The sequence below is a fragment of the Amphiura filiformis genome, chromosome 18 (genome assembly GCF_039555335.1).
Source record: "Amphiura filiformis chromosome 18, Afil_fr2py, whole genome shotgun sequence".
Classification (NCBI taxonomy): domain Eukaryota; kingdom Metazoa; phylum Echinodermata; class Ophiuroidea; order Amphilepidida; family Amphiuridae; genus Amphiura; species Amphiura filiformis.
The window spans coordinates 8,044,825-8,160,427 of NC_092645.1; the positions used below are offsets into that span (position 1 = coordinate 8,044,825).

The following is a 115,603-nucleotide window of genomic DNA, read 5'->3' on the forward strand; positions in this document are numbered from 1 at the left end:
AGGGCAGGGCCTGAAGAATGAGGGAAATTATGGGGTAAATATTTAACGGAATAAACTGCATAATCATATTATTTAGATTTATTCCGTTAAAAATCTTATTTTAACTTATCAAATTACTAGTTTTTATATTCTATGGTGTCAAATATTTATTCACAACGTTGTAAATACGCATTAAATACGATTAATAACAACAGAGGGTGCTTTTTCTCATTCACTACCCAGAGTCAACCATGGTCAGGTGAGGTGATGACCATGGCTGACAATCGCTCAGCCATGCTAAAGCATGGTCGACCATGGTATACTTAAAAGTGACCATGGTCAACCATGGTCAGGTGAGGTGATGACCATGGCTGACCATGCTCAGCCATGCTAAAGCATGGTTGACCATGGTATACTTGAAGTAACCATGGTCAACCATGGTCAGGTGAGGTGATGACCATGGCTGACCATGCTCACACATGCTAAAGCATGGTTGACCATGGTATACTTGAAGTGACCATGGTCAGGTGAGGTGATGACCATGGCTGACCATGCTCACCCATGCTAAAGCATGATTGACCATGGTATACTTGAAGTGACCATGGTCAACCATGGTCAAGTGAGGTGATGAACATGGCTGACCATGCTCACCCATGATAAAGCATGGTTGACCATGGTATACTTAAAAGTGACCATGGTCAACCATGGTCAAGTGAGGTGAAGACCATGGCTGACCATGCTCGGCCATGCTAAAGCATGGTCGACCATGGTATACCATGGTGACCATGGCAACCATGGTTGACCATGGTCAAGCCACCATGGCTGATCATTGCTGACCATAGTTAACCATGGTCAACCATGTTTTGACCATGGTTGACCATGGTTGACCATGCTAGCACGGTTGACATTTCGCCTAGGTAGTGTCACACTGAATTGAACCAGTTTGCCAGTGGCTGTCATGTAGGCTCCCTGCAACCGACACCCTGGACATGGAAAGTTGACATTGTTGTCAAATGTTTGCAATAATTGTTTAGAAATTTATTTAGATATAAATTAAATTGCCGCATAGTTCTATCATATTTTTTGTTTGCTTTAGCTATCATTGAATTTTCAGACAGATGCACATGAGCAGTCATACCATGTTTTAATTTGGTTGGTAGATAAAGAAGAGAGGCATCGTGCAATCTCATTGTTTTTGTAATGGGCCACTAGATCTTAAAGTTTAAAGGGTGGATTCTTTACATTCCTTGAAAGTTGTTAATTGACCTTCATTCCCAACATCCGAATAGGCTGCACAAGACAACCAGAGAATGATAGGCATCTGTGTACTCCACCCAGTCCAACCAAATGTGGACTGGGGCTTCTTGAGAAGAGAGAGTTTGTTTGATAAATTTCAATTGATGGATTTGATATGAAGGGCCTTGCCAATAAGGCGGCCAACTCCATATCATTTAACCTTCATCTTGATTCGGCCATTTTAAAACTTAAGATCTCTTCAGAAAACCAAGAGGGTGTCTCTCACATTGCCTGTGTTCTCCCTGATCAGCTGATAAAACTTCCTTGGCAATTGTGGATATACATAATATCAAATATGTGCAAAATTCAGGGTTGTGGTGGTTAAAAGAAATCATACTTGTAAATGTTCTGTGTTTTGGAATAGAGCTGATACCTGCTTTTCAATTATGCTTGCCATCTTCCTTACTTCCGGCACATTATTGACTGCATTCTTATCAATAGTATGCTGGTGAATGTATAATGTGCAAATGATAGTTAAAAATAATTTCAAATAATAATTAAAAGTAGTCATACTTGTAAATGTGCTCTGTGGTTTGGAATAGAGCTTATTTTTGCTTTTCATTTATGCTTGCCATCTTTCCTTTCTTCCGACACAAATGACTTGCATTCTTGTCGTTAGTATGCTGGCGAATGTATAATGTGCAAATAATAATTAAATATAATATCAAATAATACTTAAAAGAAATCGTACTTGTAAATGTTCTCTATGTTTTGGAATAGAGCTGATATCAATTTAAAATTTAAAATTACATGATGTACATTAGCAGATGAATTGATTTCACTGACATACTGTACAATAGAGTAGAGTACTAGTAGGCTAGTAGTTTTGAACCGTTTTGAATCATTCAATGGCGCTGTCAGATATTTCAGCAAATGGACCCCCATGCATGCTGAACCTCTTTTTTTGAAATATTTCAGTAGTAAGTTGCATCTTTCTCGTACTCTCCTCTGGTCAACCTTGAACCCATCTTCTTCAAACACACTGTTCGTGGACTTGGCTATCTCTTTGTAGATACTTCAGCCATTTTTGGAAATCCAAAAGGATTTTTAGAAGGTGTGGTGGTCGTGTATTAGGCTCATTGACTAACTCGCTTTTAACAAAGGATAACTGGATTTGACCGGCTTAGATTTGAATACCAGTTTTCATTGTATGAGCGCTTAAGCCACACCAGGATCTTTTATAAAACGTTAATAGGGAATATTTTAATAATGCATTGTTCCTTTGTTTTTGCTGATGCATAAATTCTATAGCATTGTGAATGAATGAATAAATGAACGAATCTTTTTTTTCCATAACAAAACAACAATTAATGAAATACATTGAAATTACATATCGAAACATATAAATTTTATACAAAGACAATTATGGAGGAGGTGATTGAAAGGCCAATAAGGCCAGCATTGACCATAAAACAACATACAAAACACAAGTATATTAAGCCTATCACACAAGAACAAAAACAGGGCTTCAAGACATTTTCATAATTTTGAGTTTTTACTGGGGGAGGGCAACTGGGGGCAAGAGTTCTGACTGGGGGGAATTTTCCCCCTTCCATATCTTGAGTCACACTGATAGTCCTTGTATGTCCAGAGTAAGTAATGGCTTCCTCAGAATACCTTCTCTCCGGATTTATCTTTTCCACAATATCTATCATCACAGCGTGGCAGCTATATGAAATATCATTTCTTTCTAGAGAATTTGTTGCTAGGGGTTAATTTGTTGCATCTGTCAATTTGCATGTTCTTTGCTCAAGGCTGGGCTGATGTTGCGTTTAAAGGCACAAGTTCATCTACTACATCTTGCTTTTCAGTTTAGGAATCTGCATCCCCTTGGAATGGGTTCTCTTTGTTTGTTACGGGATCTTCCATCTCGTTTTCTTTCAGCATCTTTTTCTTGTCTTGTTTGAGTGAGTGGCATATTTGGGTTTGTGGAAGGCGATGAGTTCTTTTTCAATAGTCTGGAGCTTGAGCTTTGAGAAGAAGGAAAGAAGTTGTTTGCTCTTGGTGGGATTCGAACCCGAGACCCCTCGCATGCCAAGCACTCGAGACCCCTCGCATGCCATGGCCAGCAAAACCGTGCCTATATATCACTTAGGGCGATTACGTCATCACACCACATGGGATGCATGCACGAACAGCGCATATATCAAGTAGTATTTTGTAGTATTCAGGAGGGTTAGGGTTAATGGATTGGTAACCAATGAAGGCAATGTAACAAAAAGGCACAAGGTGTGTCACATCACATCCAACCATATCAGTCTAGCAACTCAGTATAGAGTTAGATCATATCCATTCAGTCTGCTCCATAGACAAAACTTGGTCTTTCCATATGTCATGGAATTGAGGCAGATTGATTTTCTTGTTTTACCCATATTCAATTTATTCTGTGAATCCTTTGAGATAATATTCATATTCACTGCAGTCTGGTCTTTCAAAACAGTAAAATATCCTACTTACTTTCATTGCATCGCTTTGTGTTATCTGTGATCATCATGATCATAGGAATGAACGTGTCAGTTGTATCATGTAAAACTGTCCTTAATATCTGTTTTAGCTATGGTGCATCATGTGATTTCTCTGAGAAATAATTGTTTCTGACTGTAACATTGGAGCAGTCGAGTGCTGTTGCCCAGTTTTATAGGGCTTTAGCTTTGTTTCCACAGCGATACTTGGATACTTTTTCCTTTTTTTTTTTCTACAAGTATTGGTTTGTCTCTAACTTGCTGCGTTTTATGGGTCTATAATTTAAAAATATTTGCTACAATGAGGTTGAGTTGCTATTGCGTTGATATAGAAAGATCCCCGACTCCCACGCCATGTTGCGTCACTCATGGATAGCAAGCTAGTCTTCCTCCGGATATATCATTATGCGCCTGGCAAATTCCAATTCAAGTGCATGTTTGTTGTTTTGACCAAAAGTAATCGCGAACGCAGACAGTCTCAAAAGCAGGCAAGACTTGTGCAAGAATCATGTTGGTTTAAAGTGGCATTTCACATAATCTTATAAAGTGTATGCATCATCTTAACTATTTTTACTGGTGTCCCCCCTGTCCCCCACCTTTTGGCCAAATGGCCCTTTTTTTTTAATCTTTTCAGCCATTTTTTGACAAGTCCGGCTGAATGTCCCCCCTCCCCCACATTTCAAGCCGGATTGGCACTCAAATGCTGGTGTCTGAATTACTGCATCTCTAATCAATGATAAATTTTAATTTCGGATCTTAGATTTGCCCCAAACTAATGATTTCTGTTATTAAAAGGTTGACCTATAGACAACAGGGTGGAGACATGCTAACACATTGTATATTTGTATTCGATGTATGGTGTATACAATTACATGTACAAAAGGAGAGCAGCATTTTTAGTGGATAAAACTGGGCAATTTCAGAACACTTTGCCCACTTTGTGCAGTGCTATCATAGTGTGTCTTCTCTACTTCCTGGAGGACACATTTATACAAAACATGACAAAATTTCTGTCTAATTTCTGTCATTTTCTCTCTGGTTTTTAAATGCTTATCAATTTTATACATGCACTTGAATAAATGTGATGTGGTATATCGAAAGCAGACACTTTTGGGCAGCATTGTAAATGGAGAAATAGCCAAAAATATTGTCTGATAGTTTCAGACTGGACTAGCATCTTGTATTTTTTGAGACCCCGGATGCACTGTTTTCATTTTGTTTTGTTTTTATGCTTATGGGCGCTGGCTCCAGGTAAAGATTAAAATTGGTTCAAGTTGATTAAATTATCATCAAGAAGTTTAGGGTTTTGTTGTTGGGGACAGGTGCATTGGAACATCCTATATAGAAGAATAAAAACCAAATAAATAAATAAAACAACAATAATAAAATGATAATTTTTCAAAAATATGGTCCAATTTGAAAAATTTAAACCTGTCATTAGATATGGAAGATTTTTTATTCAAGAAAGTAATTTGTGATGCTGAAACTGTATATCATCAGCCTACTACGCTTATTACCTCAGTCATTTTTTTGTAATTTTGAGAACAAAGTACAAAATATAGTTCAAGCATGCATTTAAACATATTTCACTAATCTTTGCACTAGAACAAAATTTTTTCATGATACAAATTAAAGCTAGGGAATAATCCAAAATAATTAAGGTGATTACATAATTGATACATGCTTGAACCACATTTGTGACTCCTCGCCACAACTGAGCCCGGATGTCGCCAATCATCATTTTTGAGATATTCAACCAAAATATTTTGCTTGAAATTAGCTTTAAAATGATGTACGGTATATCATGTCTATAGTACTTGACATTTAAGTAGTGAAAAATCAATAAAACAGTCAATAAATCCTTTCTTTCCTATTGTTTATTGTTAAGTTCGATGGAGCATATCTCAATAGTGGCACTGGCGACATCCGGCTCAGTTGTGGCGAGAGTCACATTTTATACTTCGCATTACAATTATATTCTTGAAAGATAGATATGATAAATAGGATTTTGTAAATTAGCTTTTATTTGAACTCTTTTTGGAGTTTTTGGTGGCTCTGAAAAGAGCCGTTAAAACATGTTAAACTTCATGTGCATATAATAGTTGATAATTTATTTGTTCTTATCAATGTCATTGACAGTACTTCATTTATTGAAAACTCCTGTGTTTCATGAAAGCTTTGAAGTGTGTTTGGTAGTCAAAGAATATGTAAATGTGGTAAGAAAATATACATGATTGTAGGATTGGGAATCAGAATTACAAAAAAATGACTTGGGCAACTATCGTAGTAGAGTGACGACATTCAGCATTACAATTATATTCTTGAAATTTGCAAATTAGCTTATATTTGAACTCTTTGGTGGCTCTGAAAAGAGTCATTAAAAACATGGTTGATATTATTTGTTCTTTCAGTATTACAAATAAATTTCAGCATTGCAGACTATTTCTTTAATGACAAACCCTCAATGTTGTATTATGTCAAATTAGACCACATTTGATGAATGAATATTTTTAGTGTTATCAGTGTCATTAAGTTGTTGACAGTACTACATTTATTGAATGTTTCATAAAAGCTTTGAAATGTGTTAATTGGTAGTAAATGAATATGTAAATGTGGTAGGAAATTATGAATGATTGTAGGCCTACATACATAGTAATGGAAACTATTTGTAAATAATATTATTAATATTTTTTCTATAATATTTAGTTTATGAATAAAATAAATATGTGAATGAAAGGTCATTCAAGCAATTGAAAAACTTTGTCAGTTGTAATCTGTGTTTGTGTTCAATACGTGGATTTTGGGTTTCTCTACCAGAAATTCCTTCCCACAATGCAATAATTATGCGTATAGCATAACAAAGGAGATCGATTAACCTCCGATCTCTATCTATTGTTATGCAAAACGCTTATTGCATTGTGGGAAGGAATTTCGCACAAATTGACTTCCGGTAGAGAAACCCTGAATCCGCGTGTTATTGTATGTTTAATCAATCATATCCTATGCATGGGATCATAGGCGTCAAGCCGGGGGTACAGGGGGACGCTTTTGGCAAAATTACCCTTTTTTTCAGACACATTTTGACAATTTTGGCTGATCCCCCACATACACACACATTTCAAGCTGGATTGACGCTAATGCATGGGAAGCTTATCTCAAGTCCATGGTTTTGGAAATCTAACCATTGAATGAGAAAATAATTATTGTCTTATTTTGATAGATTGGATGCTCAGAGAGCCTACTGAGACAAAAATCTGTAATATAGTAAGACATATATCATGCACATTTTTTTTTTTTTGGGAGGGGGCTTTGGGCGTGAGCCCCCGGGTTAAAGCAAGGTGGCCAAAATGGAAGGGGTGGCGGAAGAAGAAGGGGGGCAAAAAGAATTAGTAAAAAAAAAGGGCGGAAAATATTGAAAAAGTATAAAATATAGTGAAAAATTGTACTACACATAAAAATGTGTTGCTTTTATGGCGCTACCGCCTATAATCCTTTTTTTTTTTTTTTGTTTTTCTTTTTCACTTTTTTCAAAAAATTGGGTCAACCTTTTCGGGTTGTTGAGGAAGGCGGCAAAATTGAATTTTCTTCAGCCCCCGGTAGGAGCGGCCACGGCACGCCACTGCATATTGTGAGACCCTACTCCGCTAGTAGCTCCTAGTGAGTGCACCTTCAGTGCATTTTTGAAGCCCCTTTTCCCCAAGTAATCAAACAGAATTGCCACAACCAAAATGCAGGGCTATAAAACGCATTGCACACTTGCGGCCTTGCCAAATGAAAGTAGCGCAATCCTAATTCCAAAGCGCCCAAGTTTTGTGTGGGTAGGGATAGGCCTTTGAGAATCTTGTCAACCATTTTGACACGAGGCCCAGATTTTTGGTCAAATTTAACCACTTTGGGCTCCAAGTTAGTGATTTAAAAAATAACCCAAACAAATAAACAGCAACCTATTTTAGCCAAAAAGGGCCCTTGTTATACAGAGGCTCGAACATGAAACCCATATCTGTATGGTCATTTGTACCATATACCCGGGCGCGGGCGTAATCCTTAATTTAGACCGTATGGGCGTACCTGGGAATAAATTTTAAAAAATCCGATTAATTTTACCCCAGGGGTACTCAACTTTTGAAGTGATAGGTATATGCTATGCCTATCAATAGGCCCCACTTATGGCCCCTTAATGACCCTCCTGTAGAGAATTTTATTATTAAAATTGAATGCATAAAATGATGCAGAAACTTCAAAATTCTCGTATTTCAGCAAATTTGAATAATATAGGCCTATTTAAAAATAAGGACATTTTCTATTTGGGGGAAATTTTTGCTCGGTGAGCCCTTTAATCAAAATTGTATACCAAAAATAATGACCTTTTTTTTCTAAATTCTATATCCAAACAGTGTTGCCAGTCTTCAGGAAATTTCCTGATTTCAGGAAATTTTACTCTAATGATCCTGTAGGCCTACAAATGTATGGGCAAAGTACATTTTCCAGGCAATTTTGTGCCATTTCCATCACTTCTAAAATTGAGTGCCCCTGAGCACCGCAAAATGATTTCTACCATCCCCACCACTCTTAATGCTTACACCCTACCCCACCACTGTAACCTTCAAATGACTGAAAGCCTAAGATTTTGATGCTTGTGCCATTGAAATCTGTTAATTTATGAACCCTGGGATGGGGAAGGGAGAATTTTTGGACAAGCCAAAGAGGGCGAGCAAGTAGGCCTAGACCTAATTTTTGGCAGGTCAATGGGGGATGTGGGTGCAATTTTGGTCCACATTTATGGGGTAGGCCTACCTTTTAAATTGCTGCTCTAAAAAGTGTGGAATAATCGAAAACAGTAGGCCTTTAGGAACGTTCAGATAAGCAAAATTTCTCGCATTCATATCTACATTCATAATTATAGGGCCTATTGTACAGCCCTATCCGCTTTTGTTAACAAATGCTATATTTGGCCCTTTTTACTTAGAATAATTGAAGTAAAGGATTGGGATTGAGCTATGTTTCATAATGGCAAAACAGAATAAATATTTTTTAATACCATAGTTCTATAGCTCTGTTTACTATGCTAATGTCTGGATCTGGATATATGTCGGTAGAACACCTCCTATAGGCCTAAAAGGCAACTTGATCACCAACTTCTTGCTGCTATAAAGTGGATGAACGCGGTTGCAAAATTAATTTATCTGGAGCTGAATCGCTTTCTTAAAACTGGCAATGTTACAATTGTTTTTAAAACAATTGTAACATTAAAAGAAGTAAATGTTATCCAAACGGTTACATTTCAGCACATCACATCAAAGCTCCCATTGGGCGCCCATTCCTTTTTTAAAGGAACTTTTATTTCTAACGTGCCATCAAGTGCAGGGAAAATATATGTGTGGTCGAGTTTGAGAGGGGTCGAGTTGCGCTGCGCTAAAGAAAAAATAGTTCTGCAATTTATTTAGTATTACGCAGTACCTTGGACCTATGCGTTGACCTTCGATTTTAGATTGGAGGATATTAAAACTTAGGCTACGTCATGTTCCCTAGCAACTCCACCACTGTAACACAAAATGGCGACGAACTGGTGATCCGAAACGTCGAAGTGACAGTTGCAAAAAATCGAAAAAAGAACACTTTATGGGCAATGATTTGAATGAAAACCAAAGTTCATAGCAGCGTTATTATCAATCTTTCTTTCCACAAATCTGTCAGGGATTTTGTCTTTGTATTAGTTTCATAAGCAGGATTCAGAAATCGTGAAATTTTAAGCTTACCGAATTTCGCGAACAACTCATCCCGCCCGAGAACCGTGCTGGTTGTAAACAACAAGCTTTAAAATGTAGCAGTGAAACTTATGTGAATATGTTGCAACTTAACTATGCTACAGAATCAAAATTTGATTTATCTTCGTGAATATAAATATTCTGAGTAACTTTTTGCAGTTGGACTTCGGTTTATGAAATTGAGTCTCATTTCAAGCAAAATGGGTGCGGAATTTCAATCGAAACCACCAATCCCTCTTGTGGGGCATGTCATTACTGATGATAGTATGGGCTTAAAACAGGTAAGTTTATATGTATCTTGTACTTTGTAGGCATCTTTAATTCTTAAGTTAGCTTAAATAGTGACTAAAATATCATGAATGATCCATGGGCTGGCATTGATTCACTCGGTCGGACATCCGGGAACGAATATTGTCCCCTTCGTCCCCTTTGCACAAGCCACAAGCGTGCGCATAGCAACCAGCTCGAGAAAGGGGAACTGCACATGCGTACACTGGTTTTACAAGGCTATTTCCCCTTTGTGACGTCAGCCCGACCAAGAGAATGATATCATGTTCATACAATGATACATTTTTGTACATACACGCTATGTAACGGCGCGCATGATTGGTCGAGAACAGCGTTTATGCCCGGCGTCCCGGATGTGCGATCGCCGGGTCGTCTGCTTGCACAAAAGTACAAGCGGCATGATAGCTCATGATGAATGAATTTTCACATGCACAGCCACAGACAAGTGTTTGATTATTTTACCAGAAAAAAGTTGCTTGCATTTGTACAGGTAACATAAATCAATGTGCACAAAGTGAAAGTAATATGCACACAATTTAAGCATATAAAATAAGAAGTTTGTGCCATGAAACTAATCATCTTTTTTACAGATAAAAAGTAAAAATTGGTGTCATTTTGTAAGGGATATTACTTCTTTGATTCAGAGGCAGTACAATGTATGTTTCTGATTCCAACTGTAATTTACGACTAAAATTCTACATGTACATGCACAGAATCGAGCAGGTGATAAATCAAACACTGGCCACAGAGTAAGTTAATGTTATGCACTGTATTAAGGGTGTGAGCGAGTCCCGGAATTTGAGTCCCGCCGAGAATCCTATTACCCGGCAGGAAATTCCCTGCCCGGTACCAAATTTAAAAAAAAAAAAAATTACCCGAAAATCACACCCCTAGTCTGTCTGTGTGTAATCTGTGCATGCCTATGATACGTGGTAAATGGGAAAAAAGAGCAGTTTGGAACTATGTCAAAATATTCTTTGTATAATGGTGTACATTGTAGTAATGATTTGTTGACAACTTTAATCTTAACTTAATTGTACTTCTTTTTTACACAGGGTATCAGCATGCAGCCCATTAACTACAACAAAGTGATCAAGCTTTTAACAGACCAGCATTCTGTGAATTTGTTTGAACGACACATGCATTCACTTCAGAGGCTAGTCAAGCACTACCAAGCAGGATTTGTATCCTTTGAACATCACTTGTATCACTAAAAAGCTACCCAAGTCAGTGTACTGGATAGCAGGCACCCAGGTTTTTTTTTACCCTATGGTTGCCCAGTTTTGGCTCCTGGTGTGATATAAAATTGGATCGATTGAGCCCATATTTATTGGTCTCGCTATGAGTTTTAAAATATTGGACGAGACGTCGAGTCCAATATTTTAAAACTCATAGCGAGACCAATAAACATTGGGCATAAAACATCCAATTTTATCATTATTAATATTATGTTTTGGATCCAATATTTTCACATACTTGGACTAATCAAAACATAATAATGTCCAATATTGTACACTACAAACTATTATGGTCCAGGAGCCATCTTTGGGACCAGGAGCTCCTGGTCCAGGGATTCTTAATAAAAGGCCTGACTGGGTACCATTACATTCTCTACATGACTGGTCATTGGTCAAGGATGACCACAAAAGCAACATTATCAATGTTTAGGGAAAATCTTGAATTGGCATTTTCTTCATTGAAAGGGTCACCATGTCAACAAATTTTGGACTATCAGAATTTAGTCATTAAAAGTTGCAGAATTTGTTTTTTTGTTATTTCAGTTTTAAAGATTGAAGCATTGATTTTGGACTAACGATGGGCATAATTACTTTCTGTGATGTGTTTACAGCAAGGGCAATTGCAAGTACCTGGAACCAAGAATGCTTTTTCTTGCTCTCACTGTGAAGATAATCTACATGGGTTTGTTATTTACAGTTTATTTTTAAGTTTGCTGCAGTTTGTTTCAACACTTATAAAGCCAATATATTTTAAATGATTCTTTCAAGAAAAAAAAAGATTACTTCCCTTAACACAAATTGCCCATCAGCTCATCAAAGATTTGGTGCAAGTTTTCAAAATACTCAACGTGTGTGCAGACAGGATACAAGACAACAAGCAATACATCCAACCGATGCTTGACATACTCAAAATATGCAGCAAACCATTCCTAAAGGAGAAGTCATCGGACGAGGTAGCTTACTCCCAGATTGTGGTGGAGTCTATCTCTCAATTAGGTGAGTGTGAAACATTTTTAAGCAAGAAGATATATTCAGAACAATCCTCCAACAGACAAGTCCCTGTTTGCTGTGAATTCTCGTATAATACATGACCATGTGTAACGCAAGTGTTGCATGCCTAAACACGATATATTTTGCTTCTGAAGGTGGTATGCGTGTAGCAGTTTTTGTCTCACACATCTGTGTATTTTCTCACATGTGGTTTGAAATTTCTGTCCTACCAGTACTGTATAATAAGTGCCTGCATAGTATAGTATAGTATAGTATAATTTGTCAGCCTGCTACGCTAATTGCCTAAATCATTTTGTGTAATTTTGAAAACAGAGCAAAATGTGGTTCAAGCATGCATCAGTTACGTAATCACCTTAATTATTTCGGATTATTCCTTTTCATTTGTATCATTATCTTTTGTTCTTATTTATAGATTGGTGAATAAGTGTGTTTAAATGCATGCTTGAACCATATTTTGAACTTTGTTCTCAAAATTAAAAAAAAATGACTTGGGCAAAAAGCATAGCAGGCTGATGAAATCTAAGATTATTGCTCACATGAATTCAGGCTCAGACTTGCTAAACATGGACACAGTGGCTTGGAAAATTGTAGTTGATCTGTCGTGGTAGGAATCAAATGGGCCCAAATAGCTTAGAATACTTGTTCAGCTCAAGGACGGTTCCATTTATGATTGTCTATACCAGATAAACTGTCTCCCACCTTAAGATTATATCTATGTGCTGACCTGCCCCCCCCCCCCCCATTTTGAAATCACTTACAAGATTAAAATAGTAAACAGGTAAAGGGCTCTGCACCTGTTTTATACTTAATCCTACATGACTGATTAACTTTGCATTTCTTTGCAGGTTATCTGATGAGGGTACCAAGCAGAGAAGTCAGACTGCAATTAGCCAAGACATTACTTAGTCTCTACAACAGAACACAGAAAAAACAGGAGGTCCGAGACCACAAACCAGCATCTAGCAAGTATAATATGATCATGGTTGAGAGAAGTGATGTGGCAGAGACACTTGTCAAGGTAACAACAAGTATAACATTTGGACTAATATGTGACATGATCAAGGGGAATGAGTGGCATGTCGACCCTCTTCAAAAATGAGTTTTACATATACGTTTCTAAAAAGGACATTTAGATCTTTCAGAAACTGACAACCCCATGTTGATACGGCTTTCCTTTGCGAAGTTACGTCAATTTATCAATGGCGGAAAACAATATAAAACAAAAGAATTTTAACACTTTCTTTGACAATATCTCAAAATCAATATTAGGGACATCCGACTCATTTCCCTTGATCGTGTCACATATTGTGTAAATGAACTGCTTTGATCAAATTTGCTGCTATATGTGAAATAGACAATTTGAATTCAGTTGGTGTGATATGCACATTGTGCACCTTAATTACCAACTTAACCAAAAGAAGAAGAAGAATTTAAGCACATACGGTCAGGTTAATTAATAAATTATCTTGCTAATTAAGAAACATCCATAGCCAGGGTTTGATAATTTTGAAGAGTGTTGTCTACCTACTTCTCTCTATTTCTGTGTCAGGTGGCGCTCTGTAGTGCTGCTGTTCCCGGTCTTCACAAGAGTATATGCCATCTCGCTCGATCTGATGACAAGTGCGTTGCACCATGCATTTATGTCATTTGTCCAAGATTTTGGTGGACGTCCCCTTCCTCGTTGGCCTTCTATAGCCCCTTGCAAAATTTGTTTTTCTACATATCCATGTTTCCTGACAATATGGCCAAAGCACTTCAGCTTTCTTCATTATGCCTTAAATTTCTGATGGTTAAACTTGTATCTTGCTCTGCCAAAATTCATGAAAATGTCAAAAATGTGGAAATGGCTTCAGTACATTGTATGATCAACCCAATGAGGTGTGTCCACTAAATATTGTGTAGTATGTATAACTTGAGTATATTAAGCTACCACATATTAACCATTGTTTGCCGTCTTTATTCTCAGTCTTTGGCGCTATTAGAAGATGATGTGGAAGTGAAGCTTTGTATCCTGGATGTTCTGCAGCATCTGTCAGCCTTCTCCAATGTCAACTGCAATAAGATGTTGGCTGCTGAAGCTGCCAGTAGGGTCTGCAGCAGGATGAATGATCCGGATCCATCTGGAAAGTGAGTTATCTTGGAAAGCATGCATAGATCAAAGAAATATCTAATGTGTCATAATTTTTTGGAAGCCACAGGCATTATACCAACCTTAAACCAATTAACCCTGTTCTATCATGTGTAGAATTTACAGGTTACAGGCCTTGCAGTTTGAGGCGAGCGATCGCTCTTGATCGCCACCGCTCGCCCAAACTCCATATCTAGCGAGCGATTTTCCACTCGCCATAGACACTATATATACCGCTCGCTGCGAATCTTCCAAAATCAGCCATCGAATCGGCCAATTCAGCATTGAATCGATTCTGTGCCCTCTCTAACATGTCTAAGCGGAGAAATTCACAAAGTTTAGTGCGCTCTGTGCGTATTTCAACATAAATACCGTTTTAAGACTGAAGCTCTACTTGAAGCTATACGTATACCCAAATTAGTGGTATTTGTGCAATTTCGACCGAGTGATTAACCACTCGCCTTTAAAATCTAGACGGCAAGGCCTGAGGTTATTGACAAAAAGTATCTTCCTATTTGCAACAACATTGTATTAAGTTTGGTAAAATTTGTGACATCTCACGGAATGGGCTATTCCAGATGAAATCCCTACACCCCAATGGAAGACATGACCTTAATCTTCTAAACAGGAAGTGTAAATTTGAATTGGTGACTCCATTTAAAATCTACACCCCCAGTGTGGGATATAAAGGTCATGTCTTCCATAGATGTCTTGCATTTGTTCTAAAGTCTTACCTCGTCTAATTTATATTGCAGATTAATCTTCACCTCACTGGAAATACTGTGGAATCTACTTGAGAATGGAGATGAAAATGACGTAGCCAAACAACTGAATTCCTATGTCTGCATCAAGTAAGTCAAACTTTAAAAAAAAAGTTGCATAGCCCCAAAAAAGTTCAGACCAAAACCATCGGTTTTAACTATGTGCAATGCGATATTGTGGTTATTAGATGTTGACAGTTGTGCCATTTAGGGTAGCAAATTTGCCGCCTTTAGCTGCGCCATTTAGGGTCTGTTTTGAGGGCTGGTTAACAAGCATAAGTAGAACTTTCATATTCATGTGACCCCCCCCCCCCCACCATTCCAATGAGTGTGTTGACATTTTTGGTATATTTTTCTAAGGTAGCTAGCTATGCTGTTGATAGTGGGTGATTCAGAAAACTTAGTTAGAAAGCAGGTGGTTTTAATAATTTGTTAAATATTTAAATTCATACAATATTAAAAACAAAATTGTGAGGAGCATATTGTTTTTTGAGAAGTTTAATGGCCCGTATATCGCAAAACAAGTTCTGCCGGCATTACATTCCATGTGGATGATCACATCATATGATCACATCATATGATCACATCGTATGATCACATAATTTTGATAGCAAGACTGCTAACAAATAACGTTATAATGTGTTTATTTTTCAGTGCTTTGAAGGAGGCTTTTTCACAGCAGATGACGTCAGGGTTTAGCCATTATGACAGGCAACTAAGGTATTTTATTAATTACTTGAGTGAATGATTGATTGAGTTAGGGAAGCATGAATAATGGGCTATTTGAGGTGAAATCCATACACCCCCCTATGCAAGACATGACCTTAATCTTCAACATAGGGAGTGTGAATTTTAAATGGGATTACCTGAATAGGTGAGTCCATTTAAAATATACACCCACTATGTGGGAGATTAAGGTCTTGTCTTCCATAGGGGGTGAAGTGATTTCAACTGGAATAGCTTAATAAGCTTGTGCAAACCAGAATTGCAACAATTTATAAGCCTGAGACTTTCAAAGTATTAAGTAAAGGCTTGATGAGAGAAAAATGTTAAGGTGAGGGCTATCGGGGAGATGTGTTTTGGACCTAAACAATGGGGTCATCGAGTGGGAATATAATCAAAAATAGCCCACATAAGCTTTGAGTATCCAAATTGCTAGTTCTAAATTGCATCAAATGGCTTTGCTATTGAAAAGCTTAATTAAAGGAAGTCTCCGGCAATCGTCACATTATGCCTTATCGGTAAGAAAAATAATTATCAAGCACGAATCACATGGTTTTATTTAAAACAAACTAATAGTGACAATAAAAATGAATAAAAACACCTGTCTCTCAACACACAATATTCAAAATTCCCAAGCGCGGAAATTGTAGAGTGCAATGAAGTCCCAGTAATAAAATGAAGGCTGACGACAAATGAGCACAAATAAACATTACGTCATTGCACTTAGACAATTTCGGCACAGGAGTTTTGAAAACCGCGTGTTGAGAGCCGACTGTTTTTAGTCATTTTTATGGTCAATATGAGTTTATCTTAAATAAAACTATGTGATTCGTGCTTGATAATTATTTTTTTAACATATAAGGCATAATGTTATGATTGCCGGAGACTCCCTTTAATATAAAAACCGAAGTAATTGGACCTACATACTACCTACCTACCTACCCAGTGTCCGTTTTAAGGAAAAAAATCTGGTCATCCGCCGGATGACCATGCCATGAAATCTGGTCATCCGCCAAAATTTTTGGTCATCCGTATATTATCCCCCAAAGTCGGGATTTCTCACAATTTTAAGTATCAAAAAGTAATGTAAACAATCAATATTTAACAGGCACATAAGTTACGCATTTAAGCAATGATTTTCCCTTAACAAATTGCATGTGACCAGTGACCATTCACGAAATTCCGAATTGAAACTTGCTTCGCCATTTTTTTCTCAACGCACGTGCGAGGCGACGTTGAAACAACGTTTTTTCTGTTAAATTGTCACAACCTCAAAGGCACAGTTCCAAACAAGCATAATTATGTGGAAGCGATGTTCAGTGTAGTGTATCATTTACAGATTCCTTCTAACAGGCCAAAGGTCAACGAAATAATAACACAATCACAAAGACACAGTACGAGTGCGGAGTAAAAGAAATCTGCACAGTGCACACTAATTATAATCGAGCCCAAACTAGGTATGTGGGGATGCGGCGGTGTGAAAGCGAAATACGAAGACTTCCGGGATGGATGTTATCATGTTCCATACACGACCGTGCGTAAGCTTAATGGCGATTTTAGCTTTAAAATCATGGAAAACTGATTGGGAAAACTGAGATATAATTACGTTTTAAATTAATTTTGATGAGGAATCGTAGGACATCGTTTCAGACACTGTAATGGTGAAAAATATGTGGACGTCCGCCGGATAACCGGCAGTGAATTTCTGGTAATCCGACGGCAATTTTGGCCGTCAGGACGCCCGGATTACCACTTAAAACGAACACTGCCTACCTACCTACCTACCAGACAGCATCGTGCATTTCTGCACCTGCTGTCTGACATAAGAGGAACTTCCATATGGCCCGGTCCTTGGTAGCAAATTCAGCTTCTCCCACAGACCACTTGGTACCAAGTCTATCCAAGTCCTAATGTTCTTCCAAGTCGTTCTAGGGCATCCTCTTTCCATTGGTGTGATCCAGAAGTAGAATGTTCTGGCCATGATGCGATATTCGTCTATTCTCAACAGATAGTCCAACCACTGTAGTTGGACCAACTGAGGACACACAAAAGTGTAAAGCGTATTACTGTGAAATCACCATCACTATCAAAAAAGCACATCCCTGGTCTAAATTGAATGATTTTCTGTGTTTTCTTATTTGCATAGGAATGATTTACTGGTAATATCTACGCTTATTGCTACCAAGTGCCCAGATGCACCTTTTATAGTAAGTATAATGTTTATGTCCTACTACTTGTCTGTATTATTGGGCATTTTATTTTTCATGAATTTAGAGGTAAACAGTTCAACAAATTTCTACACTTTAAACAAAACCGTGTATGTCTGTCCAGCTATGCATGTCATCATGCATCAGATATTTTCCAACACGTACAGCAGGTATCCTGCAACTTAAATATTATTGCTATAGGAGTGATGGAAGTATAATTTGAAAAATGGGCCTATGAAGTAGAGTGCTATTATCTAGAAACCCAGAGATCCCAGGTTCGATTCCCAGTCAAGTATGGATGATTGGAAAATCAAGCGGAGAGAAAGTCGGTATCTTTTAACCGAGACAAAATGAGGAAATTGAGATGTATGTATTGTTATCAATACCAGGATGTATACCATTATTCTTTACATGGATATCCAAAACTACAATTTCTTTATTTCTTCACAGGAAACTGGCTATGCTAAGCAGTTAATTCTTTTTGCCACATTCCAAGAAGTCAGAAGTCACAATGCACTGGTCAGACATCTCAAACTTAGCACGGTAAGTAAATGTGTGAGTGTGGGGTGTGTTTTGGTTTGATTTGGGGTGGAGTGGTATTCGCCAGCGAAGTGTTACGTGTAATCCGACTATCACTATGTCAACTGGATCACGCTTTTGAGTTCTGCACCATGATCAAAATGATAGCAACACAAAGTCTGTGGCGTGTACTACCAGTTCCAAAAGGTGTGTGATCCAGTTACCAGGGAGTTACGTAACCACTTTGCTGTCGAATTGGAGTGCATCTGTTTTTACCTGCAACTGTGGACTTTTGTATAAATTTCAGATCATGAAACCGGGACACACAAACACCAAAGGAGTCTGTAAGACCTATTCCAGAGGGTGTTTCATGCATTTTGAAAAAAGTTAAATTTGGTGGTAAAAAGTTAAATTTGGTGGTAAAACCCATAACCTGGGTGTTTATTGCCCAAGTACAAGTAGGGGTTTGTTTGTGGTTGTAAGAGAAAGAGAGGGAGAGACAAATTGCCTTTGTTAAATTGAAGCAAAGTCAGTAAAAAAACTTCACATTGCTATATCTTTTCTTGACAGAACACGGAAGATTTTGAGTTGAAAACAATGTTGATAAACATACTGGCAGTACTTAGTAAAGATTCAGCATTTGTACCTGTAAGTATGGAAAACTGTAATTTACGTATAAGGTTATAACTATTATGTGACATGATCAATGGGAATGAGTTGGATGTCGCTACTATTGTTTTTGAGATATTGGCAAAAATGTGTTCAAATTCTTTTGTTTTATATTGTTTTCAGCAATTGACAAATTGCTTATAACTCAGTAACCAGATGTCCAATTTGGATGGGTTTGCATCAAAATGTAGCATTTGTTGATTGCCAGAAAATGATGCAAAAACTTCTAATTGAAAATTGCTGACATGTGACTCATTCCTTTTGTCTTATATTAGCATTGAGTCTGCATATTACCTTCTGATGTGAAAGAAAAACCTTAGGAAAACCTAATTTTAAATGTGAAGATGAAAAAGTTTCAAATTATTTTAAGCCTCCTGTGTGTGAAGTCTTGATTAGGCCACCTTAAATAGTTAGTCTTAAAGCTCCCACATGCACATTTGTAAATTAAGACGGCCTTACTTGCAGTGAATGCACTGTTTCGCTCTTGTGCAAGTTCATGTTTAAAAGTGTGTAAATATGGCTCCTGCTATTCCATTTGCCTTAAAGTCTGAGAAGATTAAATCAAATTCATAATTTTTTATTATCTTCTATAATGTTTACAGCTATGATTAGTGGAGGACATGTGTTAACTTTAGTATTTTTCACATTAGCCAGTTAGTGACATCAGTATGCATATCATTGGGCGCTGCATCTAATCATAAGCATTGTTCAAAGCTATGGCGTACTTGTTTGAAGATGCAGCATAGGTTTGCGAAATGGCTGCCTCAACGTAATGAAGTCACAGACTCGTAAGATGTACATGCCCATATTTTTCCATTTTTGTTTTGGTAGTAGTGGAGAGTCACATGCTGATTGTTGAAAGCAGTGGCGTACACATTTAAAGAAGCTGCATAGATAAGTGTGCGAACAGGTCGATGCCTCAATGGGTTGATGGCACAGACTCACCAAGACATACAGGCACTTATTTTTCCATTTTTATTTTCTGTACAGCTATTAGTGGAGGGTCATGTGCTGCTAGGCCTATTCTCCTACGTAAGAGCCAATGAAAATGCTTCCCAGCCTCAGGAGTGGTCTCCGGCACAGTTTGAAGAGATCCAGTTGCAAGCTATGTCTGTGCTATGTACTTTGTCTCCATTATGTGTGCATGACTATATGACATGTCAGGGAAACACAAGGTTGCTGCTGCAATTGGAATGGTGTGTGGGAAAAGGTAAGTCCTTAGGGGAGAAATGCAAATTAAATTAAATTTCTTGCACAAATTATTTTTACATCGGGGTAAAAGGTGAGCACATGTGTAAGCTCTTTAAATGATGTCATTTTGACAACGTTATTTGATGATTAATTATTCATGTAATCTGACTATTTTGTAAGAAAGGGTTGCTGTGATTGGTAGAAATACATAAGGTGACACTAATACACCAATAAAGGAGACGCTTTCATTACTACGCTAGCCAGGTCACATCTATTATCATGGGATGGTCGAGTAATATAAACATTGAAATTACATGCATGCAATCATGCATGGACCATGGCTTTCCGTTTAGTGAATGTCAAAAGAATTTGAAATTTGTCCACTCAAAGAAACTTTGTAAACATACAAGAGACTGTTGAATGTGACATGATCAGGAGCATGCAGCCAATATGGGTAATATTGCTGCTATATGGGGCCAATCATATTTACTGTAAGGACCTGTACAAGCGGTCTTACGATTATATAAAAGAATTATATTCTATGCCATGTGGGGGACCAAGTTTGATCTTGGGATTTCGTAAGAAATCAAATACACAAGACTTTTAAAACAAGAGACAATTTGTTTAATTTCCAGAGGATTTTGCTGGTCATGGCAATGCCTATCATGGAGAAGGTGGTCGTGGTAACAAGCGAGCACAGATGAGGTACTGTCTTCACATGATGAGGAGTATGGTGTCCATCGGTAGCGATGCTGTCAATCAAGATTTGGTTGACCAGGGAGCCATCAATCAATTATTAGGTAAGCAAACATAGTCATCATGACGAGATTATCATGCCATAGCTGACAACCAGCAACCCTGCCCTGGCCAAAAGCGTCTCCCAGTCCCCTCAACATGCTTGCCGTGCACACAACCTTTTTTGTCCCTTAAAATGTGAGATTTAAGTTTTAATGTGCAGTTTTGGGCAATGTGTGACTCTTAAACATGTTGAAATATGAGATTCAAGTTTAAATGTCTTGACTCATATGATTTTTTTAATGGGCTATTCCAGTTGAAATCCATACCCCCATATGGAAGACATCTCCCACACAAGGAGTGTAAATTCCAAGTAGAGTTACCTGAATGTGGACTCCAGAATAAGGTCATGTCTTCCATAGGGGTGTATGGATTTCAATCAGAATAGCCCAATGTTGTGTCCCATAATTAAAGGTGTTGAATTTGAATTCTTTTGTTTTTCAGATATTCTTCTTAGTGCCAGTCATTCAGAGAGCAATGATGACTTCATTGATGTTGAGATGCAGTGTGATATGTTGTTTATAATGTCTGTAATATGTGAGAAGGATATGCATAGAAAGGTAAGACTGCTGGAAAAGGGCAAAAATGTTGGCATACTTTAACTGTCTTTTTTGTGATTCTCCCCCCCCCCCACTGTTGTCATCCAGTCTGTGAGACCAGGCCCATAGGCCCCCCAAAAAAAAAAAAATTGCAAAAGTATACAAAAAATCCAAAAAAATTAAGAATTTGTGAGCGTAGCGAGCCAAAAAGTTTTCAAAATCAGCACCCCCCCCACAAAAAATCCTGGCTACGGGCCTGTGTGAGACCCTCCATCATTAAAAGATGGAGAGTGGGGAAGGGTGGGATATACTTTTATTTTTATAGGGCGAGTTTCTCCTTCAAATTCATGGCAGACTTGTACCACTTGCCTTCATACTATTGGTATGACATGCATTTGAATTGTTTTGAGCAAGTGTTTTCCACTGATTGTATGTATTTAGTAGAGGGATATTCTGTCATTTCATTTTGATACCCAAAACGTAATCAATATTTTGAAAGAATGTGTAAAATGTGATTTTAAACACCTAACCCTGCTACTGAATTTGACTCAAGATTGACAGATTGGTCACTTCTAAACTACACCCTCCCACACATGTGTTACTTGCACTTATTGAACATTTTCAAATGTGGTAAATAAATAAGCTAGGTACGTTTTCATGTCAAGAGAGATTCGCTGTCAAATCGCAGGGTGTACACACACACATGTGACAAAACGCATGTGCAAAACAGCGGCCTAAATGCGTTGACATCATTGTCTCACCAAGACAGTATAGCTACTGTAGACTGCATATGGTGTTATTGTTACTCTTTATATCCTATTTATTTTATATGTGATATAGGAGTTGTTTAATGACAAAGGAGTGAAAGTTTTTTTACTCCAATACATGCGTACCAATCCTGACAAACTTGCCCGTGGTCTAGGTCATCATAGACTCATCCTAGCTACTGTAGACTGCATATGATGCTATTGTTACTCTTATCACCCATTTGTTTTATATGTGATAGGAGTTGTTTAATGACAAAGGAGTGAAAGTTTTACTCCAATACATGCGTACCAATCCTGACAAACTTGCCCGTGGTCTAGGTCATCATAGACTCATCCTAGCTACTGTAGACTGCATATGATGCTATTGTTACTCTTATCACCCATTTGTTTTATATGTGATATATAGGAGTTGTTTAATGACAAAGGAGTGAAAGTTTTACTCCAATACATGCGTACCAATCCTGACAAACTTGCCCGTGGTCTAGGCCATCATAGACTCATCCTAGCTACTGTAGACTGCATATGATGCTATTGTTACTCTTATCACCCATTTGTTTTATATGTGATATAGGAGTTGTTTAATGACAAAGGAGTGAAAGTTTTACTCCAATACATGCGTACCAATCCTGACAAACTTGCCCGTGGTCTAGGCCATCATAGACTCATCCTAGCTACTGTAGACTGCATATGATGTTATTGTTACTCTTATCACCCATTTGTTTTATATGTGATATAGGAGTTGTTTAATGACAAAGGAGTGAAAGTTTTACTCCAATACATGCGTACCAATCCTGACAAACTTGCCCGTGGTCTAGGCCATCATAGACTCATCCTAGCTACTGTAGACTGCATATGATGTTATTGTTACTCTTATCACCCATTTGTTTTATATGTGATATAGGAGTTGTTTAATGACAAAGGAGTGAAAGTTTTACTCCAATACATGCGTACCAATCCTGACAAACTTGCCCGTGGTCTAGGTCATCATAGACTCATCCTAGCTACTGTAGACTGCATATGATGTTATTGTTACTCTTATCACCCATTTGTTTTATATGTGACATAGGAGTTGTTTAATGACAAAGGAGTGAAAGTCTTACTCCAATACATGCGTACCAATCCTGACAAACTTGCCCGTGGTCTAGGCCATCATAGACTCATCCTAGCTACTGTAGACTGCATATGGTGCTGTGTTATTGGAGCGTATATGAATGAAGATGCTTTCCTTGAGGGTCAAGGGTTATTTCTACTGCTGGACTTACTCGAGGTAAGATGATCAATTTCAAATCTGGTGATAACTTTACTATTATCTTCATATCATGATATAGTCTAATCAGCACAAAATATGTGGGAATTTCAAGGTTTTTTTTCCGTAGTATGATAAAGTAACTGAGCATACGCACTTTTCTTTTAGTGTACCGTATTGTTCCTAATAAGCGCCCAGTCTCTATTAAGCGGCCACCCCAAAATTGTCCAAAATGAAAATTGGAAAAGCAATAAATTTACCATTATTAAGTACAAATATACATGAAAAGAATGTTAGATCATTCCTAGGTCTCACTGGATATTATAGGAAATTCATTTCTCATGATGATAAGCCATTCGTCCTGCAAATAGACATGTCTAAAACTGGAATGGGTGGTGTTATTTTGGTCATTTAAAGTACACAAAAATTGATCCCTAATAAACGCCCACCCTTCATGAAATCTCACAGCCCATGGGCACTTATTAGGAAGAATATGGTATTTGCATCACACATACATCGTATGCATGGCACCAAGTATCATTCCACTGTGTTATGAGGCCCCACCTGTTTGGTACTGATTAGGGTTAAATTTAGTGTTATGATAATTCTGGTATAATTCTTTTTTTGAGAGGGGGTAAGTTCAGCTTTTATAGATGAGTGTAAGAAGTAAAGGAGGGACAACTTGACCCCTCCCTGAGGGGAGATAGATTGTACCATTTCCCTCATAAGCAGTTAATATTTGTATCGGGACCAGCCTACAGTTTTTGCCAAAGAAGAACGGCACTTGTTTATATTTTGAGAGTGTGCTCAGTGTAAATATGGAAGTGGGGTTCTGATTGGCTGATTCGATCGTCTGACAACAGACACAGTAATCTGATTGGCCGATTATGCGTTAAAACGTTGGTCGGCGCAAACAAAGCGCTGCGTATCACAGGGTATGTCGCTAATTAACATGGCGCTCACGTCAATCTGAGCAAGGGACTGCCGTTCTTCTCTGAAACCGAGTGTAATGTTACTCATTGCTTCCCCCTCCTTGAAATATATGACACTGCATTGCTCCTGGTTATTGTTAGATTGTGCAATAACCCTAACCTCAACTGAATCCAAAATAAATTTTTTGTGTCATTGTCTCATTTATTAGACATCTGCAAAGAATATGCACAATTTACTCATTGGATGCCTGCTGGATCTATGCGAGAATCCCAAAAGTGTTGCTCATATGATGGCGTGGAGGGGTAAGAAGGATTGTACAATTGCCAACCTACTGGTGCAGATTTGGAGGGAGGAGGAGAAAGCTATAGGAGTCAGCAGAGATGAAACTGGTAGGATTGCAGGTGGGTGGATATTAAGTAATAAATTGTTTTATGAAAGAGTTTTGACGATGTGACTGGGAAAAGGGAATGTTTTGCTGCAGCTTCTGACACAGAATTTAATCAATTTATGGGAATATACATTCCTGAATACCTAGTAAACTCATGATGCATCACAAAGTCGTTATCATTATGGGGCGATGGTGTTTACTTAAAGAAGTAAAATTATTGTCCTAAGACTTGCTGTATCATTTTGATGTAAAAACAAGCTCAACAGAATCTCAGAAGGTGCGGGTTGAACATCAGCAGTTCAGAGTATATACTTGAAAATCATATTGAAACCCAGCGACAATCTTTGCGTATCAGCCAACGACAAGTCTTGATTGTATCCCTTTGTATACAATTACAATGCGCATGCGCCACGCCACTCAGCAACTGCTCAGCGTAAAAGTATAAAGCAACGTTTGTTACGAACGAATAAACTGAAGGACAGGGTTAATGCATGAGGTGCTGTCACACTTAAAAAACCCAAAACACATTCAAGATGTTCCCAAAATTAAGGTCAACACAGGGAAAGATAAAATTTCAAACTTTCTCAAATTTTGTTTTAAACTATAGCAATCATCTCATCTCAAGTATTCAGAAAAAGTATAGTTTGACCTATCTGCAGCATACCAATCTTGAGTTATAAGCAGAAAGGTCAAAATGGGGATGGTCATTTTGGCATCAGAAACTAAAAGGTACTCCAATTTCAACCAAAGTGGTCTCCAATTATTCATCATGTAAAATAAAGTCAAATAAGGAATAGTTTGCACTGTCTAGAATGCTTTCTTACTGCCAAAATCCGACGATATTATAGGTCAACTCCCATGCCACATAAGGCCTATTGACCATGACCTATATTGCAATGTTTTGATTGTCTTCTAGATAATTAAACATCCTAGATGGTGAGAACTATTCCTTATTTGACTTGTTTTTACGTGACAAATAATTTATTGCTTTGATTTAGGGGGCGGGGGAGGTGCTAAGGTGGTGGCACAAGCGCCCTGTCTACTTGACAGCACTTGAATTTTGAATTGCCTGCACAGGTATTTCCCAATAGTTCAACCTATTTTTCCCAGGAAATTGCCAAACCTGGTAGTGAATGCTCTTAACATACAACTTGATGTTTTTGTTTTAGATACCAGTAAGCCACTAATGGGTACATTACAAGAACAAGCAGGTGTGACATCATTACCAGCAAACTGTCCCAGCCAGTCTATTGTAGATGTGTCGGAAAATATGAGGGCTAAGATTTATGCTCTATTCTGTAAAATTGGTAAGTTGACATATCAGTTCACATTACAGCAAGAGAACATTGACCATTTCGGTAAGTCCCATAAGCCTTTGCGGGTTCACCTGAGAACTCGTCAATTTACGTCACATCAACTTGCAATGCACAGTATTGATGTTCGATAAACAATGTGCGCATCGGCGCAGATCAGTGTGACGTCAAATGAAGAGGTGTACTCGCAAAGGCTTATGGGATTTACCAAAATGTTAAATTGGGCCATTCCAGTTGAAATCCATGCACCCCCATGGAAGACTTGACAGTAATCTTCCACACAGGGAGTGTGAATTTCAAATGGAGCTGCCTGAATGGGTGACTCTATTTGAAATCTACACCCCCTGTGTGGTATATTAAAGCCATGTCTTCCATAGGGGGTGTATAGATTTTAACTGGAATAGCCCATTGATATATTATTATAATTTGTTTCACCTTGAGTTGGGTAGTGACATCAGCACTTTTACTCATTCGCAAAGTTGGTAAGTGAACAGGGAAGTCCCAGCTACCTGAAAAATGCCCCCAGTTTGTCCATTGAAGATGCTTTATTCTGTAAAATTTGGTACTAAATATATCCATCTTTTTCATAGTGTGTGACATCATTACAAGAAAAACTTGTTTTTCTTACTTTAGTCTTGTATTTAACAAAATTAATTGTTAAATGATTATTTAATGGTTTTACTGAAAACAGTCTGTACAAATAGACTGCACTACAAAAAATCAGTACAGATGACATCGATACGGCCTTGATAAATGTCTACATGTCAACTACAATTTATAGAGTTTTCTCTTCCAATCTGGATTTCAATGCAGGTTTTGAAGATCTTCCAGGCTTATCAGCTGAAGACCATGTTTCACTGTGTATCATAGAAAGGTATCTGGACTTCAAACAGGGAGAAGTCTGGAAGGAGATCCATACAGAATTGGAACAGGAATCTGTCAGGCCTGTTACTCCAGATCAGGTAAGGGATTGGTCACAATTTATTTGTAATTCGTTCAGGGATTGGTCATTGTTACTATTTGACCACTATTTATGCTATACCATGCATGGATTGTGCATCAGTAGTCTCAAATTGAGCATTTTATGAATTTGTGTATTGGGTTATTTGAGTTGAAATCCACACACCCCCTATTGAACATAATGGAAGACATGACCATAATGTCCCACACAGGGGGTGTAGCTTTTAATTGGAGTCGCACATTCAGGTAACCCCATTTGAAAACTGCTCTGTGCGTGTGTGTGTGTGACAGATTAAGCACTGTGTATCCACATCCGCATCTTTGCTAAACCTTGTTACTGTGTTTTCATCAGATGCATTTGTTTGCACTTATAATAGCATGTGAATGATAAAGATTATTTTTAGCCTCTTGATAGCTCATTTAGTTAATCCAAGGCAGATGTCCCATGATATTAGGCCTTGTTATAGTGGGTTCCGATTAGGGTACAATGTTGGCTACACTTGCCTGTCCTGTGAAATGCCCCGACTACCTATCTACGGCGACCCCCTTCACCTGGTCAATTTTGCCTGGCCGAAGTTTTGTCAGCATTATCTCTAAGATTTCAACTGTTAATGCCTAGATATGCTTGACATTAAAAAAAAAGGGAGACTCCGCTCTAATCTGTTCTATCCATACATGTCTGTGTGTGGAATTGAACTCATTCAGAGCTACACTTGAAAAGTACTCATTTATAATGTTTCCCAGAAAGTAGATATATTTAAAATAAATAAATCTGGGGATTTATTGTGCGCGATGCCAACCCACAGGCCTCTGTGAACTTCACAGATTTTCACTGACCACTTTGGCCCAAGACACACATTATAAGCCTAATACAACATTCAAGGATGTAGCTCAATAGAGACAGTCTCCTAGTCTACCCACATATAACCATCGCAACCAGGATCAGCTCCCTAAGTAACACATGGGTAAATAACAGAGACATTAGGCAGCTAGTTCCAGTAGCGTAGCCAGGATTTTAGTGTGAGGGGGCAAAGCCAAATTTCCATCCCCATTTGTCAATTTTTTGTCCTATTTTTAAGGACACTTACTCTTTGCCGTCCCCATTTTACCCCTGAAAATTTTCTGGGGCACACTTGACCCCACTGGCTCCTTACGTGTCTACATGTAGTTTGTTGTCCAGGTGAATTTCAAGCTAGCACAATTATTTTCACAACAACATTTTCCAACCGCACCAGAGCTTGAACTTGGGACTTCTCACATTGAAATCTGATCAGGGATGTAAATCTTCTGGAAATTGCCGGGATTCAGGAAATTTGGCCATAAAAAAAATATCCGGAAATGTAAAGAAAATTTTTTTTTATTATTATTATTATTTTTTTTGCATTTCCGGAATTGGATGATGATAATTCATCATAAAAAGAGCCAAAAAACTTTTTTTTAGGAGGGGGGGTGATATCCTGCAGCGTATTCCCGGACAAACCCCTCTAAATGTTTCATACTGCATGTAAGCCCGCTGCCATCTGTCCAAGGACCAGATGGATTTTCAGGAAATGGATATGTTGCCCATTTACATCCCTTTCTGTTGCCCTATAAACTGTGCCCGGGAACTATGCTAACTTGACTGCCATAGTTTATATCCATCTCATCAATATTGGAATGTTTTTGCTGCATTTGCAGGAAGCACTAGCCATTATTGAGCGTGCAACAGAGGAGATAGCTTCTCAAGTATCCGATACACAGACTGATCTCTTAGATGCGAAGGAACAACAGGATCTTCTGGATGAACAAGAGATGTATGCAGAGGTGAGTCTCAAATGGGCTGTTCTATTTTAAATGCATACACCCCCTATGGAAGATATGACCTTAATCTCCCCCACACAGGAGGTGTAGATTTCAAATGGAGTCGCCCATTTAGGTAACCTGCTCGTCATCTGTGATGGAGTACCGAGTAGTCAAGTGACTAAAGGATTGTAAACACAGCGCTGAATGAAGATGGTGTGCTGGTGGTGCAAGATGATACATATATTTATTCGAAATGAAAGGTAACTCGACCTACGGCCGGAAACGCTACCCCTACTATATAAGGTCCATAGTAAGCTATTTGGTGATATGAACTCTTATATCAACTAACTCTCTTGTTTTCTTTGCCCAATTTTAGATCCGTGAGAACCACCGTCAGAAAGAGAAGTCACTCAAGAAGTGGGATGACTACGTGGCCAGGACATCCAATTATAACCTGCTCAAGGTTAGTGCATCTCTGAATCTGAAGAATATTCTCAACGCTTCTCATTCGAAGCCAACCGAGAAGATATGGTGTGCGCAAGAATATAATTAGGCCACGTCTTTTCGCTGGCTGATGTAGCTAGCCAGGGTTTCCTTGAATATATTTGTGTCCTCTATGTTTACTATGTGTTCGGGTAGACTGTTCCAATTGTTTATGGTGTTTGGAAAGTATGAAAAGTTATAGTAGTTGGTTCTGCCACTTAGTTTCTTGAAAGATTTATTATGGTTGAGCCGGGATGAGCTGCGCGTCTGGACCGGCTGCAAGAATGTTCGTGCTGGAATGGCCACCTGACTGCTGTTGATTTTATGTAGCATGGTGAGTCTAGATGTTTCACGTCTCTCCTTGAGTGGTACCCATTCCAGTTTGGTCAGCATGTCTGTCACACTGCTTGTCCACCTGTAATCTTTGAAAACAAAGCGTGCCCCTCTTCGTTGGATGGATTCTATTTGGTCTACCAGATCCTTAGTGTAGGGATCCCACACCGTGGAGCAATACTCCGTGTGGGCGTACCAAGGTCTTGAAAGCTGTGGCTCTAAGGTCACGTGGGCAAGAATGGAGATTTCTCCTCACAAATCCAAGGACCCTACTGGCTCTAGCAGTGATTTTGTTGATGTGATTCGACCATCTGAGGTCACTAGAGATCTCAATCATCATACATGCCAATACTTTGTTGTAATGTTGTTTTACGGTTGAAAACCTGAATCTTACGTTTGCTGAAATAATGGAAGGGTTCTGTTTTTTGGATTGCTATGTTTTGTTTATCTTCGTAACCAGGCATCTTTTTAACCAACCGGGGGTGGTTTTTGTGTTTGATGTTCAATCCGATAAAGGTAAACGCTGCTATTGCTTTGTCAGTCGTCAATCAAACAAACATATTTAGAAATTATCCTCTTGTTATGAAATGGTGAGAGAAATATGGGAGAGCGTGACTTAAATGTTTAGGGTACTAACCTTTGGTGCATGAGGTCCTGTGCAACTTGCTGAGGTATTGGTTTGGAAAAGAATTCAGAATTTTGTAAAATCTGTAGATTAAATTCATTCTTCCGTTCTCCTCATGGTTCATTTAGAACTGGGTGAATAAACCAAGAGAGTACTCTTGTCATTCAGGGGATGTTACGCAATTGATTCCATGTAGAGAGGCAAATATATTGCAGTCATATTATCCCAGTTGCCTCCAAAGAGGACCCATATGGAGAGTAATGCTTGAGCACTGGATAATGGCTACTTTCTATGAAGATGTCAGAAATAAATGGGTCTACATTTCTTTAAAAAAAATAGATATATTAAATTGTTAGACACCTATGCTAATTGTACTGGCGTGAGTCCAAATAATGGCCGCCAAGACATAATGAGAGAGTTATCATGGGGACTTTAGGTGAGATTGCCCAAGTACCGACTGTGAACTCAGGTAGTGCAGTGGTTAGACTCTGGACCTGTAATACAGCGACCAGGGTTCAATCCCCGCTGAGTCCAGATTTTCTTCTCTCTCAAAATGTTCATATGTCAGCTTGCTTGAGCCTCAAACACATCATTTAAGTCCAAATTATAGTTTACCAAATTCAAACAACTGCTCCTTCAAATCTGACTATGTCACTTTATAAGTCCTAAAAATATGGTGGTGTTGTTTTTTTTGTTTGTAGGAAGTGAAATCGAGCCAAGACCAAGCTATTGAAGACTCCAGATTAGAAGCTGACTACATAGAATCGTAAGTCAACTAATTAATGAGAGGTTAATAACTAGACTGCTGCCCTCAGTCGTCAACCGTCTGGATTGACGACTGAGAAAACTATGTGGAAAAAAAGTGACGGATTTTGCAACAGGATTCCTGTGGCATAGAGCATGCGCAGTTGTGTCCAAATTGACCTTTTGACCGAGTTTGTTGTTTTTAGAAGTTCAGAGCGCGATCTTGTCACAGCGGCGCGCGGTACAGCTGACAGCAGGTACACGAGCGCCGCTAGTCAGTTGAGCTACGGCGCACAACCAAAGTCGCATTGAATAGTTTTCAGAAGTCCGTCATGATATTGGCTGTAAGATAATCAGTCGTCACTACGAAGCATACACAGTACATGCGAAGTGTAGACGGCTGATTGGGATTAGTCTAGTTAATGACTGCTCTGCCATCAGATGTTTTTATACTAAACATGCACCTCTAAACAAGTATGACAAGTGGCATTTCTATACCCCAAACAAGTATTGGCATTATCTCACTCCTAAAGTAAATTATCAATTTTATTGACTCTAAACTGTGCATTTTATGCAACTGGAAAAGCACTTACTCGTTAGGTCAGAAAGTTCACCTGATTTCATGCAACTTTTTTCTCAAAGGACCCTAATAAATGCATATGATTTATTAGCAATGTACCCTTTTTCTAAAAGTTACTTGTTTTAAATATCCTATTCATGTTATGTATGCACAGTACTTTGAATAAGTTTGATCTTGAAAATGACCCTTTTTACTTGTTCATGGATGATACTCAGGTTAATGACAAGTGGGGCCCTCTGGGGAAGCTTCACAAGATTATGGGTCTTGACCAAGTGATAAAAACCTACAAAATACAAAATGTAACTTACTTGACCATTTTTGTTTCACTGTTTGTTTTCTTGTTTGTGTGCCTGTTTGTTTGTCAATTTTCATCTCACAGGGAAATATTCTATGCAACTGGGTTGGGCAAACAGGGCAGGGCAGCCATGTTGTTTTGGCAGAGTGGGAGGGTATCCAAGTCAATGGTAGGGCTGCTAGGATGGCAGAGTCAGAAATTCGGCGAGAATCCGAGAATTCATTCTCGCAATGATTCTCATCAACAAAATTGCAAGAATCTAAATGGATTCTCGTAAATATTTCAGTTTATCATGCAAAGTTATATGGCAAGAATCCATGGATTCTTGCAAAATTCCACTGGGAGAATCCAAAAGGATTCTCACACTTGGTTGCAAATTTCTTACTCTGGATGGTTACTATGTTTCATTATTTTGTAACCTCATAAATATACTGCTGATGTGTGAGATCTAAACACATTTTATTATTTATAAACACGCAAATGCAATTGCAGGTCATTAATATGATATCTCACAAAGTGTGTAATTGTTCCAATCTGGCACATAAATTACTGAGTTTGCTTTTCATTTCTTAACGCGCAAATGACCTGTAATCGCCACAAGTATGCCTGTGTACTTGTTGATCACATATTAAATGTGCATTAAAACAGTGAACGGGAAGATACATTTGCAATTTTCTTTCAAGCAAAACAATTGTATTATTTTCATCATTCAAATTTGTAAAATTGCGGTAGTGAATGACAATAATAACTTTGTGCCATTGTTTTATGGTCATTATGCGTGAAATTATCATGTTTATGTTGGGCCTCTGTATTTTTCTCAGGAGCTCACTCTCCCAAGGAAATTATTTCAGCCCAAAACAAACCCGTCCAACTTCACATAAGGACCTCAAAACAGATGGCAGTTATGATTGTCTAAATTATATGCTGTCATAACAGTTACTGTAACCATATGGGTATATTTGCCTATCCTTGGCTAATATTTTAAACCCCCAACACAAATTTTTCTTTCATTTCAAAATATCATAGATTAATGAAATAGATGCATTTGTAGTATTGAAAGTTTAAATCAGGTTTGGTTTGTGATTGTCAAATCCAAGGATACTCACATAATTTAGACTTTCGCCATCTTGGCTGATGGCTTCTTCTTCAGAATGACCACTGGGGATCCACTTTTCCCACAGGATTGACCGCTACTTCCAGCGGTTTTGCATCCCTCGGTTGCTGAGTTCTTATGAGTGGATCGTATATGTGATCAAGAGAGTAACTGCCGATGTCCCGGTTGACTGTTTTATCCCCCCGCCTTCTGATCCAAAATTCCGATACACTCATAAGAACTCAGCAACCGAGGGATGCGAAAACCGCCGGAAGCAGCGGTCACTCCCGCAGGAAAAGTGGATCCCCAGTGGTCATTCTGAAGAAGCCATCAGCCAAGATGGCGAAAGTCTAAATTATGTGAGTATCCTTGGATTTGACAATCACAAACCAAACCTGAATCATAGATTAAACTTAAAAAGGTATGTTTTGAAAGCTGTTTTTATGTATTATATGTATGGCTTTTGTGCCACTTGGGAACCAAGGGAGAACAGTGTTTATTGGATAGGATCTAAATGTAACATATCATGGTTGTTAAATTCTACTGGGTAATGAGACAAATTTGAGCTTTTTTTCTGATATTAAAATCTCAGTTTTGATGAAGAAAAAAGGGGAGATGAGGCTGTTGATCAAGTTACACTCCTCTTTACCTTTTATGTCACTGGACAGATAAAGTTTGCTGGCTTTGGAGTAACTTATGAATGGTTTTGAATGTGCAAATTCTATGGAATTAAGAAATGTCAAGTGTTTTCCCAAACCATTATTAGGTTGATTAGTTGTTACTTTATAGGAATTTTTTTTTTTTTCTTAAACTTCCATTTTAATATTGTAGTGATCATTTTTACATTAGATATTGTGAAAATAATATTAAAATTAGGCACCAAAACGTAATATTACTTTGATTTGTTGTTTTTACAGGGGGACCTTCCATGGAACTGAATTATCAAATCTTCAAACTACGGTAAGAATGATGTATAACATATCAATCAGAATGGTGGGTGACTAACTTTAGTTCTGAAGTAAAATGGGGCATTGTCCAAATAGGTAGGTGAGGTAGTCATAGACTAATACAGACATATTCATGAGGGTGTTACGTGCCTTCGCGACGCAACACATATATACGCGATAGATCTTTGTGTGTCTCTGCGTGTACGTGAAAGACCAAAAAATATGCGGTATGTGCGTAGCAGTTTTGTTTGTCGCATTTCATGCAAAGATTGGTCCTCATTATCAGGTGATGCTGAGACTTTGACTGTTTGGAGTTTGTCTGTATCTCTTTCGTCCATGGAGTTGGAACTCTCATGGATACTATGGGTTTGTGCCAGGTCTCATGCATAACTTTTGTTATCAAATTGCCCATAGAATTTATTTTTTCTACATATATTTGTTTTTACTTGGAAAGTGAAATACCCCGGTTGAAATGATGTGTGTCAAGGTGGGAGCCATTGCGGTCAATGCTTTATGTCGAGAACAGCGCAACCCTGAGAGCCGAGAGATTCTGGTTTATGTTCAGTTCAAGTTCATACAAATTTGACCTTTATTTCTAATACCGAATTCAATCAAGTTACCAGCCAAATTCTACGATCATTATTTTGTAGAATAAATCTGCTCCAAACCCTGCAGTTTATTTTGAAAATCTTAAGCAGCAAATGCTAACCAAATTAAAAATGTTGAATGCAACAACTTTACTGCTTAAATCAATTTGTAGATCGAGGGTTGACAAACAGAAGGCCTTAACTCACTTTTGGCCATTTTGAGATTTTGGTACCAAAATAATCTGTAAAGCAGTATACAGACTTTTTATTGTACGTACAATATTGTATGTACAATATGTACGTTATTTAATCTATTGCCATTCTATTTCCAGTACTAACGAATGTTTGATGACGTAAAATCGATAATATATTTCTGCTAGATATTTTATGTAACATATTATCGATTTTTCGTCATCAAACATTCGTTAGTTTTATGCTCTGTGGTGTCATATAAATGGGAACATTAATCATGATACAGAGTCATTTTGATTTGTATGCCAGTTGTGTCCTTTTGTTGTGGTAAGGCATTCAGTATTGTTCTTTTTAAGGTTGGTATTAACCCTGGAATTATGGAAACTTTTGGGGCCTCATAACTGCTAAATGGCTGGTCTGAAGTATACATATTTTGAATGGCAAAGACTTGATGAATCCATCTGTGAGGTCAAATTGAGCAAAAATACCCAGTTTGGAGGGAAATTTAAAAAAAAAAATTTTTTTTTTACCCAAATGCTACGTTTCCTGAAAGAATTTGAATCATTAAAAATCTTCTTTTTTTAAACTTTTTTTTCCTCAAAAATTTAGCATTTTTGCCCAAATTTGACCTCACAGATGGATTTGTCAAGGCTTTGCCATTCTAAATATTTATACTTTTATATACTTTTGACCAACAATTTTGGCAATTTTTCCATAATTCCAGGGTTAAGACCAACCTTATTAAACCAAAGTCAAAATGGACCATTGTTAAAAATGTTTAATTGTGTTTTGAACAACGTAATAAGTTCAAGGAACAAGGAATAGCGATTCAGAAAGCGATCTCAGGTGAGCAAATTTCTGATTTTTTTCCATTCTGTATAGACATACCAAGGACGTAACATTGCAGTGGATAGCACCCCTCTGGAACTGACTGGTACTAGCCCAATACTAGCACATATTGAAAAGGATAAGGACAGGGGAGTAACATTACGTGATAGATCAGCTGTGTTCATACCAAGTGAAGCCTGATTTTGTTTTGACTGAAATTTGGAAAGATATTGGACTGTACTTGATATTGTGTTATATCTATAAATATTCTCAATCATCCAGGTAGTTGAATAAAGTTAGATTAGGTTGTAAATCTTTTCAACTGGACTTACTGTTTTCGTTGACTACAATATCGCGTCATATCTCTGAAGCTTTATCAGGCCTAGTGATGTGAATTGGCTCTGTGTTATTGACCTGTGACGTCACAGTGGTAGTAGTGACGTCACACTGGAGTCGCCGAGGAATTTTCCTGATGGTTGGTTTGTTACGGGTCAATAACACAGCCAATTGACATCACTAGGCCTGATGAAGTGTCAGAGATGACGTGATACTAGTCAACAAAAACAGTAAGTCCAGTTGAAAAGATTTACAACCTAATCTAACTTGATATTGTTTATTGGGTGTCTCAATATTAGTAGAATTTATATATTTTTCAAAACTCTCTTGCAATGTGTAATATTTTCCCTTCCATGTAAGAAAGCAGTATCTGAAAGCCTACAAAGCAAACACAAGAACATTTTAAAAACGTTTTTGGTTTTGGTCAAAATGCTGTAATAACATTTTATGTTGGGTTATATATAGATCATGAAAATGTTTTGAAGAGAATAACACTACAACAACATCATTGTCAAAATGTTATTGTAAAATATTTTGTCAACACTAAATAATGTGACAACATTTTATACCCTTTATATAACCTGACATTTAAATGCTTTCTGCCAACCTTTTCTAACCTTTTGCAATGTTTTCAAAAAATGAATGGGCATGCTCGCTGGATAAACATACAGTATCTGCAAGTAACATACAAAGCATGCTTCTCATATCAAAAGCACTAGAGCAGTACTGTATAAGTGGTAATTTTTGCCTACAGTTTTTTTCGCAATCTGGAGTGACACATTTTTGCAATTATTATTATTGTTATCGCGATTGTCCAGTTTTGCCCTATACTAATACTTGCAATACATTATTACATATATTTGTGAGGTGTTAATTTCGTGGATGGAACCCCTATTACCGGAATCAGTGAAAATAAAACACTTGCAAAAATTACCACTTACACAGTACAACTTATTCAAATTGTGATAACTATTTCAATTGGGCTGTTACATTTGATATCCATACACCCCAAAACTACAAGATTACCTTGCAATCCTAATTCAAATAAGTGGATCTAGAATTCTTTTAACTTTTGCATTTGGTTGTATTTGTATTCCAAACTCTTCCTCAGCAGGGGTATGGATTTCAAGTGGATTAGCCCATTGTCAATATTAAGATGTGGTGAGCTTCCTTTGTATTTTATTGTTGCTTTAACAGGAAAAATCAAAATATATAATGTATATGACAATAATATTATTAGTTCAATTATTGCAATGAAGTTATGGCATCTAGTAACCCAAGGGCAAATAATATAAATATGTAAAAATTGATATCCTGTTTACAAGCCACATATTTAGTTACATGTGTTGCAATGATGTTGTACAGTGTACATAATGTTTATATTTTATAAAATATTGAGGAGAGGCACATGTTAAAGAGAATGAAAATAGTTTCAATTTGTTATAAAAAAAATACAAATTATAATGTATGCAGTGGCAGCACTAGCAATATTTTCAGGGGGTAATAGGAAAAGTGAATTTCAGGGGACAAAATCAACACATTTTGCTCAAAATTGCTACCAAAAGTGGGAATTTTCTTAATTTTAGGTTTTACCAGGGGAGAGGATGCCCCTGCCCCCTAGTGCAGCCACTGTGTGTATGTAATTAGCTGTATTTATGAGAGATTTGTCCAAATAATGTGAGCAGTCGCATCAAAATGGTGGACTTTGCAAGGAAAATCAAATTGAGATAATACTTATATGTTGGGTAGAATTTTATCAGCTTTATTTTGAGACATCAATTGATGAAGGTTTTTAGATTTTATGGGTGAAAATAAGTCATGATTTTATTTTATGTACTTAATTTTGTCATACATGATTTCATCCATATCTTGAAAAGCAGTTTTTTGCAAAGTGCCCACTTTTAATGTGACTGGTCACATTATGGTATTGAGTTATTCCAGATGAAATACACACCCTATAGAAGACATGACCTTAATCTCTCACACAAGGGTGTGAATTTCAAATGGGGTTACCTAAATGGGTGACTCCCATTTGAAATCTAAACCCCCTGTGTGGGAGATTGATGTTATGTCTTTTATAGGAGGGGTATGGATTTCAACTGGAATAGCACATTATGCTACTTATAAATGTGATAATTTTCTGGAAAATACCAGTACATTGTAATTATTGTAAATATAAATGTGTATAAAATAAGTGTATTATAGTTGTATATAAAATTGGAAGAGGATTCCGTCCAAAATGTTTTGTACATTTCCAACATTATTAAGTTGTTTTGATTTTCATTAATATAATGTGTATAAATGAAAATAAATTAAATAAATTTAGGATTTATATAGGGCCTTTTTCCAGATCTTGAAGGATTCAAAGCGCTGTAATTTTGCTGCTGTGGTGAATCATCACAATCAACTAGGCCAGTTGCAGCCGAACCCAGTGCAAACCTATCCCCTCTAACATCCACTCAATTATCTGTGCAGCTCCCCAAGTGCCATTGGGTGAAGGAAGTTTTTGATAACCAAACAACTAATCACCGATTTTTAACAGCTGGAGGAGAGCGAGCATGGATTGGGATAAACAAAGTGCACATACAGTCCATGGGCACGGCGGGGGCTTGAACCTGGGCCTCAGTGGTGCAAGGGGAGGGAACAACCGCTGCGCCAACTTGCTCTCCCAGTATTAAGTCAGCATCAGGGAGACTCATGCCAGTTTGATTCAGCTTGCTCTCCACACAAACCTTCTGCCATTGTAACATAATAACTGTTTCTGAATAACTTTTCATATAACATTGAAAGGTTGATCCAGGAACTTTGAATTTTGATACTAACAATAGCATGAATTGGGGCTATGCCAAATAATCACTCCACATGACTATCATTGTCACTGATGGTCTAGACTACTCCGTAGTCCACTTGTCCATTGTGCATACTCTGGTTATTGCATTTAAGCTTAAAACTCTTGATTTAATTAATTTGTGCACAATTGATAGATTTTCACAACTGATCTTTTCAGTCACCGTACCCCCTCTGTTAGCTTCCCAAGTGGACTACTGACTTTGGATTGCGGCTGTCTATGGATGAGATTGTCGGATTTCTGGCCTACTAAAATTGGCCATGACGTAATGCATCCTTTGTGTTGGCGCAACTTGGCGGGAACATTAAACTCCCAGTAGGCGCACTGAGCGCGTCTTGTACCATGCTTGCGTACTTCCAAGCTTTTTGCGTGCGGTTAAATTGGATTGATAAACAAGTATGATTGACAGTGTGTGTGTAGGGACTTTGCCCGATCAAAGTCCCGTTTAAAATGCAATGTCCATAGTCGATTTTTAACCGGGACAAACTGGTAGATTCTAAAATCAGAATTGTTCAGTATTGAAGTGCCAATATAATTATGACATTATGGTATGTTGCATTCAATAACTTAGCCTACGTATACTTTACTTTTACTGTCACTAATATAATTATATAAACTTTTTCATAACAATTTTATACTAATATTTTGATGTAATAAATATCAGTATAATTTCGAGTTCAACTGAATCCTTTCATCATGATTAATGACATGTTTTATTTATCAAAAATCGACTATGGCATAGTCTACTGATGGTCTGACTCATGAATATTAAGTAGTTAATTAACATATGGAAAGAAAGCCTTGTTTGAAGTCATGCTCAATGACCTGGGAAAGATATAAGCCAATCACAAAGCCTGTTCGTTATCATTGGCAGACTGCGTGTGTGGAGGGAGCGGAACCAAACTGAGACTAGATTATTTGATTCTTGTTATTTTGAGATTTGCTTAACAAAGTTACCTTTTCAGAGTCTGTGTTGCATGGGACACCATCACAACATCTTCATTCAGCAGCATTGTGCTTACAATCCTCTGGTCACCTGACCAACCAGAGGTGGTCTTGTTGCACCAGATCTCAGATACAACCTGCCTGCCATCAATGATGATCTGCTGTTACCTGACTACCTCTGGGTCCCAGGTGACTGGAGGAATGCTAAATGAAGACACTGTGATGGTGGCGTAAGCTACTGCTGCTGCTGCTGCGTTGCCATAGTCCTCATAGAACCGTTGGCATTCTCTTGCGTACTTTCTTTCTTGCCACGACCATTCCACCATTAGTCCACATTCTGATGTTATCAATCCATCCTAAGCTACATTACTGCTCAACACAGACAGTAATTGTTTAAGCACTTATCAACTGATTAGTGCCAGAAGTGGGTAAATGCAAATAGCTGCCTCATGTGAACATTTGCAATTTATACATAATATTATTGGACTCATCTAACACGTGGCAGCTATTTCACTTTACCTACTTCTGACACTGAGCAGTCACAGACGTGGGTAAGTCCAAATAGCTGCTCTATGAACATTTGACAACTTGCAGTATATTGTATTCATCTAACAAATGGCAGCTACACATGGCAGCTATTTCACTTTACCTACTTCTGACACTGAGCAGTGCCAGACGCGAGTAAGTCCAAATAGCTGCTCTATGAACATTTGACAACTTGCAGTATATTGTATTCATCTAACAAATGGCAGCTACACATGGCAGCTATTTCACTTTACCTACTTCTGACACTGAGCAGTCACAGACGTGGGTAAGTCCAAATAGCTGCTCTATGAACATTTGACAACTTGCAGTATATTGTATTCATCTAACAAATGGCAGCTACACATGGCAGCTATTTCACTTAACCTACTTCTGACACTGAGCAGTCACATACGTGGGTAAGTCCAAATAGCTGCTCTATGAACATTTGACAACTTGCAGTATATTGTATTCATCTAACAAATGGCAGCTACACATGGCAGCTATTTCACTTTACCTACTTCTGACACTGAGCAGTCACAGACGTGGGTAAGTCCAAATAGCTGCTCTATGAACATTTGACAACTTGCAGTATATTGTACATATTCATCTAACAAATGGCAGCTACACATGGCAGCTATTTCACTTACCCACTTCTGGCACTGAGCAAACATGAATATTATATTACAATGACATATTTATGGATTGTGACAATACCTTTACAGTGTGTAATTTTGCTATCTTATGGGAGTGAGATAAATTGTACACCAAAATGTTCTTACAATTAAAAGAGATGCAGAGAAGCATTTGTCAGCCAGACGTACTTCTATTGATGGATAAATATTGACCAATTGTGCACAATTTTTACAAAGTTGATACGCTTAGCATGATAAACTTTGGGAAAGCCACTTCACATACTGATTTAGTGGTATGGGCCATTTAAGCGCGCTTCAGACTCCATATTGTACGTACAATATTGTATGTACAATACTTTTCGTGACGTCAAAAAGTATTACACGTGCAATAAATAGTATGTACCGGGAAAATATATATTTTGCTACAATCATTGGTTGCTTAATTGATACGGAGTTGCCAAATTTCTAAGAGTTCTAAATTTAGTGAGTGCACGGAATGATGAACATCTTTTAATATCTTCTTGTATTCAACCATGGTAGGTATCATAATACCTAGCATGATTCAACTGTACTTGAATTATTATATAATCAATGGGCACCTTTTTAAAGTTAATAATACGTCGTATTAATACGAATATTAATAATATTAAAATTGTAATAATAATATAAATGGCACATTCAGATCTTATTTATTTATTTATTTATAGATTTATCTATTTAGGCCTATTTATTTGTTTGTTTGTTTATTTATTTATTTATTTATTGATTGATTGATTGATTGATTGATTGATTGATTGATTGATTGATTGATTGATAACTGATTGATTAATTGATTTAGAGATTCATTTCTACTGATATTTAGTCATATACCGGTATTGATTTAGAAAGTTTAAAAGTATTATTTGTAGGCCTTTGTATTTATTCTGGTTCTGATTTTATTGATACTGATATTTTTGTTATTTTTTAAAGTTTTGGCATAGCATTCGTTACATTATAACACGCTGTGTTATGAATTTGCAACACCTTTTTACATATTCATATCGTTGAGGCATGTTATGATAGGCCTACTTATGATCATCACAATACATCCATAAACGTGTTAATGCAGTAACCGTAGCGTTAGGGGCACGGAAGCCCCCCCCCCCATTGATCTGAAATATTAGAAAATCCCATAGGAAAACTGCCGAAAACGGCTTGTGCCCCTCCCCCCTCATCAGAACCGGATGCAACGCCTTCTATACTTTTTTATTCATTAATTATAGGCGTATTAATAGTAATGCGTTGAGTTTTTAAAAAGTAATATCCGCCTTTTTTTTCTTTCTTTTTGAAATGACATACGGTACTTGTTACAAAAACAAATCAGCATGGAAAACATTTTTTTTCGTCAGAGGCAGATATTTGGCCTATTCAGTGTCATAAAGATACAAAATAGACGATCTTTTAAAATCATTTTTAAATGGCTATTTATTTTTCAACCTTATTGTTTGTATTTGTAATGTTCACACAATCTGAACATGTGCTTGTAGGACAACGATTTTGAATTAAACATGTTAATTGTGATATTTTAATTCCCTAGAACACCACAGTTAAGCGTCCAAAATTGTAAGTGGGTTTTCTTTTATTTAACCTCATTATTTCGCTAAAATTACTCGAAAACCCTCCTAAGAGTTGTTGTTACTAATAAACATTTCATAATTTTGGGCAAAGGATAGCCAAATAGTTGACCGAAATCGTATATTTGCACCAATATTTGACTGAAATCGTATATTAACATTACCGCCCTTCGTGGCTTTATTGCAAGCCAAAGTGTGAAACGAGATTACTTGAAAAATATATTTCAGAGTTGAAAGAGTTTCAATCCTACGAATATATTTCTGAAATATGTCTCTCTGATTGGTTGATGGTCAAGAGGATTACGGCATCCTCAAAGCCTCTTGCTGTAATTCTCTAATCGATATCTATTATAGGACCGATCTTCTGAAATCCATACAACCGTGTCAAATGAAATAGTCTCGAATCATAATTTGTGCACGATTCAACGTTGATACGTCAGATTTCGGAATTCCTTAGCAATTTGCAAAATTGCTAAGGTCTGTTTCTGTCAAGTTCTTTGTTTCTTTAAGTTAGGCGTGCAGCCTAACTTATTTTTTTCTTGCTGTTTGTTTCTTTAAGTTAGGCGTGCAGCCTAACTTATTTCTTTCTTGCTGTTTGTTTCTTTCTTTCTCACAATTGACTACTAGTGCTACATCCGTGATCGGATGTGGACCAAACGCATAGGCAAGCCGTATTGGGTAAGTGGCTACAAAAGTCTTAAAATGTTTTAATATCGGAGGTCATCCAGGGTCACAGGGGTCAAAAGGGTAATTTTTGCCTCATATGTGCCGCACCCCCATTATAATTAGGGGCAAAACATGGAGACATCTAGTCTAGTGTTTTGATAAACAAGAGATAACCACAGGCAATGGTTCTGCTGTCTGTGCTTCAAAACGTGTAAAATTTCGCCAGGATTGGTCTAGTGCTAGGTGGTGAGTGCCGTGCATTCTCTAAATTCAGTAAATTTCCATCGTCAACCGTGTGGAAAATGTCATACGGCCGGGCGGTTTCACAAGTTGCCGCCTCTATCATACCAGTCGCCGCCTGGCTATTGCAGCTGCAATCCATACATCAAAACGTGTAAATTTTGGCTATTCCAACTGCAATCCATACACCCTTCATGCAAGACATGACTGGAATCGTCCACACAGGGAGTGAATATTACAAACGGAGTCACCCATTGAGGTAGGCCCATTCGAAATTCACACGCCCTGTGTGGGAGATTAAGATACTGTCTTCCGGAGAGGTTGTATGAATTTCAACTGGAACAGCCCAGTTGGGGTGTATGAAACCGTAAGTGGGCGATTCACACGAAACAAACTGAGGTATGTTCAGATGCCAATTTTGTTACATATCTTGAGTGTAACTTGTGATGTGATGCCTGTATGCTAGATATAAACAGCTACAACAGTATTATGCATTGCTTGAGATAGTCATATCTTTAAATAGGTGTGATTGCAGTTGTTTGTACATGTATATGTAGAGTTGGCAATGGTATTAGAAGCTATTACATGTGGTTGTGAAATAGGCTATTGTGGGAAATGACTTCATTCAATCAGATGTGATCTGAATATTGTGAGGTTAGTGATGCAGTGGTATTAGTACTATAAAAGATAATGGTAAATAATGGGGGGGGGGCGGAGGTCAGTAAAATGTTGAAATATGACCTCATTAAACTGCAAAGGTCATGTGAGGTCAAAGGTCAGGTCAAATTACAAGCTGCTCCGATTGGGCTGTAACTCGGGGAAAATGATCCCGACACTTGGGGAGTATAAAACCACAAAGGTCAAGTGAGGTCAAAGGTCAGGTCAAATTTGAAGTTGCTCCAATTAGGCTGTAAGTCGGGAAAATGATCCCTGACACTTTGGGAGTATAAAACCACAAAGGTCATGTGAGGTCAAAGGTCAGGTCAAATTTAAAGTTGCTCCAATTGGGCTGTAAGTCGGGGGAAATGATCCCTGACACTTGGGGAGTATGAAACCACAAAGGTCATGTGAGGTCAAAGGTCAGGTCAAATTTGAAGTTGCTCCAATTAGGCTGTAAGTCGGGGAAAATGATCCCTGACACTTTGGGAGTATGAAACCACAAAGGTCATGTGAGGTCAAAGGTCAGGTCAAATTTAAAGTTGCTCCAATTGGGCTGTAAGTCGGGGAAATGATCCCTGACACTTGGGGAGTATGAAACCGCAAAGGTCATGTGAGGTCAAAGGTCAGATCAAATTTAAAGTTGCTCCAATTGGGCTGTAAGTCGGGGAAATGATCCCTGACACTTGGGGAGTATGAAACCACAAAGGTCATGTGAGGTCAAAGGTCAGGTCAAATTTGAAGTTGCTCCAATTGGGCTGTAAGTCGGGGGAAATGATCCCTGACACTTGGGGAGTATAAAACCGCAAAGGTCATGTGAGGTCAAAGGTCAGGTCAAATTTGAAGTTGCTCTGATCAGGCTGTAACTTGGGGAAAATGATCCCTGACACTTGGGGAGTATAAAACCACAAAGGTCATGTGAGGTCAAAGGTCAGGTCAAATTTGAAGTTGCTCCGATTGGGCTGTAACTTGGGGAAAATGATCCCTGACTCTTGGGGAGTATGAAACCGCAAAGGTCATGTGAGGTCAAAGGTCAGGTCAAATTTGAAGTTGCTCCGATCAGGCTGTAACTTGAGGAAAATGATCCCTGACACTTGGGGAGTATAAAACCACAAAGGTCATGTGAGGTCAAAGGTCAGGTCAAATTTGAAGTTGCTCCAATTGGGCTGTAAGTCGGGGGAAATGATCCCTGACACTTGGGGAGTATGAAACCGCAAAGGTCATGTGAGGTCAAAGGTCAGGTCAATTTTGAAGTTGCTCTGATCAGGCTGTAACTTGGGGAAAATGATCCCTGACACTTGGGGAGTATAAAACCACAAAGGTCATGTGAGGTCAAGGTCAGGTCAAATTGGAAGTTGCTCCAATTAGGCTGTAAGTCAGGGAAAATGATCCCTGACACTTGGGGAGTATGAAACTACAAAGGTCATGTGAGGTCAAAGGTCAGGACAAATTTGGAGTTGCTCTGATCAGGCTGTAACTTGGGGAAACTGATCCCTGACACTTGGGGAATATAAAACCACAAAGGTCATGTGAGGTCAAAGGTCAGGTCAAATTTGAAGTTGCTCCGATTGGGCTGTAACTCGGGGAAAATGATCCCTGACACTTGGGGAGTATAAAACCGCAAAGGTCATGTGAGGTCAAAGGTCAGGTCAAATTTGAAGTTGCTCTGATCAGGCTGTAACTTGGAGAAAATGATCCCTGACACTTGGGGAGTATAAAACCACAAAGGTCATGTGAGGTCAAAGGTCAGGTCAAATTTGAAGTTGCTCCGATTGGGCTGTAACTCGGGGAAAATGATCTCTGACACTTGGGGAGTATAAAACGACAAAGGTCATGTGAGGTCAAAGGTCAGGTCAAATTTGAAGTTGCTCCAATTAGGCTGTAAGTCGGGGAAAATGATCCCTGACACTTGGGGAGTATGAAACCGCAAAGGTCATGTGAGGTCAAAGGTCAGGTCAAATTTGAAAGGTCAGGTCAAATTTAACGTTGCTCCGAATATGAAACCAAAAAGGTCAACCAAAGACAAAGGTCGGGTCAAATTTAACGTTGCACAGTATTGCTGCGTGATGATGTCATCACAGTCATACGCCTAACTTACCTCGTGCCCTTGCAAAGGGCACAGTTGCTCTAGTTCTTTCTTTCTTTCTTTCTTTCTTTCTCACAATTGACTACTAGTGCTACATCCGTGATCGGATGTAGACCAAACGCATAGCCAAGCCGTATTGGGTAAGTGGCTACAAAAGTCTTAAAATGTTTTAATATCGGAGGTCATCCAGGGGTCACAGGGGTCAAAATGGTCATTTTTGCCTCATATGTGCCGCACCCCCATTATAATTAGGGGCAAAACATGGAGACATCTAGTCTAGTGTTTTGATAAACAAGAAAAAACCACAGGCAATGGTTCTGCTGTCTGTGCTTCAAAACGTGTAAAATTTCGTCTGGATTCGTCTATTGCCAGGTGGTGAGTGCCGTGCATTCTCTAAATTCAGTACATTTCCATCGTCAACCGTGTGGAAAATGTCATACGGCCGGGCGGTTTCACAAGTTGCCGGCTCTATCATACCAGTCGCTGCCTGGCTATTGCAGCTGCAATCCATACATCAAAACGTGTAAATTTTGGCTATTCCAACTGCAATCCATACACCCTTCATGCAAGACATGACTGGAATCGTCCACACAGGGAGTGAATATTACAAACGGAGTCACCCATTGAGGTAGGCCCATTCGAAATTCACACGCCCTGTTTGGGAGATCAAGATAATGTCTTCTGGAGAGGTTGTATGAATTTCAACTGGAACAGCCCAGTTGGGGTGTATGAAACCCCAAGTGGGCGATTCACACGAAACAAACTGAGGTATGTTCAGATGCCAATTTTGTTACATATCTTGAGTGTAACTTGTGATGTGATGCCTGTATGCTAGATATAAACAGCTACATCATTTCCACTGATGGCTATAGGGTGTGTGGGGGTGGGTGTGTGTGTGTGGGGGGGGGGGTGATATCTTGGCTAAAACTGCATCACGCCTTCCCATGATGCATTTATGAAAATCAATAATCCCACTATATAGTTTCTACAGATGACGCAATAATGGTGAATAAGGGGGTGAGGGGTAAGTGAAATGTTGAAATATGACCGCATTAAACCACAACGGTCATGTGAGGTCAAAGGTCAGGTTAAATTTAAAGTTGCTCCGATTGGGCTGTAACTCGGGGAAAATGATCCCTGACACTTGGGGAGTATGAAACCGCAAAGGTCATGTGAGGTCAAAGGTCAGGTCAAATTACAAGTTGCTCCGATTGGGCTGTAACTCGGGGAAAATGATCCCTGACACTTAGGGAGTATAAAACCGCAAAGGTCAAGTGAGGTCAAAGGTCAGGTCAAATTTGAAGTTGCTCCAATTAGGCTGTAAGTCGGGGAAAATGATCCCTGACACTTTGGGAGTATAAAACCACAAAGGTCATGTGAGGTCAAAGGTCAGGTCAAATTTAAAGTTGCTCCAATTGGGCTGTAAGTCGGGGGAAATGATCCCTGACACCTGGGGAGTATAAAACCACAAAGGTCAAGTGAGGTCAAAGGTCAGGTCAAATTTGAAGTTGCTCCAATTAGGCTGTAAGTCGGGGAAAATGATCCCTAACACTTTGGGAGTATAAAACCACAAAGGTCATGTGAGGTCAAAGGTCTGGTCAAATTACAAGTTGCTCCGATTGGGCTGTAACTCAGGGAAAATGATCCCTGACACTTGGGGAGTATAAAACCACAAAGGTCAAGTGAGGTCAAAGGTCAGGTCAAATTTGAAGTTGCTCCAATTAGGCTGTAAGTCGGGGAAAATGATCCCTGACACTTGGGGAGTATAAAACCACAAAGGTCAAGTGAGGTCAAAGGTCAGGTCAATTTTGAAGTTGCTCCAATTAGGCTGTAAGTCGGGGAAAATGATCCCTGACACTTTGGGAGTATAAAACCACAAAGGTCAAGTGAGGTCAAAGGTCAGGTCAATTTTGAAGTTGCTCCAATTAGGCTGTAAGTCGGGGAAAATGATCCCTGACACTTTGGGAGTATAAAACCACAAAGGTCAAGTGAGGTCAAAGGTCAGGTCAAATTTGAAGTTGCTCCAATTAGGCTGTAAGTCGGGGAAAATGATCCCTGACACTTTGGGAGTATAAAACCACAAAGGTCAAGTGAGGTCAAAGGTCAGGTCAAATTACAAGTTGCTCCAATTAGGCTGTAAGTCGGGGAAAATGATCCCTGACACTTTGGGAGTATAAAACCACAAAGGTCATGTGAGGTCAAAGGTCAGGTCAAATTACAAGTTGCTCCGATTGGGCTGTAACTCGGGGAAAATGATCCCTGACACTTGGGGAGTATAAAACCACAAAGGTCAAGTGAGGTCAAAGGTCAGGTCAAATTTGAAGTTGCTCCAATTAGGCTGTAAGTCGGGGAAAATGATCCCTGACACTTGGGGAGTATAAAACCACAAAGGTCATGTGAGGTCAAAGGTCAGGTCAAATTTAAAGTTGCTCCAATTGGGCTGTAAGTCGGGGGAAATGATCCCTGACACTTGGGAAGTATTAAACCGCAAAGGTCATCCGAGGTCAAAGGTCAGGTAAAATTTAAAGTTGCTCTGATAGGGCTGCAATTCGGGGAAAATAATCCCTGACACTTGAGAAGTATGAAACTGGAAAGGTCATCCAAGTTCAAAGGTCAGGTCAAATTTAAAGTTGCTCCGATCAGGCTGCAACTTGCGGCAAATGATCCCTAACACTTGGGGAGTGTAAAACCGAAAAGGTCATCCGAGGTCAAATTTAACGTTGCTCAGAATATGAAACCGAAAAGGTCAACCGAAGACAAAGGTCGGGTCAAATTTAACGTTGCACAGTATTGCTGCGTGATGATGTCATCACAGTCATACGCCTAACTTACCTCGTGCCCTTGCAAAGGGCACAGTTGCTCTAGTTCTTTCTTTCTTTCTTTCTTTCTTTCTGTCAATCTTATAATGAGCCACCGTAGCCATATGCTTTGAGCCATGTTGACCATAGTTGGTCATTAGGACCATTGGGTGAGGGGACAAATGAAACATGATCAACTTCAGGTCAAAGGTCATCCACTTCCTGTCAATGGCCAAAAACGTGATTTCACTAAAATGCTACTTCTTCCACAAATTATACAGCACGATGATGGCACTTGGGTACATGCATCAGCTATACCAAGTGTCTAAAAGTTAATGTTCAGAATTGGGGTCAAAGGTCATTAAGGGGATACTTCCGGTATATGACGAAATACCCTAACATGCTGCTGCTGTCGCAAATATATATGGTACAACAATGTTACTTGGTCATCAGGACCAATAGCTGGTGGCACAAATGTCACGTGACCAACTCAAGGTCAAAGGTTATGGAAAGGTCATTATGGCCGAAAATGTTATTTCCTGTTATTTTTACTAAAACTGCTACTCCTTACACAAATTACACAGCAAGATGATGTCACTTGACGCATGCATTAGCCTTGAGGTCAAAGGTCATACGAAGGTCATTATGGCTGATGCTGATTTTCTGTTCTGTTACTAAAAATGCTAAGTCATTCCACAAATTATAATATAGCATGATAACATTACACATTGTATTCATCCATTGGGGTCCAAGGTCATTGGGGTCAAAGGTCATGCAGATATTACTTCCGGTATGTAGAAAAATACCTTAGGAAGTCGCACTCTAATAGCGCATGACCAAAGTTGCACAGAAATATTTACATGAATATTGAATAATTTTTGGTTAACAAAATGATTTCACAACTATGGAAAATAATTATGTAATATAATTAATAATTATAAGGCCAAATAAAAAATAAACATGTTTCACGTACCCTCTCGCTTCCTTTTTTGAGGTTTCTTCAATTATATATTTATTCAATTATAACTTTTCAAAAAATATATCTAGGAAGCAGAAATATTTCTTTAGCCTTGCTAATATACAAGAAACACTTTTGGAAGGTTTTATGAAAATGTTCTATATCCTCAGAACAAAAATAAAAAGAGGCCTCCTCCTTTTTCCAGGCTAAAACATGCTAAAACAGCTCAAATTATGGGTATTCACACCGATTTTGCCATGAAAATATAAAATAAAAAGCCCCCTCTTCCTCCTTTTTTACAAAAACCCGGACTTGAAACATGTTTTTTTAATTTTACTTGGCCTAATTATATGATACTACAAACTTCTGTTCTAGTTATACATGTATATTCCAATGAATTACACCAAACTGCTGGACCTTTTGAACTCACATATGCTATAGGTGAGCTAACAAATTAACCTTGCTCCCATTGTCCCTATGGTCAATTTCAAATTACAGTGCATTTCAAAAAAGACCTCTCAGTAAAATCAGCATATTATACTACTGCTGGCTGTTTATGCCTTAATACATGCATGCATGCTAGATAGCTGGGCTAATTAGCCATAGGCCTAGTTAATTAGCTATTGCTAAGGTCGCGTATATGTGTATGCGCAATTAGCTCTAGTTTTATTTAAAATAGGCATAAATCACATTGAACATGTTGAATGCTGGCAAAAGTTGATAAAATAACTATGGGTCGAATTTACATTAATCAGTGTCCTGGGGCCAGGATAACATTTAGGACTCCTTCGAATTCTAAAACAATACTTCGCCAAATGTCCTTGCTTTCATTTTCTCATTTAATTTGTTTTAATTTTAATTAATTTCTTTATCCACTGGCTCTCTGGTAAATCCGGTATTGCCAAATATTTCTTGTCCATTACCCGTGTTAATCTATTTATTTATTAAAATGAACCATCTATTAAATTCCTATAATACAATGTATAGGCCTAGTGTATTTGATAACAAATTTGTTTTTATTTTTGATTGGAATTTGGGTTCCATTACACGATTTCATAATAAGATATGTTTAGGCATGGCGGAATTAGTATTAAAAAATAGACATACTCTTAGGCCCCCTTTTTTAATGTTTGTAGGCCTACATTATTGATATCAATATTTATGTACAAAATGCAAAAGAATGTATATATATTTGATTGTTTTGTAAACATTAAATTTGATGTTTACTCATAATTATGTCTGGAAAGTCAGGGAAAAACTAAGGAGTATCGGTATTTAGTTTCCTGGGAAAGTGGATCAGATGAGCAGTGAGTAAAAATCTTTATTTGATTTTTATTGTTTTATGAATTTATTAGGGCTACTGGTGAAGTGCAGAAAAAACCTCCAAACGCACTCTAGGATTTTTCATCAGCAGCAGTAGAAATTTCTCTTCCATAGATTTTCTGGTGACCTCGCTTGGATTTAGCAAACAATGAACCGTCAGGGTTATAGCGCGTTATTTAATCTGATTCAACTCGTCGTGGCACGTATATTTATTGCACGTGTAATACTTTTTGACGTCACGAAAAGTATTGTACATACAATATTGTACGTACAATACGGAGTCTGAAGCTAGCCTTAGTTATTAAAATAGTCTTCAGGATCTACAGATGTGCTATCTCAAGTAAAAATGACATAATGTGTAAAGAGATAACCCAGCACACAAAAATGTCTTAACGTTGTAACGTGTTATAAAGATGTTTTGGTTTTGGTCAAAACGTTTTAATAACATTAAAATGTTGGGTTATATAAAGGACATTAAAACGTTTTTTATAATGTTTTATATGAAAAAAAAAACTACAACAATTCAAAATGTTACTGTAAAATAGTTTTTAGCAAATATTTTTGCAAAACATTTTGTCAGCAATCAAATAACATCATGTTAAAATGTTTTGCAGCAAGTTTTCAAAAATGTTTTATATACCCCTTATACGACCCAACATTTAAACGTTTTCTGTATAACATTTTCTGTTCACTGTGAAAACACATACTGTATTTCGACTTGGAAGCACAATTGTTTTTATTCTACTCCCAAAGAAAAGAAAATGCACTCTCTCCAATTATATGACACCAGTACATAAGTTTTGTTATGTAAGCAGATATTAGAATGTTGTTCAATCATTCTGCTACCATGTTAAAACAAGTATCTGATAACAATTATTGCAGGCCGATAGTCTGAAGGGTCGTTAGTCCGAAAACCCACACAATTACTTATAAACTCTAATCCTCACCATAACTCTAACCCTAAACTTCACTGTTACCCTTGCCTTTAACGTAAGTCCTTACCCTAACCCAACCCTAAATCTTACCCTGACTCTATAATCCTAACTCGAACCCTAACCCTATTCCTAACCTAAAATGCCCCAAATCCCAACTTTAAAGGATCTGGAATGAGCGTTTCGACAGTATTTTTTGTGGGACATGAGAGCACATCAGACATATCAAATTGCATTCTGAATACGAAGAATGTCTTTCTGATATCAAATAATTTTCATTTTGTTATGACAAATTATTAAAATTTGATATTTTTCACATTTTTGATATATAACAGTCCTCAAAGTAAATTTTACAAATCTAATGATATATTCTTAAAGTGTATATAGCTGGGAGGAAAAGCTGACGATCAATTGAAAATTTTGACCTTTCATATTGNAGATATGGATTTTTTTTCCCAAAAGACCTAATTTTTTGGTGTTTTGGGGAAAAAATTCCATATCTTCAATATGAAAGGTCAAAATTTTGAATTCATCGTCGGCTTTTTATCCCACCTACTTTAAGTATAAATCATCAGATTTATAAAGTTTACTTCGAGTACTGTTAAATATCAAAAATATCAATTTTAATCATTTGCCATAAAATGTGTATTACATTGCGAATTTCAAAAATGATAATTATTTGATATCAGAAGGACATTCTTCGTATTCAGAATGCAATTCGATATGTCTGACGTGCTCTAATGACCCACAATAAATACTGTCTAAACGTTCATACCCCAGCCCTTAACTCTAATCAATACGGGCAATTTTTAGGACTAATGAGCTGTTCCCAATTAACAAACCAAATGCTGTGTTTTTATGAGGGCTGAGATGCCTAAATGTAACATTATGGTCCCGTTTATTCAGCTTTTATTGATACAAAGATTTGCATTAAAAAACATTGTTGAATTTGGAATAAAATGTCAGTTTCATTATATATTTTAAAATCCTTCCCTGATTAGACATAGTTCTTTGTCAGAATTTGTATAGAATTTAGTGTATTATCATGAAGTGGAATTTGAAAAACTTGGTAGTTCCAATATTTCACATTTATCACTACACTGCAAAAACAGCAGAGCAACACTTAATAAACACTTTAACAGATATAAACACTTGTTTTTACACAAGATAGGTATAGGGATATTAATTTATAAACACTATCTTGTTTAAAAATGAAACATGTTTATGTTTTTAAACGATAGTTTTAAAATGTTTATAAATTAACATCCCTATACCTTCACTGTACAAACAAGTGTTTATGAAGTGTTAAAGTGTTTATTAAGTGTTGCTCTGCTGTTTTTGCAGTGTACTAGGTCAAATATTGATATAAAAGTGGATCGATTGAGCCCATATTTATTGATCAAGTTAGGAGTTTTAAAATATTGGACGAGATGTATTCGAGTCGAATATTTTTAAACTCATCAGACCAATATTGGGCGTAAAGCATCCAATTTTTATCATATTGTTTTGCATTTAATATTTTCACACACCTGGACTCATCAAAGCATAGTGAAAAAACATTGTGCCCAAATTAAGGATACGTTACATGATTTACCGACAAGTGACTCATTTCGGAATGCGATCATGAATTTTGAAGAAAAACAAGTTTCCACAGGCTTCGTTGGGACTCGAACCAGCGATTCTAAACTTCCTTCGATTACGCGTCTAGCGCTTTACCCCCGGGGTGGGCACTCAACACTGCAAGTGACGGGTATGTGCCTACCGGCGTTGCGAAGTAGGGGCATATCGGGTACAAAACATTGTTTTAAAAAAAGGGGGTCATTGGGTACAACAAAAATGAAAAAGGGGGTTATTGGGTATAACATTTTGAAAAAAGGGGGACATTGGGTATAACATTTCAAAAAAGGGGTCATTTAGGTAGAAAATTGTGAAAAAATGGAGCAAAATTCTATTTCTTGTTCCAAATTTTCCAAATTTCCAATACAAATTTTGCTAAAATAAGAGAATTTGAAAGTTTCCGCCATTATTTTGTGGCATTTTGCTGATGCAATTATAGAAAAAAGGGCGTCATTGGGTAGCCGCGACCAGAAAAAGGGGGTCATTGGGTAGTCGCACCTAAAAAAATGGGGGGTCATCGGGTATGACTTTTAAAATAGGGGGTCATCGGGTATAGTCGACTTCAAAAGAGGAGGCCTATTGACAGGCACATACCGTCACTTCTAAAGTTAAGTGCCCACCCCGGGGCTTTACCGCTCGGCCACCGTAGCAGTTGAGCGGATGAGTGTAATGATAAACGATAAACCTCATAATGCCATCTTTAGCCTTTTGTTTACTAAAAAAAGACGCGTTTTATAAAGATAGATTAGCCGTTTTATGCATAAATAGCACGAACGTTTGGGAAAGGTTTCAAACAAATAATAAAGACACTGATGTGATGATGAAATTGCGTAAGTCGGGAATTATCTGCGTCGCAATGTTTTGTTTTGGTTTTAGGATTTTGACCTTTAAATTTACAACTTCATGACATTATCATTCGAAATCAACAACAAAAGATATTTCAACACTATATGTCCTCATTCTTTCTCTAGAATGTTTTGTACATGTATGTGAAATAGCTTCAACAATGGTTCGCTGCATAATGGTAAAAATAGCCTTGACCTAAAAAAGGGCGAGAGGTACCATATTTACGGATTCAGGCTAAATTTAAAATTGATATAAAACGTTTGTTTTTTGATCGATTACAAAAATAAATTTTTGTCGTATAAGGAAATTGTATCTGGCGTGAATTACACTACAGTTTTTATTCCTAGGGCTCTTTGACTTCTTCAAATAATTTTTTTAATGATAGAGTGAATCCTGGCCCTCTATAATTACGCACAAAAGATCGAGTCCCCTTAAGGTATAGCTGTCACAGCTACCGCCCAAATTAAAGGTAGGTGACCTAATTGACAGCCTCGTTTCCGGCTCGTTCCCCATAATAGACGTACCCCAGAAGATTGCATGTATTTTTTGCCCATTTATGCCCACTTTGTCAAATCGTCCCACTTAAAGCAATATTATAACATTTTCAAACAAAATAGATTAGCATTTCTTTGCCATAAAATGTTAGCTTTTACTGTCAGATATATCCCCTTTTATTTTTGAGCCGAACAACTACGACAAAGCAAAGAAAATTGGAATTTAGGCCTACTACCAGCGCACATGTCGCCAATACGTACCACTCAGTCCTTCGGTCATATTGTGGTACGACCCTTTGTTGTGTATACACCGCACGCCGTGACGTACTGTGTGTTATAAACATCGTGCATGCGTTCGACTAATAATTCCATCGTAATAATAAAGCGCTGAATCAGCCTTTAATTCAAAATCACGGATTTTGACAAAACTACAGCACTTAGAGTCTTGATTTTTGCAGGGTATATTGGTTTAATAAAGTACAATTTAATCGTGTAAAAAAGGAATTTTAAAAATTCAGTGAGGGCGTCTTCCTCAGCAAATGTTATAATATGGCTTTAATGAAAGCCGCTTTTATCCCATCCGTTTGCCCTCAATTTTGTCATTATGACATAATTTAGTTTTTAATAAACGTCGACACTGTTCCATTATGTCATTTGCTCTTTGATATGGATCTCGGTAAATACAAATCGTTCTCGGAAATATTCATTAAAGGTTGCTGATTTCGTATTATTAAGTGTTGACAAATTATGTTGCAAAAATGTTTGCCAAAAATATGCAATAACATTTCGACATTATGTTGTTTTCTTCAAAGCGCGACGGTTTTTTTGTGTTAAAAAATCGCTTTAAACACGAGTTTTTTGTGTGTTTGCTGGGATATTGCTGCTGTGATACACAAATCTCAATTTTATAATTTTCGTACGTTAATCTTGTTGACGCGCGTTTGGTCGCATGCAGAGATGCGCTTTAAAATACACCAAATATGTGTTTGTAAATAATGTTTTAGGGCCTATGTTTAGAAGTACAGACCAGTGGCGTAGCCAGCACCTTTTCAGAGGATGGGCAAAGGGGGCAAAACAACTTTAAGGGGGGGGGGGCAGAAAAATTGACCACTTTTTGGTGATTCAATCAAATAAAAGCCCATTTTCAGGGATTTAGGTTCACTTTTCCCAAATCAATCTGCACGAGCGCACTTTTCATTTGAAAAAGGACCACTGTTTGGAAATCCCGCACCCCCCCAGCCCGAGTAGGCCTACTTTATTGTATCAGTGAAAGGGTGTAGGCCTATATTTTGAGTATATCAGTGAAAATGGTTCCTATTTTGCTCCAAACTCGATGATAAGGGTTTTAATTTTTTCACTCAATGAAGGTTGATGTTTAGGGTTGGGAATCTGAGCCATGCAGGGGCTATGAGGATGACAACACATACCGTAATGACACTCGACATAATGGTATGTGACTGTTTCTCCCCCGGATAATTTGCGATTTTTTTTTTAGAATATAATTCGAGAAATACAGCAGTCAATATGTACACAGCACTGAATGAGAATTTATGACGTGTCAACATACTTAATCATAATTTAAATATTCCCTGTTTTTGTGAACTTACTTCAGTGCTTGTATCTGTTTATTATTGGTATCACAAACAACCATTATGACTCTTGCAAAATTAAATTATGACCAATATTTGAGTAAGTATAAAAGTTCGAACATTTGGAATAAACAATTACAAAATTCGGATCATTTTAGAAAAAAAGTGTCATTCGGTGAGAGATTTATATTAAAAGGGGGTCATAGGGAGTGAGGGTGAGTTCAAAAGTGAGACATCGCCACATATCATAGCATGTGCCATGCAGGGCCTGTTTGTTTTGGGGACACTGGTATAGCAGTCATCTGTCACTTTATTTGAAACGGTAATAAGTCAACTTTTAGAGACAAATTTTTATGAGTTCATGCCTGAATAATCACTTTTAAAGTATACTTTCTACCTGTTTCATGACAATAGTCAAACACGCGATATTATGCCAAGTTCGGTCAACTGTATCCTATAATGGTGACTGAAACGTCCTAAATGCAAAATTCCACTTAAATGTAATTGCAAATTATTGCAAACAAATCAGGTTTGAGTCAATTCCAAAGATACACTTTATAGAATATATAAGTATGTCTAGTTGGTTCAGTGATTCTTGAGGAAACACTGGTTTAGACCATAGATTGTGAAAGGATCACTCTATTTATGTTCAGGCATTTGGACATGAACGTTCAAAAGCAACACTGAAATCTTAGTTGACTCGAGTCAGTGTACATATTAAGTTTTAACCGTGAAGTGGCTTCCTGTAAAATATTCTGAAGTCGCATAAGAATAGTTGATAAATGTGGGAACATGACTTTTCACTTGACAAATATTGACATGACAACATAATAAAGAAAACGTGATGGTTACATCCGTGCATCTTTGAGATGACGCGTACGTGTACGTATATACGAGGGTCATTCAAAAAGTTCTACCTCCATCATCACATCTCTGTTATCTTACGCGCCAGGAAGTTGAAATTACCGATGATTATACTCTAAAAAATAACAGTTATTTGATTAAAACGTGATATTTGGTTGTTAAGATGTGTTGGTTAAAGCGAATGCAGATTGAATACGTCGGAAACGGCAAGAAAGATAATTTTGATTAAAAAGGTAGGCCACATCTACATGTATGTGGAAATCATTACACATTTATTTCTGAAAATGATTAAATTGCTTTATTTTTGTTCAAATAATTTAATCAATATCTAATGCTTACAGATAAGTACAGTTTTACTGGGTTTCATGTCTTTTGTACAACAAAACCGATACATGTTCAGAATAGCCTTTTATATAGGCCTATTGACACTTTTTATAGGTTATTGACTTCGATCGGGTGAGCACTTGTTGGTTCAAGTCGTATTAATTGGGTCATAAGTTAAAATCAAATAAAGTCGAATGGACATGTTTTGTATCTTGTAAGTTTATACAAGGTTATTAACAAATTGTTCATTTTGTTTCCACGTCAAGATGCATCAGTCCATTGCTTAAAATAAGGACGTAATTACAAATTACCCTCAAACGTGGTCTTTGTTGAAATCCGGCACACTTCACTAAACATTGGTATGTCTGTTGAGCCATTTGATGTTTTATTCTCATATAAAACGTGTTTTATTTGTTTTGAAGTCCCAAGGCATGTCAGGCAGCTCAAATAGGAACAAAATATTCATCCTGAGTAAGCAGTTGGACAACTGCATATCTTTTAACAACATTTTTATGGAGATTATCCAAAGGTACAACATGATACTTATACTATAAACTTTTGGCTTCAGTTTTTAACCGTTTCCGACTTAAAAAATCTGTATTCGCTTTAACCAATATATCTAAACAACCAAAAATTACATTTTCATCGAATAACTTTTATTTTGTAGCCAATATATAAGAGTATAATCGTGGGTAATTTCAACTTCCTGGCGCGTAAGATAACAGAGATATGATGATGGATGTAGAACTTTTTGAACGACCCTCGTATACTAGTATATCATTGCAAATAAAAATGTTTAGGTTTATGTAACACTTTTAAAACACATGAACGTGTTTATTAACAACTGAAAATAGTAAGTATCCACAATTCTAGATATCACTGGTATTTGAACCTCTACTCCTGTATGCATATTTTAATATGCATGTTTAAAAATACAAAATAAACTCTAACACTCTCATTCCATTTTCAAATAATCGCACTGTAAAGTTTATACTTAAACACCGTGTTATAAACGGTTATAAACACTAACGATATAATACCTTCGTTAAACAACTGGTTTAAATTTTAAACATTTTAAGTAGGAACACTTTTAGATTACCTTTAAACATTAAAAATGTTTAAAATTTAAACATTGTATTTCAGGAAGTATATCATTAGTGTTTATAACCGTTTGGTGTGTTAAAGTATAAACTTTTAAGTGTGGTTATTTCAAAAGGGAATGAAAGAGATGTTCTTTAGTTTGGTCGTTTAACATGGAGTTCTAGGATGGCTTGAAGTCATGACTTGATGTCAAAATTGCTCTGTTGACCTACTACAAACACAACAAATTTGACTGATTCCATTTAGGTATAAGTTGGGACATTACCATGATTACATTACAAATATGCCAAAATAAAAAATAAAAAAGTATTGAAAAAAAATAACCAATTTTTTATTATAAGATCAGGATGGTACATTTATAATAGCTAAATTTCTAAATATAAGTGTCACAAAATGGCATATGTTTCACTGCAAAAACAGCAGAGCAACACTTAATAAACACTTTAACACTTCATAAACACTTGTTTGTACAGTGAAGGTATAGAGGGTGTTAATTTATAAACACCAAAACACGTTTAGAAATATGAAGATGTTTATGCTTTTTAACACAAGATAGTGTGTTAAGATCTTATGTTAAAAACATAAACATCTTCATATTTCTAAACGTGTTTTGGTGTTTATAAATTAACACCCCTATACATTCACTGTACAAACAAGTGTTTATGAAGTGTTAAAGTGTTTATTAAGTGTTGCTCTGCTGTTTTTGCAGTGTTGAAATAGGAATATCTTTATGTCCCTTTAAAATTGTATGTGTAATGAAAAGTTTTGGCCTTTCATTTTGTATTATTATTGTATTTGCCTTCACCTATATCTATTGTATTTCTCATACATGAATAACTGTCTATAGGACTATAATTTCGATAATATGCCACCTCAGTTCGTGTATTTATTATTTCTGGCATTATATGTGGAGTCATTTCAAATCTGCAATTTTATGTTTATGTTGGAGTGTTTCATAAAAAGATATCCTTCATTTGGATTTGTCTAAGTGGAATGAAAAAAACAATCGACATTTTTGGCATGTTTGTGAACAAACATTATTATTATTAAAATTGGGTGAATAACTTAGCATGCATATGCTATGTTTTTCTTATGTCTACCAATATATAACAACGGGAGTATACCGTATCTGACGGCTATATCACGCCAGGACTACTGCACACCTGTATCTTCACCTGCGTACCCGGAGCTATACCTGGAATCATTAATGATGTATCATGCCAGGATATCGTGTTATACATTTTAAATCATATAGAAAGGATGTTTAAACCCCGGGGTTTAAACCCGCCTCATGACAGAAATTGAGTGGTTAGTGTAACTAGATGTACGAATTATGCAGAAGAAATAGCATTATAAATGAATATGTTGAGCGGCATATCACCTTTTAGCGGTGACGCAACTTGATGATATTATGTGAGTTTGGATAAATTGCAGGATAGTCACTGGTTCGAATCCAGGACCAATCGGATTAATCAGTGAGAACTTCGTTTGTATGAACAGTTTTACCCGATAACAGTATGACCTGCAGGTGACAACTTCATGGTAAATAGCTAGCATCAAGTTGTATCATGATTTATGACTGTAAATGTTTAGATCTTCGTCAACCTAACATGATTAAGATGATTAACTAATTTCTAATTATTATAATCGATATTCATTGATGCACTGGACTATATATCAATGTCACCAACCACGCACGCATTATCGTATCTGACAGTCAAATCTCTGTTTGATATATTAATGAGTAGGCCTATAAACGATTAATAAATCACAGTAAACTACTGGTTTAACAGGCGGTAGGCCCCATGGAGGACGATAAAGAATCACGAAGACCAAGTAGGGTCCACTTTGACACCGCTAGCGGCGAAGTCTCCACGGAATATATTCCAGTAGGTAACGATGTATGGGACAAGTACACGCGAGATGTGTCGGAGACCCCGGGGATGAGGACAACGGAACTTGGAAACCGATGTTGATGTTGACTCGACAGAACAGGATTATTTTTAAACATGCAGGAGGATGAGAAGCCAGTGATTAGCAGCAGTGATGAAGAGGACATTTTGGAAGATAACACCAGGCCTAATAACATCCCTCTGGGATCATCACACATATTCTCTGCAACATCACCAACTATACCGATAGTTGGTGGATTACTGTTGAAATTAGATGAGAAACAGAAGCTACTCTTTGACGCTGTTGAAGAGAATGATTTAGAGAGAGTAAGGGATCTGATGTGCGGGGAATCCCCAACCCCAGATATCAATGGGATTAACCAGCAAAGACGATCACCGCTAATAGTGGCTATTAGAGCTAAGCTTCTTGGTAAGTCACTGTTTGTTTGTTTGTTTGTTTGTTTGTTTGTTGTGAAACTTTTGACTCAGACCTACGCAGCGCAGGGGCGCGGCGTAACTAGATATTTTCATGGGGGGTGCAAGCGGGGAAAAACATAATAAATGGGCAGGCATCGTTCATGCTGTTCATTGGGTTTGTAAGCGCGTCAACGCCCTTGTATCGGGCGACGCGGTGGGAGGAGGGTCTTTGAGGAGTTATGTGACGGTCCCCGGATTGACAGTGGCGTAGATTTCTTTTTGACATTGGGGACAATTTGTATAGTGAATCCAGCACCTTTTGGCGACAAAAAAGTTTATGGTACAAATGCGCGCGAAACATAGTGGCATAGGCCTATTGAAGCCAAAGAGGTGACATAGGCATAGTACAAAAGTGGAATAAATGCGCGCGAAGCGGGCAAAACTTTTCATTAGGGGGAGGCAAGGTTCAAAGCCCCCCCTCCCGCTAGTTACACCACTGGACCTACGGCAAAAGAGATCGGACGTTCTTTCCGCTCAAATGATCAGCATAGCATTGTTCTGGACTTGGTTCACTTTATTGTCGCCTTTCAGCGGATCCGCGGAAGACGCTGCGAGAAACTACCCGCTGCAGAAGACGCTAAGATAAATTTGCCGCTGTGTCTTCCACAGGCCCCTAGCCAGGATTTTTGTGTTTTTGGGTGGGATGTGGGTGTGTGTGTGGGGGGGTGCTGATTTTGAAAAAGTGGATTTCCTTACCCAAATTTGGACCAAAAGTATAGAGAAGGTTCGTCCTTAGTGTCACAGCACGGTATTTATGTCCACGGTTGGAAAACCCACAGCTATATAAGTAGCGGAGAAGATTAAAATTGTCTGCGGAGGATCCTTGAGGAAGTTATATCCTCTCTAGGCCTAATAATGAAATTTTTTGGGGAAAATTGAGGTAAATATCACACTGTTGACTATATATTTTTGATATTTTGTTCAAACACGGTATAGATTATTCTGGGACACCCTGTATAATGTTGATGAAAGAACTTTGGTAAATTATTACGCCCAAGCAAATTGTTCCATTCGGCAATATTTACTTCAGTGTTATCAATGTTAAATTAATATTATTGATAAATAGGCCTACATTTATTGGTATATCTACTTAACGCAATTCGCTGTAGGCATACGCGTAGTGCACGTTATAATATGACCGTTGCTAGGTCAACTGGATCACGCTTTCCTTGTTACGAACCACTGATCGAAATGATCACAACACAATTACAAAGCCTATGGCATATCAATGAGCCCAGGCTTGGAGCAATAATCAATGGTTACTAACGTGCACTACGACAGCGAATAGAGGCCTTGCATGTGACGTATCATCCCGTAAATATGGCGGACTACTCAAATGCATTCAACAAAAGCATGATTGCAATCTACCGTGACAGTTCGTCTCGCTCATATAACCCTGCACTACGATCGAATAGGTTGATGACAACATTTGATTGAATGGACTGCACTCCGCCATAACTACGGTGAAGGACACCGGTTCAAATCCTTTGTTTGGAGCCAATCGATAAAAGAATGCAAGGCCTCTATAAGGATAAATGACCACATAAACAGCCAGTTTCTCATGACGAACCTTGGAAAGAGAAGAGCCACATAATTTTATAAACCATTTTGTCCACTTCAAACAAGTCGTTAAACTATATGTAAATAAATACATATTATTGACACATTTATACATTGCTTCACTTGAACTGATGTTGTTTGACAAAAGATATAAACATAATAAAATAAATGAATCGTAAGTAACACGACCTTCTTTAAATTACATACGGACAATGCCGACTATGATGATCAGCAAGCATATAAATTTCTGGTGATCTCAAATATCTCTTTAATATATTATCTCTAAATACGAAGGTTAGGGTATAATTTGTAACATAGGCCTATAAGATAACATCTGTAAACATATAATGAGCATATCGTTAATTTACATAAGTAGTAGGCCTATACTTGAAACGTTAGAGAGATTGCGATTTCCAAACGTACGTACCGAACGTACGTGGAATCTATTCAAAACCACTCTCCTGTGACGGGATTTTGAATAGATTTCACGTACGTTCGATGCTACGTTTGGAAATCGCAATCTCTCTGTTATCTATACCTACACGTATTTGATGAAGGCACGTGTACAGATGTAGGGGTGTGCGTTTGGGTGGTTGTGAGAAGGTGTGTGGTTCTTTTCAGTGAACGGTTCTTTTCAGAGCCACCAAACCTTTAAATTTAGCACATAGGAGAGGTCTGCTTGTTTTCCGCAGACATGAGGCAGTCTTCAGTGAATGGCTCTTTTCAGAGCCATCGGGTCTTTAAATTTAGCAGATAGGCGAGGTCTGCTTGTTTTCTGTAGACAAGGGGCAGTCTTCAGTGAACGGCTCTTTTTAGAGCCACCAAACATTCTAATTGAGCAGATAGGCGAGATCTGCTTGTTCTTTGTTGACAAGGGGCAGTCTTCAGTGAACGGCTCTTTTCAGAGCCATCAAACCTTTAAATTTAGCACATAGGAGAGGTCTTCTTGTTTACCGCAGACAAGAGGCAGTCTTCAGTGAATGGCTCTTTTCAGAGCCATCGGGTCTTTAAATTTAGCAGATAGGCGAGGTCTGCTTGTTTTCTGTAGACAAGGGGCAGTCTTCAGTGAACGGCTCTTTTTAGAGCCACCAAACATTCTTATTGAGCAGATAGGCGAGATCTGCTTGTTCTTTGTTGACAAGGGGCAGTCTTCAGTGAACGGCTCTTTTCAGAGCCACCAAACCTTCAAATTTAGCAGACAGGCGAGATCTGCTTGTTCTCTGTTGACAAGAGGCAGTCTTCAGTGAACGGCTCTGTTCAGAGCCATCAGTAGGCAAGGAGCGGCCCACATGTCTCATTCTTATAGGTACTTTGTCCTGAAGAAGTCAGAGCTTGTACTGACGAAAGCTTGACAGTTCTGCACTTGTCCGGCGGCGAACCCGCTAAAAACCCACTAATTGTGTGTGATTCTTATCTTCAATTTGCTCAAAATAACATTTACACATTAAGCTTACTACTATCCTAGTTTTGATTTTAAGTGTTCTAGATCAGCAGATAATGAAGATGTTGCAGGAGACGTCTATGAAAAATGTGCTCAACTATTCCCTATTCCAGAAAAATACAGCATTAATTTTTGGAGATTGCCATAGCTAAATCCTAATCCTTTAGTTAGCCCTAACTATAGCAATAAGAGTTAATATTTAGCCAATTTTTGGAAATAAGGGCCAAAAACATGCGTTTTGGGGGTGTTTTTCGTATGCCGTGACAATCAAGCCCAAAAGACTTGTACTAAGACTAATTTCAGTTTATGCATTCTAATTTTGGAAAAGACATGTTTCATTCTTATAACCAATAACTGTTTAATTAAAGTAACACAAAAAAGTGAAAATTAGAGCAAAATTTGGTCATATACTCGAGATTTTGAACGCTTAGACTTGTTCCAAGTCTTTGATTTTTGTGATTCGATTGTCAGAAAACATGCCGAAACTACATGTTTTAGTAAAATAGTGAATTTTTTCTTTTTATCTCCAATTAGGACTAAATGAATGATTAGGATTGAGCTATGTTTCAATTGGCAAATCTTGATAATATTTTTTTAATCCCCAAAAAATTAGAGCTGTATTTTTCTGGCATAGGGAGTAGGCCTTTACGGTAATGTTCTTGGCGTTTTGACAGTTGGTATTATTTATAAGCTATTATATTATATCTTGTTTAAATATGACCACGATTAGATGTCATCATGACATTCGATAGCAGTACAAATATCACCCGGAAATATCACAAATCAATTTACAAAGACCTTGCTTAAATTGTCAAAACTTCATTTATTTACATAGCAATCTAAGTTCACATTATACTTGACATTTTTGTCATAAATTGTTGGTTAAAATGTGCCTTGACCTCCGACCTTTTAAACATTTACCCTCTCACACAAACCATAAACATGAACTTTTATTTTGAACACCCATTTTATCCTATCGTTTTTGTTTGGTTTTACTTTTAAGGGGGTACTACACTCCTGGTCAATTTTGTGCCTATTTTTGCATTTTTCTCAAAAATTACAGCGCATTGGTGACAAGTAAGATATGTATATTATAGGGGCAAGGACTACAACTAGCAACTACTGCACTGAAAATTCAGCAACTCAAGGCAAGTAGTTATTGATCAAATATTGGTTTTCCCTCATTTTTGACTGTAACTCACTCCACAACTGTTGTCTGTGTTGAAATAAAATTTTCAGTGCAATAGTTGTAGTCCTTGCCCCTATAATATACATATCTTACTTGTCACCAATGCGCTATAATATTTGAGAAAAATGCAAAAATAGGCACAACATTGACCAGGGGTGTAGTACCCCCTTAAAGACAATACCAATCAAAATGAGAGTGTATCCCATTTTATTTGCACTCGAGATTGAAGCAAGTTTGGCAAAAAACGAGGTTTTCGCCATCAGTTCGTCCAAAATTATAGAGCCGACATGCGCGTTTATTCTAAGAGCCATTGTGCGGACGCGATTGTAATCACCGTATTGCATCGAATTATAATTATATAGACGAATCCAATTTCACGCATTCCTACACCTCGATGGTCGCTATAGCTGGGTCCCTGTCGGCTCCATCTCACCTAAAATGTGAAATGATGCGGCCTTGGATGGTATTTTAAACTGCATTCTATCACCCGTGTTACATGTAGACAAAAGAATGATGAGAGTTTACAACACAAAAGAATCTAACATCGAATTTTAAGCGGCTTTAATCCACCCAATTGGGCAGTGACAACACCAGTGCTGCGGGGACCCAATAATGGCCGACCAAATCCTGACCATGACTTGGCTCGTTGGATTCGTCTATAGCCGCTGTGAGATCAAGCAAGTTGATTCGTGGCCGAATGGTGAGGGCATTATGAATCTCCAGTTATTCTCGTTTTTGTGGGTTCGAGTCCCCGTGTGGTTCAATTTATTTTTTTCCTCTTTTTCCCATTTTCTTCCCTCTTTTCTTTCTTTTGTTCTTTTCCTTTTCTATTTTTCCTTTTTCATTTCTTTTTTTCTGATTTGATTGATTCGCTGACTGCAGTGATTGATTGTTTTCACTCTATATAGACCTAATTCAGAAATGTGTAGGCCTGTCTGTAGTAGATAAAGGGTGAGAAACAGACCATTACCATAGATAATCGGTGTCTTGTTGAGGTATGGTGAGCATGTTAGTCGCTCGGAAGGCGAGACCCCGAACACCGATTATCTATGGTGATGGTCTGTTTTGAACCGTTTATCTTACATATACGGCGAGCAAAAATAAACGAATTTGTTGTAAAAGTGTATTCATTTTCCAAAAACAAAATGAAAAAACTGATGTATTATTTTTGTAAAAGTTGTGGGTTTTCCCAAAATAAGAACACCTCGAGATAGTGTAATATTCTTCCCATGTGTCCTGCGTGCGAGTCTATTTAATGACAAATGCAAGTGATTTTATCAAATCAATACAGAATTGATCTCATTATTGACAATTGTATTTGAGGTGGTTTGGTAGGTTATTCACTTGCTTTAATCCGCTGGAGTTTATTCACCCCGTGACCATTGTTATTCAAATGATTAAATGAATAATGCAAATTAGAGTTTTGACTACCATCTGTTTCAACACCATGAAATTTATATCTTAGAAAAATGTGAGTATAAGCAGATATTTGAAAGACCTAGTAACGTTGTGTCCAATGGTGCTCCCCATTATGGGTAGGTCACAGTAAGGCTTTGCACCCCAGCCTCTTGACTTGTAATGAGTACCGCAGGTTAGTTTGCAAGCTCCCCTGGTCGGGTAGTATCCCGGGGTTCTTGCCTAGCAGCTAATTTGCATGGACCGTTGAGCGTTTTTGGGTTGGGCAAGGATAAAGGCAGATTCCCTTCTAAAAACCAATGGCAAGTTTATATACATGTACTGAGTTTACATTCAACGAAACGGGTTACTTTTATTTATGAATATTTACTTCGTTATGCTAATTAAGGTTTAATTTGCATAAATCTAACTGAGCACCAGTGGTGTTATATGAATTACTGTTATACGGACTGCAGAAGCCCTCTATAATTTTCTCTTGCCATGTAACATTTGCATTTAAATCGAGCTGTAAATGCATTTTTTCCAAAATTCTATCTGAGACTAGTAACCAACTCAGATTCTATGTATGTTGTGATCCTTTCCATAGTGTTTCTAGAATGTCCATGGTATTCCTTTTGTTTAGCTCGCTGCCCGAGACCGTTATCTTGAGCTATTGTGTTGATAACGGTCTCTGGGCAGCTAGCTACCTCCATTACTCTAGGTAATGGTCGAGGCAACGAACCTCAAACAAAAGGAATACAATGGATAATCTGTGAATAGAAAAGGGCTAGACGTATATTGTTGAATATTTTTCCCAAATTAGAGTCACGCGGTAGCCATAACCACAAGTTTTAAAAATAAACAACTAACAAAGAAGACTAAACAGATGCTCCCGCGAGACTAGGCCTATATATTTACACGTAACATTAATGTAAATTGTGGGATAGGCTTTTACGACAGAAATTTGTAACAATTAGTTCATAATTAGGCCTACAATAATATGGCTTCATTTGGGCCTTCATTTTCACACTTTTTCTAATTATAATTTTATACAATAATAGTGTCAAAATGCCTTTCTTATATACTTAACTTAAAAATATTGTTTAAAGTGTATTATACCTATATACTCTTTCAGATATGATCATGTTATTGCTGCAGTGCGGGGCTGCCGTAGGAGACGCGTTACTCCATGCAGTAGAATCAGGCTCTCCGGCTATTGTTAGGCTCATATGCACGTTTCTTGCACCGTCCAAGGTTTGTATATCTGTCAGTTGCCATTATGTCATACAATCTTGATGCGTTATGCCTGGCTAAGCACCGTTGAGTGTATACATACCTGTTTGTGTATCCCAAAATAAAAACGCATAAAATAACACCTTTCACCTTATTATGAATAATGGTCTTCCAAGTAGGCCTACGACTTCCCAAAACTTTCAGGTATTTGATTTATTTTGCACCACTTCCAACGGTCCGGTAATGAATGTTATTTGTCAATAATATCGGCCTATATTTGGTATCATACATCTTAAATCATATAATTCTAAATTCCACCAGGCATTATAAAACTTCAAGTGCAATTTTCGAATTTCTTGAAAACTTTGAACATTTGAAACTAAAATGAATAAAAACAAACAAACAAACAAACAAACAGCTCTAGACAAACTCGCTTACACGCAAAATGACGACCTCATTAGCTACACTAATTGAAATTAACATGATTTTTGCTCTCTTATATTATTAATAAACAGAAATAATTATTTGATTATGATACAGAAAGCTTTGAGGACTAGTATAGACGGGTTCGCGTTGGATACCAGCTTCCTACCAGCAGCAACGCCACTTATGTATGCCGCTAAAGAAAATAACCATGACATGGTCAAGGTGGGTATCAGCTAAATTTTACGGTGATCGTTTTTTTCTCCCATTTGACACGGGGAGCAACCCTCGATATCTTCATGGCAGAAATCGCCATGGTAGGTTGAATCCACATAGCCACGCATGGCCATTTTGTTCCGACCTTTGAGACGCATAATGAGCCGAGGGACATCCCGACTAAGGCTACTGACAATAGCCTGGTAATTGACCTTTCTGTGTGTGAGTGAGCATGTGTACGCCATGTGAGTGAGCGCTCACATCAGAAAATCAGAATATTTTTCGTCAGTTTTTGAGTTCAAGACGCACGCTTCTTTCTCAGGACGCTAGCTAACGACTATCATATCCGTTGAACATATATATATTCAAGTGCAAGGAACAAAATCTGGTTTCTTTAGACGAAATCAATTACAGGAGATATTCATCATTTTCTACCCCGGTATCCAAAGATTTATCGTCTGAATATCAAATCGTGCATAGCACATTCACGTGTATCGATCCCGGGTATTCATTTCAGTGTCTCTGCCGTATAATGTAATTATTAACCGGGCGATGTCGGTGTGTGGGGTGCAGGTGATGGGTATTTTACTTAACGAAACAAGTTGACCTTCGTTGGATTTATCACTTTTGATTTGATTCCTTTCATGCTTTACCAGATCCTAGTTGAACATGGCGCCGAAATACCCACTCTCGAAGCCGTCCTATCACGTACCGGGGAACAAACATCCTACGAGTTCTCCTTAGCACGTCTTTTCTGGCATCAATCGATTTCTAGCGAGGCATATCTTCTCTATGCAACGGATGATCCAGTACAAGCGGCCTTTAATGCCGGGAGGGTCATCAAGAAGTGTGAGGGAGAGCAACTGCCACATCTTAAGGAGGGCTATAACCAACTCATGAGGGAGCTCGACGAGTTCATTACAAAGTAATCAATGTTTTCATATTATTAAAGGCGTTTGACCCAGTGGCGTGCAGCACATTTCAAAGTGGGGTCAGGTTGTTCAGTCCCCCAATGGAGTCTGATTAAGGGGCAAATTTTGACGTTTTTAACGTTTTCTCCCGAATGACCAACAAAAGTGGGGGGGCGGGCATGCCCTGGTTTGACCCGATCGACAGCATCATCTCCCATTTAGCATAGGCTTAGGAAATCGGGGGTCTGGGGGGGGGGGCTTAGTGCGGGGCTGGAATACCTTTCAATCCCCTGCAATAATCCTAGGTGAAGTTAAAAAAAATTGTGACAAAATAGACGGAAAATGGGTGTTATGTGACCTATATTTTGCAACATTTTCTGACTCCGAGGGGACCCCCCTCGGGCACCGCCCAGGGTGGCCCACCAAAAGTTTCAGCCCCCCCCCCCCATGATGAAAATCTTCCTAAGCCAATATTTAGTTTCATCAAGACTTCAAGAGTGTGATTTTGGTATCAAAAGAAAGCTCATCTCATTAGGCCACAAAAATAGTTTTGTCTCATGTCCCCCGCGCGGATGGTGAAAACGTTCAAAAATAAAATTTTATTTTACAATTTTTATTTTATTTTCAAAAAATGAAGACAAATTGCCATTGGCAAAACATAAAGGGCCAAAACCGGAGAGTTTTCAAGGGGATAACACCCTGAACACATGAGTTATTGATAAAATAAAATAAAATAAAAACGTAGATTTAAAACTCCCATGGGACATTAGACAAATCTATTATTTTTTTGGCCTTAGCCTTAAATTTCCAATGTAATGAAAACAGTATACGAAGAAAAAATCGGACCACGTCCCTTTAAATTCAAGTTTATATAACTTGAAGTGATGTCAAATTTGAAACAAAGGTTAAATCTTTAAAAAAAACTTTAGCCTAGGCCTACTGTGTGTGAAAGAATGTAATAGAATTGTGAAAATACAGACTTGACATTTAGTATGGAATATTTCTTTGCAAAATTCCAAGACTGGTCTGGAATGGGTCTGCATAAACCGCATGGGGTAAATATTAATTGGGGTGTGTCGGGAGATGGTAACAAGTAATGTTTGAAAGAAAATGGGCATTAGTTAAAATTATGGCGCTCATAATGTAGTGAATCAGCCTAAAATGGCGGATATAAGGAGACTGAATTTGATTTTTGTGGGGGTAAAATATCTGAATTTGAACAACATTATTCTGATATTATCAAATTTATTGAGGTTTGACGTGATTTTGCTGAACCTAAATACAAATAGGCCTAAGTGTTCGTCAGAACTGAAATGCACTTACAATCTACCAGTTTGAGAGTAGGAGGAGCTTTACAAAATATGACTCTGAAAAGTGGTACACACTCAGAAAGTTTGAATAGCCCCCTGGGGCCAAATGTTATAAACTTACTGTAGGCCTACACAAAGAAACAGAATGAGTTCATTGGACAACCAAGAATCCGCGCAGTTGCTTTATACCATAAGTTTATAGCATTTGACCTCAGGGGGACCATTCAAACTTTTTGAGTACGTAACACTTTTAAAAGCCATATTTTAAGCTCCTCCCATGTTCAAAATATTGATACATTGCAAGTGTATTTCAGATGTGATGAATGCCAATTGCTAACGAAGTTTAGGAAATATCACCTCAAACCCCTATAAATTTGATAATAACAGAACAATGTTGCATAAAGTCAGAAATTGTGTTCCCCACAAAACTCAAATTCAGCCTCCTTTAATCCGCCATTTTAGGCAAATTCGCTCAATTGTGAGCACCATAATGTAAATTCATGAAAAGCACATTTTCAATCAAACAATTATTTCACATCATCTCCCGACACACCCCAATTAATATTTAGCCCGTGCGGTTTATGCAGACCCCTTCCAGACCAGTCATGGCATTTTGCGAAGTAGTTGAGACTTGCTTGTCAGTGACATTTTTGAACAATCAATGTGATTAATCAGGTCGTGACAATACAGTTTATCATTGACTTGTCCTACTTTTTTTTTTTTAAATTAAATGTCAGGAATTATTTAATTTTCTATACTTTTTGACACTCATGTCAAAACGTGGGACATGTCCGGTATGACCCCCCAAGTGGTGTCAAATAAAAGAGAAAAAAGTAAAGAATTACAATAAAAATATTTCCCTACGCGGGGTGCCACTCATCATAAGACCCTGGTAAATATTTATATGGGTCCGTTTTATATCTCTAAATGCCAAGCTAAGAAGGTATGACCCCTCAGTGGTGTCAAATGAATGATGAAAGAGAAAAAAAAGTAAAGAATATAATAAAAAATCTCCCTATCAGGGGTGACACTCCACATAAAGCCCTGGGTCAATATTCTTATTTTGGGTCCTTTCCTTATCTGGAAATGCCAAGAAGGTATGACCCCCCCCCCCCGAATGGTGTCAAATGAAAGAGAAAGAGGCAAAGAATATAATCAAAATAATTTCCCCACCGAGGGTGACACTCCTCATAAGACCTGGGTCAGTATTCATATTGTGGGTCCTTTTCATATCTTGAAATGCTAAGACGGTATGGCCCCGGTGTTAAATGAAAGAGAAATGTAAAGAATATAATGCAAATATAATGGAAACCACCGGGGTGACATTCCTCATAAGACTCTAATTGATATTCCTACTTTGGGTCTATCACAAAATTTGAAATCCCGAGAAGGTATGTCCCATGGGTGACTTGGTATACTACATTATTGCCAACGACCCATGGTTCAGCTATGGTGCGGTAACCGCTCTAGTAGACTAATAATCGTATCATAGTGGGCGAAGTTTTCTTCCCTTCAAAACGAAAATTCTCCCCCCCCCCCCCCCCCCCCCCCCCACACTAGACAAACCCACTCGTAGTTAATATATACCTTTGTGCAAAAACAAAATCAGGCGGCGAGTGGCATGATAGAGCCGGCAACTTGTGAAACCGCCCGGCCGTATGGCATTTTCCATATACTCGGTTAGTTTTGTGGGTTCAATATCGAACCCCAACGGTTTTAGCTTGTATTTATATTATTTATCAACATAGGCCTATTTGTTTGTGATATTTCAAGCGTTTTAAAATTTCAAAATAAACCCATTCAATTACACGGTTGACGATGAAAATTTACTGAATTTAGAGGATGCACGGCGACCACCACCTGAACAAAATATCTATGGATGGATATTATCATGTGTCAAGTTGAATATTGCACCTATGTTCATTGTATATCAAAAATACACCTTTCTTCAAATTCGTTTTGACGTCTATATACTGACATGAATTATGAATATTATTTTTTACGACCGTTGCATTATTTCAAATAGCAATTGACAAAATTGAGATTTATTAAAACGTATCAGAGGGGGCATGTATCGGTATAATTGAGATTTATTAAAACGTATCAGAGGGGGCATGTATCGGTATTTGCACTAAAATATTGAGACATAAAAAAACCCTTTAAAAGGGAGTACTCAGGCACACATAAAAAAGATATGGGGTGTCATTTCCGCCACATGTCCATCATTTTTCTTGGGAAGAGAAAAACGCCCAAAACTTTTGTTTTTATATATATTTAATTGGCCTTAACTCTATAGAACCGCAAGAATAGGCCTATGGAAATATAAATTTGACTATTCACTATTGGCTTCCTACTCTCTAAATGTAAAAGAGTGAATTTCCACTCGTTCAAGGAGTTGAACGAAGGACAACCCGTTTTTTGAGTGGAAAACACTTTAAACTGAAAGCAGTACATTTTCTTCAGGCAATATTCATTCTTTGAGAGTATACAGACTACTCTTTTCAATAATATTTTAGTGACATTTTTGTCCTCAATTTCACTCTCTCACTCTTTTCTTCCACTCGGTACATTTAGAGAGTTGACTCCTTTCCTACAGTTAAATGGCTAAAACTGAAAAAAAAAGTATGGTTTCTGCCATCCCTGCACTCGCCTTAAGGGCAAGGGCAATCGCCCCAAAATATGTTATCGACCAGTAGGCCTACTAAAAAGAATCGCGGAAATATCAAACGGAGAATGAAATGGGGAAAAATCATTCCAGTAGACAGAATCCGGGGGTCACTCTGACACAAGAGTGCTACCCATCCGCCCACCTACTCGCGTCCGATAAATGCACCCTAAATGGCGTAAGACAAAAATTTCTACTTTTCTTACACAAAAAACTGAATTAGGCTCACTATTTCACAATTAATTTTATTATTTTTTATACTTTCAAGTCAATCTGTACGTTTCTGCTTTTGACTGACGTCAGCATGCTCGTATTGGAGGTGGGGGGGGGTTAGAGCGGCAAAAAGGAAGGGGCGACAGAGAAGACGGGCGGCAAGATAAGTAAAGGGTTGGCTACAAAACGATTTTCTTATAAATTTACGCACAGTTTCCACCTTGATACGTGTACCCGAGTACACAGATATTTCCAAGCACAGCGAGTTTAGCCACTACGCAGTCTGTGTTTATACTACACGGTGAAGTGCATATAGCATCATAAGAGCTGTGTGAGATCTTGTGAAAAATAGGCATCTGTGATCAGCGGCTTTTGTCAAAACCTCAATTGCTCCCTTCATCCAATCAGAATTTTATATCGAACGAAAGCTAACACTTCCCCCTACAAACACTTTTTTTTCAATACGTCAACATCATAATTCAATGTTTATCGCAAGGCGAATGTGGTAAATCTGTTTAAAACGACCATCCAAGCACAATTTTTGACCAAAATGTAGGTTTTGAAAGTCAAAACTTCAAGTGCTCCTTATAATATTTTTCAAATTTTACGTCTTTAAATGAAAGAGCACGCTTATATTGTCCACATACTAACTTCATTTTAATCTGCAATGACCAATTCTCTTTAAATTGCAAATCTTGTGCAAAAAGTTACTATTTTTGCCTGTTTTGTCATACGGTTGTGAATTCAATGAACTATATGGCTTTGAAGAGCGCTTATAAATTGATATGAAAGAATTATTAAAGAAAAACCTTCGAAAAAGTTTGGGGTAACCTTTTGCTAAGTATGGGTGTCCATGCAGACATAACAAGAATAACAATCTATGATACAGACTATTATAAAATGATAACATTTTGTTGAACCCCAGGCAAACAGCCGCTCAAAACAACATAGCTGTCCTTATTTCTTAACATTGGCATATATTTAGTCTTCAAGATAAACATAATTTGTTTTGCTAGAGGATCTTTCTGTTACAATTAAGCTGAAACAATGGTCCCATGATACCAGAGAGGTGAGAATGGGACGAACCAAGGAGGTAAATAAATTTTGTCATGCACATTGGCTATGACTGTTGGATCGAATTTTTCAGCGGAAGAAATGATTTGATTGGATATGTAAAATATTACAAAAATTCAGTTCCCATGGTTACAATTAAAATACTGTTAAATAAAGGGTGGAAGTAATATTTTTCGCTGGAGCAAAAATGGGTGGGCCTCAATGGGATGTCGGAGAGGTTCGAACCGCAATCTGGTCAGGCACCTTTAACAGTCAATATGTTAGCTTATCCTCTAGGAGGGGGCACACAACTTTAGAAGTGACGGTATGTGTCTCAATATTACCCTTTTTTTGAAGTCAAGAATACCGATGACCCCCTTTTTATTTTTGAAAAAGTCATACCCGAATCCCGATGACCCTCTTTTTGTAGGTGCGGCCACACAACAAAGACTCCATTTTTCCAAGAATTGTATTATCAAAATGCCACAGAATAATGGAAACTTTCAAATTCTTTACTTTCAGCTAATTTGTATCGTTAATTTGGGAAAATTTAAGCAAGAAATAGAATTTTGCTCAATTTTGTCAAAAGTTTCTACGACCCCTTTATAAAAAATTTATACCCTTTTTTCAAAATATTACACCCAATAACCCCCTTTTCATTTGTTCCCAATGAGCCCCTTTAAAAACAAAAACTGAAATGCCTCACTTTGCGACTCCGGTAGGTACAGTATACTCATGGTAGGCCCTACTCGTGACTTATAAAGTTGAGTGCCCCGGGGCTTATCCTACAACGCAAATGAACCACAACTTGCGATATCTCAAATGATAATGATTGTAGATTTACGCTTCATCATCATCGTCACACAGTGTCATCGCCCGATATCTTCATGCCAGAAATCGCCATGTTAGGTTGAATCCACAGCCACGCATGGCCATTTTGTTCCGACCTTTAAGACGCATAATGAGCCGAGGACATCCCGACTAAGGCTACTGTCAATACCTCGGTATATTGACTTCTCTAGTGTGTAAGTGAGCTTGTATACGCCATGTGAGGGGGTGCTCACACTACGCTGTGTGTGAACATGTCCCGGAACATGTATACGCCATGTGAGTGAGTGCTCACATCAGAAAATCAGAATATTTTTGTCAGTTTATGAGTTCTAGACGCACGCTTCTTTCTCAAGACGCAAGCTAACGACTATCATATCCGTTGAACATATTATGTTCAAGTGCAAGGAACCAGATCTGGTTTCTTTATACGAAATCATTTACGGGAGATATTCATCATTTTCTACCCCGGTATCCAAAGATTTATCGTCTGAATATCAATCGTGCATAGCACATTTACGTGTATCGATCCCGGGTATTCATTTCAGTGTCTCTGTGTAATTATTAACCGGACGATGTCGGTGTGTGACATCTTCATCACCAGCATCATAATCAGCTATAATCATCCTCATATTATTATTATTATTATTTGATTTCTTTTTAATTTCAAGATATCTAGAGATGGCACGCAATAGCGGCGAAATCAGCACATTACTATGCGAAGAAGAGCCCCGGGCTGTACCAAGAAATGAACGACTAAATACTCTACCACAGAGGGTGCAGGACGCACTAAATCTACGATACAAACAGGTAGGCCTAAATGATGATGACGCAATTTCAATTCAAAGGAAAAAACGTCCGGAATACACGTCCGGAAATACCCGAGGGATATGCTGGATTAAATGTGTATAAAGGCCTATGTTATGAAACAATATGTAATTTTAAAATTTTGTCATTCTAAATCGCGCCGGGTGTTCTGATAAATGTGTGGTGGGGGCATCCAGAGCACATCGAAAAATTTTGGTGGGTATGCTCCCCCGGAATTTTGAGGAGGTGGGTCTTTGGGAACTGACGGCGTACCGGTAAAAGGGGGGTCTTTTGGAGCTGCGAATCGGGTTGCGAACGAGTTTTTGCAGTGATAAAATAGTGGTGCTAGAAAATCGCATCACAGATTTAAGCAAAGTATGCAAGGACTCAGTTTTTAAAGGTGAACCAAGGTTGATATAGCCCTACTATAATAGGACCTTTTAAACATATACCCCGGGAACCGCTAAAACCCAGTGACCGCTCCAACCGGAACCGGGGGAGGGGAGCGGTCAGAGTAGTTCTCTGGATATAATTATATGTTACAGAGCCAAGATCTATGATACGCGCGGTTTTTGGATTGCCACTGTCTGCAAGGCCCCCTGGATAGGTTGAACGTTTGTGCCCCCCCCCCCCAAATAGGCCTTAGGCCCTATAATTACGGTATAATACCGTAAGTATAGGCATACTAGGCCTATTGTGAGGGCACATCCCGGTATTGTTTTCCGACACATACTTTGCTGCATCCCAGAGGATGACAAGTCAATTTACAAACATGACAAATGTGTTTACAAAAGATATATCTTCAGGGTTTTTTTTGGTGACCCAGGCCTACTTATTTTGCACCCGCGGCACGCGGCACGCAGCATGCACAATGTACAATATGCCTGGATTCGGAACTATTTGGAAACTTGTTTTGAAAGAGGAAATTGCAGTGTTGTGGTGGCCTAAATAGATAAGAACAGAGGTTCGAAGCCTTCAACTTTTTTCATGATATCCTAGCCTAAAAGTAGCCTAAATTCAGTAGTACCATCTTTCGGGGGGTCAAAATCTAAATTTGAAGGACAAAGACGAAAACAATTCCCAATTGCATCATTTCTTTTTATCATCGGTGAGTATTAAACATAGGCCTACCGGATTTTAAAGAGACATGGCAAGTCTCCGAGCTTCCAAGAAGGAAAAATTGGGACACAGGCTGTGCGCGCAAACTTTTTTTGTATGTTACACTATTTTCCCCATGATCGGGACGAATTTTAGAGGAAAACGGGCTCCTTGCCCGTATTCTTTTCCTTTGCCTTTCCGATTTTCTATAATGTATTTTGCGTTAGGTCATTGGCTGCATTGATGACAAGATTGGAAATTATAGGCCTATAGACTTGCCTAAATAGAGTCTAATCTATATCCCAACTAAACCAAGTTTTTGTTCTCTTTAACCAGGTTATAGCACATCCAAATTGTATGCATTTTGTGTTAGACCAATGGTACCACCCCAAGTGGCAGGATCTTAGCTTATTTGCCTTTCTTCTTTGGACTGTACTGCTTGTTTTGGCTCAGCCAGTGTTTTGTATATGCTACGTCGCATTGCCTTTTAAGTTTGTCTTGAGATCCATGAAAACACCGTAAGTATTTTACAGAAATATTTGAGATAAGAGATGAGAAGAGCTATTAGCGATTGGTTTTTAGCCAATGATTGGTTTTTAACTCACCGAGTGCGGAGTGCTATTCGCCAGCGAAGTGTTACGTTTGATCTGATTATCACCATGTCAACTGAATCACGCTTTTGAGTTCTGCACCACGATCGAAATGATCGCAACACAAAGTCTATGGCATGTACTACCATGGAAGAAAGAGATAAGAAGGAACCACAACGACTTCGATCGGCCAAATTTTAATCCGCTTATCTATTGACGCATGAAAAGAAAAGCTATCAATGTTACTTCCTTTCATGTATAGTCCATTTACCGCGATCGCTGCTTGGTGAAATCATTACTGAAAAAAAAAACTATAACAAACCCATCCACGAATAACAAACGCTACCGGAAGTAAGATTCTGGTTTTCCCTGATGCTTCGAGCATGCATAGTAGCTTTGTTTCGAAGTTTACACTCAAACTGTTTTCTCGATCGTGTTGTGTAGAAAATGTACTTTATAAATATCGAAATGTTCATCAAAATTGGCCGTTTTTTTTCGAGTTTAATCTTTATCAAATAAGGTAAGATTTTGGTGACTTCATTGCGTAAATTTTCGATGAAAAATAGATGTAATGTTCTTAAATAATTCAAAATGTTCCGGTTGAGTCCGGTACATGAAACCTAATGAATTTAATAGCTTACATGTGTATAATCGTAACTAGCTAACTCGTTTTAGTGCCAAAGACTGCCAACTCTGAGAAAAAAGTCATCAAAGTTCGGGAAAATTAGGCAAAATAGAGATAGAGATAAAGGGCGCCATCTTGTTGTCAAGTCAAACCTTCCCAGCATGCAACAAGAGTGTTTTTTCGGAAAATTACGGTGTCGCCGAATCGATTCGATCACGCACGGAAATTACCGAAAATGACCGATGATCACGTCACCAGAGAAAATCCTGTAGTGTGCTTGCACGGAAGGTCATTAGTTCAAATCATCTTCTAGACACGCACCAGGAGACATGCAAATGCATGGAGTACAATACCAAACTAATGGGTATTGATCAAAGTAAATCCTTATGAATAACAATGTGAATTAAATGTCGGTAAAGGGAGTGGACAAAGTGAATGCGTTCGTTGTGGTTCCTTCTTATCTCTTTCTTCCATGGTACTACCAATTCCAAAAGGTGCGTGATCCAGTTACCAGCCCAGCAAACATAAAACGTTTTCGACATCATTCGCAAAAGGTTAGAAAAGGTTGCCAGAAAACGTTTAAATGTCGGGTTATATAAAGGATATATAAAGGGTATAAAACGTTTTCATAACATTCAAAAACATTTGTTGTTAACCTACTGCAAATATTATAACATGATGTTATTTAAGTGTTGACAAAATATTCGGCAAAAATTGTTTCCAAAAACTATTTTACAATAACATTTTGAAAACATCTTGAAAATATTGTTGTAGTGTGTTTTCATACAAAACGTTTTAAAATGTTTACATGGCCTTTATATAACCCGACATTTAATGTTATTAAAACGTTTGCATCTAAACCAAAACCCAAAATATAACATGTTTAAAACGTTTTAAAAACATTTTCGTGTTTGCTGGGAGGGAGTTATGTAACCACTTCGCTGGCGAATAAGTTCAGCTTATTTTGTAATAGTAGCTGCTCTGAGCAGCCGGCGCACAGTGGGCCAGAATCGCCTCAAAGTGTGCCAAAATTATAAACGGACAATCAAACGCATACAAACACAATAAAATGACTGTATTAGGGGTTTTCGAGGCTGCAGAATTCAATGGAAGCATTTTTAGAAATGTATGACGTCATCAAAATGCTGAACGGTGATTGGTCGATTATTTTTACAACACTCAACAGTATTTCAAATGATACATGTTAAAATTTTAATTGAAAAAGCAAAATAGGGGTTCCAAGGGGTGCGAAATTCAATGATGACATTTTGGAAAGCGTATGACGTCATTAATATGCTGATATATGATTGGTCAATTATTCCTCCCGCAGTTATTCAAATGCCTGTGTAAGAATTATTATAAAAACTTTCAAGTCAGGGGTTTTAAGGACTGCGGAATCCAATAGAGCCATTTTCCAAGGCATATGACGTCATTAAAATAACGAGCCGTGATTGGTTAATTACTCTTACAACAGTGATTCAAATGTCCGATTGGAAAAGTCACAAAACTAATCCAAAAACTAATCCAAACTGTGTGTGTTTTACTAGTACATTTTATGAAAGCAAGGAGTTTTCACATTAAATGTATAGTTAGCATATGCCTTGTGATGCTGCGTAGGCCTATATCAAGCTCTTTTCCTTTTCCTAAAAGATCACGTGCTTTCCTTTTCTTTGAACGATCGACAGTGCCTCCCACATTTTCGATGGACGTCTCGGCCCTCCTAGGAGGGCCGAGACGTCCATCTCGGCTGGTGCTGGTGCTGATGAAGTTCCTTCAGAATGAGAAGTGCTACGAACCTCTGCAGCTGGAAGTTCAGCTGCTGCATTGGAGTTCTTCATCAAATGTCAGTTTCCGGTTAAGCCAGTCTTTATTTTGAGTGTGAAATGATCCACATAGTGTCTACAGTTATTCCATCGTTCACGTAAACGATAAAGAATGCTTTTACTGTCTTTTAATACCTTTTAAAATGTTAAGCTATGTTATCTGGAGGTTCAATTCTATGATGAATGTGCAATGCATCCATACAAACATGGTATGATAAATTTATATCTGAAAGTGAGCCTGCTGCATAAGCAGCATAAAAAAGTTTTTGATAATGATTCCATGATTTTGCTTTATCTCGATCAATGATGTTTTAAAATATTGAGACCTTATGCTATATATTTCTTAGGGCAGAGTTGTAGTGAAAACCGCAAAATCCCCAGAATATTTAAGCAATATGAGGGCGCTATGCATGCCATGATAAACCCGTACGCCGTACTGATCCATCAAAATCAGCTGAAATGTGAGCAAATAGGGTACATTGTATGGACCCTGGAATGCAGGCTGGCAAATATTTGCAAAAACAATTGCCATCAACATAGTTCTAAGACTTGTCTACAAATGATAACATTAATTTCTGTACAGGAATCGACAGGAATCCAAACTAAATTTCTATTTTTTCCCAAAAATGCATATTTTTACCGTATTTCACCAAATTAGCCCCCTCATTCCTCCTGATTAATACAATTATTTATATTTTGGCTTTAATGGTCTGGTTTGACTACTATTAGGTATGACATATGCACAATGGCAAGACAACAGTTTCTCATTTACTAACGTTACATTAGTTGTTTTCAAAATTCACACTTTTACCATTTTAAGAGAAAATATGACACTTTTGGGTCAAATTCATGACTAAACGACACTTATGAAATCCATCGAAACATAAATTAAGGGCCAAATAATATACTTCAGAATGTTTTCTTTCTCAAACAACTGAAAAAGTTTGGAAATTCCACATTCACCAAATATGAATTTTGGCACACTTTGATTCCGCCCTGGCCCACTGTGCGGCGGGGCAGTTTATAAAGACACGTGCTTTGATGCAAGTCGAATTTCCTGTACAAAATAATTCTTTACCTAGTGTGGATGATGTGCCTCACCTTGTGTATAACTCCCATAACCGTAGGTCCCCAGCAAACACAAAAACGTTTTAAAAACGTTTTAAATAAGTTATATTTTGGGTTTTGGTTTAGGTAAAAACGTTTTAATAACGTTAAAATGTCGGGTTATATAAAGGTCATGATAACGTTTTAAAACGTTTTGTATGAAAACACACTACAACAATATTTTTAAATGTTTTCAAAAAATGTTATTGTAAACTATTTTTACAAACATTTTCCCCAAATATTGTGTCAATACTTAAATAACATTATGTTAAAATGTTTGAACCCAGCAAACACAGAAATGTTCTTTAAATGTTTTTTTCAAAACCTTTTAATAACATTTAAATGTCGGGTTATACAAAGGTCATGAAAACGTTTTTAAAACGTTGTTGAAAACATTTTGGGCAAACATTTTTCGCAAAATATTTTTTCAACCCCAAAATAACATTCTGTTTAGAATGTTTTGTATCAAGTTTTCAAGAATGTTATTAAAACGTTTTTATACCCTTTATATAACCCGACATTTAAACGTTTTCTGTAAAACATTTTTGTTTGCTGAGCAGCAGATTATCAAAAAATGTTTTTTAAGGTTATTAAAACGTTTTATACTCTTAATATGCCCTTTATATAACCCGACATTTAAACGTTTTCTGACAACCTTTTATAACCTTTTGCGAATGATGTCGAAAACGTTTTGTGTTTGCTGGGTCTTCAGCTCAAATTTGAAACATTTGGAACTTCTTGGCTCCAGCCGATAATTTGGCACAATTTTTAGTCAAAAAGACCCACCTCCCATGTTGAAATATCATGTCATCATGCCCCTATTTTGCCCGAAAATCAGTTCTCAGTTCCCAAAGTTCGGTGCTCTACGCCACATACAAAAGTCCAAAGTAGTTCTATAATGTTAGATAGAAAAATTTTAAGATGAAAAACGAAATAGAGAGGGTAATCTGACACTAAAGAACTAAAAAGTGACGATTTTTCTCGTTACAGGTATGTACGATTTCTAATGCATTGGTCTTCGAGACTATCTTTCATTGTTTGTCTGATGGTAGTCAGCATAGGTCCATATACATCTGACGTGGACAAGAGCAAATGTGAGGAGTTTAAAGACCGAGTCACATCACCACCAGGAGCTACTATGTGTCTCATTTATTTGTGGATTGTTGGTAAGTTTGTTAAAGGGATGTGGTTCGATTTTGTCATGATGGAAACATCAGTGAATGATTCCAAGTTTCAGTTAAAATGCTCCGTTGTTGAGTGAATTGGATACCCGTGTATGTTTCTTTCTCCTTTGCCTTACTAATCTGAGTCCCGTCCCTCGGCCCGACTCAAAACTATTAAACAAGGCGGAACAAAATGGCGAATTTTGTTTGGAAATTTAAGCTACTTCTTTATCTAACGACGGAATCATAGGCGTAGATCCGGGGGGGGGGGGGGTAAATACCACCCCCCAATATTTTGTCAGGGGGGGTGGTCCATACAATGATTTACAATCACCCCCCCCCCCCCATGTTGACGCCTGTATGTGGGTTTCTGACCAAATTAACCTCATATTTGGCCATTTTAGCCCTCAAAGCCCCAATTTATTCTCGCTACACGCGAATTTATGTCACTTTTGCACAATATTTCATCAGTTTACCTTCAAAATGGCAAAGTGCCGGATTCACTATATTTTAAGAACATTTGTCCAACCCCATCCCCCATGTCAAAAAGAAATGCTACACCACTGGACGGAATAGGGCCTACCTGTCGCAAACATCTATCTGATATTGACTAATCAATTCAGTGATTGATTTATCCCTTAATTGATTTAAAATCAATATTTTGATTTTCGTCTCCTGGTTATTTTGGTGTGTATTTACAGGTCTTACATGGAGAGAAATCAAAGAGATCTATCTTCAAGGAATACGAGGATATTGCAGTGATTCCTTCAATATCATTGACTGTCTACAAATGGCACTCTACTGGGCTTCTATTAGTACACACATTTTATCTTATTGGGTGAGTTTGAATTGAAACTACCATGGTATGGGAAGATGATGGGGGGGGGCGTAATGTTTTGACCATAATTACATTTAAGTGTATTTTATTCCCTGCAGGTGAATGGAAGGGTGAATGGGTTAGCAAATGAAATATGGCTATAGCATATGAAAGCTATTTACTAAAATGAAAGCTAGGCTATCTACTGAAGATAGCAACGAAAGCTATCTACTGAAGATAGCAAATGAAAGATGAAATATATCTATACTGGTGATAGCAATGAATGTTATCTACTGAAGATAGCAATGAAAGCAATCTACTGAAGATAGCAAATGAACGATATCTATTATACTGGTGATAGCAATGAAAGCAAATGAAAGATGAAATATATCTATACTGGTGATAGCAATGAAAGTTATCTACTGAAGATAGCAAATGGAAGCTATCTACTGAAGATAGCAAATGAAAGCTACTTTCTGAAGATAGTAATCCCAGCTTACAATCCCTACCAGTACCCCGCATTTTCCATGATAACTGTGTGTGTGTGTGGGGGGGGGGGAGGTACTTGAATAAACAGTGCATTCGACTAGCTAATACCTTTATTTCAAGTGGGCTAATTTAATGTTATTAGCAGTCAAGTTAGCTCAATCGATAAGGCGTTTGACTATGGTGCGAGAGGATGTGGGTTTGAACCCTGGCGATGGTGTAGTAGTACGCTCTCGTGGAAAAATTTAGTTAGCTTGAAATTCCCCTGGACAGGGAACTGACTGCTAATAGAGGTTATCCGTGTTCTGTAAGCTGCATATCCTATCAGCGACTGCTATACCTTGTTTAGGACTTTCAAAAGAAGTAACTGCATGTGCAACCATGACTGTTTCAAAATAGCTCGCCAAAGTCATGCAGGTAACTCCGAGGTAGTGCATTGAATTGAATTGTTCTGAATGAGGAATACTACGGCGCCTTTGGCTACCGTTAGAAGTCACACATGAGTAAATGGATAACCTCTATTGAATCGTTGTAACTAGAACAAAACTCGAGGAGCTGCAAGGTTCCTGAGTTGTTGTTTTCTTATGGTTTATGGACCGTAGTGTGCTGAGGTTTGTGGATCAACGTCTGGGCATTGTGCCTGTGCGTAGCGCACTATTATATCACTGCTTTTTTCTTTTTTACCTACCGGTAAAACCGTAAATCACTATTCATATAAGTAATTTTATGTTGTACATAGGTGTATACGTATGAAGAAGAGATATACTGTCCGGGAATGAATTTTACAACAGAAGCGCCAGTGAGAACATATCAGCCCCTAAATCGGTATCAGGATAAGATAGGCAGGTTAGTGATCTTACGCAACTGGATTTCTTCTTGTGAGGCTATCTAAATTCAAAAGATTTTCACAAGCAATTTGATTAAAAAGTTGCTATGAATAAAAAATTGCTAACCCCAACCCCGCTTGTCAGATATTAAACACGGGCAAAACATTTTTGAAAATGTTATTAAGTGTTGACAAAATGTTTTTACCAATAAGTTTGCTGAAATTTTTTTCAATAACATGTTGTGGTGTTTTGTCATATTTTCAACATGTTTTCATGGCATTAATATAAATAACCCGACATTTAAAAGGGCATTTCGTGATCCACAGCCTCATCCCCCCACTTTTCTCAAAAAAAGTTGAGATTTTTATATCACTGGAAACCTCTGGCTACATACGGTAATGTTTATGTATAAAATATTTCTTGCAGATTAATTCGTTTAGCAAAGATATCGTGAAATTTGAATTTCGTTCTGGTAATCATGCATAACTCATAAACGCTATATCGGAATCAACTGAAATTTTGGGAATATGCTTTTTTAGTGGATATGTAATAAAAAATGTCATAAAAAGAGGATGCTAGGATCACGAAATACTCCTTTAAATGTTTTTAATTTTTTTTGACCAAAACCAAAAAGCATTTATAACTAAATTATAACGTTTTAAAAACATTAATGTGTTTGTTGGATTGGTCGTCCCTTTACGGGTTCAAAAAAGGTTAATGGTCATCCTCGTTTGCTTGATATCTACGGGGTGATCATCTTTTATTGTTTGAAATTCTTAAAAACCCTTGACAGTGTAATTGGTTGCAGAAGAAGGACTAAGCAAAAATAAAACAAATTAAACTTATCTACTGAAGGTAGATGAAAGATAGCAACGAACACTATCTGCTGAAGATAGCAATGAAAGCTATCTACTGAAGATAGCAAATGAAAGCTATGTACTGAAGATATCAAATTAAAGCTATTTTATTGAAGATATCAATTCAAAGCTATCTACTAAGATAGCAAATGAAAGCTATCTACTGTAGATAACAAATGAAAGCTATCTACTGAAGATAGTAAGTGAAACATATCGGCTGAAGGTAGCAAATGATAGCTATTTACTGAAGATAGCAAGTGAAAGCTATCTATTGAAAGTAACAAATGAAAGTTATCAACTGAAAAGAGCAAATGAAAGCTATGTATTATAGCAAACTGAAAATATCAAATGAAAGCTGTCTACTGAAGATAGCAAATGAAAGCTATCTACTGAAAATACCAAATGAAAGTTATCTACTGAAGATAGCAAATGATAGCTATTTATTGAAGATAGTAATTGAAAGCTGTCTACTGAAGATAGCAAATGTAAGCTATCTACTGAAGATAGCAAATGAAAGCTATTTATTGACGATAGCAATTGAAAGCTATCTACTGAAGATAGCAAATGAAAGCTATGTATAATAGCAAATGAAAGCTATGTATTATAGCAAATGAAAGCTATTTATTGTAGATACCACTGAAAATAGCAAATGAAAGCTGTCTACTGAAAATAGCAAATGAAAGCTATCTACTGAAAATAGCAAATGAAAGCTATTTAGGCCTATTGACGATAGCAATTGAAAGCTATCTACTGAAGATAGCAAGTGAATGCTTTCTACTGAATATAGTAAGTTAAAATATCTACTGAAGAAAACAACTGAAAGCTACCTTCCAAAAATAGCAAATGAAAGCTATCTACTGAAGATAGCAAGTGAAAGCTATATGCTGAAGATAGCAAATTAAAGCTATTTACTGAAGGTAACAATGAAAGTTATCTACTGAAAAAAGCAAATGAAAGCTATCTACTGAAGGTACCAAATGAAAGCTATCTACAGAAGATAGCAAATGAAAGCTATCAACTGAAGATAGCAAATGAAAACTATCTGCTGAAGATAGCAAGTGAAAGTTATCTACTGAAGACAGCAAATGAAAGTTGTCTACTGAAGATAGCAAATAAAAGCTATCTACTGAAGGTAGGAAATGAAAGCTATTTACTATAGCAAATGAAAGCTATCTACTGAAAATAGCAAGTGAAAGCGATCTACTGAAGATAGTAAATGAAAGCTATCTACTGAAGATAGCAAATGAAAACTATTTACTGAAGATAGCAAATTCAAGCTATTTTATTGAAGATATCAATTGAGAGCTATCTACTGAAGATAGCAGCAAGTGAAAGCTATCTACTGAAGGTAGCAAATGAAAGCTATTTACTGAAGATAGCAAGTGAATGCTATCTGCTGAAGATAGCAGCAAGTGAAAGCTGTCTACTGAAGAGAGCAAATGAAAGCTATTTACTGAAGATAACAAGTAAAAGCTGTCTATTGAAGGTAACAAATGAAAGTTATCTACTGAAACAAGCGAATGCTAGCTATCTACTGAAGGTAGCAAATGAAAGCTATCTACTGAGATAAGAAATGAAATCTATCAACTGAAGATAGCAAATGAAAGCTGACTACTGAAGATAGCAAATGAAAGCTGTCTACTGACGATAGCAAATGTAAGCTATCTACTGATGATAGCAGATGAAAGCTATCAAATGAACTGAAGATAGCAAATGAAAGCTATCTGCTGAAGATAGCAAATGAAAGCTGTCTGCTGAAGATAGCAAATGAAAGCTATCTGCTGAAGATAGCAAATGAAAGCTATTTACTATAGCAAATGAAAGCTATTTATTGTAGTGTAAAAACCTGTCTACTGAAGGTAGCAATTAACATTAAAATGTCGGGTTATATAAAGGTCATGAAATCGTTTTAAAACATTTTGTATGAAAACACACTACAAAAATATTTTTTAAATGTTTTCGAAATGTCATTGTAAACTATTTTTGCAAATATTTTTGGCCAAATATTTTGTCAACACTTAAATAACATTATGTTAAAATATTTGCACCTAGTAAACACAGAAATGTTCTTAAAATGTTTTTTACTAAACGTTTTAATAACATTTAAATGTCGGGTTATATAAAGGTCGTGAAAACATTTTAAAAACGTTATTGTAAATATTTTGGGCAAACATTTTGTGCAAAATATTTTTTCAACCCCAAAATAACATTCTGTTTAGAATGATTTGTACCAAGTTTTCAAAAATGTTTTTAGAAAGTTATTAAAACGTTTTTATACCCTTTATATAACCTGACATTTAAATGTTTTTTGTAAAACATTTGTGTTTGTTGTGCAGTAAATTACCAACAAATGTTATTTAATGTTATGAAAACGTTTTATACCATTAATGTACCCTTTATATAACCCGACATTTAAATGTTTTCTGACAACCATTTATAACCTTTTGCGAATGATGTCGAAAATGTTTTGTGTTTGCTGGGAAGCTATCCATGAGTGAGCACATTACATTAAAAAGCTTGAAAAGATCACACCAGTGCTATCCTCATTCCCAGTGCTATCCTCATTCCCAGTGCTATCCTCATCCCCAGTGCTATCCTCATCCCCAGTGCTATCCTCATCCCCAGTGCTATCCTCATCCCCAGTGCTATCCTCATTCCCAGTGCTATCCTCATTCCCAGTTCTATCCACATTCCCAGTTCTATCCACATTCCCAGTGCTATCCACATTCCCAGTGCTATCCACATTCCCAGTGCTATCCTCATCCCCAGTGCTATCCTCATCCCCAGTGCTATCCTCATTCCCAGTGCTATCCACATTCTCAGTTCTATCCACTTTCCCAGTTCTATCCTCATCCCCAGTGCTATCTTCATTCCCAGTGCTATCCTCATCCCCAGTGCTATCTTCATTCCCAGTGCTATCTTCATTCCCAGTGCTATCCTCTTTCCCAGTGCTATCCTCATTCCCAGTGCTATCCACATTCTCAGTTCTATCCACTTTCCCAGTTCTATCCTCATCCCCAGTGCTATCCTCATCCCCAGTGCTATCCTCATCCCCAGTGCTATCCTCATTCCCAGTGCTATCCTCATTCCCAGTTCTATCCACATTCCCAGTTCTATCCACATTCCCAGTGCTATCCACATTCCCAGTGCTATCCACATTCCGAGTGCTATCCTCATCCCCAGTGCTATCCTCATCCCCAGTGCTATCCTCATTCCCAGTGCTATCCACATTCTCAGTTCTATCCACTTTCCCAGTTCTATCCTCATCCCCAGTGCTATCTTCATTCCCAGTGCTATCCTCATCCCCAGTGCTATCTTCATTCCCAGTGCTATCCTCTTTCCCAGTGCTATCCTCATTCACAGTGCTATCCTTATCCCCAGTGCTACCTGCAATCCCAGTGCTATCCTCATCCCCAGTGCTACTCTCATCTCCAGTGCTATCCTCATTCCCAGTGTTATCCTGATCTCCAGTGCTATCCAAATTTAAATGTTTTATGTGTTACTTTACATTTTTTCCAGGAATTTAACAGAATACATCATCTCGGGTAGTCGGAGAAAAAGTTACGAACAAATAAAAAGACTGAATCTGACAGGGCCATATGATCCTCTCCTTCTCAGTGGAGCAGCCTTCTCCATAGCAACTGTCCTATCCTTCCTTAGCTCGTTACGTGACATTGTAGTTCTCGCATTTGTGGGCCCCTTGAGGGTGTCTCTTGGCGGGATGATCACCGATATCATACGCTTTGTATTTCTGTTCTTTTTGTGTGGGTGTCGTTTGGAATCGGGATGACACAGCTTTATTCGTCGTATCATTTGATCAAAGAGATCAGTTGTGAGAATTCTTCTATGGAGGAAGAATGCGAATTCAAATTATTTGACAGGTAAGAGACTGTGTACTGCATGGCTTTAGATCATGGAAACAAATTTGTTTGATCTTTCGATCGACCATCGATGCTTGGTCTAATTATTTATAAAATCAATTAATTGACTATTATAATAATACAAATCTACCCATGTAATTAAAATTGATCCATAAAAATTTACCAGTAATTCTGATTAATTAGTTGATAGATCATTAATTACAAGCATCAAAGCATCATCAATGGTCGATCCAAAGATCAAACAAATTTGTTTCTGGTGCCTTAGCCTACCTAATAGGCTATTCCAGTTGAAAGCCATACACTCCTATGAAAGACACGACCCATAGATTTTAAAAATCTATGCATGACCTTAATCTCCCACACAGGAGGTGTAGATATCAAATGGAGTCACCCATTCAGGTAACACCATCTGAAACTCACACTTCCCGTGTGGAAGACTAAAGCAATGTATTCCATAGGGGATGTTTAAATTTCAACTGAAATAACCCATTGCTCTGGTGGGCACTGGGGTGGTCGAGATCATGTAAATTTGTCTTCCTCTTCTCTGATCTTTCTGTCCTTTTCTCTTTTTTCCCTCTAACATGTTAAGGTGGTAAGGCCATCTTAATTAAATCCTGTGTCTCAAAGCTTGTGAGAAATTAAAAACCTAATGCGGAATGCGCTGTTTTTTACTGTATTTTTTTAAAATTTAATATTTTTTTTATGTGTCAGTACAGGACTTAGGACAAGCATTTTGTGCAAAAATTATCCAATGTTGCAAATGTTGGAATAGCAGACAAAAAAGTCACTGCTACAAACTATTATTCTTCTCTGTTATTATTTTCATGTCCAAAGTTGTGAAAAATCAAAACTTGAAATCAAATACGAATTTGAGTTTTATTTTCGCCTTTTTGTTTAAAAAAAATAATAAAAAGACATAACAAAAAACGAATTTCTTGATTTTCAAAGAGGACTACGCACACAATTTTACTAACTTGCATGGCAGCTTTGAGACACAGGATTGAATTAAGATGGCCTAAGGGTGTGCTGCAGTAAAGGGTTGCTTTTTCAGGTCTTCTGGCAGTTGCGAAGACCCACATTTGGGGAAAATGCTCCAGTTTGTTAGCTTAACTTTGAGTAAAACTCTCAAAATTGTAGCTATAATTGAGTGCCCTCCTGGGTTTGGAATTGTATAAATGAACTATGATAGTACTCCACCCTTTGGAGGGGATATTGTTTTTATTAAGCTGTCAGTATTGTGTACATATTTGTACATGTATCTCACATTCAGTTTCAAAAAGAGTAGGGTGAAAAGTTTCTAAATCCTGGCGGTGCTGTTTGGATATACACAATCTAAATATAGACATGAAACAGAGGATGATTTAAGCACTTCCCACCACGCCACTGTGTTGACTTGCGGTTAGCACAGCTGTGTGAGTAAAGAGAGCGCACCACCATTAAATGCGCCATTGAAATACACAGGGAAAGACGCACTTTTGGATCGCTCCAGCAGTTCAAAAACGTATTTCAGCTATCAAGTTTGGTATCAAATTAAAGCTAATCATGTATAGAATATTATTCTTTCAACGGAACATATTGCTAACCGTCGACTTTTTTTTTTTTTTTTTCTCAAAGAAAAAGTGTTCAAATTTAACCTTCTAAATCACTCAATTTTCGAAACCGGACATTGTCCAAATTCGCGCCAAAACTCCATCTCTGAAATAAAATATTGGGACTTTTTCTCATATTTTGTCATGTAGACACTTGTCGGAAGCAAATGAGCTGAAAATGGGCAAATTTTGACTATACGTTTTGAAAATAAAGCCGCAACAAGCTCAAATAAGCCGTGGACTATTTTAACCGAATTTCACTGGTACATAAATCGTGGAGTGATTTGGTGGTGCGCCCTCTTATAAACGTCACTAGTTATCAAAATCCAATTTTTTACTTTTTAAAGTAAACTAGAGACAGTTTCTAGTCATTTTGCAAGATTTCATCCCTCTGCGACATTCCGTTCGGAAGAAATGATGTTCTAAAAATCAGCTCGGAGTCAACAAAAGACCCAAATTTCAACATGTTCTTCAACACGCAGAGTTTTGCAGATGTTGGACAGAAAATTGAATGTTTGATGCTAAAAGACACTTTCTAATTTGAATTTTTAGTTGTGAAAAGTACAAAATGTGTGTATTCATGTTTTGAATATCTTCGATATAGGCCTATTTACATAATTATGTCAAAGTACCCCCCCCCTTCTCTTTCTCTGTCTTAAAAACAAGGCCTACTGATATTGGCAATTGAAGCAAAAATACAAGTTTTTATGCGTTATTCTGATCTGGTATAAATCTACAGCAAAAACACTCACGAAAGTGATTTTTCATGCTTTTCTTAACGTCACAGACTTGTATTTTTGGATCAATCTAAAAAAATATGTTCCTAAAATTAATCACAAAAGTCATTTAAAGCGTTTATGAATGAAATAAAATGATTTATTAAAATTTCCGCCGCTTTTAATGTGCTTTTTGTACAGAAGCGCGTACAGCCCAACAAACATTGAAAGCCTCTTATAAGAGAGCGCACCACCATTAAATGCGCCATTGAAATACACAGGAAAGACGCACTTTTGGATCAAGCTCAGCAGTTCAAAAACGTATTTCAGCTATCAAGTTTGGTATCAAATTAAAGCTAATCATGTATAGAATATTATTCTTTCAACGGAACATATTGCTAACCGTCGACTTTTTTTTCGCTATTTTGCCGCAAAGAAAAAAGTATGCAAATTTAACCTTAAAAATCACTCAATTTTCGAAACCGGACATTGTCCAAATTCGCGCCAAAACTCCATCTCTGAAATAAAATATTGGGACTTTTTCTCATATTTTGTCATGTAGACACTTGTCGGAAGCAAATGAGCTGAAAATGGGCAAATTTTGACTATACGTTTTGAAAATAAAGCCGCAACAAGCTCAAATAAGCCGTGGACTATTTTAACCGAATTTCACTGGTACATAAATCGTGGAGTGATTTGGTGGTGCGCCCTCTTATAAACGTCACTAGTTATCAAAATCCAATTTTTTACTTTTTAAAGTAAACTAGAGACAGTTTCTAGTCATTTTGCAAGATTTCATCCCTCTGCGACATTCCGTTCGGAAGAAATGATGTTCTAAAAATAAGCTCGGAGTCAACAAAAGACCCAAATTTCAACATGTTCTTCAACACGCAGAGTTTTGCAGATGTTGGACAGAAAATTGAATGTTTGATGCTAAAAGACACTTTCTAATTTGAATTTTTTAGTTGTGAAAAGTACAAAATGTGTGTATTCATGTTTTGAATATCTTCGATATAGGCCTATTTACATAATTATGTCAAAGTACCCCCCCCTTCTCTTTCTCTGTCTTAAAAACAAGGCCTACTGATATTGGCAATTGAAGCAAAAATACAAGTTTTTATGCGTTATTCTGATCTGGTATAAATCTACAGCAAAAACACTCACGAAAGTGATTTTTCATGCTTTTCTTAACGTCACAGACTTGTATTTTTGGATCAATCTAAAAAAATATGTTCCTAAAATTAATCACAAAAGTCATTTAAAGCGCTTATGAATGAAATAAAATGATTTATTAAAATTTCCGCCTGCTTTTTAATGTGCTTTTTGTACAGAAGCGCATACAGCCCAACAAACATTGAAAGCCTCATAAGAGAGCGCACCACCATTAAATGCGCCATTGAAATACACAGGGAAAGACGCACTTTTGGATCGCGCTCAGCAGTTCAAAAACGTATTTCAGCTATCAAGTTTGGTATCAAATTAAAGCTAATCATGTATAGAATATTATTCTTTCAACGGAACATATTGCTAACCGTCGACTTTTTTCGCTATTTTGCCGCAAAAGAAAAAGTATGCAAATTTAACCTTAAAAATCACTCAATTTTCAAACCGGACATTGTCCAAATTCGCGCCAAAACTCCATCTCTGAAATAAAATATTGGGACTTTTTCATATTTTGTCATGTAGACACTTGTCGGAAGCAAATGAGCTGAAAATGGGCAAATTTTGACTATATGTTTTGAAAATAAAGCCGCAACAAGCTCAAATAAGCCGTGGACTATTTTAACCGAATTTCACTGGTACATAAATCGTGGAGTGATTTGGTGGTGCGCCTCTTATAAACGCACTAGTTATCAAAATCCAATTTTTACTTTTTAAAGTAAACTAGAGACAGTTTCTAGTCATTTTGCAAGATTTCATCCTCTGCGACATTCCGTTCGGAAGAAATGATGTTCTAAAAATCAGCTCGGAGTCAACAAAAGACCCAAATTTCAACATGTTCTTCAACACGCAGAGTTTTGCAGATGTTGGACAGAAAATTGAATGTTTGATGCTAAAAGACACTTTCTAATTTGAATTTTTTAGTTGTGAAAAGTACAAAATGTGTGTATTCATGTTTTGAATATCTTCGATATAGGCCTATTTACATAATTATGTCAAAGTACCCCCTTCTCTTTCTCTGTCTTAAAAACAAGGCCTACTGATATTGGCAATTGAAGCAAAAATACAAGTTTTTATGCGTTATTCTGATCTGGTATAAATCTACAGCAAAAACACTCACGAAAGTGATTTTTCATGCTTTTCTTAACGTCACAGACTTGTATTTTTGGATCAATCTAAAAAAATATGTTCCTAAAATTAATCACAAAAGTCATTTAAAGCGTTTATGAATGAAATAAAATGATTTATTAAAATTTCCCCGCTTTTAATGTGCTTTTTGTACAGAAGCGCTGCACAGCCCAACAAACATTGAAAGCCTCTTATAAGAGAGCGCACCACCATTAAATGCGCCATTGAAATACACAGGAAAGACGCACTTTTGGATCGCTCAGCAGTTCAAAAACGTATTTCAGCTATCAAGTTTGGTATCAAATTAAAGCTAATCATGTATAGAATATTATTCTTTCAACGGAACATATTGCTAACCGTCGACTTTTTTCGCTATTTTGCCGCAAAGAAAAAGTATGCAAATTTAACCTTAAAAAATCACTCAAGTTTCGAATCCGGACATTGTCCAAATTCGCGCCAAAGCTCCATCTCTGAAATAAAATATTGGGACTTTTTCTCATATTTTGTCATGTAGACACTATTTTGGAAGCAAATGAGCTGAAAATGGGCAAATTTTGACTATACGCTTTGAAAATAAAGCCGCAACAAGCTCAAATAAGCCGTGGACTATTTTAACCGAATTTCACTGGTACATAAATCGTGGAGTGATTTGGTGGTGCGCCCTCTAAACATGACATGACTGCTCGCACATTTGCATTGACGGCCATGGTTAAATTTGAATTTGGACTGATATATTTACAATAAAAACGCATTCACAATGCTGGTCGATTTCACATTTTATGTTACCTACAGAAGGTGTGAATTATCCTTCATGCATACTTCACTTCAGATCTGAAATCGACCAACTAATAATGACACACGAACAATTCTTAAACAACGTCTTTTGCACAGAATTCAATGGGATTTGAAAAGTAAAGTGGCAGTTGAAACTCTGGTGATAACACGTTTGCAGTGCATGATGGGGCTTCCTTAAATCATCCTCTGGACATGAAACAACACTATTGGTCCTGCCCATGGGTGTCAATCAGGGGGGGGGGTGTCATTTGTACTAGACAAATTTCCAGCACAGTTCAGCCCAAAACATCTAGTCGACTGTCTCTCTGAGAGGATTTTGTGACATTATTTTGTTTTTCTGGAAGATTATCTTCCATCAAATTCCTTCATAGATTTCAAATGGAGTCGCCCATTCAGGTAACCCCATTTGAAATTCACACTCCCTATAGAGTACTGAAGTGTGACATCATAAAATTTTCTTTTTAACATTTCAGCATTTTCATGACCATATTTTAGTAGAACATGATGAAAAACATCCACAGTCCAAATTTGGTGGGAATTGGATCACGAGGGCCCAAGATAACTGTTTGGAACCAGGCCAATTTACACTGATTTCAATGGGGCTAATTAGGTATTCATGCGGCCATATATCTCGGGCCCTCATGATCCAATTCCCACCAAATTTGGACTGGATGTTTTTCATCATGCTCCACCAATACATGGTATTCAAAACGCTGAAATGCAAAAAAAGTTTCCATAACGGCCGGTGAATGGATTTCAACTAGAATATCCCAATTTACCAGTAATAATTGTTGTTATTCTTGCAGCTTTCCCCATTCCATGTCAACTTTATTTTGGTCTTTATTTGGTCCGGCTTTTGATGTAGAAGAAATAGACTCCATTACAGACCTTAAGATGATACACAATATTGGTAAGTTGACTATGAGTAACAGTCTGCTGACTAATTTCTTAACCGCATGAGAACTACCTGCCCATTGGCCAAAATGAATATTGTGTCCAATTCTGAACCAATCAAGGAGGGTATTAATAAGATCATCTGCAAATGCAATTTTGACCATAAAAAAAAGTTTAAAGCCTAATCATAATTGGCAATTGACATGAGCATTTCAAATTATCAACCAATCAGAAATGATGTAAGATGACCAGTAGTGTTTAGGGGGTTAAAGGGGAATGGTTCAATTTTTTAAAGTTTTGAGTTGTATTGCTCCCGGGGTTCTGATATGAGATGCAAGAATGCGTATATAACAATGCCCCATAGGAGAGTACATTATACATCTGGTTGTGGTTACTATAATTCACCACGTTTTTGGTCACACCATCTGAACGAAACATATCTCGCAGGCTTTGCCGTTTGAGGCGAGCAATCGCCTCGCTCACCACCGCTCACCCAAACTCCATTTTTAGCGAGCGATTTTCCACTCGCCATAGACACTATATATTGCTCGCAGCGAATCTCCCAAAATCAGCCATCGAATCAGCCAATTCAGCATTTAATTGATTCTGTGCCCTCTCTAACATGTCTAAGCGGAGAAAGCCGCGCGTATTTCAACATAAATACCGTTTTAAGACCGAAGCTCTACTTGATTATATACCCAATTATGTGTGCAATTCCGACCACTCGCCTAGTCTACTGTAGTAGACTCTTTTCAATTATCATCACTGTTGTCTGTCGTCCCCTCTAGCATGCTTGCGAGTGACTAACCATTCGCCTTTGAAATCTAGACGGCAAGGCCTGATCTCGAGCGTTAAATTTGATTCTATTACCTCCACGACCCATTATTCAAAATCGCGCACACTGTGATTCGTTGAAACGTGTCACGTGAGAGCCCATTATTCTGCAATAATGGGTCGAAAGCCCGAACACATTCTCGCACAGCATTACGCTTGGTTACGCTGCAAATATTTCCGCGATCGCTGCTGTCACTTACGCTGCACGCATTCCACCTTGAAGTAAACAACTTAAAATATTTGTGCCAAAAAATGATATTTTCTCTTTGAATCGCACTATTTTCTGGTAATAGAATAGAAATAAAGGGTGCAGCATTATCTTTACGCATAAATAATGTGTCCTCGGCAGTAAAAGCGTTTAAATAATGGGTTCGCTGCGCCTCACCCATTATTTACGCTTTTTACTGCCTCGACACATTATTTGGGTGTAATGATAAAGCATTACCCTTTATTTCTTAAATGAATGGGGTAATGAATGAAAATTCTCTTTATGACTTTAACACTTTATGATTATACCAAATACAGGGATTGCTCTATATGCAGTCTACATGACCATTGCTGTGGTAGTGATGTTGAATGCTCTTATTGCTATGATGAGCAATACATATACACGTGTTGAAGTAAGTAGGGTGTATGAGTGTATTACTGTTACTTCCGTGGACATCGCACTAAAACGTTTGAAGACATTTTTCTCATTCCGTGGACATTTTGCATGTCCTCGGAAATTATACCATGTTATACATACTTCAGAAGGGTGGTAAAACCTGTTTTGATCATAAACACATTGACTGGGTACCAGGCAGTTATCACCGGAGACTAATATTTTGCACAGGGGTTGATGTACATAGACCGCTCGATCACTTGTTCAAAAGTCGAAGCCAACCAATTTGCATGTACTATATGAACGATAATTATACAAGGATTACTTGGCAACTTCAAAATTTGAAGAAAAAATCGCCTTGCTTAAAAAATCCGGTAAAACCTGAAAATTTATGAAAATTCAGCTCAAAATCCAAGATGGCGGCCGTAAAGTGAAAATTGTCAGAAGAAGAAAACTAAATCGAAGCCAATCCATTAACATGTCTCACATGATAGGTAATTGCATACAGATTAATTGGGGACTTTAAAAAATGAAGAAAAAATTGGTCTTTGGTTTCAAAATGCACAAAATGGCAAAAATCCAAAATGGCGATATACGAATAAATGATCATTACAGGGCCAACACCTGTGTTTGTCTCAGATTATTATTCTGAAGAAGTTGACAAACACATGTTCAACACTTGATCCTTCAGAGGACAAACACACACAAAATGCATGTTTCATGTTTGGGGTGTGGATGGAGTGTGTGTCGTCGGAAGGTGGTGTAGTAATGTACAGGGGGTGTTTGATCTATATGGAGTCTACATGGCCACCACTGTGGTAGTGATGTTGAATGATCTTATTGCTATGATGGGCAATTACATATATGTGTTGAAGGATGTGTGTGGGGGTGGGGGGGTATGATCTGTAGGGGTGTGTGTTGGTGTTTGCCTACAAATGAGGACACTCGCAAGATTTTTCATTCAACTTTGGACTTACCTGCAACCGAGGACAGTCCTCGGTTTCAAAAGACTGCAATTATAAATCTCAAATGCATGCTAAATGCATTTGAGCGATACTTACTCAAAACCACGGATCATATACAGTCAGCAGTTGATGGGTACAATGCCGGGTGCATATCATACCCAAAGAAATCAGCCATTTTATACTTTGATCAGCTTGTAATAGGCGGGAAATGTTAGGCTTTTACCACTACGCTGAAAAGTAGACCCACGTTAAGAATGATATTAGTTGACCTGTCTGGTCTATATTTTGTGTGTAAAGAAAGTATGCAAAATATAAGACTTGGATTAATATTCTGTGATGCTTCTAGCGAGATGTCACAAGACAATTTTCAAAATAAATATTTTGATATTAATCCACAATGTTATAAGGTCTGCCGATTACGAGCTGATCAAAGTATAGTCCATGGTGAGGCGATGAAAACACCATGTACACAATACACAATATCTGCAGTTGGTGGCAAACACACACAAAGGGTGTCCCCACTTGACACACGATTCGGAAGGGGTGTGTGTGTGGGGAAGTGCATGCTGTTTATGATTACCAAAGAAAATATGAACATACTACAGGAAATTAATTTTGTTTTTGTTAGGCTTATTTTATTTTTATTTCATTTGCAGGAAAACTCAGAAATAGAATGGCGTGTTTCCAGGACAACAATGATGGCTGAATATATGACAAAAAGTGCAACTTTACCACCACCATATAACCTCATACCAACGTTAAAAACGCTAAAGAGGTTGATAATAACACCTTACTATTGCTTTCATGAGTCAGCGAGGAGAAGAAAGCAGATGGTGAGACTGTTTTTGTTGCTGTAGGCCTAGTCCATTCCTCAAGAGGGTCATCAGTGCATGCTCCAGTGAGCGTAGTGTTAAATTCTGCGCATTGACTCAATTAGGGATTCAATCATGTTTCACCGTTGTTCATCGGTTACGGTTCGCTATCTCTAAGGTTCCCTATCTCTAAGGTTCGCTATCTCTAAGGTTCGTTATCACTAATTACGAAAAAGGTTCGCTATACCTAAGGTTCGATATCACTAATTTTGAAAAAGGTTCGGTATTTCTAAGGTTCGATATCACTAATTTTAAATAAGGTTCGCTATCTCTAATTTTAAATAAGGTCCGCTATCACTAATTTATTGAAGGTTCGCTATCTCTAAGGTTCGCTATCACTAATTTAAAATAAGGTCCGCTATCTCTAATTTTAACAATCCCGGTATCCCTAAGGTTCGCTATCTCTAATTTTAAATAAGGTCCGCTATCTCTAAGGTTCGCTATCTCTAAGGTTCTTTATCTCTAAGGTTCGCTATCACTAATTTCAAATAAGGTTCGCCATCTCTAATTTTAAATAAGGTTAAGCTATCTCTAATTTTAGATAAGGTTAGCTATCTCTAATTTCAAATAAGGTTCGCTATAGCGTCCTTATTTAAAATTAGAGATAGCGGACCTTATTTGAAATTAGAGATAGCGGACCTTATTTAAAATTAGAGATAGTGGACCTTATTTAAGATTAGTGATAACGAACCTTAGGTATAGCTTAACCTTAATCAAATTAGTGATAACTAACCTTAGAGATAGCTGAACCTTAATTAATTAGGGATAGCGAACCTGAAACAAAATTAGTGATAGCGAACCTTAGGTATAGCGGACCTTTATTGGAATTAGTGATAACGAACCTTAGAGATAGCGAACCTTCAATAAATTAGTGATAGTGGACCTTATTCAAAATTAGTGATAGCGAACCTTATTTTAAATTAGTGATAGCGAACCTTATTTATAATTAGTGATATCGAACCTTAGAACTAGCGAACCTTATTCTAAATTAGTGATATCGAACCTTAGAAGTAGCGGACCTTTTTTAGGTATAGCGAACCCTTTTCTCTATTAGAGATAGCGGCATACTGATCTCCATCGACTTTACACGTTAGTGATAGCGAACCTTAGAGATAGCGAACCTTAGAGATAGCGGGATGTCACCTGTTCGTCACCGTTTAACAACGATAGCGGCGCGTGGTCTGCGTGGTTTATTGCGAGGGCAGCTTTAGCTGCCCGGCGGCTAAACCACGCAGACTCAAGAGGACGCGAGTTGATAAGTTGTTAAACGGTGATGAACAACGGTGAAACATGATTGAATCCTTTCAACAACGAAAAGAAGCTAAATATCGTATAATTCACGATTATTTTACGAGGAATGTCAGTTAATCATTGCCACTCAGCCTTACAAAAACTTTGATGATTTCTCTTTTGATATCAGCAATAAAATTACAGAATAAAACGGCAATGTTTAGCCGCTACCTGAAAAATACTGAATTCAACTTGTAAGCTGGCATACGCACAAAGGTTCCAGGCATGACGAATTTTACGCGCTCTCGCGTAACGCGTAGTCTCGCTCGCGTTCGCGTATACGCTACAGTAAAAGTGTGGGTTCATCACGGTTTAACAACGGTTGGCTCCAGTACAAAGGTATTGGAAGAGTTGTTGAAGTTTACATGCACAATCAAAGGCAATATATCTATTTATAAATGAAGTAATTACTCTGACAAAGTACTGACGTCACTCTCTTGAGGAATCCAAATGGACTATTATACCCAACAAAACATCTTTAGTGGTTAGTCAATGGCGTAGCCAGTGGAGGGGGTGGGGGAGGTCTCATAAATGTCCTGAGTTCGATTCCCGGTCATATGGGCATCAATCCTCAGGGGACAAGGGGAATATATATGTCCCCCCACATTTTGACACAGTGATTTCTGTGAATACTGCTGAGCAAAATGCAAAATCAGCTGATTTTCAACCCATTTCAGCCTATAGACCACTTGGCATGTGACGTCATTGCCCGGCAGTATGCGTCGCATTATGATAATTTACATTGTTCTTTGCCCTGCAGTGTGCGTACGCATCATAGTCTGCTAAGGGCGTGTGCATTTTAAATCGCCCGCCACATTTCATACAGTATACAAGAAAGCCATTGATCAGTGTAGTGGCTCGTTCGAGCATATCGATAGACGAGTCCCTCACCTTTGTTGATAAACAGTGATGTCAAGTGGTCTATATTGTAGCCTCTCTGCCCCCTAAAAACCAATGTTTCAAAATACATTCACCTATGTTTATGAGTCGGTCACAGTTCTCTATTACAAAAAATTATGTATATATATATTGGATGTCATGACCTTAAAACACTCTGATTTGATTGTTTCTCAACAAAAAATGTTTGCAGGAAAAAGCGGCACAAGCTAACAGTCGTGGTAGAAGGCAAGGTAAATACAAGGTAAGATTTCCCTCTCAGGGATTATTATGACAAGTTTAAGGCCAATTCAGTTATCCCAGCGCAAGTGTAAAAAAATTATAATTCTAGTTGTCAACCCTCAACATTATCGGGAAAGGTTACTTTTTAGCTAATGTCAAAATGACAGATTCCAATATCAGTATACAAATGTTGTGGTTAGCTTTTGTTTGAAACTCTCATTATATATATTCCTTATGCCAACTTGTATCCTTGATTTACTTATCACAGATGTTTATACGTGAGCTGACAGATAGATACATTATGGGCATTGAAGCGGAGGATGAGGAGGATACCGTGCAAAAGATGAGGGAAGAAATTACATCATTACATGAGTCTATATTAACCATGAGGTATGTATTGATGATTGATATGCAATGCAGTCTCAGAGATGGGGGTGTGGGACTAACCTTCCATTTGGAGGCGGTGTGCAGCATATGCTTTTTTTTCCGTTCCATATTAAATTCTAGATATGTATTTAATTTGTCACTGGGCGGGAAAAACCTCATATGTACTTTTGGCCCTTGAACATGGGTAAAGCCTGGTAGGTATAGACTTTATATTGAAGAGGTTGCTTCATCCATGTTCAAGGGCCAAAAGTACATGCAGACAACACCTCATTATTTACTTTTGGCCCTTGATAATGGATAAAGCCTTGTAGGTGTAGACTTTATATTGAATGGTTTGATGCATCCATATTCAAGGGCAAAAAGTATGAGGTTTTCCCCGCCCAGTGACGATTTGCAGTTAACTGTGGATTAAGGTAGGCCAATATACAAGCAGTGCAAAGAAATGATTCACAAGCAAAACAATATGGTATTTTTGATGCTGAGCTGATGCTGAGCTGAAAATGTACACAAATATGTAACTTTAGAATGCAAAAGTGAAGATTTTTGCAGGAAAGGGGGATTGGTCTTGAAGGAACCGGAACATAACTGGGGGTCTTAAAGAAATGGAGCATGACAAACTTTGAACTGTCAGAACCTCTTTTATGCTATTTATGAAACAAGCCTGATGTGGCAGTGAAGTCAACGCATTGAGGCTGCTGTTTCACGCGCAAATCTAAGTGGTATCTTTAAGCACACTTATGTGTCTGCCAGCGCTTTGAGCGAATGCTACTGATTTGAAACTTTGCCCAATGAAATGCGCACTGCTGTTATTACTGGCACATGTGGGTGAAAAATGGTCAACCATGACATCTAAATTCATGCAACATATCTTTGTATCAACTTTGTCTTCTTCCAGAAATGAAATGCATGATATACGGACAGAAAACGGAGAGCTGTGTGATACGGTGAAGGATTTATGCCATTTACTACGACAGTCAACTACATCTGTAGCCGTACAGACTATATATGAAGAAGACGGGCTGCCTCTAGCATTGCCTTATCAGCTTCTGCCACGAAAGAAGAAAAAAACAAGAAGTTTGGGGAAAAAGTTTCAAAGATATGTTGGCTCAAAATCACACAAAAAGTGATGTGTAATGGTGTAGCCTAAGTACTAATATTTCTTTACTGTATTATTCTACATGTCAATTAATTGTTAACCCAAGTGGGTTTAGGCCTACTCTATTTCTGGTATTCAATTTGCAAATTTATACCCTTTGTGCACTCTTTTGAAAATGTTACCAGAACATCCTGTGTTTGCGGGGATGATCTTTTTGCACATCCCTTAAGATTTATAGAATGATTGTAATTTATTCATAGCCTAATGAATAAACATGAAACATGCGATCCAATCATTTTTATTTATTTGCAAAAATGCGAACGTGGTCACTAATATTCAACATTGGACCTCCGCGCCGTCAGCATAAATATTAGTAACCTCCGCCCGCCATGTTATGTGTCGACCAAACTGCAAGCACCATATAAAGATTGTGATTTGAGTAAAGAGATGAAAGTGACGGGTATGAATAACTTTGCATCTGTAATATGTCAGGCATTGTGAAAAATCTAAACATTTTGCTTTGGACCTCAGGATATTTCTCAGTTCGAAGGCAAAATATTTATATTTTTCTTATTGCCCTCCAAATAACCAATGCACAGCAATGAACCTCATTTTAAGAGTAGTTGGCTGGGAACCATCATTTACCATGTGGTATACAGGATATATTGATCACTCCACTGCTTTGACCAAAGCGGCAAATGATTTGGAGTTGACTTCATCTACTGGGGCGTTGCCGCTCTTGCGTTGCACAAGATACGATTTTTGGCCAATGAGCAAAGAACGGCAATACTGGCTTTCCGAGTCATCCATGCTGCTGCTCAGTGGCAGTACTGTATCATGGTAAGAAACCACTATTAGGGATGAAATCAAAACTTGACTGGCAGTTGACCGCCGGTTCCGTTTGGTTTCCATTGATCAGAATAGAAACCGGATGGAACCATCGGTCGAGTTTTGATTTCATCCCTTGCTTTCAAGGGAAATGTTGTCAAAGTGCATGAGTGTACAACATGTTATGTTATTTTTTTTCAATAATTGCGTTCTGAGGAGAAATTTATAGCATAAAAAATAATAATTATAATACTAATACTCAGCATTTGATTTGAGTTAAAGCCATAATGTGTGATTTGCTTCACAGCGACGCCCTCAATTTTACTCGGATTTCTACTTTTTGCATAATTATAATGTCCAGTGGTGTACTAATATACCACGTAAAAGACTAAGCCTGAAGTGCTTTAATAACAGCAAAATTTAACTTTTATATTAAAACCGGGTCGACCCGGTTTTATTCAGAGTTCATCGATCGACTGCTTGCTAACATCTCTCGTGGATGTCCGCTTATGTGTACACACGTCGAGCGCGATGCTCCGTGCAGTATTACACATTACCATCGGCGAGCGTAGTACACGCATTGTAGGCGCTGGAATGAAATCGCAATTTTCTTCCTTATACCTCATTTGTTTGGCTCGAAATTAAAAGGGGACAATGTGATCAGTGAAAACAAACATTTAAAGGTTCAGTAACCCGATCGACAGCATCATCCCCGATTTTTTCATTGTTGATGAGGTTTTGGTATCACATAATAGATACTATTTTTCTCATTACTATTCTGAAATTTGACGCTCCAAGTCGATGTATTTTCGGAGAAATCATGAAACACAGCGGTTTTTTACCAGTTGTTCGCATTTTACACGACACGGGAGTTTTGGGTAGTCATAGAATGAAATCGGAATAGATTCGGAAGACTTCACCCCAGTACCAAATCGACCGGAAAAATACATCAAATAGGCCCCCAATGTCAAACTATAGATGGCGCTATAATGATATAAAACAAAAAACAAAAATAAAGAAATACATAAGAGGCGAAATAAATAAGGAAACATGACCTTTATTGTCAAGCATGATACGAGGAATATGAAAAAAATTATGAGAGCACCTCCCCCCCCATAAAAAATTAGTTAAAAAATAAAACAAAGAAAAATCATAAATATGTGAAAATGTGCATCAAATAGCTAAAAATAAAGAAATAATTAAGCGAAGTAAATACAGCATGGACTATCTTGTCAAGAATGATAATGAGCACAGTGATATGTAATGTTTTTTAAGATTAATCAGTATGAATAGAGGGTATAAAAGTGTACAGGGGCGAGCCGGTTTTCAGTGCCAAGTCGAACACTTCCTGTTTCCACCGGGACATGCGCTCGGCCGTTGTTTCGGGATGCCTGACCAGAATGCAATTCACGCGTACCAGTGTATTGGCTTGCTAATATGCTAATTATTCACATTTATGCTGAAATTGTTCCCGTTTTCTCACATAGATGGATAAACGGGACAATATTTGACATTATATGTAAGTTTGAAGAGAATCCATATCCTAAACCGATAGGGTTACCCCCTTTAAATAGGAATCTATTCTTTATGCAAATCACACATTATTGCTTTAAGGGTTACACTCACATTACATTCCTATGGGAAACTTTACAAAAATTGAGTCCAACAAACATCATGGTTTTCCTTATATTGAAATGTGACAAACAAGATTTTATTCTTCGATAGCTTAATAACCAGCCAATGGGAAGAAAGACTATACAATACAAGGTTGAATTATTTACATAATAATAATGAATATTTATAATACAACTACATATTTGGCTTGGTATGTTGCTCTCTCTCAGATTTTAAAATTACAATGAGAATTCAATCATTAGAATATCAAGATAAATAAATCGAAACTTTTGAAATCAAATTTATATATAACTGTTTAAATTTGTACACAATTTTACATTATTTATATTCAGTTTTTCTTATTGGTGTAGGAACCGTGTATGAAGGGACTGGAAACGGCTTCCACTCATTGGATCATGCGAATTGCTGATTTACAAATTATCCTCAATCGAGCAAGCACTCATTATACGTTGATCGATATACCCTGGTGCAAATTCCAGCACAGTTACAATATGGGGCATGGCTTGTCTTGCATGTCACAAAAGGTGCCGAAATAATTGCCCATAATGAAAGACTCTAGAAATGCTAACATAAAAGAACATAATTTTAAGAACTACAGCACTAAAATCAGTAGAACAGAAAGCATTTGCCGACAAATTACAGGAAAACATTTTTTTGTTCTAGCATTCCACATTTTGTCTCCAAAACCCTACGTAAATGATTGTCAATGCTACACAGAAATTATGTTCGAATAATCTGAAATTTTACACTGTTTGACATAAATTGAGAAAATATTGGAATATTTGATGTTTTTGGTATTTAGAAGGGCAACACAAGTATATAAAAACAAATCAAACATTGCGCCCAGACCTACTCGCATCAACAATGAATAAGCCATTTCCAGCTACTTCATACTTGGCCCCTGGTTGGTGGCATAACCAAAGGGTAGAGCCGTGGGAACAGGTTTCTACGCTTGCTTTTGGTTACTCAGTCAATCAGTCATGGAATTGCCCGGGGGAATTGCACTTGGTCACTCTTGATATACATGTAGCAATCCACAAATACCAGACAGTCGGGAGTGCTGGACTGCTGGTGCTGGTTATTTCCAGGGTTGCCAATTAGGTAGCCCAATTGGGCGACATTTGAAGATTTTCCCCATGACTTTTGACAATTTCCTGTCCCATATAGAAACCAATGGTTCAAAAAAAAAATTGGGTGACTTCATAACATTGGCTTCTGCGACTTGTTATAGACCAATAATTAGAAGACAAATTGGTCAACTTTTGATTATTTGACCTGTGATTCGGGCTGATAATTTATTGGCAATCCTGGTAATTTCATGGTGTTGCAATTCTTATTGGTGGAGGGTAACAAGCTTATTATAATACATACAAACTGCAAATATTGCTGGAAAATGGTGGTTAAAAATTAAGTGTAAGAATGGAATAAATTGTATTGAATGTTTTAATGTTCTTGAAAATGTAATAACCAAATCCATAAACACAAGTTGCCATTTGACAAGAATGATGCCACCCTAAAATAAAAAAACAAAACAAAAACAAAAAAACCCTTTTTCTTGGGGTAGCGCATATCTTGAGTTAAGGATGCACACAGGATCACTGAAGTGTTACATGGCCAAAATTGAGTTTTCATCACTAATGTCATCTTCAAACCGTATTTTATCTTGTCATTAATAGATTTTAAAGAAACCTTAAAATTTGAACCATAAGAAAAGCTATTTTGAAGACCCTTTTTCATTAAAAATTCGTCAAAATGCAAAAGCAAATAAATCATAGTTTTCCGCAATAGATCGCGTTCTCGTAACGCGCATCTGCGGCGCATACAGCTAGCAAAGACACGCACACATGGTAAACTGGATGGGCGAGGTGATTACTGATTGAGGCGCTGGAGTCGCCAATCGCGATCACTACCGTATTTTATCGTATTGATCTCTTCCAAGGTAGGTAAAGCTTGCACCATTGCATTGCTTGAAACTGCGGGCCGACAGACCACCACCGTCCCCGTCCCGTCCCAGAATCTGTAGGCCTACTCGATAAATTACGAAAAAAAAGTGCTGATATAGTGGTATAAATTTTGGGTTTTTTTTTATATGAACATAATAGTGAATTTTTTGTTTGTTTTTGTTTTGAAAAGTGAAAAGATGAAATTTATCTGTAAGAAGTAGTTACCCGTAAGAAGCCCTGTAATGATGACGCAATCTGGTAGATACGATAGAAAACGTAGGCCCTAAATATTTTGCTAGTAGGCTAGACTTAGCCCATATAGTAGTACATCATTAGGCTTATTATTTTATGTTTAAAAATTTGTTTTGTTATTTCATTCATTCATTCATTCATTCATTCATTCATTTCATTGTTATTATTTGATTTACCAATTAGTTGGTGTAGTTGGACAAGAATATAGGCCTATTAGGCCTATATTAGCTTAGGCCTATATTTAATGCAGTCCCAGCCTTGGTTCGGGAGCCTCTGCGATCGTTCAGTCCCGTCTTCATTTTGAAGTCCATAAAAATAAGCAAGCAGTTACTATTAATACCGGTAGGCCTATAATTTAATTTAAGGCCCTGAATAATGTTTCAAAGTGTTATTAAAACACGGATTTAAGGTTCGTTTCAAACGTTCTCTACTCCTGATTGACCGTTGACAATTCAATACATCATATCAACCATCTAGGCATAGGCCTACAACTCTAAGTCAAAAATGTCGATATTTGAAATCGGCATAGCGAAAGCATGCGTTTATGAAAGCATTTTCATGAATGTTTTAATGCTAAATAATAATTTCAAACGAGAAATATAATCGAAAACGCAAATTCGTGCTTTTTTCATAACCCATTTTAACTACATTTCCATTAGTAGGCCTATTAGGTCTACCATATACCATGATTGCGATAAAAGCCTTTGGTTTACAACACTTTTTGCGAATGTTTTGGCCGAATGCCTTTTTATTTGCAATGTTTGTCTGGCTTTCAACTTTCACGTTTATAATGTTTTCTGCATACTTTAAAAGGTAAACTGCTTTAAAGCATTTTTTCGTGAATGTTTTCATGCAGTGTTTTAAACGCTCAAATTTATAGCATGATGCCTATATACGGTATTATCGCCTACTGCATAAACCACAATCTATAATTTAAAGCCATAAGTGTTCCGTTTTCTACTTTTGAAATTCGGTTTTGTTAGGCTATGTAAATGTCCGTGTTTTTTTTTCAGTTTTCTTGTGACCTCTCCGTGTTTTGCCCGTTTAACATATATAAAGGCCTACTTTTTGTCCGTTTTACAAGAAGTTTATTCAAGACATATTACAACTTTTACCTCACTTTTTACACGTTTATTTGATTGAAAACAACAACAGTTTTTTTAAATTTTTGTTGTTGTAGTTTTATTCACTTTTTATGCGGTACAAAATATTTTACAACCTATAATAGGCCTATGACTTTTATACGTGTTTGATATTCCGTAAAAGTTAAAAATAAAATATGATAACAACAAACAATTACAATAACAAAAACCCAATATTGAGTATAAATGCGACACATCAGAATCCTTTAAAATTTTACTTGGGATTCCTGTGGTGTAGGCCTAGCTATCACGGTCGTTAAAATGCCTATCTTTGGCGCAGACGGGCCGCCGTTGTGCCTCTCAAGCACCAACTAAAAACAAAAAAGCAACGAATAGAAACAACATCATGTTTGCGGTTCAGAAAAGGACAATGAACATAAAATGCAATATTTGTCAACACCAAAAAAAAGAAAAAAGAAAGAAAATCACCAAAAACGATAAATTAAAAACATTGCATTTTTAAAGCAATATTATGAAAATTAGTACAAAACAGAAATCGCAATTATCATGATTAGGCCTATGTCTCAATTTATTCATAAAACTTCCTGATTATCAGCTAAAATAATTGCTTGTCAGTTATTCTCCGGGGTTATTCTTTGCTAATTTTAATGTTCTGGTGTCCGCAAATTTTGATACAGAGCATGATCTTTTTTTATACGGAACAGGACAAAATTGTGCTTAAATAATCATGGTTTCGTTCGCGGCAACACGACCATGCACTGTGCAAGTTATTCGCGTAACCTGTCTGTCTGTCCGCATGCGCCCTGTCGCTCCTCAAGCGCGCCGACGCTTGACGCTCGCGACCTTGCGGAAGCTCTGCTGCACCATGGAAACAAGACTGCAGTAAATAAAATGGCTGCACCATGTGGATAAACATCTGCCGAATGTGCACGGATAATTTTGTCATATTGTATTTTTTACCTTCTAAATCACCAAAAAAATGCCAATCTGCTGCAGTTGGGCGCCTTCTCATTTTCTAACTTGACCAAACGTCACAAGTCACGGATTATATCTTTATGGAATAATCTTCAAAAATGGACCTAAAATCCGTGTATTTTTCTATATCGCGATTTTCGCAAGTTCACTTTTGACCACTTTTAACCATTTTTGGTCCGCCATAGCGTCTAAATGAAGCATCACTGAGGTAAGTTTTTAAGTCAAGCGTTTAGATATGGCCAAAATCTAGATAGTGTTTTTTAATTTTTTTAAATTAAGGCCAAAAACAAAATAAATCACCCATGATTCAAAAATTTGAACACGGGTCACACGTTTTTACTGATTTTTTGGCTATATTTTAAAAACTAAGCAAAATTTCGAAAAAATAAAAAAACACTTTCTAGATTTATTTGTCTAAATTAATAAAATTCATGTTTTACAGTTTTTGATTTTCAAATAATTTTTTTATGGCGGACAAAAAATTTTGGTCAAAAAAGCAGTTTTTTGGATTTTTTTCGAAAATTGTAGTTTTTGACCCAAAACTGACATTTTAAATGGATTTATGAGCCCATTTCCATTCAAAAAATGTATACTTTTATATACTTTACATAAATAGTTTTCGAGTTATGAGGTGAATAATAATGGATAATTAGTGACCCTGTGTGCCTCCTTAAAGCGCTTTTCAGATGGACACAGTAAAAAGGGCCCTGTTTAGTAGGACTACCGGATAAATGGGGGGAAAAAGCACCCCCAATATTAAAACGCTCCATGCTGGGAGTCATCTAAGGTTTGAATTTTCATAATGCAAAGAGGACATAACTTCACCAAATATTGTAATTCGATGCCAATCAGTCAATAAAATAGGACAATTTGCGACCAGATCTGGTCCAATCAGGCTAAAGTCGGCAATATTGAAACTAAGATACAGGCAAATATGAGGAAGATAAAAACAATAAAAAACATAAGAAAATTAATATATAAAAGGTTCAAACCTTAGCAACCAAGTATTCAAGATACCTTGGGATTCAACATCAGTAAGTGTAGGTACTGAGCAAGTTAGTAATGGTAGTAACTCAATTTTCAACATTTCTGACTTTAGCCTGAGTGGATGAGATCAGGTCACATTTGTTCCAAGTGAGCATACACTTATGCTAGAAGCAATATTGTTTTAATGCAATCATTAAATAAAATACAAATGTTTATACTAGTTGTAATTGTAGTCACTTAATTTCTGTCTACTCTGGTAAGACAATACTCCTGGCCCGGCCATGAAATAAGAAAAAAAATACAAGGGTCCCTGGACCATTGCCTTTGAATTTCAAGGGTCCTCACCAATTTTCAAGGGTTTGACCCCGGACCCTTGCCTTTGAAATATCAAGGGTTGTCACTAATTTTCAAGAAAATTGAAAACCTGGGTTGAAAACTTGATGGGAAACTAAAATGAAAGTGGACTCAGGCAGCTGGACGTATTGTGTGTATCAGATTTTACAGTGGATCAAAAAAGGAAGAATTATCTGTTCTTTGCTTGGTTCAATTTTTACAGGGTCACGCGGACCCATACCATAGGAAATTTGCGGGTCCGCGCCTACTTTCACAGGTATTTGACGCAAAGACGCGCCTTATTTCAAACGCTGCTCCTGGCACAAAATACTTCCTCCTGATGATTTAAATAATTCCCATAATTCATTGTGAAAGTGATATCATGAGGATTTCAAGTTGTTGCTTCGAAAATTCAATGGAAAAGATCTTATTTTGAAAATGCTAGTGTTTTGGTTTCATAAGGCCTAATAAAAAAATGAATATTTGTATTGTCCTATTTGACTGTGTCAAGTGCAAGAAAGGCCCATGTGTAATAGCTGCCCTGTGTTACAATTTGAAATTGTATTTGCAAAGGAATCCAAAAACTTGACCAAAATACTTATCTCGTTAGCGAACCCTAACCACCCTGTATATTACAGACTACTACAGCACCAAGCCACTGCGCGATTAAGTGACTACAATTACACGCATTCCATGTGATCCGATGACGCAATCACCCTAAGTCATCTATACGCACAGTTTTGGTGGCCAGGCCAGCTAACCAGTTTAATTCCCGACTAAAACAAAAAACTTCATTGTTCATCTCTCTTACCCTGTTCTTCTTTCCCTTCCATTCGCCAAAAAAACCCTTTTGAGAGTTAGGTTTATGAGCACTACCTGCCGATCTAACATTGCCTCTGATTGGTCAATTATGTGATATCTTCACTTTAATCACCAATCAAAATGGAGCTTTGCAAATAATTCACCCCAATTTTTTTGCGTGGTAACATCATTCTAACAATGTTGCTAATTGGTCCAATCGATAATGAAAACTTCTTTTTGGCCGGTAGTTCGGCAGGTAGTTCTCATGGGGTTAAGATTGCTCATGAGATGTCTTAAGTCTCACCTGGATGTATCTCAAGTCTTGCTACCCTCGAACATGATAATATATCCCTAACTGAACAGTTTTTTTTGCTATCGGAAGGGAAACAAGAAACAAAAACAAAAGAGATGAACTTGGTAACCCCGGCATTTGAACCTCAGACCCCTCGAATGCCACGCAGAATATCAGCAAACTGTAGCCACATGGGTGACGCTGGCCTGGCCAGCGATTCACTGGGTATATAGGACTGATTACATCATTGCATCAGGCTGCAATGCATGCACAAGCAGCGGTTTTAATAGTGAGATTCAGTGAGACCTGGTTCAGTTAGGGTTAACCTACAAATTTCAAACGAGAAAAAGCAGCTTTGCACATATGACTTTCTCGGATTCACATGACGACATCAATTTCAAACTGTGACTTAACACCATAACTTATGTAACCGAGAATATAATACATCTTCAAATCAAGAATTTATACTACAAATTCTACACATTATGTGCAATTATAATAATATGCTTTTAAGGACGGCCGAGTCTGAACAATATATAGGCATGTACATCTTCATAGTTTTCTTTTTACATTTTGTACACTTTACATCCAATGAAATGCACTATTCAGTTCAAACCCATACACCCCTATGGAAGACATGACTTTAATCTTCCACGCAGGGAGTGTGACTTTCAAATAGGGTTACCTGAATGGGTGACTCCCATTGAAAATCGACACTCCCCTTGTGGGATATTAAGGTCATGTCTTCCATCTGGGGTGTATGGATTTCACCCTCAATAGCCCAATCCACTTATCCTAGTATTAAGGTTCCCAGATGTTCTGCAGGGGTGTGATTTTTAAGAATTTTTCCTGATTTCAGGATTTTTTTGTGGCCAAAATTTACACAATTTTATTGATTTTCAGCCGGTTTTGGGGGATTTTAGCCCAATTTTACACTGTTTTTCAGGATTTTCAACCACTTTCAAGAGTATTTTACATGCTTTGAAATCACACCCCTGTATTTGATGAGTAATATTTGCCTATATCCCAAATCGAGAAAACTGGGGATGTTGATTTTTGCATCAAAACATGGAGAACATCCAAATTTACCCCCCCCCCCCGACAACAAGAGTGAGGAAAGCACACTTTTCTCCCAATTGGATGACTTCTGAAAAACATGCACCACAATTGAGATATTGTCGACTGCTCAGTGACAAAAGTTTTGTCGACTGCTCAGTGACAAAAGTGGGTTAAGTGCAATAGCTGGCCCGTGAACATTTGGCAATTTACACACAGTATATATACTCATCTGCATATGGCAGCTATTGCACTTACCCACTTCTGGCAGTGAGCAGTTGTGGTGTTTTTCAAAGTTAAAATTGAGATATCTATTGAATAATCCACCTTTGAAGGGCAATACACCAATATGTTTTTGACCTAATCACATGCCAGGATTTTGTTTGCTTGTTTTTTTCTTCATCTTCATTTACAGAATTATATTACAGTACATACAATATAAAGAACAGTGTAAAATCTCTAATATCAAATTCTTGGAAGGTACAACACTCTATTACGAGAGAAAGAGAGAGAGACTTGACGTTAATAATGATAAAGAGGATGAAAACTGAAGCGTTAAAGCATGCCTAGATAACATAAGCTTCCTTAAAATAGAGGATCAATCAGTATTGGATATACCGTCACAGATTTCACCAAATAGTAACACTCTGCGGTTTCTACTGAACAGCCAGATGTATGGCTAACATGACGCTCACTGAACATGACCAACGTCCTTTGCAATTTGTGCACTCTCACTGAACATGACCAATGTCGTTTGCAATTTGTGCACTCTCTCTGAACATGACCAATGTCGTTTGCAATTTGTGCACTCTCTCTGAACATGACCATGTCGTTTGCAATTTGTGCACTCTCTCTGAACATGACCAATGTCGTTTGCAATTTGTGCACTCTCACTGAACATGACCAACGTTGTTTGCAATTTGTGCACTCTCCCTGAACATGGCCAATATCGTCTGCAATTTGTGCACTCTCCCTGAACATGGCCAACGTCTTCTGCAATTTGTGCACTTTCACTGAACATGACCAACATCTTCTGCAATTTGTGCACTTTCACTGAACATGACCAACGTCATTTGCATTTTGTGCTCTCTTCATTAACATGACCAACGTCATTTGCAAATTTGTGCCCTCTCCCTGAGCATGACCAACGTCTTCTGCAATTTGTGCCCTCCCTGAACATGACTGATGTCGCCTGCAATCTGTGCACTCTCCCTGAACATGACCAACATTTACTGCAATTTGTGCACACTCCCTGAACACGACATATGTTCGCAATTTCTGCTGCTGGGGCCAATTTCTCATGACAGTATAGCAAGTTATATCTTATATGGGTTGGATCATTCTCCCTGTATGCGTCTACTTTGCTATTGTACCACCCAGAGGGTTAGTTGGACTGATGATGCTCTTAAATCCATATAAATCTACGCCACCTCAAAAGCTATCTTAGCCTTTTTGAAATATTTCCATCTGCCGAGTGGCATTGGTCACAGGAAAACGGTATAGTTCCACACAACAGCAACACAGCTTCGCAGTAGTACAATTTGTCCACTCTGAAGTACAAAGTGACAACACGCGCGTATACAGCGCGTTAACAGTGCGTAGTGCTGCGTCTCTGCTACAGGCATGCGTGCCTTCAAAGTTGGCACAATGTGTGCGTCCGCGTCTGTACTTTGTACTTCAGAGTAGACTGACTGTACATGGAGAGTGACACAGCTTGTCTAAGATAAAACTTACGATACTGTACGAGAATTTGACCCCTATGCCGTAACTAGCTTACAAACCTCTTAAGGCAGCTATTGAGTATGTACTATCTTCCATTTGCTATTCCTGTTTTCCTCTCTATAGTCTCCTAGAGCAGCTATTCATTATTATGTTTGATTTCCAATTCCTGCTTTCCTCTCTATAACCTTAGCACCGCAGGAAAACATGATCACGTTTTTGGGTGCAATTGTGTGTTTTTTTTCCAAAAAATATTATAAAACTAGAGCGGTTCTCGGCTTGCG

At 37.6% G+C, this 115,603-nt stretch overlaps 3 protein-coding genes across 4 annotated transcripts; all 3 read left to right on the forward strand.

Annotated features, from left to right (window-relative positions):
- The first annotated feature begins 9,246 nt into the window (after window positions 1–9,246).
- On the forward strand, window positions 9,247–37,007 carry LOC140139815 (cilia- and flagella-associated protein 69-like). Of its 2 annotated transcripts, none has more exons than XM_072161551.1 (22): window positions 9,247–9,783; window positions 10,846–10,974; window positions 11,838–12,024; window positions 12,885–13,057; window positions 14,006–14,166; window positions 14,923–15,018; window positions 15,583–15,648; window positions 17,798–17,858; window positions 18,309–18,401; window positions 18,948–19,025; window positions 20,037–20,256; window positions 20,873–21,037; window positions 21,477–21,592; window positions 23,405–23,605; window positions 24,726–24,906; window positions 26,075–26,212; window positions 27,032–27,180; window positions 28,856–28,981; window positions 29,337–29,423; window positions 31,103–31,167; window positions 34,031–34,073; window positions 35,722–37,007. In XM_072161551.1, the coding sequence occupies exons 1-22, from the start codon at window positions 9,676–9,678 to the stop codon at window positions 35,866–35,868; spliced, it is 2,790 nt and encodes a 929-aa protein (XP_072017652.1). In that variant the 5' UTR covers window positions 9,247–9,675; the 3' UTR covers window positions 35,869–37,007. The 2 variants fall into 2 exon arrangements, with proteins under 2 accessions (XP_072017652.1, XP_072017651.1); XM_072161550.1 differs by having other exon boundaries at window positions 9,248–9,783; window positions 24,726–24,918.
- Window positions 37,008–60,629: 23,622 nt separating this feature from the next.
- Window positions 60,630–96,246, forward strand: LOC140139817 (short transient receptor potential channel 4-like). Its single transcript, XM_072161553.1, has 11 exons — window positions 60,630–61,383; window positions 68,151–68,269; window positions 68,789–68,896; window positions 69,544–69,812; window positions 76,539–76,677; window positions 78,109–78,290; window positions 82,908–83,083; window positions 83,782–83,918; window positions 85,123–85,229; window positions 89,587–89,948; window positions 96,144–96,246. Exons 1-10 carry the CDS (start codon window positions 61,071–61,073, stop codon window positions 89,855–89,857), a joined length of 1,821 nt encoding a protein of 606 aa, XP_072017654.1. The 5' UTR covers window positions 60,630–61,070; the 3' UTR covers window positions 89,858–89,948; window positions 96,144–96,246.
- LOC140138945 (short transient receptor potential channel 7-like) lies at window positions 89,914–103,426 on the forward strand. Its single transcript, XM_072160725.1, has 7 exons — window positions 89,914–89,948; window positions 96,144–96,247; window positions 97,591–97,685; window positions 99,288–99,464; window positions 101,884–101,934; window positions 102,181–102,302; window positions 103,195–103,426. The coding sequence occupies exons 1-7, from the start codon at window positions 89,914–89,916 to the stop codon at window positions 103,424–103,426; spliced, it is 816 nt and encodes a 271-aa protein (XP_072016826.1).
- The last annotated feature ends 12,177 nt before the right edge of the window (window positions 103,427–115,603 follow it).

Bases quoted from the DNA above. Each gene is read 5' to 3' on its own strand.
- LOC140139815 (XM_072161550.1), top strand. From the start codon at position 9,676: ATGAAATTGAGTCTCATTTCAAGCAAAATGGGTGCGGAATTTCAATCG. The intron at 19,026-20,036 runs GTAAGTATGGAA...TTTTCTGTACAG, and splicing joins AAGATTCAGCATTTGTACCT to CTATTAGTGGAGGGTCATGT. The intron at 28,982-29,336 runs GTGAGTCTCAAA...GCCCAATTTTAG, and splicing joins AACAAGAGATGTATGCAGAG to ATCCGTGAGAACCACCGTCA.
- LOC140139817 (XM_072161553.1), top strand. From the start codon at position 61,071: ATGCAGGAGGATGAGAAGCCAGTGATTAGCAGCAGTGATGAAGAGGAC. The intron at 68,270-68,788 runs GTTTGTATATCT...ATTATGATACAG, and splicing joins CGTTTCTTGCACCGTCCAAG to AAAGCTTTGAGGACTAGTAT. The intron at 83,084-83,781 runs GTAAGTTTGTTA...GTGTATTTACAG, and splicing joins CATTTATTTGTGGATTGTTG to GTCTTACATGGAGAGAAATC.
- LOC140138945 (XM_072160725.1), top strand. From the start codon at position 89,914: ATGGAGGAAGAATGCGAATTCAAATTATTTGACAG. The intron at 89,949-96,143 runs GTAAGAGACTGT...TTATTCTTGCAG, and splicing joins GAATTCAAATTATTTGACAG to CTTTCCCCATTCCATGTCAA. The intron at 101,935-102,180 runs GTAAGATTTCCC...TACTTATCACAG, and splicing joins GAAGGCAAGGTAAATACAAG to ATGTTTATACGTGAGCTGAC.